The sequence below is a fragment of the Ictidomys tridecemlineatus genome, unplaced genomic scaffold (genome assembly GCF_052094955.1).
Source record: "Ictidomys tridecemlineatus isolate mIctTri1 unplaced genomic scaffold, mIctTri1.hap1 Scaffold_398, whole genome shotgun sequence".
In the NCBI taxonomy this organism is placed as follows: domain Eukaryota; kingdom Metazoa; phylum Chordata; class Mammalia; order Rodentia; family Sciuridae; genus Ictidomys; species Ictidomys tridecemlineatus.
The window spans coordinates 161,909-304,544 of NW_027522592.1; the positions used below are offsets into that span (position 1 = coordinate 161,909).

Sequence of the window (142,636 nt, forward strand, 5' to 3'; positions counted from 1 at the left end):
GCAAAGTGGAGAGAATTGTTAGGTGGCACTCAAGGATTAGACCACAAAACACCCACAACCCCTGAGAGTCTCCGCCAGGGCGAGCCTGCACCAGAATTGAGAGCCCTCCTATCCAGCTACAGTGCCACCAAAGACTCCCTCAGTGATTCTTCCCTGGAGAAGATGATGTACAGGATTCTAAACCAAAAGAGCACCTGGCAATGGAAACAGCACCTTGGGCCCAGAACTTCTCAGTGCAGGTTGGATCTGCCAAAGGGACACTGCTAGGATCTGCATCAGGATTGGCAAAGGCTCCTGTGCTTAGGCCTTTCTCCCCAGGGCAGCCATGCTCACACATGGGCATTCAGGGAAGCGTTGGATGGTGGGGGAATTCATCCCCTTGCCCTGGATGAATCCACTCATGGATGAATACACGGAGGGGAGGTGGTATCCATCAGAGGTGTGTTGGGCATGGACATGGGAGGACTTGAGCAGGGTGGTGCCCTGGAGAACTCTATTGTTTTCTAGGATCGCTCTCCTTCCCCTTGTTTCTCATCAGGAGCTGTCTGCTTGGTACTTTTATTCTGGTTCTTCTTCTACTTCTGGCTCTTCTTTCTGTCCTGCATCTTCTTGTAGTTCTTTCTGGGTCTTTTTCTTGTTCTTACATGATTCCTTCTTGTTCTTCTTCTTGTGTATCTCCCTCCACCCTTCCTTCTGTTCACCTCCTTCTTTTTCTTCTTCTGCCTCCTGCTCTTTATCGTGTGATTTTCTTTCCACTCAGGAGTGTCTCTTTCTCCTCCTCCTCCTTCTCCTTCTTTCTCTGGCAATGGTGGGGCATCCTGAGGAGTTCAAATCTATCACACTCTTCTGCCCAGATGCAGCCTCTGTTCAGTAGTCCAAGATGAAATCAGTTCTCAATCAATGGCCAGGAGTGAAACCAAGACCGAAGACAAGTGACTTCCTTTCTTTGTCATTGTCACAGTCAGGAAAGACTGAATAACAGACAGTGCATTCTGGATAGGCTTCTACCTGTGGTAGTCAGCACCTCATCTGGACCAGGATTGCTAAAATAGATTCCACCTCCATAAAGCTTCCCCAATGAAAACAAGGTTTCCAAAATCTAGGAGAGGGCCAGCATCACTGCCACCCTCCTGCCATAAGGCATAGATGCCATCACACCTAGTGGGTTCCAGGCCCCCCGTAGTCCTCCCTTTTGACGTCTGTTACACACAAACCTCCCCTGGTCTGGAGCCTGCTCTCAACTGATGCTTGGGTTGAAAGTCTGTTTCTGAAATCACCTTTGTAGATTCTCGGTTTGGTAATTCCTTTTGACTGGCTTATTTTTTTACTAGGGATAAAACCAGAGGCACTTAAGCACTGAGACCATTCCCAGGCCTTTTGACTTGGGTACAGGGTCTCCCTAAGTTTCTGAGGCTGTTTGGAAATCCCCATCCCCCTGCACTGCCTCCCAAGGCCCTGAGATTCGCAGACACTGCCCCTTGCCCAGCTCCTTGCACCTCAGTCTTCCTCATGTGTGAGACAGAGCCAACTCAAATGAGGCGGTGTGTGAAAATGGGAAAACTCACTTACGTGCCCGACAGATGGTGGGTTCTACTGTGGATAAGCTGGGATGGTGGAGGCTAGGAGTGTCGGGCTCACAAGAAAGGAAAGAGCACTGGCATTGTGGACAGCTCAGCATTGTGGCCTCTGTTCTTCAGATGCCCTTCTTTGTTGCTGGAAGGAATAATAACCTGGCCATTCTGATATCTCCAGGAGATGGGCACCCAGGCACACAGGACTTGGAATTGTTCCAAAAAGAACCCAAACAGGCTGTCCCCTGGCCTTGACTTCCTCTTCACTGAGTCCTGTTCCCAGTTGCTGCAATCCTGACATTCTTGAGTAGGCAGGACTTCTCATATCCTGGCCATGGATTGGGACCTGTGCGGCTTCCGTCCATAGCAATGCTGATCCAATCAGGACCCATGCTCTGCTCCTCTTCATTTGAAGGCATCCTTATCAGTGAGCCATAAACCAAACTGATGATGGATTGAGCCTCTCTCTGCCTTGCCCTCATCGATATTAGCTTTGCATTGCCAGACCAGGTCCAGGGGAGAACACGTTTAGGGAGGTCCAGCAGCCCCCTGGGGCCGCACTGAACACCTCCACATTGGACACGCCCATCACTGCACTTGGTTTCCTGCACCAGGCCCACCACACTCTGGCTATTTTAGGGCCAAGGCCCACTTTCTCTTGGCTGTGAGTTATCCTGAGCCCACTGTGGATCATGTCTCCCCACTGTCTGATTGTCCTACTTACTCTCATGCAGAGACATCATTCTCAGCAGCTCAAAGTTGTCCACATCCTCATGCTGCAACAAATTTTGGTCCAAGGCCCTGCGGATGAGGCTTGTCACCCTCTCCTGACACGTCACCTAGATCAGGGTGGGACAAATGTCATCAGAGAATGGCTTTTAGAGGAGCTACCCAGAAGACTGTGGTCAAACATTCAGGAGAAATCTCAGCTACACATACAAGGGCACAATCTTGTTATCCTGCTACCTGAGTGTGTCCTCCATATACCGCCTGGGTTCTTGCAACGTGCTACTAGAACAATCCTGGTACAAATATCTGCCTGTACCTTCCATCTCCCCTCTCCCTGGGGAGCCACATTCCACTCAGGTCAAAGGACCAAACTGCCTATGCACAGACACACTCTCATCTCACTGAGATGACAGCAATGGGCCAGGGATCTGTGCACCAAGTGTGCTCTGGGATGCAGGCTGCCTTTGTGGGTGGAAGAGGCAGATGCACTGAAAATTTTGGTCCTGACTGCCACTACACAAAACAGACTCAGATACAAGAGTGTGCACTTGAGTGCTTCATGATAGCCTGGAGAGGCCCTGGGCTCTGGAAGCTCGGTGCGGGTCTGGTTCTAATGATGTACTTGACTCAGCACTGGCAGTCACTGAACATGTCTCCTCTGCAGCTGGACACCTGCAGCATTAGCGTGTCTACTGCACATCCATAGAAATTCTGCCAAGAACCCCTTTAGTTCTGTATTTACATACATGCAAAGACTGACATTCGGAAGCTGTGGCATGACCCCCCAGGTGATCCCGACCCCACATTTCCACACCTAGTCATGCTAAGGAGGTTCTCTTTCCTGCCACCAGGAACACACCCCCTCCTACACATGTGACAAGTCACTGCCAGTTCCTCTGCTCCAACCTCACTCATTGAGAATACCAAGTTCTAGGCACTGCAGCCTGCACCCTGGACATATCTCTGCCTTCATCTGTCCACAGCACTTTTGTCTGCACTTTTGGCCTGCCAAACCCACAATACACAGGCCCACTCACCGCTGCAGCTGGGCATGCTGAGGCTCTCCCCACTCAGGTCAAGCCCTTAAGACTGACCTCTCTCTTCTTAATTTCCCACCACAGCCCCAGGGTTAGCTGTGTCTCCTGCCTTCCACTGTGTGGACACCCAGGAGGCAGCCCTGCTGTCGGGCTTACCAGGATGCGCTTTGTCTCCCTCAGGCTCTGTCCCTCTAGGAGGACGTGGACAAAGCGGCTGTCTTCCACCTGCTCGCTGGAGTGAAGCAGTGAGGAGCTGCTACTGGTGACTTTTCTCATGCACCACTCATTGGTTTGGGTGGCCTGGGGCAATGGTCCTGCTGCCACCGCAGAGCTGCTGCTCACAGCTGCTGGGATCCTGGATGCCACTGCCACAGAAGGCTCCAAGAACTGTGGGGGATGACAACATCAGCAAAGCCCAGCACCTGCACCCCACCCAGCCTGGCATTGGCCCTGTGGGCATTCTACAAATCCATCCAGAACCTGAGGTTCTTGTCCCCTTGGAGGATGTGGAGTGGCACCAGGAGTAAAGACTGAAGAAGGTGGCTGTTTACCTCCTTTGGCTTGACTTTAAACAACTTGCTGGCAGCTGTTTCCCGAAGAAGAAAGTTATAATCCACTCTGCCATCCAGGGCGTAATATACGTTTCCATCTGCAGGGATCCTCAGCTCTGGAGAGGCAGGGGCAGAGGCGTGGTAGGTGACACTCAAGGAATACACTACCCAACATCCCCCACAACTGAGAGCCTCTGCCAGCTCAGGTCTCACACACAGACCTGAGAGCCCCCGAATCCAGCTACTGTTGCACCAAAGACTCCCCACTGATTCCTCCCTGAGGACCCTCTATGCACAGGAGGTCCCCTACAGGAACACCTTTCAAGGAAATAGCCCCTTGTACCCCAGACCCTCTTAGTTCACGTTGGACCCACCAAAGACAAACAGCTACACTTTGTATCTAGATTGGTCCCCCAAGACTCATGTGTTCAAGGTTTTCTCCCCACTGCAGCAATGATCACAGGTGGGTTTGGGAAAAGCACTTGATGGTGGGTGCCTCCACCTTGCCAGTGGATTCATCCACTCATACAGGGCTACACTAATTGGAGGGGTATGGTTTGGAGGTGTGTTGAGCGTAGGTGGAGGATGTCCACAGCAGGGCTGTGCCATCCAGAGATATATATTTCTCTTGAGTTCCCCACTTCTGCATTTTCTCCTCATGAGTCTAATTCTCATTCACATTTTTAATCAATTTATTGTTACACTTCTTGTTCGGCTTGTGTTTCTCCTTCTTGTTCTTGTTCTTCTTCATCTTCTCCTCATGCTTCTTCTTAAAGTCATCTTGACCTTCTTATTCATGGTCTCCTCCTTCAACTTATTTTCATTTTCTACTCCTCCTTCTCCTCCTCCATGTCCTCCTCCTCCTCGTCCTCCTCCTCCTCCTCCTCTTTCTTCTTCTTCTTTCTTCTTCTTCTTCTTCTTCTTCTTCTTCTCTCTCTCTCTCTCTCTCTCTCTCTCTCTCTCTCTCTCTCTCTCCAAGAAGAGTTTACAAGCTGTGAAGGGTTCTATTCTACCACACTCTTCTCTCTAGTAATGGCCTCTGGTCCTAAGTGGACTCAGTTTGCAATGAATAGAAAGATTGGAAACCAGAAATGATTCTTCATTGAACTGCTTTTTTCATGTACTCAACTAGGTCAGGAAAGGCCACCAAAGTAGGCACCCTGTGGTTGTCTGTCTTCTTTGACACAAGACAAAGAAGCCTCTCTTCTTGGCCCCTTGTGGATAATAGCTTTGCAATGCCTCCTCAGGCCAAGGAAAGAACACATGTTAGGCAGGTCCACAGCCCCTGGGGAACATGAAGAACCTGCAGATTTATGCCCCATCATTACACTTTGTTTTGTGCACAAGTCCCACCATACTCTTCCTGGGCATTGGGTCAATGCACACTGTGTTTTGGCTCCGAGTTATCGTGAGCCCACTGTGACTCACTGCTCCCTACCCTCTGATGGTTCCACTTACTCTGATGGTTCGAGAGAATTTGCAGAAGCTCGTAGTTTTCTGGGTCCTCCTGCTGGAGCAAGTGTGCATCTAAGGCCCTGCGGATGATGACTGGAGCCCTGTCCTGGCAGGTCACCTGAGCAGGGTTGGAGAAAGCTCATCAGAGAGGGAATTTGGGAGTAGCTACCCAGAGGACAGTGCTCAAGGACAATCAGAGACAAGTGAGCTCTCAACACAAGGGCACCATCTTGATACCCTGCTACCTGAGGCCTTCATGTGATCATGTGGGGGTCTTCCTATGAGCCTCTAGTCCAATCTTGGTACAAGAGTTTGCTTCAACCTGCTATGCCCTACAGGGACAAGGGAATAAGGACCAAAAGACTTTGTACAGACACACTCTAGTCCCATCAAGATGGGAGGAATGGTCCAGTGCACTTCCATATCCCTGCTCTGGTCTGGGATGCAGCTGCATTTTTGTATGGACCAGGCACAAACCCTAGTTGCTTTGGTCCTGACAGCCAGGGCACAACACACACTAGGACTCTTTAATGATAGGCATGGAAGCTGCTGGGCTCGAGAGTGTCAGTGCTTGCTAGGGTGTCAGGAGGTTCGGACCCAGCAGGTGCAGTGGTTCAACATGGCTCCCCTGGAGGTGGACACCAGAGTCTCATGATGGATACTCCACACCCAGGAAGATCCTGCAGAGAGAGCCGCTAAATCTCTATTCACATACATGCAAACTAGGACACTAATGGGCCCCTCCAAGGCCCCCAGTTCTCTGTGACCCACACCTACCCACCCTAATCATTCTACAATGGCTCCCTTCCCTTCAACCAGCAACATATCCCCTCCCACACACAAGAAAATGACTGCCAACTCCTGTGCTTCAACCTCCACGGTTCAATATACTCCTCCTCAATACCAAGGTCAGTAGAGGATGGCCTGTACCCTCGATATTTCTCTGACCTCCTCTGAACCTAGCACTCACTCCTGCACTTCTGACCTGCACACCCCAAAACACGCAGGCCCACTCGCACCCAGACCTGGCATGCTGCTGCTCTCCCGCCTCTCTCTTGCTCACTTTCTGCTCTCCTTCCTGACCTTCCAGAAGCTCCAGTTCAAGAAGACAGGCCTAGTCCAAAGTGTTTGCTGTGGACTCCGTCTTCCCCACTGTGGGCTCCCAGGAGACTCCCCTGCTCGAAGACTCACCAGGATGCTCCTATACTGTGTTGTCCTTTCCTTTTCCAGGTAGACATGAATGAGGCACCTGCCTCTCATCCGCTTGTTATATTGGGGCCTTGGGGAGGACCGAGTAGAGACCCCTGATGTCCTGGACTCCGGCTCTGCCCCTTCCCTGGGAGAAGGCTCTGGCTCTGGGGTTGGCTGAGGAGCCGTGACAGGAACTGAGCTTGTAGCTAGAGGAGAAAAGATGCCAACATGACTGCCTTGCCCTGACCTTCCCACAGACAGACAATACCTCTGCTGCCAGGAAGAACTCAGGCCCTTGGCCCACACAGGACCTCTTTGCAGACTGGGGTCACTTCCTGAATGGACAAAGGCTTGTCCTAATTTCCAGCCCAACACCAGGCATACAGACTCCCTGCAGTGGGACAAGAGTTAAACCTTTCCTCTTATACACTTAGGTACTCACCACAGTCCACCTGGCTCTCAGGCTTTGCCTGGCTTGATTTGCCATCTTCAATTGCGGCCAGGAGGTGGTGTGCTTGGTGTTCCAGGTTCAAGCCTCCCAGCAGGAGCCACATGGATAGCAGCTGCTGCAGACTCAGAAAGCCTGGAGGCTGATGGGAAGCCTCGGAGTGGAGGTTCACCCAGGTCCCCAGGAAGGAAGGTGAGGCACTGTGGGGAGGAAGGTGTGGAGTCAGCAAAACCCTGGCCTTGCCTTCACCACGGCCTCCAGAGAAAACCTCTGACCCTACACTGGGGAGAGCAGTCTTTCCTCAGCCTTCCCAAGTCAAATCACCTTGCAGGTCCCTATTCTGGAAACAGGAGCCCACCCTCTTGACCCCAAGACCATTCCATGTTGAAGTTGGTGCAGGGGTCCACCATAGTCACTGAAGAGGACAACGTGCACTTATGCCCCATGGAGTCAGGGATGCAGTCACATGTAGGATATGTACTCATGGCACCTGCGGTTTGAGGCTGACCCCCATGAAAAGGGACACAATGGCAGTCATTTGCACCCTATTTTTCAATGAATTATGAAACGTGACTGGAAACCTGTCTTCACACAGTGGGTGCTTTCTCCATGTTCATCAGTGAATGAGCCCAAACTGCTGATTCCCACATATCTCTGGGTGTGGGAGCCGCCATGTCCAAAGCCCCTGTCCAGCTATGTCCCAGCTAGGATGCTCTGTCCCACTATGGAAATTAACGTGTCTTTATTAACCCAAAAGTGCTTTTCCCAAGGCCTGAGTTTTGAGACGCCTCTGGCACAGATCTACGTTCTTCACAAAGCCAATATCACACCAGAAAGACCACCTGGCCTCGCTGAGTCCACCTGGGAATGAGCTCAGTGCACACCATTGAGCTGTGGTGCCCAGTGTGTGGGGACTGCTCCACGGACCTCTGTGGATCAGCTGGAGTCAGGATGGTTTCTCTGCCTGAGAGCGGAGTTCACTCCCCTTGCAAGGCTGTGGCAGGCACCTCCAGGACTCGTCCCATTCGGGACTGACATTCCACTATGAGTGTGGTCCTCTATCTCATTAGGTATCACAATCCTTTGGGTCCCTGAGAGGTACATGGCAGCCCCAAGACCCAGGCATGAGGGGGCTACACACTTGGGCTTGGTGGTCTGGTGCTTACCTTGGGAACAAGAGATCCAGAACCTGCTGGGTGGGGATGGAATCCCAGGAGATTAACCCCATGTTGCTGCTGAAATGTAGGTTCCTCCCACAAATGACAGGCAGGAGCTCATTCCTAAGCTGGTCCTGCCTGTAAGGTTCAAGGCTCTGTACCCTGAAGGGCTCCTCCGTGTTCTCATCATTTTCACCCTGTGTTGGGACCAAGAATGTTGGTTTAAAATGGAAATGGTGACAAACAGAAAAATGACTTGTGCCAATACACTAGAGTCAAAGCACAATGGGACAGTTCCCATCAGTACAAACACACACACACACACACACACACACACACACACACACACACTGTCAGAATAGGAGTCCTGGGCCATTCATCAGGGATCAGACTAGAGAGCCTGCTGGGCTCACCTGCCCTGTGCTACTCACTGTTACTCTTGAGCTCCTCTGCGACAATCGCCAGAGGCTCTGGCGTCTAAGATGAAGCCTCATACAGTGCATCCACAAAAGGGCTAGTTGGCCTTCCTGAGATTCCTGGGAGCCTGAGGCTCGGCATTGTTTGCAACCACAGGAGAACATCCTTCTCACTCCAGTTTCTCCAACCAAATGAGCTCGGATGGCTTGGTCAGTTAAGTGGGTGCCTGGATACCAGGGTTCCATGTTCTGTTTGATCCATTGTCAAGGCAATGATGTCATTTCCTGTGCCCATACCTGAGCCTCTTTTCACATAAGACCACTTTCAAAAGCCCTATGAGCTGCTGATTTCTCCTCCATGCCTAAACATCTAAGGTGCGCAGGTGTTCACCAACAACTACCCAAATATCCCCACCAGCATCTGCCCTGCTTGATGCCACTAGAGTTCCAGCTTGGAGCCTTCAAAAATGCATTCACAACCAGTCCTTCCCTCTCAGCAGCTTGTGGACCTTGGTCCCATCATTGTGCAACTCATGGTGTGCCCAGTCTTTTCTGGAAAGTAGGGTAGCATCTAATCTCTAGGGTTTATTGTGTCTATTGGCCCATAACACCCTCTATTCTCTCTGAAACCAGAGATGGGACTCACAGGTGGCTAAAGCACAAATGTAGAGATGGGACAATCACAAGAAGGGCAGAGACAAAGAATGCACCCCAACTCAATCAGGCCTGTGTCCCACACAGGGACGTGGCCAATGTCCGTCCCATCGTGGCTGCAGTTCCCTCTCTACACCATGGCAAGTTGGAGGGGACTGAGATGCAGAGGCTGCTCCCCTCTGCCATACAACTTCCCAAGGCTTCTCCTAAGATTTCAAAAGGGCCAAGTGTGTCTAGTGTTGGGGTCTCACAGAGACTCCGAGGTACCACAGCATCCTGCTGCCCAGAACCGGTTCACCCCTCACCTCAAGGGGGCTCAGCCTCTGCATTCATGGGAATTGAAGTGGGTACAGGTGATGGGATATCACCTCCAAGACTGAGTTATGCCAAGTCCATGACCCCTGTCTGCATCCCTGTCTCCAGCAACACTCCCCTCTCTCTCTTTCCTCCCCAGAGCAAACAAATCCATTTAGCAAGTGTGTCCTGTGATAAAGACATGACAGTCACCCATCCTCTCATTGCAAAAACACTGAGGCTCAGCCAACATGGATCCTACCAGGAACACAGGCATAAACTCAGAGTCCGATCCTCCCGGCCGAGCCTCAGTGGAGCCTGGACTCCCAGCCTCCTGAGTCAAGGAAACAGAGGTGCCTAGCCGAGCCACCTTGGATGCAGCCGCACACAAACTGAACTCATCAATGCCCCTTGCTCTCAGTTGTGAGTAAGGGGGGAGGTGGTGTTTCACAACCCTGGACATCAAGTGCAGTCTCCAGGCTTTGGGGTGTGCCCTGGCCTCTCTCTATCTGCCCAGGCCCTCCAACTCACACTGGCCTTTTACCCAACCTCCTCCTAGGGCCAAACTCAATCCTGCCTCTCAATTTCTTCTGCCTTCCCCAACACACTGCTCCGCAAAATGAGCAGGGCTGGCTCTCTGTTATCATGCTGGTGTCAGCAGCAATGCCACCCCACTGACATCATTCTGAGTCCCAACCTAGGCACTCCAGCTGTCCTTGCCACATGTGGCCCTGTTTGGGCTCTGGCTCTTGCTCTTTTCTTTCATGTGCATGTGTTTTGAGGTTTTGAGTTTCTCCCACTGCAGAACTGCAGCCGTGGCAGGGTAGAGCTCATGAAGGAGACATTCTGAGCCACATCAAATCCCATCAGGACTGTGAACTGGGGTGATGCTGGAACACAGTGATGAGTGAACACATGGGAGGTGGTTGGACCCACCTTGCCTCTGAGTGGTTTCCTTTCAGGACAGGAATGTAGGGATGGGAGCCCCTGGCGTGGGATGCTTTGCACAAGGCGTGACCACGGGCTCTTTCCTGGCAAAAACTGGCTCCACTCAGCATGGAGAGCACTGTCATTCCTGGTGGCTAACAACAGCCCTGGACCCCAGAAAGGAACCCACACTCAAGATTAACGTCTGAGTGTGCGTGTCCTCGAGGAAATGAGGTCTCCTGATCCCAGGTGCAAAGGGGTAAGTCCTCTAACTCCAGGGGCCATGAAGGGACATCTGAGATTCCCTTGTCCTTCTTTCCCTCTCTGAACCCATGGTGTCCTCACACTAACCACAGTTAGGACCCTGGCCTCATTCCCCAGTTGGGATCATTAGGCTCCATAAAGGACAGTCTCTGAGATGCTCAGTAAACCACCACCCTCTGCACAACCCATAACCCTATTCACCCAAGAGGCAAGAGGATTTCTATTCAGGAAAACCAGGAAAGGGAGAGCCTTTCTCAAGGACACAAGGACATTAGTGAGTGAGGGAGTGATTAATGGATGGAGAACTATTTCCACCACCAACTTCCAGGAGCATATATGACCCTTTGGGCACAGGTACGGACCCTTTTTTTCCAATCAACTTTTTCAGAGAAGTGAGGCTGCCTTCTAGATGGCACCTCCACACTAAGGGGGTCTCCTACTTCTTCCACATGTACATATTGCAACGGGCCTCCCACTGTGCATCTGAGAACACTCTGTGGGCATCTGTAGCCTTTCAAGACCCCAGAAACCATGCGGGCACCCCAGCACCAGCAGAGCATTTGTGCACATCACAACAATCACCCCGGGTGAGAACTCTCCGTTCCACTCTGTACTAGGCCCTGCCATCTGTACTGATCAGTCCAACCCCTCTCCTTCCTGTTTCTTGATTATACTACCATGGTTCCCACACATGGATGCCAGGGTGCTTGTGGCCCCCCCAACCATTTGAGTTCCAGGAACAGTGGAATGTGTTTGGGAACTTCTGGATGACGGGAAGTCCCACCCTCCAGGGTTTCATCTTCAATGTAATGAGTGCAGAGGGAGCCAGGAGGGCTCTGTCAGGTAGAGAGAGGTGGGAGCTGATGGAGCCTCAACTAAGTGCCCAGGACTCTGGGTTCAGAGCTGGTGTTATGTGGAATTGTTGAGGGACGTGAAGAAAACCCAGCTCACTGTACGCAGAGACAGCAGATGCCCTCACGTGGTCAGGCTGCTGTGCTAATCAGAGCCCCAAGATGTTCCACAGGTGTGCAGGTGGGGAACCCACGTGCCAGCCCAGGCTGTTCCTGAGCACCTCTACCTGGATTCGAAGCACGTGAGTCTGCATCAGCATCCTCACATCAATGTATCCCGGCCCCCCACCCCAAAAGTTCTCTCAGAGACAGGAGGTTCCACTGCTCTGGACTTGCCCTTTTCTCTGGGATTCTGGGGGCCCATTAATTAGGAGGTCACAACAATTCTCAGCACACAGGCTGAGCCTACTGAGATCCCAGGAGTATCCAGGCATTGCTTCTATTTATAGTCCATCATGTCCCACGACACTGTGGACACGTATTGCACTCACCTAAAGAAACCACCAGGCCCAGGGCCTTCGTGCCGCTGGCCTGCAGACACCTGGAGGAACAGGCAACCTATAGGCTGCGTGGAACCAAAGACCCTAGATCCTGGGATCCGAGCTGGACACACAGCTCATGTGCACACAGTCACCACTGTCACCGAGAGTGCAATTGAAACACCCGCAGAGTTAGCAGTGGACCTGATATGCCCACGAGTGGGGGTGAACTGCATCCCTTGAAAATGATAGTGTCCAGAGAAAGGCAAATTTTGTAGGATTTCACTTATCTCAGATTCTCAATTATCAGGTTCATAAAAAGATAAAGTACAATGTTCTTTTCCTGGGCCTCAAGGGCACTAGAATTCCGCATTGATGGCAAGAGTATGTCCACGTGAGTTCTGGAGATGCATGGTGGTGACGCCTATACACCAACATGAACATGCTTAATGCCACTCAACTGTGTCCTCCAAAATGGTTTAATTACAAAACAGATGTTCGGTGTCAATTACCACAATGTAAACCCTTGGGAGACTGCTGATTGACTCATCTTAGCGTAAGTCAATGAATAAAGCTCCTAAGGTGCGAAGCTACAAAATGAGGGATGAGCATGGATGAGGATGGGCAGGAGAATCCTCCCCCTCTAACACAATTAGAGAAGGATGTGCTGCCCTCAAGTGGCTGGGGGGCCTGGGATCCTGCCACAGAGGGGGATTCCAAACCTCACATCCCCTGACCCAGGCCAGAAGACCAGTGAGAGTCCAAAGACCCTGGGGTGGCCCAATGGCAATAAAGATCAAAAGGAACTGGGATCTGCCTGGACCCTCAATCCCCTACTCTGAGCAGGGCTGCATGACGAGGCCAGAGGCCATCCACAGCAATCTGCCTTTACAGGAAAACAGGGACTGCAGGCTGCCTCTGGCTCACTGACTCAGGATGGTGTTTTCATAAAGCAAGACCACTTCCTCACATTTGACCAGCAGCTCATGCGCTGAGAGCACAATGGCTGGCTTGACTCAGGCCCTGAGAAATGAAATAGAAAATTCATAGCAAACCCATCTTTAGCTCTTCCACATCATCAGGGGGTGTGATTCATTTCCATCAACAAAGATGTCTGAAATGATGTCTAAACATGCTGGGGACTCACCTCCGTGTGGAACTTTTCAGGAAAAAGGGGATCAAATCTCATGAAGCAACTCTTCTCTCCTCTAGCCCATGGGCAATGCAAGGAACCTGCATGTTACCAGAGGCTCACTCTCTCTTCTCATGTCTTCTGGAAAGGATTCATGAATGCTTCCTTCAAGGTGAAGCAGAAGCCTGCATTCCCAGCTGCACAGAAGTGTTTGAGGGCAGTGTCTCCCTTAAAACCCAAGAAGAAAAACAGGTCATTAAACAGGCACATGGATTAGAGTACATGATCAATGATCCCTCCTCCCTGAAGCCTTCCACATGCCCACCTTCCACATTCACAGAGAAATGCTTGGCCATTCTCAAGACCAGGAGACCATGATGCTCATCACCAGGAAGTCAATAGGAACATGAACAGAGCAGCATGGATTGCACAAGGTGGCACACCAAGGATCTGCAGCACACCTGCTAGAACACAAGAGCTGAACTTCAGTATTGACTTTCTGCCACCTGCCAAGTACGATGGTAATGTCAAGCACAACATGCAGATATGCAAGTAGTGGGTGACACGGTGCATCCATTCACAGAAGTGGGCAACATCTTCATTGGAACAAGGAAGTATCTTATCCTTACTCATCAAAATCATCACAAAGAATAAAATGGATGCAAGACTTCTCATTTCACTATCATGTAGCTGTTGGATTTCCCTATTAAATAATACCTCCTCCAAAACAAAAAATATCTCAGACATGTGTCAACTATTCGATGGATGACATTTTAAAAACTAGGCCTTTCCTTCATATTTATGTATGCTATAGCCCTGCCTAAGGCTCTTTGAGAAAGGAGCACATAGAATTGGATCTTTGAAAATCTCACATTTGCCGATAAATATTACCGACAATGTCAGGCATGGCGAAGTGAAAAGTGGGACTTTGGATACTCAAAGAATGCTATGTTGTGAGATTGGTGTCTCTGACTCATAGACAGCATGTGGTTTCTATGAAAGCTGGTGAGGGAGCAGGAGTAACGAAGCTCATGGAACAGATGACCTCAGGGAATACTGACAGATAGGCCAAACTGGAGAACATGTTCCAGCTAACATTGGTATTTGGGCTCCTGAGCCCAGTCCTGTTTTAAAAAGAGTTGCAGACAGGCAGTGTTCATGTACAAAATGTCTACCATGTAAAAGTGGGTAATTGAAATGTCATCTAGGTACACATCTGATAGAATGGTCTGCCAACCTATGGATTTCATTCTAACAAATAAAAAGAAAAACACAGACATGAGACAGAAAGATAAAACCTTGTCTTCACCAGGATGCCTAAAAATAAGTTTTATTTGCCTCATGCAAAGAGCTTTCAATAGAACTTCTGATTTCTGAATGAACCCATTCAATTTTATAATGCACAGATCATAAGGTTTTCTTTACAGAATATTCTCTTCTTCTTCTTCTTAAAGCCTCACATAGAAAATGTCTCACAGGACATAGGAGGGGAATGACCCAAAGGATGAGAGAATGGCTGGAACCGTTCTCAAATGTGCCCATGTAGCCTAAAGTTTGAAGGCACCTAATTGTACTCTAAAACAATGATGAACCTATTTGATCCATTAATTAATAAATAGCACCGCTTTACCACTTGAACCAAATCACAGAAAAATGGAAACAGATGATCGAATTCCTCTTCTCCCATCACCTCCTGGCCCAGACTCTCCCCAGAGGTGGCTCTGGTCATCTGTCTATTAGGGAGTCCGCCGTGGTCCCCTATCTCTCAGAAAAGAAAATCACCTCAGCTACTGTCCCTAAAGCCAAGTGATGGCTGCGGTTTCCACACTGTGTGGATCTGGAGAGATGCACAGTGCCGCTGGACCAGCCTATGTTCAGGGCTGTGTCTGTGTCCCACAGCTGAAACATGTGGTCCAGGGTCTTCTTTCCACCCACAGGTCCTAAGAACTTGCAGTCAGCACGTGCCTCCTTATTCACTGTGGCCACAGACTTCCTGCCAATGGCCATTGCTTTGTACATGTCTTATAATTTAACACGGCATTGAAATGAACTTCCTTCTGGGAGCTTCCCAGGGCACGTCCCAAGACCTGAATTTCTGTGTTGTAGGGAGCATAGCATTCGTGCATTTTTTAAGTTTCATGGATAATGTTAAATGTGCCTCCAAAGTGTATGAAAAAAGCTTATCTTCCTATCCCCTCCCAGCACATATTATCAACATCCTTAATTTGGGTAAAAAATAAATAAAAAAAACACATCATTTGAGCCTGTGTTCATCTTCTTGCCAGCTGTGTTCCAGTGACCTCCTCCCGTGCATAGTGCTCATCTGTGTTTCTCCTCGTGCCTCCTGTTCTACTGGGTTGCCATTTCCTCCCAATCGGTCCCTCTGTTTTGACAATGTTTGGGGCATATTTCGTTGGAGAGTAGTTTCTAACGTGGATGGTCAATTGAACCATCTTGACAGCTTTGGGTTTTGAGGATTGAAGCCAACCCTCCCCATTTCTAGGCCACAGCCTCTTCTCCTAGATTTCTACCAGTATTCCAGTAAATATTTCATTGAATTTGGTTGGTCTCTGTGTCTGGGTTCAAGACTTAGGTCCTGCACTTGCTAGCAGGGACATTGTGCTTTCTGGTTTGTTGTGTTGGCTTCTTGGGGACACTGTGAGGATCAGGTAGGCAAGGCAGGTAGAGTGGCTGGCCTAGAGCATGGCCCAGAGGGAGCGTTTGATCAACATTATTTGTAAAATGACAGCTGTCAATTATCACAACCAACATGAAAGGCCATCCTAATAATCATCATTATTAAAATATTGGTCACAATAATGTTTTCTGCTTCTATGGTACAACTGTATTATACTCTCCATGAGTGAGGTCACAGGCCATGTGTCATTGTGTGCCTGCTTCTGTCACTTAGCCTGGAGGCCCCTGGCATAGTTTGCGCTTCAGGACTGGAAGCTCTTTTACGATACAGTTTTCAAGTGGCCATTGGTCGCCTGATGGTACTCCATGGGGTCATCTGAGCCTGGCTTGCATCTGGCTCCTGCAACCAACATCCTGTTTTGCTAGAAACTCCATCGAAAGAGGCTTGGAACTTCTGCTCTCTTGTTCGTCTCTGAAGTTCTGCCATTTCTTCTCAGATGGCTCCATCTCCAAACCTTTCAACCCCCTCCCCTGCTCCAGGGCTTTGAAGCGGTTTCTTTGGAAGCTTCTGCACAGGGTTAAGGACAAGCCATTCCTCACATGCTCCTTCCACAGGAGGAAGAGAGGGGCCAGAGGGGCCACAGGGAGCAACCTCCTGCTCTGTTCCAGGCAGCCACTTCCAGGCTGGGGCTGCAGCCTGGGGCTCTCAGGACGGCTCTGGCTAAGGGGGAAGCCCTACCCAAGCCTGGGTCACAGCCTCCCATGCCCCAGGGCAGCTGGTGAGCACTGGTGGAGGGTGGAGGGGAAGGCTTGCACCCCAGGAGTCGGGTCTGGACAGCATTCAGGTGGGAAGAGACCACTGGTCACCAAGGGGATGTGAAGCAGGGGGTGACCCAGGGCAGCCATGAGATCTCCTCTAAAGACCACTGTGGTCCCAGCAGTACAAAGGGACTGAGTGACATTATTACTCTTCCCTGTTTTAAGGACAGAGGTGTGGAAGGGATTCCTGAGAGTCACAGAAAACGTGGCTCACAGGTTTCATTTTGCCATCTAGGAGTGACCTTGGCCGCACTGGTGGCAATTCCCCGGACCTTTGATGAGCCCCCTGGCATCCTCCCAGTGAGTCCTCCCAGGCCCAGTCTCAGGGGCAGACAGCTGCTCTGACTGCTCTCCCTGGACCTGAGGATCACATGGGGTTTTGAAATTCTTTTTGTTGCCGCACTGGGCATTGAACCCAGGGCCTTGCACATGCTAGGCAAGTGCTCTACCGCGGAGCTCACCCAGCCCTGAGGGTGACAGGTTTGGAGAGCATTTGCTACCTGAGTCTTGGTGAGGTGAATCCTCATAGCCCTGAAGTCAGCACGTTTCTCTACCAGCTGTGTTTGCAGGGTTAAGATCTTAGCTTGAGTTTTGATTTCCCTTATTTCTTCACTTCTCTCTCTCTCTCTTTTGGTACCAGGGGTTGAAACAAGGGGTGCTTTACCACTGAGCCACATCCCCAGTCCTTTTAAAATACTTCATTACAGACAGAGTCTCACTGAGTTGCTCAGAGCCTCACTAAATGGCTAAGGTTGGCTTCAAACATGCCATCCTCCAGCCTCAGCCTCCAGAGTGTCTGGGATTACAGGCATGTACCACTGCCCCCCAGCTCTGCACTATTCTTAATCAGAGAACCTGTGGGGCTATGTTTACTAGGTATGAATTGAGTTGCCTTCCAGAGAAGAGAAAAAGTAACAAAGCACTGCTGTGTGGGCGAATCAGGAATGACCCCAGGACAGGGTCAGCTTTCTCCCAAGGAAACCCCACTGCCCAAAGGAGCCCCTTGGCCAACGCAGTGGTGCACTCCTGTAATCCCTGCACCTCAGGAGGCTGAGGCAGGAGGATCAAAAATTTCAAAATCAGCCTTAGCAATGGCAAGGCACTAAGCAAATCAGTGAGACCCTGACTCTAAATCAAATTAAAAATTGGGCTGGGGATGGGGTTCAGTGGTCAAGCATCCCTGAGATCAATCACCGATACCACCCCCCACCACCCCACCCCTCGTGAAATAAAAGAGCCTCTGCTAAGGATTTCCATGCTGGCTGAGGCAGCTGCCTGCAGTGGGTGTCCTGCAGAATGCAGTCAATCTCCCCAGGCCTGGGCTGTGGGGAGGGGTTGGCCCGGAGACCAGGGGTAAGCCCCCAGCTAATGATCACTTGGTATTGTGGTTTGGATGTCAAATGTCCCCATTGTTCTTGTGCTAAAGGCTTGGTCACCAGCCTGTGGCCCTTGGGACACAATGGAAACTTTAGTAGGTGGGGCCTTGTGGAAGGAATGAGATCATTAGGGGTGTGACCTTGAGGGGGATATTGGGACCCAGCCCAGTCCTACCCACCCTCTTCCCAGTTACCCAGAGATGAGCAGCCTCCTCTGTCATGTGCTCCAGCTGCCAGGATGTCCTACTGTGTTGCCACAGGCACAAAGCAACAGGGCTAAGGTGCCATGGACTGAGACCTATGCAGCCATGAGCCAAAAGAAACCCTGATTCCTTTTAAGGGGATTCTCTCAGATGCTTTGTCACAGCAACAGAAAGCTGACAGCACCCTTGGTCTGTGCCCCTGCTTTATACATAGGGATGCTGAGGGCCCACAGGAAGCCGAGCAGCCCCAGGTCACATGGTCCTTTAAAAACAACTATTATCCATTCATTCACTGACTACATGGCAGGAGCTAGATTCCAGATCTCAGTGTTTGAAAAAGTTGTGTTTCCTTCCTGCCCCTTAGTCCCTCGCTCTCTCTTTTTGTATGAATCCAAGAAGGACCTTCAGGAGATTGCAATGCCACCCAGTCATCCTAGCCAGCTTTGTACTTGAACATGAAATTCATGGGATGTTTCTGCTTCACATTGTGTTAGTCACTAGTCATCAGAGAGCTCTGTGCTTTCACCTACAGAGTGCCACCCCACTTCCCTGCTGCAAGGGCTCTTCCTGCCAGGTCACCTGCTGGATGGAGGGCGCTGCCCAGTGCCCTAGATCTCTCCTGAATGTCCTGTGACCAACGCACTGCAGGCCAGGCAGACATCCACAGAAAAAACAGCGAGAGGGTCTGGCGCCCCCTGCAGAAAGCACCCCCTGTCCAGGTACTGTTATATAGATGCCCACAGAACATTCCCCAAACCTGCAGCAGCTTGGACTGCATCCAAATGCAACCACAGGCCGAGCACAGTGCCACCCACCTCTGATAGAGTGACTCAGAGGCTGAGACAGGAGGATTGTGGGTTTGAGGCCAGGTTTAGCAACTTATTGAGGCACTGTCTTAAGATAAAGAATTAAAAGGGCTGAGGATGTATCTCAGTGGCAGAACCCCTGGTCCAATCCCCAGTACCAAGAGGAGGTGGAGATACCAGAGATGGGAACTTCTGAGTTGGGTCAATGGGAACTCCAAGTCCAATGAGACTGAATGCACAGGGAAAGCTTTAACCCGCAAAAGAAAAGGAGGCAGGGAGCTTCAGTTCCAGGTAAAGGACTAGGAATTGAACCCGGGTGACTTACCACTGAGCACACCCCAATCCTTTTTATTCTTGTTTTGAGAAGGGGTCTTGCTACGTTGCTGAGGGTCTCACTAAATCACCAAGGTTGACCTCAATGATCCTCCTGCCTCAGCCTCCCAAGAATCTCTGGGATTACAGGCATGCACCACCATGCCCAGCAGGAAAGGAACTTTTATCAGTGTAGCCACACGGGGAAGGCAGGGGACCCACATCTTAGCCTGTCTTCAGGGAGTGACGACTTGGAGCTTTTCTAGAAAGGGGAATGAGGGCAAGGACTTGGGCTTTGCACAGCTGCCAAAGTAGGTGGTCCTGACCAGGTGAGGTCTGTCCATCTTCCCAGGATTGGCCAGGTGGTGCCTTCTCAGGAGAGCTGTGTCACCTGCTTTGGCTCTCAGATGCACATCAATCAGACCTTATTCCTGGGACATGAAACAGACTACATGGAGGCGGGGGTCTGGATTCTGAATGAAGAGCAACTTCCTTCTGCTGAAAATAGAGATGGGCTTCAACCCCACGCCCACCTCAGGAGCCAGAAAAGCTAAGATGGGCCCTGCCCTTCCTCAGGCCTGGGCACAGGCCATCTGCCTAGGCATTTTCTGTGCTTTTCCCATTTTTGCTTTTCTTCAGGCCAAGGAAATTCACGTATGTAGATCACTTGGGTTTTGTTTCTATAAACTGTAACCACTTCTGTGGGTCAGGGGCTTCTTCCAAGCCTTCTGGCTGCTTCTCCCCAGTTTGATCAAAGTTCTTCATTTTTTCCTTTTTATTTCTTTCTTTCTTTCTTTTTTCTTTCTTTTTTTTGCCTGTTCCTTGTGCTGGTGGGCACTGATGCAGCCAGCAGGGTCCAGTAACAAATCCAAGGTGACTCAGGCAAAGGGGACGGATGGGCCATATATTGAGGCAGAGATGCTGCCCTTCTAATTCTGCCTTTAGCCATCCATTGGACGTCGGCGGGTAGAGGTGGAGGGCTGGAGTCCTCCTTACAAACTCCCCAAGACTCAAGTCAGCAAACACTGAAAGCCCTGTCGCCCTCAGGGACAGGGCCCCAGACAGTTCCTCGGTGCCTCCCAAAGGCTGCCAAGGGAGAAGTCACTTGGGGCCCGACTCCAGGAGGATCATCAAGGGGCGGGACAGGGGGACTTCAGGTAAAAAGCCGCAGCCAGCTCGCCCTAGGACCCCAGCCCTCACCAGCCCCACCGCGTTCCTGGACAGAAAGGTTTCCTCGAGCATCCTCACTGGGTGTCCCTGCAGCAGGGCCCCAAGTCTGCCCTGGAAAGGGATCTGTCAGGTGGGAGCGACCGATTTCCCTGATATATGCTGCTCAGCACCAGTATCCCCTTCTCTAGGCTTGGCAGAGTCCCCTGAACCTGCAATGTGCCCAGATGTGCCTGGCCTGCAGCCCTGGCTCTGAACCAGCCTCGTGGAACACTGGGTGCACAGTGGAGGCCCGTGTGGAGGTCCTCCTCCTAGTGCGCACCTCCTACTCATCCCTTGGCACATCCCCAACCCTCTTTGCTCCCTGGACCCCTCAACTTTCTTTCCAAAGGCCTTGGAATCCCCAAAGAATTGATGCATGAGGGAAGGGACCTGCATCTGGGGGCAGAGAGACCTCGCTTTAGCATCATGTTGCCTACGTGGTACTTACACCCCTGAAGATCTCGCCCAGCATTTGAAGCAGGATCGATTTAGCCACGCAGCAGGTAAGCACTGATAAGCTCAAAACATTGCATGGACAGGAAAGAGATTTCTTCTGCAATCAATTTCTACATCATAGTCTTCAGTAAAGGAAGAGACCACTTGGGGGCTTCTCTGTCCCCTGTTGGTTGTAGCTAATTTCAAAAACAGTTTCAATGAAGGGCAGCAACCTGCACATTTCAAGCACACTCTGCTGACTTCCAATACTATGCATCAGCTGTGAGGGCACCACAATCAATATAAACAACATGTCTATCACCCTAAAAGTTTCCTCCTGCCTCTCTGCAATCCCTTCACACCTCCACCATCCCCCCTCACATCTCCAGGTGACCCCTGATCTGCTTTTTGTTACTATATACTTTCTAGAAGTTTCAATAAACGGAATCATACAGCATGTTTTATTTTTTTTTAAATCTGGCTTCTTTCAACATAATTATTTTGAGCATCATCAAGGTTAAGTGCCAATAGCTCACCCTTTCCTATTTTTGAGTGATCAACTGTCTCTTAAGGTGGGCCTGGGGAGTCTGCATCCACTCACCTGCTGATAGACATCTACACTGTTTCCAGTTCTTGTCTATAAACAAAGCTGCTATGAAAATGTGTATACTAGTCTTGGCAAAGGCAGGTTGTAATTGATGGATTTCTGGAGGCTCAGTAGGCAAGTTGAATATTGAAAACTCCAGGGAGAGAACCCAGTGGGCAGAGCTTGTTCTGCAGAGTGAAGTCCTGAGTTTAACCCCCAGCACCAAAAAAAAAAAAAAAAAAAAGAAAAAGAAAAAAAGAAAAGAAAAGAAAAAAGAAAGAAACAGAAAAAAGAAAAAGAAAAACTCAGAACCACCGCCAGATCACAGGGGCCCTCCACCTTTGTGGGTTTCAGCTGTAGGAGTTCAGTGTTCCCACTGAGACTGTCTCCAGGTTCCTCATGTTTCTGGACCTTTCTGACATACGCCAGAGCATTCTCTTCCTAACAAGGCTGCCCTCTAGAGAAACTGCTTTATCAGAGTCTGAACAAGTGGGATTCACCAGAGCCTGTGTCACCTGGGGGAAGGCAGGCACCCAGCTCCAGCACCCTGAGTCCTGCTGTTCCACCTAAGAGGGCAACAGGGAGAAGCACTGGGGCCATTCCCAGCCCAGGATGCAGGCTCAGGAGAGAGGGACCCGCTGGAGGGGCCACAGAAAGCTTGCCTCCCACTCCTGGACACTCCCCAAGGCCTATTTCCAGGAGCTCCCTTCCGCAGTGCTAGAGTTACAAGGCAGACTAAAAGGCAAAGGCCTGAGAGAGGAGCAAGCACGGACACTAGACTCCCACCAGGAGGGATGCTGGGACCCTCAGACCAGGAACCCCCCAAACAACCACAACTAACCTGCCAAGGGCTCTCATGGAAAGACAGAGAACAGGCACCAGCAGAGGGGACAAGGCAGAAAGAGATGGAGACACAAAATGGTGGGATACAAATGAGGAACAGCTTTGATGAGCTCATTAACATACTGGACTCCACTGAGCAAAGAATGTCTCAGCTTCCAAAACACGAAAGCAAAGCAAGATAGGGAGAGGGAGAGGGAGAAGAGGGAGAGGGAGAGGGAGAAGAGGGAGAGGGAGAGGGAGATGAGGGAGACAGGGAGAGGGAGACAGGGAGAGGGAGATGGAGAGGGAGAGGGAGATGGAGAGGAAGAGGGAGAGAGAGAGAGAGAGAGAGAAGGAGGGGGCAACAAGGGAGAGGGAGACAGGGAGAGGGAAAGGGAGACATGGAGAAAAGTGGGGGAGGAGAAGGGAGAGGGGGAGAGGGGGAGATGGAGAGGAAAAGGAGGAGAGGGAGTGGGAGAGGGAGAGAGGCTGAGGGGGAGGGAGACAGGGAGAGAAAGAACCAACATCTAAGAACTGTGGGAAGATAAGAGGTGTCATGTAGACAAGATGGGAATCCAAGGAAGAGAAGAGGAGAACTTCCCAAATTAGTACCAAATCAAAGTGGCTCAGAGAACTTCAAGCAGAAGGAACAACAAAACAACTCCACCCAGCCTCAGCCTCCAGGAATCCAAACTGCATTACCAAGAGAAAGCCAAGCCAACACCAAAACAGAACCACCATCAAACACACACACCCTAAAGGGGCCAGAGGAAGAAGCCCGCCCTCTGGGAACAGAGACACAATATATCCAACTGCTCAGAAAGTATTCAAGGAAGAGCTTGGAGCAAAACACTTAGAAGTGTTGAGGTGAAAGCCCCCCAACCTACAGCCATGTCCTGAAAACTCAGCCTCAGAGTGAAGAGAAATAGAGACTCTCAGACACACCACGGAGGGACTGTGTCACCAGGAAGCTGCCTGGCAAGAAATGCTAAAAGAAGTCCTTTAAAGACAAGGACCATGATCCCTGCCAGAAAGAGACTTACATAAAAAAGAAAAACAACTTAAGTTTTCTTGGATAAGTTTGTTAAGAACAAAATTAACAAATGTCCTCGATGAGAACTGTATACCTACATGTGAGATGACAGTGTGACGCAACTCAGTGAGACCCTGTCTCTAAATAAAATACAAAATAGGGCTGGGGATGTGGCTCAGTGGTTGAGTGCCCCTGAACCCAATCTCCAGTACCCCCCCCAAAAAAATATTTTTGATTATTGTTTTAGTGTGTGTGTGTTCGTGTTTATAATGTAGGTCTGATTGCATTCCAGTGCATTATCTTGCTACAACAGACCTGTACAAGTGTTTTTCTGAAGCTTAGCATTGCACCCTTATCATCCTCCACAACAGTGGAGACAAAAGACCCTGGGAGGAAGAAAGTCCTACTATGTAGATGAGAAGGTTCCCGACTCTTCTATTATCCATGAGCAGCTCTATTGAAATGGAACCGTTGCCTAAGGACACATGGACAAAGATCAGTGAGTAAATAGGCACCCTGCCACCCAGTGCTCCTTTATTTTTTTTATTTATTTATTTTTTTTTTTAAAGAGAGAGTGAGAGAGGGGAGAGAGAGAATTTTTAATATTTATTTTTTAGTTCTCGGCGGACACAACATCTTTGTTGGTATGTGGTGCTGAGGATCGAACCCGGGCCGCACGCATGCCAGGGAGAGCGCTACCGCTTGAGCCACATCCCCAGCCCCCAGTGCTCCTTTATTGACTTACATTCCCTCCCACATTTCGATTCCCTGGAGTGTCTGATTTGATCTTTTATCTTTGCCTCTCTATTAGCTTTCTCTCTTTTGTTCTTGTTGTTTTTTTTTTCTCTTTTGCCTCCCATTATGGCTTTGCTTATTGCATTTTCTCTAGTTTGAAAATGGGGGGGGGGGGGTTGGCTGTGCTTATTTATTCGTGGATCTCTGTCCACTTTCTTCCTCCTATGGTCTTTTGTCTGTTGGCCTTTCTAGTACCAGAGTCTGGCTCCCTTTTCCACCTGGGGATGGTGACCTGTCGACACAGCTTCTAAGTGAGCCTAAGCAATGGCCTTTACTTCCAGCCTTTCTTCTCTCTTCTCCAGCAAAGCTGGACTCTTCTTTATTCCAGGTGTTCCCAGCTGCAGCTTCACCCCCTGAAATTCAGCCGGATCCTCCAGGGTCCTGGCTGGTGGCGGGTTGCCTGACATACCTAGCTCCTTACGAGAGGGAGGGGCACCGAGCAGGAAGCCTAAGGAAGCGGCTCCCCATCAGAGTTTTAGACCCAGGAATCATTTTGGGGAACTGTTCTGCCCGGGAGCTTCTCTATCCCTTCTCCGTCTCTACCCCTCTCATCTTAACACTGAATTCAGGGACCAACTGAACCTGCAGAATTTCAATTTAAAACTAAAGGATAAGAGACCCGTGTGATTAAGAGCAGTACCTCTAACAACACGTTTGGAAGCTCAAAACGGTAGTCCTGAAAGTGGCTTTCCTCACCATCCTGGAGATTTTTCCTTTCTTTTGTTCCAAGCAGAGTTGGTTACATCCAGGAGCAAGTTTAGAATCCCCCATTTCTGGACGCGGGGAGCTGAAGGGAGGAGCCTACTGGGCAGCAGAGCCCGGATGACTGTACTGACTGGTGTCAGACGAACCCCCCCCACACACACCTGAATGGCTCATGTCTCTGTGGGGAATAGAAAGGCCTTTTCTTGGGGGCAGTATGAATGGGATCTGCAGTAGCGGCGTATGCACGACTGAAGTCTTCCATTGTGGGCTCTTTGCATTTTTCCCATCACCAGGAATTTTCATGAAAAAAAAGCTGACCCAGAAAAGGAGATATTTGCATCAAAGCTTTGAAGGAATGCTGACTTTCCCTCAAATGCCCAGTCAGTGGGATTGAACCAGAGGCTTTTTCATCCTATGTTTGGCAATTCATCTTGAGACAACTAAACACTCGGCTGGTTTAGATTTTAGACTTTCTGGAACTGAAGCCAATTATCTGACATGCAAATTTTAGCCAATATGTTTTTCCCTGAAATTCCTTCAAAGGATATTTATTTGAAGACTCGTGCAATACCAAGAAGCAGGCCATAAAGAAGCACTAACGTTTTATTCTCACAGAGCATCTGCGTGCTTACGGCTCTTCGATGCTGTACAAAGTATGATTTGCTCCACATAAAAAGCAACTAATGTAAGAAACCAAAATGCTACTTATATTCAACATGAACTTCAAAGATGAGGAATCTTAAAGGAGACAGAACTGTTAAATATATCCAGGTCCTGCATGGCATGACCTTGAAAGTGGAAGTCTGGGTGTGTGAAGGGTGGGAGGACAATTGGTAGAATAGACTACCTGGCTTGTGCACAAACAATCGGTGTTAAAATTACATGAAGACCCCAGCCATTCAATGGGAAGCCTTATTGTCTCTTATTAATGGAAATGGATTCTCATTTCTTCTGGTCAGATTCCAGCATTGCTGTCCATATGCTGTTCAAAGTATCTGAACCTCCCAGATGCCAGACTCTGTGGGCGGAAGTCAGGAAATGCAAAGTGGTTCTGGCCCCAGAACAAACAGGTGAACTATAACCGGAATGCTCTTTGGGATGACCTTCACTTTTTGAATAGTGTTTTGGGGTAGGTATTGACTCATAAATAGTCCATCTCTATGAAAATGTTGGTTTATCAGTGATTTGTATACGATTTGGGGTCTTCAGTGACCAGGGACTATTTAAATGATTTAAGCAAGGGCATGAAACAGTTGGAAAGATGGTGGACAGCTTATGAGGGATCAGGAAAGGCATGGATACCACAGAGTCTCGGGGCCCACCCAGGTCTGTAACGTGCCTGCTTCTCCTCTATGACTTTGTTACAACTAATGGTTCCTGTACTTCCCCTCACTCACCTTCAGCCACAGTGAGTAACACTGTGGCTGACACAGGCCCAGCTGACCCAGAGAAGGGACTTGATCAGTTGTCCCCTCCTGGATCAACTAACTGAGGTCTAGGGAGCAGGTCACCAAAGAGAGGGAAACATTTTTATGGAACAGGAGAGTATTCTTGGTAGATGAGAAAAGGGAATACCAGTGAGCACGTGCAGGTCAGACAGAACAACTCTTCACTACACTTGGAACCTGAGTGTTTATTTCCCTCTCCACCATTAGTCCAAGTCTGGTTGGTCACAGTTCTCTGTGCTCTTTGATCCAATATCATTCTCATATGGTCATCAATGAATGGCTGTGTTAGTCAATTTTGACTGTGTCAAAATACCATCACTGTGACAAAATACCTGAGACAAAACAACTTATAAGGAGGAAAGGTTTATTATTTCAGCTGATGTTTTCAGAGGATTCAGCCCATGGTGACTTTGTCCATGGGCTTTTTGTTTTGTGGTAAAGCACATCATGGTGGATATGTGCAAAGAGGAAACTGCTCACTTTGTGATGCCTGGGAAACTAGAGAAAGAGAGCAGGTGCTGGGGTCCCATTATCCTCTTCAAGGGCATGCCTCCAGTGACCTAACTTCTTTCTCCTGGGCCCCAACTCTTAAAGACTCCACCACTTCCCAATAACACCACAGGCTGGGAACCAATCCATTTACATATGGGCTTCATGGCTCACAATAAATCAAACCATAGCAATGGTTGGAAACCCAAACAGAGCAGTGTTCTTACCATCCAAAATTTCCCCCACCATGGAAAGAGAAAGAGAATACTGTGGTTTCCGTTATGTAATCTCCCACCACCGCCTAGATCAGAGATGTAGTAAAATGCAAAATGAAATCAGGGTCCTTCAGAGTTGGGAAGGATCACCTAACAGTGCCCTGCACACATAGACACTCTATCAATGCTCACTGCATTAAATGCTTAGAACAAAGTGCTCTACCAATATCAAGATCAAGAAATCCAAGGAAACTGCTAGGGACCCACTGTCCCTGGAAGATACAGGAGCAAATGGTTAAACCCTGATATAAAATGGACTTAACAATGTCTTATTTTTTAAACTGGTGTGGGATTCACTATGCTGAAGGACTGGGGTGCTTCAGACAGACCAGGGCTTGAGGGGATGTATTTAGGATGCTAACCAGTTACATCAGAGTTTCCAAGGGAGTCTGCGCTGTGAGCACAGACTGCACATCTAGAGGAGACTGGAATGTGTTTGTGGTCTGACTTTCTGTGAGATATTTAGGATTTTATCGAGTTGAGTTATTTTTTTTTCCAAGTTTTTATAACCCGACACTAAATTACCAATTATCACAAAAAATAATTTAAAAATATACCAAGCTTGCTACCAAGGTAAGAAGATACCTGTACATCAAAATTTACCACATCCACGGCTGGAGATGTAGTTCAGTGGTAGAGTTTTTGCCTGACACCCACAAGGCCCTGAGATTGATCTCTACATTGCAAAATGATGATAATGATAATAATAACAGCAAATGAAAAAACAAAACAAAAAAAGTACTATATCCAGAAGGAAAAAGTTACTGTTAGCTGGGCATGATGGCGCATGCCTGTAATCCCGGTGGCTAGGAGGCTGAGGCCGGCAGATTGCGAGTTCCAAGCTAGCCTCAGCGACTTATCGAGAAACTCCGGGAGACCCTGTCTCTAGATAAAATACAAAAAGGGCTGCGTATGTGGCTCAGTGGTTGAGGGCCCCTGGATTCAATCCACAGAACAAAAAAAAAAAAAAAATTAAAAAATAAAAAAGTCACTGTTACCATGTTTTTCAAGATTTCTCACATGTAAAAATACCATCATTAAGCATGGACACATGGATTCTGTTCTTCTCTGCAAGTCTCAATGGAGGCTTCTCCCAGTGTGTGCACCCCTACTCTTGGTCTATGCCCTTCTGTGTCCTGCACACAGGGCCATATCCTTCACTCATTCTGCTAACACTGCCCCTCCTGCTGTGGTTGGATAATACTTGATCCCCAGGGGTTCATGTGCTGGAGGCTTGGTCGCCAGGGCGGGGAGTGTTGGGAAATGGTGTGGAACCACTAAGAGGTGGTGCTTAGTGGGAGGTCCTTAGTTCAGGTGGGGGCATGCCCTCAGAAGGGATTGTCGTACCATAGCCTCTCAGAGTTCCTGTTTGGCAAGGTGATGGATCTCTCCCAAACATGCTCTCATCATTGCCATCTGTCACAAGGTGACACATCCAAGGTGGCTCTCCCCAGAGCCAGTGCCAAGCTAACTTTGGGATTTCAGCCTCTACAATTGCGAGCGAATAAACCTCTTTTCCTTAGGATGTTAACTTACCTCTGATGTTTCATTATAGTCATGAAAATCAGACTAATATACCTCTGTTGCTTTTCTTTCCTCTAGTGCTCGGTATTCTCTTTTCCCTCCATGGATCTTCTTAGCCTTTCTTCTGACTCTGTTCCCCGTTCATCTTTGTATGTCTTCCTCCCAGGCCTGGGCCTCACAGATGTGCCTCATGGATGTTCCCTGAGACTGTAGTGCTGTCTAATTCTGGGGATGGCACTCAGATCTGAAAAGGGGACAGTTGAGGCTATGGTCACAGTCTCCGTGTTTTGTAAGCTTAGCTGGATGATTCCGCCTCAGGACTCTTCCGGATTCAAGCAGCAGCTGCATTCAGCTGGTAGTTTGGCTTGGACAGAACACCAGAGGCCTCCTTTCATGTGGCTGGCTCTCTGGAAGGGTGGTTGGACTTCCCAAATGGGGGGTGGGGGGTAGAATGGGGGGAAGAGAGCTGCTGGTTCTATTAAAGCTGGGAGGTCCCAGAACATCACTTCTCTGTGTTCTCTTGGCAAGGATGGCAACCTGTTCCTGTGATGGACACAGCTAGTGAATATTGCAGCTTCACACGGTCCGTCACAGGAACTCAAATCAGCCGTGACAGCCCTGAACAAGCCAGAGATGAGAATACTTCAATGCAGGAACCTGGTTGTGTTCCAATGAAACTTGATTTACAGAATCAGGCGGCAGCCAGATTTCACCTGTGGAACAGGGTTTGCAGATCCTGCGATTGGGCAAAGCAGTCCCAGGGGCAGACCAGAGATAAGAGGTGGGATGTCAAACAGGAAGGAGAGGACCCAATTCTGACATTGAGGAAGACCAGACAGCTCAGGGCTAGCACCAGGTCTCTTGGGCTATTTGGTAAAGGAACCCAACATGCTGAGGGAGGCTGGTAGTGTCTTCTAAACTTGTTGTGGCTGTGGAGGTTGGAGCAGGTCACAGTCTCGGTCCAGCAGGCTTCGGGGCATTCTCTGTAGCTTGGCTCTGTTTAGTGCAAAGGAGAGGACTCGATGACACATGGTCACCTCTGCAGAAGCATCCCCTGCCACAAAGGTAGATTCTGCAGCCTTCCACAGCTTATTACACCCAGAGAGACTTTTGAAAAGGGCCTTCACTCCCATGTCAGGACCATGCATGTAGAGGATTGCAGCGGCTCCTGCCCTGGGGAGGTTGAAAGACGTGGTTGGGAAGAGCCCATTGAGCTCAGCCTCTTCCAGGTGGTGGTGCTTTTGACTGTGATATGGCTGCCTTGCAAAACTGTCAGCCCCCGGGAGGCAGAGAGACCTGTTGACCCTTGTGTTCCTGGTGCCTCCCCTGATGCTTGGCACAGGGTATTGATTCAATGCACATCTGTGAAGGGAGAGATGGTCTCACGAATCACTCCTCTGTACTATGGAGGTGAGAAATCTGATAAACAGAGACTCTCCTCAGGGACATAGCCATCATCACCCACCTAAGGATTTACTGAGTAATCATGAAAAGGTGTTCAGGCAAAGACACACAGATCCAAACGTTCCCAGAAGTTTTATTTGTGAAAACCAAAGAGTTGAGGCAGTCCACATGTACATCAACTCATCTATGAATAACTGAATAAATGTCACTGCATCCATGCAATAGAATCACCACTAAAAGTCACCAAGAAAAGGAAGACATGAATGATACATACAAAAACAGGGTGAATTTGAAACCATTAGGTTATAAAGAAGCCAGACACAAAACAGGCCATCCTGAAGAGATTTTGGAAAAGGCAAAGCCAGAGTGGTTGCAAGCAGGCCAGTGGTTGCTGCAGGCAGAGGGTAGAAAGAGGGGAAGGACTTCAGAGGGAAATGAGGGGCCTTTTGGGGGTGATGGAAATGTTCTATATCCTGGCTGTGAGTTTCACATACAACTGCAGTCATTTGTTCCAACCTGTTAAATGGCAGATTTCTGTTCAGTTGGTTGTATTTCAATTACACCCCAATAAAGTCATTGGAAGCTGTAGATGTGTTCAGAGTTATTTTGAAGTAATGGCAGAGTTGAGAAAAACAGGAATAATTGCATTTATGTAACTTTCTCTTCGTGGTCTGGTTTCCCAGACTGTGTTTGGACTGACCCACGTGCAGGGTTGATTCTAATGGAGGGAAGGAAGGTCACAGTGCTCACCCACCACGGCTGCAGGGGGCCCCGGTGCAGCGGTGCCCTGTGATACCTGTCATTCATGCAATGGGGCATAAGCTCCCCCACTCCTAAGACCCTCAAAGTAGAGACAAGACTAATGGAAGGGATCTCAGGGAGCCACCTCTGTGGCACAATCTTTGCACTTGGAGTCTCTCCAGCAACCACAGCTACCTCACCCCTTTCTGCACCAACAGGCAAGAGTGCAAGGCGGAGACGAGGCTGTAAACAGTGACTCAGGGGGACATGTCCTCAGCCTGCAGCTTCCAAAACATGCAACATGAAAAACAACTACCTCTGCTCTACACACACAGGAGGGTGGGAAAGAAATAGAGCAACGATTAATTCTCACATGGGACATTCCTTAACTGTTCGTAACTAATATTTGGGTGTGATGTGAATGGCATTATAACTACCAACAGGGAAAGAAGTGTCCTGTGTAAACATCCCAGAGGAGACAAGATGCTTGAGCAGAATCTTAAGATGGAGAAGCATGTTTTTTCCTCACCCTGGAACCATGAGTTTGAGATGATGATCTTTATATAAGACACATTAGAAATTATGTATCAGTTATACACATTTTTTTGCCAATACTATTTAGAAAACAATAACTAATCTTGAGTGTTTCTGTCCTTAAAATGCCTGTTCTGAGACAGTGTTCAAGCAGCTTCCCAATGTAAATCCAGTCTGAACTTGACTGTATGTGTGCTGATTCCCAGGGAGACTGGCAACCTGCTGAGGGCCTCTCAGACTCTGCTCCTCTGCACAGCCCCAAGATGGGGACTGGATCCCTGGAGTAGAGGGTAAGAACGCAGGGCTGATGGTTCAAAACCACGCACGTTCAAACATCATGGATGCTGGAGAACACTGACGACTGACCATCAACCCATCGAATCCTCAGGCTCCTCATCTATGGAATGAAAGCTCCATTCCTTCTACTCTGCAGGACCGAGGGGATCACGTTGGAAATCATGAAGCACCTTGTAACCACAGGCTTTGGATGACCAGGGGCAGCCACTTCCCTGGGGAGGTCCTAGAGAACACAACACTTGTTAGGGATGTTGCCTTTTCTACGTCTTCCCCCCTTCCATGAATGGTGGCTATTGTATTTCCACTTTACCAAGCATACAGTAGGATCCACTTATCTGGACTTTCACTGTCATTGGTTTCGATTACAACCAACCAAGGTTTGAAAACAGTAAATGGAAAATTTCAGAAATAAGCAATTCCTATTTTAAATTGTGCTCTATTCTGAGTAGCATGATGAAATCTCAGGCCTTCCTGCTCTACACTTCTTAGGACATGAATCATTCCTTTGTCCAGTGGGTCATGCTTTATGTGTACCCACTTGTTAGTCACTTAGTAGTCCTTTGCATGATTGACTATCATGGCATCTCAGTGCTTGTGTTCAAGAAACCATTCATTATTTTATTTATTTTATGATTAATCTCAAAGCATAAGAGCAGTGATTCTTTCTTTCTTTCTTTCTTTCTTTCTTTCTTTCTTTCTTTCTTTCTTTCTTTCTTTCTTGCTTTCTTTCTTTCTTTCTTTCTTTTTTGGAGGGGGAGGGTACTGAGGAATGGACTCAGGGACACTCAACTACTGAGCCACATCCCTGGCCCTTTTTTATATTTTATTTAAAGACAGGCTCTCACTAAGTTGCTTTATGGCCCTGCTAAGTTGCTGAGGCTGGCTTTGAACCTGCCTTAACTGCTGGGATTACAGGCATGCACCACTGTACCCTGCAAGAGCAGTGATTCTTACAATCAGCAAAGCCAAAGAGAAGCCATAATGTGCACCCTTTAAGTGAAAAGCTGACAATTTACGGTAGTGTGCTTAAGAAATTCGGTAATTGTAGAGTTTGGTGCTATCTGTGGTTTCAGGCATCCAGGGTGTCTTAGTATGTATCCTCTATGGTACATTTATTTAAACAAAGTGCCTTGGTGATACAATGCCTTCTTAGGAGGACAGATCTCTGACACTAACTATGGGATAATACATTTACATGACACCTGTAAAATCTTGTGCAAAATAAATAAATAAATCTAAGAATTATTTATGTTTATTTATTTCATGATTCTTAGATTTATTTGTTATTTATTTATAATAAATAAATCTAAGAATTATGAAATGATAAAGGGTCATAGGAACTCAAGTTCAAAACAAACAGAACTGAAAAGAAAAAGAAAGGAAGGGAAGGAAAAAAGAAACATTTTTGAAGAATAAAAATATATCAAACAGAAATCGGGGTGGGGAGCTTTGTAGATGGTTGAGGGTGTTGTCTGCACTTAGTTGAAGAACCAGTTCTAATTTTTGGCCCTTCAAAGAGCTGAGACACACCTACCAAGGAGGCCCCAGGAGGCCCAGGACCACAGTTATTACCAAAAGCCTTTCCCACCTCTTTAGGATTCAACAAACCGTCAAAAGTTGAAGGCCTGTTGGGTCACTCACAAGGCAAGAAATCACTTAGGTTCTATGGAGCCTGTCAGATCCTGTGGCCCCTGCCTGCCTCATCTCTGGCCAGTTGAAGGCTGTCTTCTCCCAGTTCCTGTCTTTCCCAATTCCTGAGAAGCCTAGAATATGGAAGGACCATCTCGGGCAGGATGCAGCCAGCACCCTCAGGCTGGATCTCCCACCCACGGAGCTAGAAGCTCCTGCCATGAACCATCACCTGTGTCCAGCTGGTGGAGCTGTGGACCACTGTGGTCCTCCACCTCACGGGGTGCAAGGCATTCAGGAAATTCAGGGTTTCCTCCTGTGGGGCACCGTGCTACTCTTCAGTCATGGTAGTCTAGATTGTGTCTTCATAGTCTAGGCAGGTTTCAGTATTTTTTGGTTAAAATTCTAAAAGTTAACGTTTGGAAGAGATTGGAAACTGACCTCATTAGATGTGTTAATCTGTTTTAATAATATCTCATCGAACCAAATGCCTTGAAGTTAAGAAGGCTATTTCTCCCAGAGCTCCTTTGGCTACATTCAGATCCCACTGGGAGTTAACACTCATTCTAAGGGGCCATATCTGCCCCGGGGTCTTGGGCATAGACACTAAGGGGCCACATCTACCCTGGAGTCCCAGGCACCTCTCATAAGTCCTGTTCTACAGAGCCCTTCTGTGAACTAGAGACTTGCACAATAAGGACTTTGTGCTTCTCAATATTTTTTTAGGCTGAAAGCAAACTTTCCCTCTTTCCCACCTTTGGCTACAGTTAGTTAATTTCAAATGGCAAAAGTTATTAAAATTCCAACATGGAAACTTGTTCAATAAACAGGAAATGAGTTTCCAGGACCCACCACTGAGCATGAAATTAACCCCATGGTGGCTGGTCCTCTTGGCTAATCTGAACCCAATGCTGGCCTTTGACAGGGTTTTCTCCACACCATGGTCTTTGCTCGTTACTGGTCCTCACTACTGTAACGAGCTGCCATCCTACATGCCATATCCTCTTCTAATATCAAACTTCGAAAAACAAAAAGGGGGTCATATGAAATTATTTCATTTATACCAAATTTGCATAATCTCAGATTAATTCACTTCTAGGTGGTAACATGTATTCACTGATCAATTTTAAAATTTTAAAAAGGGAACAAAAAAAATGAAGGAGCTAAAAATCCTAAAATCTAAGGGAAAAAATAGGTTTGGGGGACACAAATAAATCTAAGAATTATGAAATGATTAAGGGAAAAGAGAGATCATAGGAACTCAAAAGAAAGGCTGGGTGCTTCAGGCCTGCAGAGGGAAGCAGCATCTGAGCGTGGCCAAAGACAGATGGGTGTGGTGGATTAAAGAATGCCATAAATTCTCTGATGCCCTGCCATTGAGAAATGGGGTCTCTGCCCATCCATTGAATGCTGTTATGTTTTATGGCTGCTTTGACCAATAGAATGCAATGGCATCCACTTGTGAGAGTTTCCCTGTCCAAGACCTTAAGATTCTGGCAGCTCACTCTTTGTCTTTTGGAACACCTCATCTTGGAATTTGTCTTCTGGAACACCTGTTCTTGGAATTTCTTTCCCAAAATGCCACATAGGAGAGGCCACATGCAGGTACTTCAGTTGAGTCCAGCCATCCAGCCATCCCTGCCATGGCACCAGACAGAACTGTGTGTGATTCTTCAGGCTGGTCCGTCTGCCAGCTGAGTGCTGCAGGAGAGCTCCCTCAGCACCACATGAAGCAGAAGAACCACCCAGCTGAGCCCTGCTCAAATTTGTGAACTACAAAACTGCAGACTATAATGAAATAATTGTTTTGAAACAGTGACCGCATAACTGAAAAAGTAACTAGTAGACATGAGGTACCAACTCGAGGGTGGGAATTGGGTAAGTGAAGCCAAGAAGCTATGAATCAAGAAACAAGTTTTGGGGAAACTACAGTAAGTATAAGGGAAAATAATAGTGTTGCACATGTATAAAGGCTAAAGAGAGAGGCTGAAACTCACGTGTAGGTTACTTTATAGGTTATGGGGTGCCACTAAGACCCTATATTTTAACTTTATTATAGAAATTTATAAACACATAGAAGCAGAAAATAGAATAACGATCCCTGATTATCTTGCTTTGTCTGAGATACTATAATAAAACACCATAAACTGTGTTCCTTATAAACAACAGATACTAATTTCCCACAGCTCTAGGAAGTCCAAGATCAAGGCACCAGCAGATTCAGTGTCTGATGAGGGCTCCATTCTTAGTTCCCAGATACCACCTTCTCACTGTGTCCTCCCATGGTGGAAATGCTGTGGGAATTCCCTGGAATCTCCTTTATAAAAGCGCTAATTCCATTTATGAGGACTTTACCACCATGACCTCATCATCTCACAAGACCCCCACCTCCTGGGGCATTAGGATTTCAACATGTGGATTTGGGAGGGAGGGCACAAGCATTCAGACCATAGTAAGTGTACGCTTCACAACTGGGGTCCAGCACTGCATAAATGGTTTCCTGGAAAAAAAAAGGTTTATTAATGTCACTCATTTCCTGAAATATTTTAAGGCAAGTCCCATACATTGTATCATTTTACTCCAGAATGTAGTCCTAACAGATAAGTGGTTTAAAAAGTAACCACAATACCATTTTCACACCTACAAAAAAATTCATGATCTAAAACGAAGATCACTGTTGGCTTTGTCAACTTGGATGTGGCACCGCGTAGGTCTATGGTCTCTGGGGCCTCTTGTGACTGGTGGCGATTCCACACCAGACGCTGTCCTCTGTCCTGTGCTGTGTTTCCTGCAGAAATTCCCAGGTGTGCTCAGCTGATGGCACCCCTATGGGATGATGGCATGTCACATGCTCCTCTGCCCAGATGGTGTCTCAGAAGCTTGACAGTGTGTGACATGGCTGTGGGGTGGACTGGGATCTGCCCAGAATGAGTGAGCACTGGGCCTGGACTGTGAGGCTGGGGAAAGGAAGACCGCCCACAGTAGAGGGGTACTAGGGTCATGACACAGAGGCAGGAGGGGAGGTGGGTCATGATCACAATTCTTAACATTTACTGAATGCTAAATGTATACGAGGTTCTATCCACGTGGCCTTTTCTCTATATGCTAGACGATACTTCCCCCATTTTACAGACCCAGGCCTAGAGAGAAGAGGTGATTTATGATCACAGGCAGTAGGTGATGCAGAAAGAACAGGAATTAAAGGACTTTGTCCCTGCTAAATCACAGAAATGAGGTCCCTGCATTTGGTGTGGCTTATGAGGGGAGAAAATATGTGTCTCATTAAAGGCAGGTAAAGACTGAGGGGAAGAGGTAAGTTTTGGTGGGAGAAAATGAGCTGAGCTTCTCACATAACCACTGAGCACCACTCACATCAGATACGCTTTCTTCTCTCCTCCTCTTCCTTCTCCTCTTCTTTGTCTTTTCTTATTGAATTACAGACTCGTGGGCTCTACTCAAGACCTAGCAGATCAGATTTCCAGCAGTATAACCCAAGAAACCATGCAAATAAACTCCTTGGCATTTTCAGGCCAAATTTTAAAAACAATGGAGTACAGAATCAGACCAGATTTACAGAGAGGGCCTTGTATGTGGGAGGATGACAAAACTTTTTTTTTTCACGGCCTCACACGTTTGGAAAGTGCTCTACCACTGAGCTACATTGACACTGGGCTGAATCTGCCAGCATCTTGATCTAGGTCTTCCTGTCTCCAAAACTGTGGGAAATTAATTTCTGTTATTTATAAGCCACCAGTCTGTGATATTTTGTTAGAGCAGCCTGAACAGATTAAGACGCTGAGCAAAAACTGTTGAGCAAATACGTAAATGAAAGACAATTCATTTAGCAGTTCCTAGGGTCTCTCAGCAGAACACCGGAGAACCTCTAAGGTAGAGTGAATTGCCCCCTGCTACAGGACACTTGTGGTTTATCAGCAGAGCTGTTTCCTCATGTGGAACTTGGGGGACACTATCGAACTCAGAACCTCTTAATTAAAGAAGTACCCATAAGGGTTAGGACCTAAACTCTCCTCTAAAATTGTGAGACATAAAAGAAATCTTCCAAGAATGGGACCAGAATAACCCCAGACCAGCTTAAATGAGAAGGCATGAAAAATGAGAATGATATAGGCAACGAGAGAGCCCTGTGCCCAATTTTCTTGGTGGTGGTAAAATGGGGCTCATGATGTATATGACAAGAAGCGTGGGGCCCAAGGCATTTTTCTCTGAAATGCTATCCAGGCAAAGGTGTTCACTGAGCATTTTGAGAAGCAGATATTGACATGGAATTAAATTGAATTGGGTTAAACTGATACAGGCATAATTCCTACCCTTTAACATGCCTTCTCATGAATGAATGTTTTCCAGTTGGTAACTATGATTCTTTAAGAGTATTTTTTTTCTTTTTATAACACTGATGAAATGTTTTGGAAGAGGGTTGTTCCAAACTGCACTGTTGTGTTGCACATGGAAACAGTGGCTGATCAGGTTGTTTCTCAGTCATCATGGTGCATTTGACTGCTGTGCTTTTCCGTATGATGATCTATTCCAACAAAAGCATTACTATAGAGGGCAATCATACCCTTGGTAGCGTTGGAGAGTTCAGGAATTATTTTGGATGTGTCATGTCCCACTTAACTGGGGTCTATAAAGTCTCCCACAAACCATTCTTGTTTTGCTACTGAACATTGGAGCCCCAGGGGATACCTAGTAGATCCTTTATATCAAATGGCAATCATTTTCACTTTTTTTAGAAAGTATGAACTTAGCTTTGACAAGATTTACTTGAAGTACAATCTTCTCATCACTGCTGTTCCATGGAGAATATGGCTGCTCTGTTGGTCCCCACACCCACCAATGTCAGCTTAAGCAGGTTGTACCTGGCAGGTGAATTCCTTCCCTGGGGAAAGCAGACAAGGTCTAATTCTCAAGAAATAGTCTTATCACCATATTTGTAGCTATTTAAAACTCTTTTCTGTGGGAGCCTTGATGGTCTCATCAATTCAATATATGACTCAAAATAATAATCAAGGTTTTTTTAAAAAAAAATATAGACCATTGAAACTGAGATTTAATGTTTATTTTATCTTAAGTCTTACACCTATGTGAGTTAATTAATGCTGACTTTTTGCCCCTTAGAATCTTTGAATTAACAAAACAAAAACAAAATCCCAACAAAACCACCAGTCTGCACTTTTAATTGTCAGTGGGAAGGGAGGGGTTGAGAGGATAAGAAATGTTAAGTGTGATGCTAAAAGATGGAGAAAGAAAAATCTTCCAGGAAGGTGGCTCCTAACCTCATTTTGATTTTCTTCCTAGTGGATAAATTTCTTGTCCTCAGGAGAAATTAAATCTATACCCAGTTGCTTTTTATAAATTTGGTCTCCTGAAGGGATTACCAGCATTCTCTAAGATTCTTGATGTGTCATGTTTTCTTTCTGCTTCTCTCTGGTACCGAAGGCTGCCTGTACCTCTGGAGTCATTGTCCTGTCACTCTGAGGCTCACTAAGCACTTTTCTTCTTTAGTTGCCCCCATCTGTCTTTGTGAACTCACGTTAACAGACTTTTTTTCCCCTCCTGCCTGCTAGAGAAAGGCAACTGCATAATGTGGAGAGCTCATTACAGGGAGAGGTGCCAAGCACTTAGCCACTGGGAGGTTTAAAAAACAAGAAAGTCAATGAAGATCACAGGTCATCAGCTGCCTCTCAGGCAGATCTCAAATGGGAAAGACTAATTTCCCATCACCATCATTTGGGAGAAGAAGTCTAGAGAGAGCTGAGGTGACCTAGTAGAGGCCAGTAAGGAATTTAGGTTTGCTTTTGTTTGTTGCTGTGGGGTAGGTGGAACCCAGGGCCTCGACAGACTAATCCAAAGCTCTACCTTTGCGCCACGCTCCAGCCCAGTCCTACTTGGCTTCTCGGTGTCCTCCACAGTGAACAGGTCTGGAACTGGGTTGGCAGTTGGCATTCTCATCACTCCCCTTTCACACAGCCGGCTCAGGGGGCCTGGAAAACAGGGCCCAAAGGGGAGCCCCAGCTCTGCTAAGGGCTGCTGCCTCAGAGGCTCTGGTTTCTCAGAGGAGTGGCTAGACGTTTTCCTGAGCTGCAGCTCTGGACCCAGACTGAGGAGTCTTTCATATATCACAAGACACAGCACCGCCAAAGCCATCTTTAAATGCAGCTCAGGAATGAAGGAAATTCCAGAGGTGACCTTCTAAGCCAAGGCAGGAAGGAGCAGGGTCTGGAGCCCAGACAGAACCGAGATGGGGAAGCTTATAGAAAAAGATTTGTGCCCAGCGGGAACCACAGAGCAGTCTGAGCTGCTGCGAGGGCGGGGAGAGTGGGCGAGCGAGGCGGTGTCCACAGCCCCTGGAGCCTGGCTGGCAGGGTGGGCATCCCGTGGATGCCTTCTGCCCCTCCCTGGCTGGGGGGAACCTAACTGGTCTTCACAGTTTTGCAGCGGGCTGTGCACGCCACTGGGCTCTCCGTTCCAGCGGGTCTCACCAGCGGGAAGGGAGAACTGGCCTCGGTGGCGCTGGGCCTGGAGCCCGCTTGGCTTCTCGCCCACCAGGCGGGTCCCGCCCCCGGCAAGGACACACGGAGCTCCCGCCGCGGCGCCGGCAGCCTGCTCCTCTCTCTCCGCCAGCCCAGGCTCCCCGTGCAGCAGCTCCGCGTGCAGCCCCCGCCCTCCTGCCTACCCTCCGCGGCCATGGTCGCGTCCTCCACGTGGCCCGCTGTCCTGGCCCTGACCGGGCTGGCGCTGCTCCTGCTGCTGTGCCTTGGTCCAGGTGCGTGGGGCCATGAGAGGCGGAGAACAGAGCCTCGTCCCAGGGTGGGGTGGACACAGGGAGGCGCTGCCTGGGTACCGGCAGAGATGGATGCGGCCTTGGGGCCCAGCCTCAGCCTGAACAGGACCAAGAGGTTGGAGCAGAACAAGTTCTAAATTTCTGCCAAAGTGGTGAGAAGTGGTGCGCTCCAGCAGGCCGAGAAAGAGAGGCAGGATCCAGGGCGGAGGGTCTCGGATCCGAGAGGCACCCCTGTGAAAAGAGGTCTGAAAGGTAGCCAGGAAGAGTTTCGGGGAGTAATGCAAGGGACGCCGGGGGTTTTAACGGGGGTGGTGTCTGTCCTTGGAGGGAACCGAGGGGGAAGCTGATGGCATCCTGAGGAGGATGCCCTTCCAGGCAGGCGCTGGGAGACAGTTACTATGATGGTTCCAGTCTGCAAGGCTGAGGGCAGGCCTCACCCCAGAGAGGGAGCTGCTCTCCAAGCAGTAATGCTTTACCTTCTCCATCTCTTGGATCTCTCAGAGAACAGGCTGAAAGTGTGGATGATTCCCTGGCCATTTTCCATTTAAAGTGCCTTCACAGGCACACTCAGAGTGAAGGAAGTGGGCAGGCACAGCTTTCCTGATCCACAGATTCTGCCTTAAGAGCCTCAATCCCAAAGTATATGTTTTGTCCTGAGATACCACCCTCCCCTGGTTGGATCCTTTATGGGTCACAGCTGACCTCCTGTAGCATCTTTGAGGCTACAACTCAGGTATTGGAACCTCAGATTTACTGCTAAGGGACCTGGGGCCAGAAAGCACAAAGTGACTGACTTGCCCAAGCACCTGAGACTGGTGCCTGTTCTGTCACAAAGGAGCTGGGCCCTATCTAATGGAAATAGAAGGCCCACTCGATTGCTCTCTTGTTGTATTTTGCTTATTCAAAACAAACTCCAGGCTGAGGGGACACAGGCAAGGGGTGGGGGTCCTAGAATCTTTAGAATGGGGGGTGGGCAGTGTTCAGGCTGGGGAGGTTGCTATTCTAAACTACAACCACAGGTGAAACTAATCAGTAATCTCCCATCACATGATGCATGTACCCCCTCCTCTTTCTCACATTTAAAGAAGCACATCTGAATAAGTCATGTGAATGCTGGCTATAAGCCATTCATTTCCAGGGCTCATATTTCCTTTAGTCCATGCCAAGAACTTTGCTGTAGAAGTCATTTAAAATATTATCCTCATTAAGTTGAACACATGTGGAAGGTCTTTTGACGGAAAATGAAAATCTCTAAGGAATCCCAAAGGTGACTCCTTATGAGATCCAAAAAAATTTAATGCAGAAAATGATCCCTTCTTGATAGATTTATTAATAGTAGCACCTTCAAAGGGGCATCTTGTAATTCTGAATCTGCTAGGCAATCTGATTCAGGTAACTAGATTTGATAAATACTAAAGTGCTTATTAACACAGCCTAGAAATAATAACTGATGATGTTGGGATAAAAAAAATGTCTACAGAAAATACATCACATCCATTATTTGTTTTTTATTCCGTTCAGTGGCATAGCTGAGATTTGGAGGGACTCTCATTTCTGGAACAGTAGTAACAGACATTTGCTGCAAGAAATTGCAGCCTTATGATAAATACCTAAGTCCCATATCTATTTCAATGTAAGACCACATTTCACTCATTAATTGTTAAGCACTTTCACAGAAAGCAAACAGATGGAGGAGTGATAATTCTGTATGCACTACCTGAGAGTATTCAGAGATTGACAAGTCTTATGCCATCTATGAATGCTAATTTTAGCGCCAAGAAATGTATCAATCTGCTTGGCAAATATTTTCATAGATTTCTTCATTGCTTCTTAAGGTTAGAAGGGAAATTCAGCCTTTAAGAGTAGCCCCACCCCATCTAATCAAATAATTCTCTCTATGGTAGCCTGGTCAAGCACTCAACTCTGTTGATTTATGCTCAGTTGCTCTCAGTATCTCCCAACAGAAACTTCTCGGGCCACTTGTGTCATCTTTTGGTGGCTGCCCAGGCATTGAAAACGTTACTTCATGCCCTAATCTAGGATCCAGTGGTCAAATCTTAGTCCTCCTTCCAGAAGTTTATAGGTGTATACCAAAATGCCTTCAATTTTTTCTCCTATTACACATCCTCGGGCCCTAGTCTGCCCTGGACACTCTCCTTTGACCACCACTCCATGTTTTTCATGACCTCTTCAAATGAGAGGTTGTGGACGGAATCAAATATCAGAGCAGTCCCTGAGGTTGCTGCAGACACCCAGCCCTCCTACGCAAGACAAGAGGACAAGAAACACTTCTATCCCCCTCCCTTTAGTGCGGTCTCCTAGAGATGCTTCCCAAGCCATTTCCATGTCAGTCAACCTCTACAAATAGAGGATGGTTATATAAGCATCATCCATAATGGAATGTTCTGGAGAGCAAAAGGAGGCACTGTCATGAATTGATCAGGACAATTGGTGTAAATTAAGGCTGCCCTTGGAGAGCTAGAAAGTGTGGCCACTGTACCCATGAGTTATGACAGAAATGCTTGGGAGAAAATAGTTTAGTAAGTTCTAGAAGCTTGTTATCCCATCCCAGAGGCCAGGCCAGTAGGTTCCTTGGATGGTGAAACTATTGGAAAGGAAGGGGGTAACCCCCAGATCCCAAAGCCTACAGGGGTTAATAGGTGAGGAGGCTGCTTAGAAACCATGGGCTGTGTGAGCAATGTGGTCCAGAGAGGTTTACATTCAAATTTTGTAAGCACAGGCACACTAATAATACAGTTCAGCTTAGAGCAGCAAGCAGCCAGCTGGTGACTCTTGTGACGTATTTCCTCTGCTACATTGTCAATTATATAAGCAGGGATTCTTATTAAAAAATTTTTCCCCTGGTTTTATTAAAGTATTATTGACAAATAAAACAGGAATTTAATTTTTTTTTCACCAGGACTAGGGATCAAACCCAGAGCTTTGTGCCAGACAGGCAAATGCTCTATCACTGAGCTACACCCCCAGCTCAAAGCAGAGATTCTTAATTTTTTTTGACCCCAGATACTTTTGAGCATTTGGCTTCTAGTCCACCAAAATTGTACCTTTGCAGACGGAGGCACAATTTTCTTTCTCTGGACAATTTAGAATCTGTCCATGGACTGAGGTTAAGAACCCTGTCAAGAAGGCATTTCCCCATTCTGCACCTAAAGATGCTCTACTCACTACTCAGGATGCTTCAAGTGTTTTCTCTGGAGGCTTTGGGTCCACCTTTCATGAGACAAGTGCAGTTAAGGATCAAATTCTTCTGTACGGTCAATGAGGTGGGTTTTCTTTTAGGACAGACATGTTATTTTTCTATTAAAATAACTGGTCTTATTAGAAACTCTTTCAAAAACAGAATAAATAAAATAGCAAATGATTTTAATAAAGCTTGATTATAAGAGGGGAGGGGAGGGGGGATAGGAAGGGCAGCACAATAAAATAGACACTAGTATGGCCCTATGTATAAATATGGCTGTATAACCAATGTGGTCCTGCAATCTGTACACGTGGAAAAATAAGATTAAGATTACGTACCCCATTTGAATCAAATATATGATATATCAAGATCATTGTAATGTTTTGAGCAACTAAAAAAATTTAAAAAAAGAAAAAAAAATGAAAAAGACACCCCCCCACAAAAAGCTTGATTATAGGATGATCAGAGCAAAGTACAAAACTGGGCTGATTTTTAAGAGAGCTAAAGAATATTCCTTGGCTTGTGGCAGCCCAAGTCCTAATTTCTGCCTTGCCTGTTTTTTTTTTTTTTCTTTTCCTTTTCTCTTTGCAACACCAGTCACTGGACTTAGAGCCCACCCTGAATCCAGAATAATAATCATTCTGAGATCCTTAACATAGTTCCTCTGCAAAACCATACTTCCACATAATCTCATATTCTGAAGATTGGGATGAATAGGAACTTGAGGGACTCCATTGGATGGAGGAGTTACACCATGAAGTAAATGATTTCAGGAAGATACACATGATAGATGGCTGTCCTTCATGATTAGACACCAGGCCTCCAAGAATTACGTCACTTATCCCAGGAAGTAGCTCCAGTTGTAATGTCCTTGGTCAGCCATAGTCATCACTGACATTAGCTTCAGGAACCCCAGATTGTTTTCCTGAATAATCAGAGTGCAAAAAGTGTTAAATATGCAACACTACCAAGCTAGCAATCAAGACAGGGGTCTGAGATTATTTTTTACCAACTTATTTTTACAGTTGAAAATTCAAGGATTCAGTGCAACTCTGAAATTGATTTCTGTTTTTATTCCTTTAGGCGGCATAAGTGCAAATAAACTCAAGCAGATGCTTCAGAAACAAGAAGGTAAATATGCCCCAAATGGATAAGGGATGCATTCTTAACTGGATGGAAATGAAATGATAATATTGAATGTGTCCAGTCTTGTATTTGGAAAATCAAGAGTACTTACTTCTTAAAAGATTTGAAGATATGAAGGGTTTATTCTGTGGGTATGTGGTGTGGTATTTGATTAGATAAATATTATTGCTGGTAAATGTGTGTAGGTTCTTTTTTGGAAAGCTGTCAGTATAGACAAAACAGTGCAACAGTGTCAACTGAATGCTATTTATTTTAGATCCATGAAGAACTTTAGAGCTTGTATCTAAACTTGGGCATATCCTTCAGAGCATGTGAAGTCATTGCAGGAGTGGGCTTAGAACTGCAGAGTTGTGGCATTCTCTGTAATTAGAAATTGTGGAAGGGCATTTCCATAGGGATACCTTTTAATTGCCAATTTCTGCTGGAAGAAGTGCTCCTAAGATGAATATTGTAGACAGCAGCAAGATGTTGTTAAAATAGTCACAAAATACGGGTTCTGGGCCTATTGCCGCCAGGTCAATTGGATCCATTGTGTGGTCTCATGAATGTCATTTTTCCTCTCCCAGCCAGTATATTCTATAAAATTATCCTAGAAATTAAAAAGTGCAACCACATTTCTGATACGAAGTTTGATCACTTATTCTTTCTCCCCCTTCTGGTTTACAGAAGATTCTCATAGGCTAAAGTCTGCTTCCAAGGTGAGGCCCTTAATCACTTGTTCCCATAGTTCTCAGTTGTCTCTCAGGGATCCCCTACAGGTGCCTGGAGTTCAGGTGACCCCTCCCAGAGAAAGTAGGTCCTGGGAGGGGGCTGTCAGCTTCGTTCTGGCCACTCGCAGGGCCCTGGATTATCTCTGATTTGGAAAGAAATGTCTCCTCCCTAGGCTGGTTGGTCATAACAGAATCACCTCACAGATGCCTGGGGGTGAGCAGCTCTCACAGCGCCAGCCTATCAGACGTGAGCAAACTGCTGAGATAATCGTGACTCCTGGGTGTGTATCTTTGAATCTTATTCACATGAAGCCAAGAAACACATATTAAGCACCTATTGTGTACAGACCATGCAACAAGCCCTGATGTTTATCCATGATATTAGTTTCATTATCCCATAAGTTCTTCCTAACAACACCGAGTCTCCTAGGCACATCCTACTGAAGTGGTACCATTTAAGACATTCAGACTATGATGGGAAGACATTAAAGGAAGCAGTTCAAGCAAAAGTTAGAACCTTTTGAGATGCAACAGAATGGGTAGTGATCAGACAATGAGGCCTAGAGACGCCTCCATAGGACATTGTGTCCTCCAGCAGCCTGAGACGAACACCTGTTGCACTGCTAGGTGGGTTTCTTACTTCATCCCCTAAACAAGCACTACATTCCCTGCTTATATATGAAATGAACGTACACTTTAAGCATGTGTGGCACTAAATATCCATTTCTGTTTCCTGAATGAAGAGGCCAGGGGTTAAGCCACCAGCCCCTGCTGAGGCCTGGGCTTCAGGGGATCTTCAGGGGATGAGCTGAATTTCATTGCTACCCTGAAAAGCTACATGTTGAAAGTGAGTCCCAGTTCTTTTAAGTGGCTATACACATATAGAAAATGCTGTGAGCAAAGAGCATGGAGCTGATGACATGAAGCTGTATTTTCTCAGATGCATGAAAGAATAATCAAGAGGCAAAGCCATCCTGTACACGATGCGGTGTATAAGAGTGGCTACACTCCAATAACAAAAGTTATTCATTTTTTTTTAGTTTAAATTATTTACTTTTTATTTATTTATTTACTTACTTGTATTTTACATACACGACAATAGTGGAATGCCTTATACTCATTATTACCCATTTACAGCACAATTTTTTGTAACTCTGTATGTAAAGTATGTTCACACCAAAATTATGCCATTATACATGTACTCTCTTTTTTTGCATTACAATTCTTATTACACATTCTTCAGGGAAAGGGGAAACTTGGAGATTGGATGACAAGTACGTAGGAGGAGTAAGTTCCAATGTTCAACAGCATAGCTCTAATGTTCTAGTGATATAGTTCATATCAATTTGTTACATATTTTATAAAGAACTCCAAGAGAGGAGTTCAAACCTTCCCAACATGAAGAAATAATAAATGGTTAAGGAAATAGTAATGCTAATTATCAACTGAATCATTATACATTGCATGTGTACTGAGTTATCACACTGTACCTCATAAATATGTACAATTACTATGGATAAATTTTAAAAAGTAGTTCAACCCACAGTACGATTCTAGTAACAACAACAACAAAAAAAAAACTGCTGTTTTTTAAAAAAATTATTCTTTGCAATTTCGGGGTGGAAATTGCTCATTTCAGCACCTGCTCTGACTGAGACAAAAGTGGCCATGGATGAGAATAGAGCCAAAGAGTTCCTGAGCAGCATGAAGCGCCAGAAGCGGCAGCTGTGGGACCGGACTCGGCCAGAGGTGCAGCAGTGGTACCAGCAGTTCCTCTACATGGGCTTTGACGAAGCGGTGGGTGCACTTTCCTGCAGGGTGGGCTGGTGGGGAGAGAGGCCGGCTGGGGAAATAGGACATAAGAAATGAGACATGGCAATTTGGTTTAGTCTATTTTCTGGTGCTGGGTCTGGGTATATTTACAACTAGTACAACAAAAGTTTTAAGGTGGAGACATAAAATCTTTTAAGGAAAAATACCCCTTTTTGGTATCTGGTCATGTTGATATCTGTGTATAAGAACATTAGAAGGAGATAGTTATTCATAGTAAGCATTGTTAATCATTGAAGAAAATCCACCATAGAGAAAAGCCATTGGTAAGTGGTGATTTTTAGGGGACTATGTGTCTTTAAATCCATTCTCCATCATTCTTTCTCTTTTCCTCCAGAAATTTGAAGATGACATCACCTATTGGCTAAATAGAGACCGAAATGGACATGACTACTATGGTGATTACTACCAACGTCACTATGATGAAGACTCTGCCATTGGACCCCGGAGCCCCCATAGCTTTAGGCATGGAGCCAGTGTCAACTATGATGACTACTGACCACCACTGCCACACATGTACACGAAACCCAAGGTGCTTCCCTTAGGAATCTCACAGTCCCTTACTCTATGCGGTTTCTGTTGTGCTTTATTTCAGTGGATCTTTTTAAGACAGTTTTTGTGACTTAGCGCCTTTTGATATTTCATGCAAGCTTCTAACAATATATCATTTAAAACTGGAAATAAAAGCATTTTGTCAAAAATAGAAGTCTCAGAATTTATTTGGATGAAAATTAAGCGGGTGCCGATTCTTGTTCCTCTGATGTTTTAAAGTTGAAGCATCCTTTGAGAGCCATTATGATCATAGCAATTTTTACCACATCCCAGGCAGACACTGTAATGAACAAAGAGTTCTTCAATTGATTAAAATGCAGTCTATACTAAGTACAAAATATAAAACCAGGAGAAAATCTAGTTGAAAATGATTTCCAGTTACAAGACTTGATTTGTAGAATTCTAATTATTCCACAGGCATTGAAGGCTTTTTGGATTCCAGCCCCTGAGCCACAGCTGGACAACCCAGGAAACAAAGCTAGATCATTCAGGAAATGAAGAGCAATAGAAAATTATCTGAAGTTAAGTTGATTTAAGTGCCATACTCATCTAAAAATTAAAAAAAATCAAACTTTTTCAAAGAATTTAAGAAGATTAAAGAATATAATTTATATTATATTAAAAAAATATGGGGCTGGGGAAGGGAAGGAGGAAGGAGGTGGGAAGGAGCGGGGGAGGACAGTGAGGGACCTGAGCCCTTGCTCATCACAGGAGGCAGAGCTGCAGAGGGCCTGCAGGGAGGAGATGGGAGCTTGGCAGGGCCAACTCTGAAGCACTCTCACACTTCCAGGGGAATGTGACAATCTAATGAAAGCCTTTTCCTCCTTTTCCACTAAAAGACTCTATAGGCCAAATTTGTTTATTGCCTCTGAAACACACTCTCCTTCATAAACCTTAGGTTAAAAATAATAACCCTGGATTTATCAGGAAACACTGGATTCAGCACAAGTGGTTATGGGCAATTACATATTAAAGTCCATCTGTTTCTTTCTTGGGAAGACTCATATGACTTTTATAAAAAAATTGTGATAATATATGATGACCCCAAATTTACCATTTTAACCATTTTTAGGTGTACATTCATATCATCACCATCCATCTTCAGGACTTTTCCACCTTCCCAAACTGAAACTCATTAAGCAGTAATTCCCCAAATGGCCCTTTCCCTGGTTCCTAGTGACCACCACCTGGTTACTCTCTCTACGAAAGTAACTAATCTAGGTTCCTGGCACAAGCAGAAATGTACAATATTTGTCTTTTTGTGTCTGGCTTATTTCATGTGGCATGCCTTTGAGGTTCATCATGCTGTAGTGTGTCAGAATTTCTTTCCTTTTGAAGGTGTAATAACATTCCATCATCTATGCCATATTTTGTTTATCCACTTATGTCAATGCACACTTGGGTCACCTCCAGCTTTTGGCTATAATGAATCATGCTGCAACGAGAATGGGTACACTAGTATGTCTTTGTGCCCTTGTGTTATAGTTTGGATGTGAGGTGTCCCCCAAAGCTCACATGTGAGACAATGCAAGAAAGTTCAGAGGAGAAATGATTAGGCTGTGAGAGTCTTAACCCAATCTTAACCCCCTGATAGGGATTAACTGAGAGGTAACTAAAGTGGTAGGGTGTGGCTGAAGGAGGTGGGACTTGGGGACATGGCTTTGGGGTATATATTTGAATCTGGTAACTGCAGTCTTTCTCTGCTTCCTGATCACCATAAGAGCTGCTTCCCTCTGCCACACTCTCCACAAAGAAGTTCTGCCTCATGTTGAGCCCCAAGGAATAGAGCCAGCTGTCCATGGACTGAGACCTCTAAAACTGTGAGGCCTCTAATAAACTTTTCCTCTCTTAAAATTGTTCTGGTCAGATGTTTTAGTCACAGCAGTGAAACAGCGGACTAAAACAGAAATTGGTACCATGTAGTGGGGTCCTTGCTGTGACTAACCTGACCATATGGCTCAGAAGCTTTTTGTATATTTTGCATTTGGTGGGAGGAATTTTGAGATGCTTACCAGTGCCAGCTGGAAATGCTTCAAACTGTTGTAAGTGGAGCTTAATGGCTGATTCTACTGGGAGCTCAGAAGAACAGAATGCCAATAGGATCATGCACAGTGAAGACAGGGCCCAAGAGGCTTCAGAGAATGACTCTATTGGAATTTGGACTAGAGGCCATTCCTGTTTTGTTCTGGCTGTTTTGTTTCTGCATTTTGTCCATGTCCTGAGACTTTCTGTGAGGCTGATTTTAAAAGTGATGAACTTCTTATTTGGCAGAAGAAATTTCTGGACAGTATAGCATTCAGCAAGTGCTATGGGTACTACTGGCAGCTTTTAGCCAAGTTACTATGATATTCAGGAGCAGAAAGCAGAGCAGAAAGATTCGAGAAACCTGAACTTGAAAGGCAGGAGTAAAACTGGGGCTAAGGAAGTTGCAGTTGTTAAAGACATTACTGCCACTACAGAAATGCTAAAGATTTTGCCCAGAGACAATTAGAAAAATGGCTTAAGGGCATCTCAGAAGGAGCAAGACCACTTCTATCTCAGGCTCAAGGGAGTAAAAGTGAAAATTCTCTTGAGAAGAGACCAGTCAGAAATCCTTCTTGCACAAAGGTGCCTAGAAAGTTTTTTCAATGTGCTCAGCCACCCAGAGTCTGCTGCAGCTAAGGTCTCTGGAGGCTTGGCTACTGCTCAAGATGGCGGCAGACCTTGGCATCAACCATGTGGTGGTACTGGTTCTGCAGGAATGCAGGATGCTGGAGTTAGGGGGTCATGGAGGCTTCTACCAAGATTTCAAAGGAAGGCTTTGAAGCAACGCAGAGTGCAGTAGGGTCGGAGTCCCTGCAGGCACTCCCTGAGAAGACAAGATATAGAGTTTTGAGGAGGAAGCCAAAGCTGCAGTGGAGACCCCTGAAATTAAGAAATGCCAATAATGTGGGGCACTGTCCTAGGAAAGCTGCAGGAATTAAGCAGAGACAAGTCAACAGAAAGGCCACTTGGGTTGCAACCAAAAAAGCCACAGGGGTAGAGCCACACAGCCCTTTGGAGAGAACATCACGATGCCGTGTGCTCCAGAGGCCAGACACAGAACTACAGGATTTTTTTTTGCCTACCTGGATTTCAGTCTTGCTTTGGTACTATCCCTTTTTTCTATGACCCAATTTTTGTGAATGGAAATGTTTACTCTGTATCTTTATACACTGGATACTTGTAAATTGCTTTTAATTTTACAGGAGCTCACAATGAGAGATTGCATTGAGCCTCAGAGACTCTTGGAAATAGACAAAATATATTTTGCTGTGAGATGGTTGTGAGGGCCAGGGGCAGAATGTTATAGTTTAAATGTGAGGTGTCCCCAAAAAGCTCAAGTGTGAAACAGTGCAAGAAGTTCAGAGGAGAAATGACTGGGTTGTGAAAGTCTTAACCCAATCAATAAATTAAACCCCTGATAGGAATTACTGAGTGATAACTGAAGTGGTTTGGTGTGGCGGGGGGAGGTGGGAACTGGGGACGAGGCTTTGGGGTATATATTTGTATCTGGCAAGTGGAGTCTCTCTCCCTACTTCCTGATTATCCTGTGAGCTGCTTCCCTATGCCCCACTCTTCCACCATGGTGTTCAGCCTCACCTGGAGCCCAAAGGAATGGTGCTGGACTTCTATGGACTGGAGACCTCTGAAACTGTGAGCCCTCTGATGAACTTTTCCTCCCTACAATGGTTCTGGTTGGATCCTTTTAGTCGCAGCAGGGGGAAAAAAGCTGACCAAAACAACTTGCTTCAATTCTCTTTGGAATTGCAGAATCCTATGATAATTTATTTTAATTTTTCTGTAAGAATAGCCATATGGTCTTCCACAGCAGCTCCACCACTTTATATTCTCATCCTTACAGCTTTTGTTTTGTTTCTTGAGAGGGCTGGCCCAAAGCACAGAGCAATGCTCAAGAGAAGAATGGGAGGGTGATGGAAGACATCTTTTACTTCTAATCTTAAGGAAGTTCTTCCCATGCTTCTCCTTTAGCTAGGTCAGCAGGTTGCTTTTTGTAGATGTCTGTATTGTTCAGTATTCTCCAGAGAACAGACCAATAGGCAATTAACATTTGTATGTACACGTGAGTGGACACACACACACACACACACACACTAGATTGGCTCTTATGACCAGAGAGGATGAAACATTCCACAACAGCTACCTGCAACCTGGAGAGCCAGGGAGGCTGCTTACATGGCTCAGTCCAAGAATCCAGAACTCAGGATCAGGAAGGCTAATAATGTAGCCTCTATCATAAGTCAGCAGCCCCAAGAGCCTATGGAGGGCCACTGGTACAAGTGCCAGAGTTCAAAGCCAAAGAACCCGGTATCTGGTGTCCAAGGGCAATAGCAACTGAAACTAGCCCCCTCTAGAAGGAAAAGCCTAGAGGTTGGAGGGAGTTCTCTCTTTCTTCTGTTGTTGTGTTCCCTCTTTCTCCTGCCTTCTTGTTCTATCCAGGCCCTGGCCTCCCATATTCAGAAAGGTTTTCCCCACTCACTTCACAGATCCACATGCCTATCTTGGGAAACACTTTCAAAAATATACCCCACAAGCATGCTCTACCATGTCCCAGGTGACTAGCAGTTTGCTCAAGTCGACCACTAAAACTACCCAGTGCCATTCCCCTTTCCAAGGTAAGAAAATTTACTTCTAAAAATGTGCTAAGAAAAAAATATTTATGTTCTATATGGTTATGGAAGGGTTTTCTTTGTTGATTGAGAAAATGTCACTTTTCCTTTGAAATCTGTTAATATGGTGAATTTCATTAATAAAAAATCTAATATTAATCAATTAAGTAATTGAATTTTTGTAATTTAACCATATTGTGTGTGTATGAGGGGTACTATGGGTTTGACCCAGGGGTGTTCTATCACCGAGCTATACCCCCCAGTTCTTTCTTTATTTTAAGACTTTAAGTTGCTGAGGTTGGCCTTTAACTTGCCATCCTCCTGCCTCAGCCTCCGAGTCACTGGGATTACAGGTATGTGCTACCGTTCATTGCTGGATCTGGTTTGGAAACACTGATTTAGAATTTTCGCATCCACCACTTATGAATAAGATTGGCCCATAGCTTTCCTTCTCATTCTTTTCTGCTCTATTTGAGTGTGAAGGATATGCTGGCCTTATAAAATGATTTCAGAGTGTTTTCGCTAATATTTTTGTTACAGTGGTAAGAATGAAATTATCTGTTTCCTGAATTCAGATACAGAAATTTGGATGCAGTATTTTCTTTTTGGGAAAAATTTTGACTATTGATTACATTTCTTTTACATTTAAAGAATTATTCTGATCTGTGTTTTTTAGTCTGTTTTATTTACTTCTATTTTTCCAGGATGTTATCCACGATACCAAAGTTCTGAAGTGTGTGAAGTGTTGCTCTTCTGTCTTGTCTGTATTTCTTCGTATGTGTGATTGTGTTCTTTTTTTCCATTTAGTTTTATTTCTGCCCCCTTAAAAGATGATTCACATCCCAATGAAGCTTTTGCTTTGCTGACACCTTGTCTATGTTCTCTATTTCACAAATTTCTGTTTTTATTTCTTTTTCTTCCATTTTTGTAGGTCTTTGATTTTAATTATTTTTACATTCCATTTTGAGCCTTCCCACCCTCCAACACAAGCACTTAATACTTCAAGTATTGTGCCACAGGAGTTTGATGTGAAAAATTAGATGGTGAAATCTCCCAATTTCAATCATAATTTATATTTTGACCTATGAGTTGATTGTATTATTAAATTTCCAAGTGAGTGAATTTTCTAATCATCTTTCTTTGTTTACTAACTTAATTGCGTTATGGTAAGCAACGTGGTCTGTCAGATGCGGACCCTTCGAAGTGTATTATGGCCAGCACTGTTCCATGTGTGCTTTAAAAAAAAAAATCTTTCCCAGATATGCAATGCAGTCATGTCCCTCAATTCAAACTGCATTGTTTTACCATTCACATTTCTTTTTCCTTACTGCGGTATTTTTTTCTTTTGTGTGTGTGTGTGTGTGTGTGTGTGTGTGTGTGTGTGTGTGTTCTGTCTGTCATTCTAGCATTTACTAAGAACTCTTGCTCTGGTGATGATTTTGATCATGTTTTGTTTTAATTCTGCTGATTTGGCTTTGTATATTATGGGATGATACATAATAGTGTAGTGTATACAAATTTGAAACTGATAGATTTTCCTGGTGAATGGAATTATTATGTAGCAAATTTCTTTATTTTGAGTAATGGTTTGTTTGTTTGGTTTTTGGCCTGAATTTTCCTCTCTGTTTTGTTAATACTTTACTGGTCTATCTATTCTTTATTTGGCTTTTAATCTTTCTGAGTGCTTTAGATATGTCTGTTATAATGAGTATTAGCTGAATTTTGTTTTGTTTCTAAAAGAACAATTAAGGCCTTAACTGTAGAATTTAACCCACGTATTTATTGTGATGAGTACTTATTTATTTTACTGTATATTGAACTCAGGACCCCAAACAAGCTATGGACATGCTCAACAACTGAGCTATGCTACAGTCACAGCCCCTATTTCTAACATGACATTTGGGACTTTTGACTTGCCCTATTTCACTTATTTCTTTCTCACCCTCTTCCTTCATTTGGACCCTTTTGATTTTCAGTGCTCAATGATTCTTTCCCCTCTACTTCTTTTCAAGGTCTAGATTAGTATTTAATACTATACTCCACAACAGTTGCAGGTAACCAATAGCCAGTCTTAGTTTTCTTCAGGAAGTATACATGTGCCTTGAATTCCCTCTCCAAATTTTATGCTATGGTAGGTTGGCATTTTATATCTAGTCTGTTTTATTTCCCCCACAAACTGTCTTTGCTTCACTGGGGCAAAGGGCAGATAGCATAGATAATAAATGATTGGGTTGGGGAAGAAGGGGGCTAATTTAAGAAGAAACAAAATGCTAATACTTCCAGAACACTTCCTCCTCCTCAAAACCTGTTGCCAAGGTTACCAGCCTCCAGGCAACTGTTCTTCCCAGCAAGGAGATGTTAATGAGTACCCCATGGGCATCTTCTTTTCTGCCTTTCTGGGCATATGGGGAGAGGTACCCGCTGGATGGCTCCTTTCCCAATGTTCAGTCACCTTTTGGCAGGATGGGAAGAGGGGACAGGAGAAGAAAAGAAACCTAAAATCATTCTCTTGGGTACCAGCTCTGGATCTCCTTATTTCCGGAGGAGTCTCTCTCTTTTCTCTCTCTCTATTCTATCCTTTAAGTAAACCTTTTTAAAAAAATTTTTTTTCTTTGTTCTTGATTGTTCATTTTTTATTGATTGTCATTGTCTTTGCCCTGGCATTTCTCAGGTGTTTAATCTTCATTGAGAACCGGAACAAGGACCCCATCCTGATTTTTAAGACCAGTTTCAATCTTAGCTGATCCAGAGGCTGCACTGTGCACTGGTGCTTGAAAGATGCTCTGTTTCCCAACAGGCCTGGGAGAGCTGAGATGGGAGTCATCTTGAAGCAACCCCACTACAGCTGCTGCTGAGGAGCTGGGAGATCACAGCAAACACTGCCACACTGTCCTGGCAGGTGCCTGTTAGGTTGGTTTGAGGTGGTAGAGGAACAAAACACCAAGCAACCCTCGCAGAAAGAACCACCAATCAGGCACTGACAGAACCGCCTGTCAATCAGCAGGGTCTGCAGACCAATCCTGGATCATAGCAAGCTCCTCCGACCAACCCTAGCAGGACAAGGGACTCTAAAAACACTCTTTTCCTGTCCAAGCCCCCCCTTCCTGCTCTAAGCCCAATAAAAATTCCAGTCCAGTTGAGCCACACACTCTTCTCCCCAGACCCGCCCTGTTGGTCTGGAGGGTCTTACCTGGGAGCAAAATCTCAATAAAGCCTTGTTCAGCAGCCTTTTTTTATTTTTTGCCATTATATATGAGCTCTCTTATTTTTTTTGCATCACAATTCTTAATATATCTTTGTACTACAACTTATCATATCTCTGTTTGTATATAAGGTATGTTGACACCAAATTCACATCTTCATACATGTATTTTGTATAATGATGACCGTCTCCTTCCACTATCCTTGCTATTCCCCTTTTCCCTCCCCTTCCTTCCCACCCGTATTCCCTATCTAGAGGTAATTTTCCACCCATGCTCTCCCTCCCTACCCCACTTTGAGTCACCCCGCTTATATCAGAGAAAACATTCAGCATTTGTTTTTTTTGGGATTGGCTAATTTCACCTAGCATAATCTTCTCTAATGCCATCCATTTCCCTGCAAATGCCATGATCTTATTCTTTTTTAGTGCTGAGTAATATTCCATTGTGTATAAATGCCACATTTTTTTATCCATTCATCTACTGAAGGACATCTAGGTTGGCTCCACAGTTTAGCTATTGTGAATTGTATTGCTATTAACATTGATGTGGCTGTGTCCCTGTAGTAAGCTGTTTTTAGGTCCTTTGGGTATAGTCTGAGAAGAGGAATAGCCGGGTCAAATGGTGGTTCCATTTCCAGCTTTCCAAGGAATCTCCATTCTGCTTTCCAAATTGGCTGCACTAATTTGAAGAGACCCAGAATAGCTAAAGCAATTCTAAGCAGGAAGAGTGAAACAGGTGGTATTGCTATACCAGACCTTAAACTATACTACAGAGCAATAGTAACAAAAACAGCATGGTACTGGCACCAAATCAGCAGCCTTTTTTTGGTCACCACTGCCTGACCTTACAGTGCCTACCTATCAGGTGGCCTAGGAAGTACATAGCAGAAGGTGAGTGAAACAGGCACAGAGAAGATTGTACCCTGGGGGATTTGAGTTGGAAAAGTGAAAGGGAGCCCTACTCACCTTTTCTGTGAGTCTGTCAGCTCATATAACAAGCTCAAGTGAGTCTGGAATCTGAACAGGTGGGTGTGAATATAACCAGGGACTAGCCTGTGATGGCTGGTCCCCAGCAGCAGAATGTGTGGAGGATTGGCTCTCTTGTCCTCAATGAACTCCTGGGAGGTTTCTGAGATCTCGACCCCCAGTAGAGATCTGTAAGTGCCAGGCCCTAGGGGTGTGTTGTTTAATCTCTCCAGAGGAGACACCCCCCAACCACGCTCCTGAGGCCTGATTAGAACTAAACCCCACCTCACTCACAGACCTCTGCAGTAGGCCCACCTGGGAATGCACTGATCTGGTCTGTGAGGACAAAACTCCAACTGATAGTGATTCCCATCCCATCCTACTTCATGCTGATAAGAAGGGAAGTGAGACTTATTTCAACCAGATTCAGTCTGAGGCTACTCCAACTGACAGATCAGAGAGCAACATCAAAAGAGAACGAGGTTAACAACCCCCAGACCTTACTTTGGTTCTCAGTAAATAGCTCAAAAAGAAACAGAAAGAAAAAGAGTTGGACATAGGCAGTGACCATCCATTCTCATTGACTATTCTGATCACATCAGTGGAGATGATTCTCTCATTTTTCATTAAGAATAATTTCCTTTCAGGCTGGGGTTGTGGCTCAGTGGTAGAACACTTGCCTAGCACGTGCGAGCCCTGGGATCGGTCCTCAGCACCACATATAAATAAATAAAATAAAGGTATTGTGTTTAACTATAACTAAAATAAATACATAAATAAAAGAATAATTTCCTTTACCTTCATTCCTTTCTTGCTTAATGTCTGTGTGTGTTCTTGCTGTGCTGACTGGGTTAGGGACATATATACTTGTTTCTTTTTTCATTTTTACCATTTTTAAATGTACCTATTATTTCTTGCCTTGTCCTTTGAGGATAAGGGGGGTGGGTTGGTTTGTATGCTTTGGGGTTTTGTCTTGTTTTGATTTCATTTGTTTGTTTTATGGCTCATTGTCTCTTTTCTTCCCCTGCTAACAGCCTAATTCTATTGTTCTTGTTCTCTCTCTCTCTCTCACTCACTCTCTCTGTCTCACTCACTCACTCACTCACTCTCCCCCTTCATTTTGTTTCTATTTGTCTTCTTCTTCCTTGCAACCATCACCTCTTCTGCCTTGTTTCTGTTCATTTTGTGAAACTGCAAATTATTTTCTACCTTCCTAACATTGTCTTTTCTCTTAGTTAACTATATTTTAACCATCTTTTAGAACTGATTTATATAACTCCTTCCCCAATCATTAGTGCCAATACAATTATTACTGCTGTGGATTACATAATTGACACCTGATGTTTGCTTTAAAGTCAGGTCTAGTTCATGGTTGTTGTCTTTACTGTTGACAGTTGCTGACTCTGCCATCCTTGGTGTGTGTGTGTGTGTGTGTGTGTGTGTGTGTGTGTGTGTATGTGTGTGTGGTAATTAGTGTTGTAGCTGTCATAGTAGGGACTGGCTATTTATTTTAATGCTATATATCATTCACATTGGTTGTGGCTATTGTTACTTTTGCTCTATTCTGAGGGGTGCTGGGAACCTCACAGGGCAGTACAAGTTCACAGAGTAGAAATTCTGATACTGAATTCAATTGAATCAAAAGACAGTGCACCTTGCTCCCTACACCAAATTAATGACAATCTTCAGCATCCTTTAATACAAAGAATAGAAGAGACAGAGACCAAAACTAACAACCAGGCCCCAAGCAGAAACAACTATGGCTGAGCCCCCAGGTCCCACCTATGGACATCCATTGCTACAGCAAAAATACAGAAATAATGCAAAGGCTATGGATACCACACCTACTAAGAGGTCTCAATCTAGATCACTCTAGGATACTTTGGCAACTAAAGAATGTACCCTAAAATGGCCCACACATAAGGGTGGGAGAGAAATACCATCCAAGAGAAGAATAAAACTCAACACAGGAATACAAGAAATATGAAAAACCAAGGTAACATGACACATCCTAAAGTTCATAATTCACCAGCACTGACCATGAAGATATTGAAGGTGATGAAATATCAGATAAGGTATTTAAAATAATCATTATGAAAATGATGAATGAATTCCAAGAGAACGCAGAAAAATAACTGAATGCATTGAAAAAGTGAGTATGGGGTATGAATAAGAAATTCAATAAGGAGTTAGAAATATTTTAAAAGAACCAAATAGAAATATTGGAAATAAAAGTCACTATAAATCAAAAAAAATGTTCAGTTGAAAGTCTAATAGAGTAGACCATGCTAAAGACAGATTCTCAGAGTTAGAAGACAAAGTGGCCAGTCTTGAACATTCAGACAGCATTAAAGAAAAAAAATAAGTAAGCACAATCAGAATATAAAATAACTCAGGGACAACATGAGGAAACCAAATTTAAAAATCACTGGCATGGAGAAGGGTTGTAAGATGCAGAATAAATAAATATTGTTATTTCCTATTCAGGGAAATAACAATAGAAAAATTTCCAAATCTTGAGAATAAGATGGACCTCAAGATACAAGAGGCATTCAGAACACCAAATAGACAAGATCTAAAAGGAACCCCTCCATGAAACATTACAATGAAAATACCTAGCGCACAGAACAAGGACAGAATTTTAAAAGCCTCAAGAGAAAAACAACAGGTCATATATAGAGGCAAGTCTATCAGAATCACTTCCAGCTTCTCAGCACAAACTCCAAAAGCCAAAGGACTTAGAATGATGTGTTCCAAGTCGTGAAAGAAAAGAATTGTCAACCAAGACTGCTATATCTAGCAAAGTTATTCTTCAAAATCGAAGGCAAAATAATAGCCTTCCAAGATAAGCAGAAACCAAAAGAATTCATGACAACTAAACCAGCACCACAGAACCTAATAAAATACTCCACACAGGAGAAATGAAAAACAAACCCTGGGGTTCAAAAATGAACAAAGCTAATTTGAAAAGTAGCTAATAAATGAGAAACATGATCAAATTAAATATGATAAACAAATCAACACGGTAGGAATTAATAAATATCTCCCTGTAATTGTCTCAACTCTCCAATTAAGACATAGGATGGCAGAAATGGATTATAAAACAAGACTCAACTATATGATGTTTACAAGAGAAGCACCTTACAGACAAAGACAACCACAGGTTGAAAGTGAAAACGTATAAACTGAAATACCATGCAAATGGAACCCCAAAACAAACAGGAGTTGCTACTCTGATATGTGACAAAGGAGACTTCAAACAAAAAAATCAGAAGAGACAAAGAATGTCACTTCATACCAGTAAGGGAACAATCTTACAAGAATTTCTATAGGCACATGATCAACCCAAATTGAGTCAGGAAGACATACACAATTTAAACAGATCAATGTCAAGCAAGGAAATAGAAGACACCATCAAAAGCCTACCAACCAAGAAAAGCCTGGGATCAGATAGATTCACAGCTGAGTGTACAAGACCTACAAAAAAGAATGAATACCAATACTCCTCAAATTATTCCATGAAATAGAAAAGGAGAGAACTCTTCTAAACTAATTCTATGAGGCTAGTATCATCCTGATAGATGATACTAGGCACAGACACATCAAGGAAAGAAAATTTCAGACCAATATCCCTGATGAACATAGATACAAAAATTTTCAACAAATTCTGGCAAATCGCATACAAAAACATATTAAAAAAATAGTGCGCCATGATCAAGTTGGGTTTATAACAGGAATGCAAGGATTCAACATACGGAAATCAATAAACATAATTCATCGCATCAATAAACTTACAGGATCATTTGATTACATCAATTGATTCAGAGAAAGCATCTGACAAAATACAGCACCGTTTCACTTTCAAAACACTAGAAAATCTAGGGATACTAGGAACATACTCAACATCATAAAAGCTATGAATAAGAAATTCAATAAGGAATTAGAAATATTTTAAAAGAACCAAATCAAAATATTGGAAATAAAAGAATATAAAATAACTCAGGGACAACATGAGGAAACCAAATTTAACAAGCAGCTAAACCCAAGGCCAGCTTTATTCTAAATGGAGCAAAATTGGAAGCATTCCCTTTAAAAACTGGAACAAGACAGGGATGCCCTCTTTTACCACTTCTACTCAACATAGTCCTTGAAACTCTAGCAAGACCAATTAGACAAAAAAAATTAAAGGGATATGAATAGGAAAAGAACTCAAACTATCATTATTTGTAGACAACATGATTCTATACTTAGAGAATCCAAAAAACTCCACCCACTAAACTTCTAGAATTAATAAATGAATTTAGCAAAGTAGCAGGATATAAAATCAAAACCCATAAATCAAAATATTTTTATACATCAGTGATGAATCCTCTGAAAGAGAAATTAGGAAGACTACCCCATTCACAATAGCTTCACAAAAAATAAAATATAAACAAAAGAGGTTAAAGACCTCTACAATAAAAACTACAGAACATTAAAGAAATAAATAAAAGAAGCCTTGAAAGATGAAAAGATCTCCCATGCTCCTGAGTAGGCAGAATTAACATTGTCAAAATGGCCATACTACCCAAAGCACTATACAGTCATTGCGATTCCAATTAAAATCCCAACGTCATTCCTTATAGAAATAGAAAAAGCAATCAAGAAATTTATTTGGAAAAATAAGAGACCCAGAATAACCAAAGCAATCCTTAGTAAGACAACTGAAGCAGGAAGCATCACAATATCAGACCTTAAACTATACTACAGAGCTATAGTAACAAAATCAGCATTGGCATCAAAATAGACATGTAGACAGAGGGTACAGAATAGAGGACACAGAGGCAAACCCACATAAATATAGTCATCTCAAACTAGACAAAGGCACCAAAAACAACAAATGGTGCTGGGAGAACTAAAAATCCATATGCAGCAAAATGAAACTAAACCCCCCCCACCATGCACAAAACTCAACTCAAAGTGGATCAAGGACCTAGGAATTAGCCCAGAGACCCTTCGCCTAATAGAGGAAGAACTAGGCTCAAATCTTCATCACATCAGACTAGGCCTCGATTTCCTTAACAAGACTCCTAAAGTGCAAGAAATAAAATCAAGAAATCAAGAAATGGGATGGATTCAAACTAAAAAGCTTCTTCTCAGCAAAAGAAACAGTCATTGAAGTGAACAGAGAGCCTACATTTTGGGAGCAAATTTTTGCCACACGCATATCAGATAGAGCACATATCTCTAGGATATATAAAGAACTCAAAAAACTTAACACCCAAAAAATAAACAACCCAATCAATATAAGGGCTAAGGAGCTGAACAGACACTACACAGAAGATACACAATCAACAAATATATGAAAAAGTGTTCAACATCTCTAGTAATTAGAGAAATGCAAATCAAAACTACTCTAAGATTTCATCTCATTCCTGTCAGAAAGGCAGTTACTAAGAATACAAACAACAGTAAGTATTGGTGAGGATGTGGGAGAAAAGGCACACTCATAAATTGCTGGTGGATCTGCAAATTGGTGCAACCAATATGGAAAACAGTATGTAGATTCCTTAGAAAACTTGGAATGGAACCACCATTTGACCAGCTATCCCACTCCAGGGTCTAAACCCAAAGGACTTAAAATCAGCATACTATAGTAACATAGGAATATCAATGTTCATAGCAGCTCAATCCACAATAGCTAAACCGTGGAAGCAATCTAGATGCCCTTCAATAAATGAATGGATAAAGAAACTGTGATATATATATATATATATATATATATATATATATATATATATGTGTGTGTGTGTGTGTGTGTGTGTGTGTGTGTATGTATATATGAGTGTGAGTGTGTATATATATATATATACACACACACACACACACACACAATGGAATATTACTCAACATTAAAAGAGAATAAAATTATGACATTTGCAGGTAAACGGATGAAGTTAGCATGAATATCATGCTAAGCAAAGTAGGCCAATCCCAAAAAACCAAAGGCCAAATGTTCTCTCTGATAAGTGGATGCTGATCCACAATGGGGTGGGGGGGTGGGGAGCATGGTAAAGAAGGAGGAACTGTGATTGGGCAAAGGGGGACAAGAGGCAGGAGGAGGGGGTATGAACACAGGAAAGATGGTGGAATGAGATGGACATCATTACCCTAGGTATATATATGACCACACAAAAGGTGTGACGCTATATCATGTTCTACCAGAGAAATGAAAAGGTGTGCTGCAATTGTGTAAATGAATCAAAATGCATTTTGCTGTCATATACACCTAATTAGAATTTATTAATTTAAAAACAATAATGAGCTCTTTAAAATCAAACATTTAAATCACTAAATAGAAATTTCAGTACAGTGGTAGAAAAATCAGAAGCCCAATGATATTTCTTAGAGAAAATGAAAATGAAATTCTATACAGCATTTCCAAAAGTCTTGTGGCATATTCTGTAGCCTGTTTCCTTCAATCTCTAGGGTCAACTGTTTCTTCTTTGCCCGCCTTCTGAATAGACACTATAAAACTAAAACTTAAGATCCCTGGTCTCCCAGATTGACAGGATGAAGATGCAGAAACAAGAAAAGGAGGGAAGTCTGTGTCCTCAGGACACCACAGGGAGACCAAACCAGCTCTAGGACTGCCCTCCTCTGGACATTTATGTGAAAGTATTCCAACAATAGAAACTATACTGCTTGACAAAACAAAATCAAAACACATGTAGAAAACTTCAGACTTCTATATCAACCTAGAGCCATACTCAAACAATAGAATAAAGGCATTATAAATAGTAAACAATGTAATAATTTACCTCCTACGTACTGACTGCTAGGAAGCCACTGAAGGATGTGCTTTACTCACATGAGACAGACAAACCAGAAAGCGAATGATGAGACACTATATCAAATGGGAGGAGGCAGGGGTGATGCAGGAAAGCAGTGGAGAAGTTTAGAAGAACATCACCAAAGGCCAGTTCACAGGAAATGGTGCGGCAGACCTAGGAAACAAGCGGACCAAACAAGTGGATGAATACAGGTGACCGAGGCTTCATGAGGCAGGAGACAGAGAAATGGAGAGAGAGAGAGAGAGAGAGGACGCACTGAGGGATACAGTGATGCAACCACGGGTCTTACAACGGATACAGGTGGAAGATAAAGGCAAAAGGAAAGTTCAAGCAGCTCTGAAGCCAAAAGGCACAAGACCCAGTGGTGTTGTGGACTCACTCAGAGGAGGGGGTTTGGTCATGTTCAGTTTGACAAGATGACAAGTGAAATGTGTAAGGATTTTTTCCCCAGGCAGGAGACAGAATGGTCAGATCTTAGTAGTCACATCTAGGGATGGAAATGTAGGTGCAGATTATATTATCTACAGGTCACTAAAGTTCTGAGCATGCTCAACTTCTCTGAGAGGGACAGGGAAGAATGGGAAAAAGACTAAGATTTCCAGATTTCCTGGAATGGCCATCTTTTATAACTTTACTTAAGGACTCTTACTATATGTTTGGGTGTGCAACTTTGTGTCTTTAACATCTCACCTTGACTCCTCTATAATAAGGGAGATTGTGAGAGGAAGAGGGGAAAGAATGTTCATTTCACATAGAAAGGCTTTTAGAGGTCATTAACCCCATTTTAATTTTTTTTCCAGTTACCTAGAGTGGTAAAAACTTAATCAAGGGCAGAGAAGAAGCAGAAGAACAGAATAGAAGCCAGGTAGTCTCTAGTTAACTGACAGCCCTCAGGGAAATTCTATTTATCATATGATACTTCCCCTAAGCAAAGAAAAATTAAAGCAATATTCACAACCATAATAATATCATCACTTCCTCCAGCAACAGTTTTTTAAGTTTTTAAATTTCTTTTTCCAATTGTAAATAATTTTAAAAGATTTCAGTCCAGAAATGAAAAATACTAAATGGATAAACACATTCTAAAAAGACCCTCCAAAACCAATAAGCTAGAACATATTTAAGAAGGAGACACTTAGAGAAATATTAACTTGACCTATACAATGATATTACCTTCTCTTTTCCTTTTTTATTTATGGAATAAATAAAATAGTAGAAGAAATAAAATAGTAGAAGAAAATGGTATGATTAATCTCTATGTACCCATCATTTTACTTTAGCAATTATCATCACATGTCCAACTGTTTCAGCCCAAATAGTAGTTACTTCCTCCTTCCTCTCTTTTCTCACTTATCCTCATTATAATTATTATTTCAAATTTGACACAGGGTGTCACTAAGTTGCCCAGGCTGTTCTCAAATTCCTAGACTCAAGTGATCCTTCCTTGTCAGTCTCCAGAGTGACTAGGACTCCAGGAATGCAAAGCTGTGCCCGGTCACCCTGATAACACCCTTTTTGTAACAGAATCATTTGCTTCTTGGCAAACTTGATGATCTCTTTCTTGGGCAATGTTCCTGGCTGAAAGATGTCACCGACTTGTCTGGTGTGGAGGCACATGCCTGTAATCCCAGCTGCTCAGGAAGACCAGGCAGGAGGATCATGAGTTCAAAACTAGTCTCAGCAACTTAGGGAGGCCGTAAGCATCTTAGGAAGAACCTGTCCCTAAACAAAACATAAAAAAGGACTGGGGATGTGGTGGTTAAGTGCCCCTGGATTCAATCCCAATTACCAAAAAAAAAAAAAAAAAGGTGGAGGGGTCACCAACCTGTTCTCATTCATGTTTCCAGTGTGCCACAAAAAGAAGCATAACGTCTAATAAAAATTTAAAAATTCTTGAATAAATCTTGAAGTTGACCAAACAACATACTTTTTTCCATATTTTAAAATCAGAAAATGCAACTTCAACTCACTCTCAGTTATTTATTAAGCAAAAAGCTGTCCCCACCTCTTACACATACTGTTGTTACAAACTGACATTTTCTAGGTTTTGATTTAACTGTACAATTAGGGGTTAAAACTAATGCTACTTAAAATTCCTTAGAGCTGTAAAATTCATTCCATTCCAAGGTGAACAAAAGTCTCTGGCCACGTGAAAATTCAAGCACAATTACAACAAGAAGATGCATCAAGAGGAAACATTTCAGCTTTAACTAAAAAAAAAAACAAAAAACAAAAAACCAGCTTCACCACATTTGAAAATTACTTAGCTCCTGTGGACTACTTTCTCCTTTGTCAAATGAGACAAACAACAGTACTATCTCATGGTTACCATGAAGACTAAATGAAATGCTTAGGCAAGTGCCATAAACTTAGCATGCAATCATTACATTTGAGTAATAAACCACTACCATTTGGATTCACTGAATGCTACATTTTGATTGCATGGGGCCATAACAATGATCTGATTCCCTTCTCTTGTTTCTAATTTAATATAGTAACCAGAGCCCGCAGGATGGTTTCTTGATCCCTACCTTAAGTCACTGCTCTTTCCACTGCACCGACACATAAACCTTCATAAATTAGACTGCTTCAGTTAATGCTTGAAAAATTGTAGGATTTCTTGACAGTGTTAGCCAGGACCAGGAAGAAAACAAGAAGGGGTTTATAAATCAGGAAGTTAAGGAAGAAAGAGAAAGAAAAAAAACAGGATACAGATGTGTGAGTGTGTCAATGAAACCTGAAATACCTTGAGGGGTCTGTGTTTTATTTTTTTTCTTTTGCTATTTTTTTGGGGGGGTGGGTTTGGTTTTTTTTTTTTATTGGTTGTTCACAACATTACAAAGCTCTTGACATATCATATTTCATACATTAGATTCAAGTGGGTTATGAACTCCCATTTTTACCCAAATGCAGATTGCAGAATCACGTCGGTTACACATCCACGTTTTTACATAATGCCCTATTAGTGACTGTTGTATTCTGCTGCCTTTCCTATCCTCCACTATCCCCCTCCCCTCCCCTCTTCTCTCTCTACCCCATCTACTCTAATTCCGTCTTCTAAACCGCCTCCTGCCCCCAGGTCACCTGGGCCGCCCTCCCCTCTCCAGGGGCCTGCGGGTCAGGCCACCTCTTCTCCTCTGAGGTCCAGGCCACACGGCTGAGGCCACCGCGTCCTGCACAGGACCCTGCAGGTCACACTCCACCCGCTGTGACCAGCAGCTCCGCCGAGGAGGGCCCTCAGGTGAGAACCGGGACGCGGGGTCCGCGGTGGGCGCTGTGGGGACCGCCCTGGCGGCTCCAGGGGACAGGCAGCCGGGACCGGGGCTCCAGGGCGGCGGCAGAGTCCTCCCGGGTCCCACCCTCGTGTGGGCGCCTAGACCGGGGCGGCTCCCGGCAGCTCACCTTCTCCTGTCACGGACCCCGGGAGCTGGACCCTCCATCCGGAAACCACAGCCCCGCCTCTGGGCGCTACTTCCGGGCTCCTCCCCCTCGGAGCTCCCCGCGACAGCGGCTCAAAGTTCCCGCCCTGCACAGGCCCCGCCCCCGTCTCCCTGGCGACGGCTCCGCTGCGCTTCCGGGTCCACCTCTGCAGGCGGAGGGCCTGACCCTAGGCGCCCCGCCTGCCGGGCTGTCAGCTCAGCTGCTGACCTAGGGCGGGACAGCAACTAACTAGCCTCCTCACCTGTCCCCAACTTCCTAGGAGTGAGGCCTGCGGCTGCCCCTCGTGGCCCAGGGACCGTGTGGACGGGGCCCTGGATGCTGGGGTTTCCCGTGGGAAATGGCTCCTCAGCCAGGGGGACGGGACTGCTGCCCAGGAGGACAGGGGCCCTGGGAAGGAGCCTGCCACTCTCCTTGCTTTGAGTGACCGCCTCCAAGGGCCTCCTGGACGGCTAGCTGCTGGCGAGGGCTTTCCTGGGCATATGTTGTGAGTCTGCCCCAGCCTCAGGTCTGGAAGTGGGACCTTCCTTCAAGCAGGCATGACACTCAGGGTAGCCCTGCCCTGTGGTGGCCCTGTGCAGTCAGCGATGTGGTAGAAAACAGTCTCTCCCGGGGTGTTGGGACTAAGCACCTAAGAGAAACCACACCAAAAGAAAGCCCAGGACCCTCGCTTCCCAGGCTCCCCATGAGGTTGCCCTTGGAGCCCCTGGAGCTGCCGCTGTGCCCTGATGGGCCCTCCAGTTCCCCAAGCAGCCTTCCAGCTGAAGTCCCAAAGAGTTTGCTGCCACCCCAGACCTTCCATTAGTGTTCCCCATACAATCCCATAACTAAGGTCACCTGGAAAGATAACTCAGCGAAGAGGCAGCACACGATGTGGATCAAATAGATGGTAGCTAATTATATCAGTAAAAGAAAGTGTCAGTTTAAAGAGAAAGACTACTGGAGATGTCTATCATCTAGTCTTGCTCTTCTACAGTAATGTAGCATCCTAGTGTTTGTGGTTGGTTCATGGATAACAGATGTAGTAGGATGTACAGTCAGTGAGGTTGGGTACTTCTGTTTAATATTTTGGTATAATGATAATGTTTATTTTCCTTTAATATGGTTGAAGAAACACAGTAGCTCTGATTGCTGCTGGCAGAATTTGCCACTACAGTAGGAGGCAGCCTGAAGACAAAATTGCTAAGAGGAAAAAGGCAGGACAGAGACACCACAGAGGAGTGAAGATGGAGTCCAGGTCCATCTATGAGCAGTGAGTCAAATTCATTTTGGTAAGTGAGTCAGAATTGGGATTTTCTGTTTAACAGTGTACAGAATAATTGGGAAAGAAGGGTTTTCCAACTTAAAAAAAAAAGATCTCTCCATAGTGAGACACCTTGAGAAAATCCTATTAAACTGTACATTTTACAGTGTGTACAATGAGCAACTTCTCTATGGGACTAGAAAAAATAATCTTAGTTATTTAAAAAAATTAAGTCCTAAGAGCCACCAAAATTTTTAACATTTTTATAATAGAAAATACTATTAAATAAAAGTGGATGAATGGTTTTCCAGACAGTATTCAAAGCCTGAGATGGAAAGAGAAATTCCTCCTGTCTCTTCTCACAAGTAAATTGCCCTTTGTTCTACTGATGTAGAAAAAGATCAAGAGACCATAACTCAAGATCACTAATCAATGTTTTCCAGGTTTTGAGAAACATTAGAACTAAAACATCAAGGATATTTTTTTCTATTAATAAAAAGGACATTTTATCATTTTTCCCTTCTAGTGTGGGATCTGGGTATTGTTTTTGACATGTCTCTTCAGGTTTCCGTATTGGAACATTGCTTCAGCCTTTCTTGGTCTTTTATGTAATGAATATTTGAAGAGTGCAGCCCTCATGTTTTTTCAGTTGACTTACAGTAAAATGAACTTTTCTTTTGGCTTGCAGTTCTTTGAGTTTCCATATACATTGAGACTCATGCAACTAGCAGCACAATCAGATTATAGAAAAAGTTTTGTTCATCCTCAAAATTCCTCCACATTACTCTGCTATAGCCACACTCCTGTCTCATACCTCATTCTGGTGTACAAGATCTCTTCTTCATCACTATAGCTTGGAACTTTTAGGAACATCCTATAAATTGAAACAGTATATAAACTTTTGAGACTGGCTTCTTTTTCTCAGCATAATGCCTTTGAGATTCATCTAAACTGTTTCCTTCATCAATAATTTGTTCCTTCTTATTGCTGAGTATTTGTTGTATGGATGTATCACAATTTGTTCATTCAACACTTGTAATACATTTGGGGTTGTTTCTACTTTGGGGTGATTATGAAGAGAGGCATCTAAATATTCATGTACAGATTTTTGTGTGAACATAAGTTCTTAATTCTAGGATAAATAGATAAGAGTGAGATTTGCTGGATTCTATGGTGGGTATATGTTTGTCTTTTGAAAAACTGCCAAACTGTTCATCCTGATCCCTACCCAAAAGGCTACTAGAAGGAAATTATCTCTTTCTGGGGACAGCTACATTTATTTACCAATGCTTGAGCAAGGTGCACAGACCATGAGATGAAGGAGGCAATTAATAACCTATTTATGTTGATTTTGATGGAAGTTACATCAATGGTCCATAACACTAGATGCTGACAGATGTCAGGGAACATTGAAGGTCCATGAAAGTCTTGATTATCAGCCCATGTGGAGTAGATTTGGGGAAAAAAAAGTGTAACATGATCAGATTGCAATACCAAATATATGCCACATATAGTTTTAGAGGTCATAGACTTCAGTTGACAGATTAAACTTAAATGATTGTACCATAACCTGAAAAAGTATATATATAAAAAAGTACTGGTCATCACCAAAAGTAATGGTGATGATTAAACACCACCAGTTGTCTGGAAGGTGCCCAAAGTCTGAAGTCAACAGTCGGCCAGAAGAAAATTATAGCAACTTTGAGCAGGCACCATAGTCTGGCCTTCATTGGCAGCCTCTGCAGAAATGTGGAGTCCTTCCATTTGTTCTGGGAGACTTCTTGTCATATCTGGGTTTGATGATAGATCCAGGCAGCAAGAGAGTAGCAGCCAGGCAGTGTAGACTCAGTGGGCACCTTGATTCTGGCTAGTCTCATCAGAGAGTGGGCCCTTCCTATGGGTTCCTACCTGATGGTCTTGGACAGTTTAATTACTGTGATTTCTTTCTGTAGTCACAGGTATGAATGAAGGGATGTCTTTAATCTGACAGACTTTAGTTTTCATAGTTGTAGACCAAATGTCTAGACCATTGGCAACAGTTCAATATTTAGAAAACAGGTAAGGAAGTTCATCAGAGAATACTGGCCATAGCTCTGTGAAGGGCTTTGGATTCTCTCTGCTGAGTAGACGTATCACATATGGTTTTGGTTTGGCAGAACTGGCACTGAGGTGGAAAAGTTACTGTAGTCCAGTGTGATTTGAGAACCTCCTCGAGTTAGTGAAATGACTCACTTAGCTGCCTGGGATGTCTGGTTTTCAGCAGAGAGATGCCTCATTTTAGTATTAAGTACAGTGCTTGTGGGGCCAGGCAGCTGTGTTCTTGAATATTCCATTTCGTTTCACATATTGTCACTCAGAGTCTGAGTGGAGCCATCCAAAATGGGAATCACCCTGTGGAGATTCACAAGGCCTTTATAAGTCAGGTATTCAATTTGGATAAAAGCCCGATGGAAAACTGGAAGTTGCTTTTCTAAAGTGATGGACCTAGTATCCATACCAGGGAATACCAGGCAGAAACTCCCTCCCTTCACCAGAGTTTCTCATCAACAAAATCCTCAGTTACGGAAATATATGTCTCAAAGTGTTTGTGAGGGGTGTGGAGAGCCCAAAGTACTGAGTGGCCAGAGCTATGCCACTTGCGGTGAAGCCTGTTGGATGTACCTCACTCCAAAGATACTACTTTAAGGGGCGGCCAGTAATAAAGGACCACCTGGGATCTCAGATGGATCGATATTGTCTTCAGCACCCCAAGAGCTTAACAACATCTTTGAGATCCCTTTTGGTGGTAGTAAGGGGCAAATAGACCCCAGTCTTTCCTTGACTGCTAGAGTGATTAAACAGTGTGTTAGTCAACATAGCATCAAGAAACTTTGCTTGGTATCCGCCTAGAGATTCTGCTGCAGTTTACCAGCCAGCCTCAGTGGCATTCAGGGCTTCTGACTTGCCAATGTACAGCACACCATCTCCATGGTGAATGTTTTGGACTTTTTTTTTTTTTAAGAGAGAGAGAGAGAGAGAGTTTTAATATTTATTTATTTATTGATTTTTAGTTTTCAGCGCACACAACAGCTTTGTTTGTATGTGGTGCTGAGGATCGAACCCGGGCCGCACGCATGCCAGGAGAGCGCACTACCGCTTGAGCCACATCCCCAGCCCAAATGTTTTGGACTTTTGAGGAAACAGGCATTTGCACTGAATCCTGACTCACCCATTGGCACTGATAGGACAAAAAAGTACAAGTGCATAATCTAGAGGTTCCTCTATAACATGCAGATACAGGAAAACAACATAGCAACATGAAGTCAACCTAGGGCCCTCTCACAAGGTCACTTCAGCTTCCCTCCTCCACTGCAAACCCATGCTGACACTGTAGAATTTGGGTTTTCCATTCCCACAAGAAATCAGGTATGCTGTTTAGATGTCTTTCCAACAGTCCTAAAAATTTGAATCCTTGATTCTTCAAGTTTTCTTCCATATCCAGATGGGAGCATATGGAATTCTAGTCTTCCTTCAGAAAGTCAAACCTCTGCCCCAAACCTCAATCTTCTTTTTAAAGCAGAGGAACAGAGCACATGGAGGAGGAAAGATGGATTCATGGTGCAGAGGGAGAGAATGGCTCCATGCTGGTCACAAGGCATGATGTTACATTTCGTTTAGAGCTGAGTGGTGACTGCTTGAGGCAGAATCAAAAGAACTTCTTGAGTTCCTGACCTATGAAAAGCCCTACTATGCTCATGGCTAGCACCGTGTGTTTCAGTTGTATAACATCTTGAAAAGGTTGTCCACATGAAAACCTGAGAGTTCCTCTGCTTGAAAGATGATCAGAAAGGTGAGAATTCCATGAAAAATTGCTTTTAACCACTTGTATCCTGTGACCTTAGTAAATTTTAAACTTACTTGTCAGGTGTAAGAGGATTTATTTCGGAGGTTCTTCCTTAGGGTAGTTTTTTGTTGGTTTTGTTTTTCCATTCTACCTGGTTTCTTATGGGGATGGAAAAGCCGAATCCAACTGACAGATCAGGAAGGGTCTACCATGACCTTGTGGGAGCATCCTTTCAGTTGACTCAGTGTCCTTTGCCTTATTGATTTTCCTGTGTCTGATAGTGATATAGTTAATCGTGTCCTCTGTGAAGAGGGACAGTTGTACTTTTTCTTTCCAATGGGGATGCTTTACTTCTTTTCTCTTTTTTATCCCAGATTTAGACTTCTGATATTGAGCTGAATGGGAGTGTGAGTGCATATTCTCGTGTTGAGCTGATCTGTGGAGAGAAGCAGTCTTTCACCATTGAGTGGGATGTTAGTTGTAGGTTTGTTGTGGCTGCTCTTTATAAAACCTCTGAATCTGCACTTAATCATCATTATGTCCATAGTGTGAACATTAAATGCAAGTCTAAGGAAGTAAAGAGAAGACTTTCCTCAGTTCATTGCACTTCAGCAAGTGCTTCTCATTTTATCATATCCCCTTTGGCTCACTAAGTGACCCACTCCTGCTTTAGGTACTCTTAGGTGATATTTTCATTTCACTTATGTCTTATATAAGTGTGGCTCCAAAAGTTATGTTCTTGTTTGTTTAGGCCCTTGTTCCACTGTGGTAACATGTCCAAGGACATGGCATACCTTCCATTAACCTATCTCTGTATCCATGTATCTATCGTTACATCCAACCATCTCTCTTCTCTATCCCAGACGTCTCCACATCCATGTATATCCATCATCTGTTTCAACGATTGACAATATGTCAGCAAATTTTTTTACTTCTATTTATATTTGCTACTCCTCTAAGTTTCCATATTATTTAGAAATAAGTGCAAGACAGTAAACGAATGGTAAATGAATGGAACTGGAGACTAACATACTAAGTGAAATAAGCCAATCCCCAAAACCAAAGACAGAATGTTCTCTCTGATATTCAGATGCGGACTCATAAGACCCTCAAAAACAATAGAATAGAGGAAGGCACTTTTGAAAAAGACCTCTTAAAAACCTTTCAAAATCAGAGTTTTTAGGAGAATTGGGAGGAGAAGGCAGTGGGTAAGTGTCGTCTGTCGGGCAATTGGTGGAGTGGTTAATTCCAAAATTTCTGAAGCTGCATCAGGCTCAATAAGCGCTCCTCCAGGCTGCAGTTAGAGATCACAGTGCCTTTAACTAATTGTGGGTATAGGCCCTCCTTTGAGGTTGGGACGTCAGTATGAATACTGGGGCCAGAGACAGTTCAGTTCTCGCTACCAAAACAGGCACAGAGTCTCACATTCTGAAAGCAAGTTCCTAGCTACATTCTGCTGTTCTCTTACCAGGGCTGTGGCTCTGCATTTATCCAGTTTTCCAATGTGGATGACACAGAGGCTTCAGTATACTGTCTAGAAATAATTCTTATTTGTAAAATTGAGTAGGTAATGCAAAATCATCGTACATTGTTAGTAGTAAGGGAAGAACTAAGAACAACAACACTAAATAACTACCAAGGAAACAGCTAATATAGGAAACCATATATCTTAAATTCTCTTTAGTATTCCCAGAAATGATTGAGGCTATATAATACCCTCAAATATTGTGGGCTACTCTGAAAAAGAAGTACTAAAATAATAAGAAATGATTCTTCAAAATTAAAACAGAATAGAAAAAAAACCTTAAATGAGTTATAAATAGTCTAGATGTGGCCAAATTCAAAATATGCTACAAATTAAAGTCCCAGCACTTAGTTCAGAAAGACAAATTGTTGAAAATTATGGAGCAGAAGTTAGGAGACATTTGTTTTTTCTTTCAGTAAATATTTTGAATGCTTATTAGTGGCTCCTGCCCTCAAAAAGTATAATTTAGTAAAGAGTAAGAAATAAAACATTACAAAATGAGTATATCAATGGAATTATGATAATTTTCTATAAGGTACAAGTACAAAGAGTTATAATGTTAATAATAATTGCAATGTACATGATTTTAAACTGTGCCTACAACTATTCTCAGTGAAAGCTTCAATATATTAGCTTATTTAATCTGTAGCATGATCCTATGAGGTAGATTCTCTTCATGAGGATGTCAAGAACTGTGAAGGGTCTGGATTTTGCTTTACTTAAAAGCTACCAAGTTGTAGGAAACCTGGCAAAAGATGTGAGATTTCTGCGTCAGAGACAAAGGACTTTATTACTCAAGGCACAGCATGTGTCATAGATTTCAGATTCACAAATACACATGCCATGGTCTTGTGCCATAGCTAAGGAACACTGAGCTCAGGAAACCAAATCTTCTATATTGGCTCCAGCACACCTTCTGTCTTCCTGAGGGGAGATACCATCATTATCATATGGATGATAAACAAAGCCACTCCTTATGCTAGAAGCAAAATAAAGAAAGTGTTCTATACAAATATTCTTAAAAACATAACATGGAGCAAAGATGTACAGAAATGAGAGTGACCCTTACGGAATTATCTCCCAACAGAAAACGGGAAGCACAGAGAGACTGAATGATGGTCTTAGGCCCCAAGTGAAGAAGTACCAGAGCCAAGATCCAAAGCAGTCTACATAGACCATACTCTTCACCAGGGGTTGTCAACCCAGGCCTGTTTTTTTTATGACTAATGAATCAAGAATGTTTTTCTGATTCATAAAGGACTGTAAAAAAAACAAATGATATATGATAGGGGTTGAATGAGGCCAACAGACATTAAAATATTTATATAAAATCCTTGCCAACCTGTGCACTTAAGTGGAGCTCCTGGCTACCCCTCAAATGGTTAGAGCAGTGTGTGTGTGTGTGTGTGTGTGTGTGTGCGCCCGCGCGCGTGTGCAGGGTCTATTCTGTGTTTGAGGGAGTGCAAATAAAGAAGGCATGAAGTGAAAATTGAATCAGGCCTTGAAAGGTGAAGAGGAGCTGAGTAAAGAGAGAAGAGCAAGCAGATTGCACAAGGAAAAAAGTTTCTCTGAATGAAGAAAAAACAATTTTAGACCAAAGCTCAGAAATTACAGCCACCACCCACACTTATTCATACTTCATACCCAATGTGCTTGTTGTCCCTGAGTGTTCTGCACTGAGCCAGTACATGGTTCAGGAGGAATAGATATGGGACAAAGTCTTCTGGGGCAAGTGGCAGAAATGTGGCCACTTCAACCACTGCACTCAGACCAGAAGCCTTGGAGTCCTTCTTGATTCCTGTCTTTTTCCTTGCTCTACAATATATAGGACTAATCCTAAAATAGCTGCTGAAACCAACTGCTAAGTCTTTCCCTGCACACTACTGCAGTCCAGCCACAGTTAGGAAAGCCCCCTGAACGGATCTGTTTTCACACCACCTGCTCACTTTGTCTTCCATGCTGCCATCAATGTGATATGTTTACAACTCAAGTCACATGATGCCATTCTCCTGTCCCAAACCTATGAATGTTTCTCAAAACATGTAAAAGTTCCTCGTGTTCCTGCCCACTTCTTCAGCCTCATTCGTTAGCTTTTCTACTGTTATTCACTTAAGTTTCTCAAGTTCACCTCCTTGGAGATGCATTCTCTGATGGACCTCATCCCTATGATTCTGTAGACTGAACACTGCTTTATTTTCTCCAAGATAACCCTTCTTAAAACATTTCTTTGTTTGGTTTATTTATATAACATCTCTCTTCAGCCTTCCCTAGAAGGAAGGATTCCTGAGGGCAAAGGTTTGGTCTTGTTTAGAATTCATTCTGTGTCTGGGGAAGTGTTTGCTACATTACATTATGAATGGGGGTGTCAATGCATATTTGTTGAAAGAATTAGCACATTAATTTATAAGCCCCATGCGAAAGCATACCATGTATCTCCTATGATTAAAGAAAACCTCAGCAATGAGATAGATAAGCTGATCCTATCAGTGACAGAAGTTGGCAAGAACCACCCACCTGGCTTTTCAAACCTTCCATAAAGGAAGTAGCTAGGGAGGAAGAGATGTGTAGATATTTGGCCAGAGACCTGGTGTATCACTGATCAAATCACACCTTGTGTTTGTGGCTGACACTTGTAATTGGCATGAAATGTGGATTGCTTTGGGTCCCAGCCACCGTATAAATTCCTTTGAATGACCTAACATATGGTGGAAGAGACTTCAAGGATACCTGGGAACCTGCTAATTATAACCATTTCATTTATTTAGTCCAAATTTTTATATAGTCTGAATTTTTTCCTAGACCTTTAAAGGACTCCAAAAATAACCAGCAGAGGGCATTAGAAATTTCTGAGATAGCATCAGTTAAGCTCACATTTTAATTTAAGAATTTTATATACTTGTTGAGAGATGGCTTTAAAAAAAAAAAAAAATCTAAAGTGGATTCCACACACAATGTCTCCCCCAAGTGGTTTTTGTTGTGTTTGCAGTTCAAAGCACAGACTTCCTATTAGGACTTTGAAGTTATGACTCAAGTATTATTTGGAGTAGAAAATGTGTACTTGTCAGTATGAGAGTAAAATTCTATTTATTCAAGTTCACTATAGATGATTCTTTTTTCTCCAACTGAAGCCAACCAATCCACTGTGTAATCAACTTTACCAGTTCCTCTTTGTAGTCATTACGATTTGATGGTGGAGAAGAAAAACATTTGTTTATTCAGATGAAGTGCAAATCACAAAATGTGTTTGAGACAAATTGAAGTGGGAATTGGGCATTAGTTTTGGGAAGGGGAAGGAGCAAGTGTGTGGACATGAAAAGAGGTGGTGAGGTGGGTCACAGCTTGCTGATCAGAGTAGCACATGATCATGACAGGGTTGTTAGAAAGGCAGGACTTCCAGTCATTCATACTAAACCAACATTTCATTGTGGATGAGCCACTATCTATTGATATAATTGGGCACATTTCTTAGTAATTTCAACAATGATGATCTCCGATGCTACAAGACTTGGCCACTGTGTGCTTGCTTTTAAGATACAGTTAATTTTTCCAATAAACAACCTTTTGTTGGTATTCAGATTTTACTCAGTCGGCCATGTACCCTTCTATGAAGATGAAAATATTAAGTTACAGAATGATAACTCCAGGAGAGGTATAATTCTATCTTGAAGATAATTGACATATGAATTCATAAACTTAGAGATTTTGTTCAAAGCATTCAAGGAGTACTTGTTTATGTTCACATGAAGTACAGCCACACAGAGATCTTTATCAAACTAAAGGATCTTATGTGAAATCATAGCTATAATTTAATTTCTTTAACAATTCTAGGTTGACTTTTTGGTTTAATCATGTGGGATTGTCCATAGTTATAGGACCAAGTTCAAACTTAGATGACTTTGTGTTTAAATTGATTTAGCTTTTAATATGCCTGAAGAAAAAAGAAGCTGTCATGCCATTTTTGTGAGGTATTTTTTTTGTTTGTTTATTTGTTTAATAATCAACTAAAGATGAGAAAGGAGTCAGAGAAGCCACATGGTCTAGATCAGGTGCTGTAAGATAAAATTTGGTCCTGCTCTGCATATTCCCTAAAGGATTGACAAAGAAACAGAACTTGGGTATTGTAGCACTCGGGAAGATTTCAGACACAGTGATCATCAGGCAGGGTGCCTCTTCGGGGTTGAGATATAAATACAGAGCAGGTGTAGATGAGGTAATCTTTAACCTCCACTTGTAGGAGTGATAATGAGCTGCTGACACCAGTCAGACTCACATCTTCCAGTGATTGGGGATTGAGTAGATAATCCCACAACTGATTCCTAGTAGATGTGGCCCTGAGATAGAATAGGAAAAGTGAGGAGAAGCTATTGTGTGTTAAATTTCAGTCCAAGTAGACTGCATTACAGAGTGTCTACTCTGTACTAAGCATGGTTTTTGCACTAAGCATGGTGCTAGGCTCCATGGAGGGAGGGCCATTCGATTGTAATTGAGACAACAATTCTCACTTATTGAACTAGCAGTCAAGACAGGGTATATGTAAATAAACACAAAATACTGTTTTTAGGCCTAAGAATGAGAATGGCTTTCAGATGTTGCTAACCCTGGGAGACTAATATCTATATTGGTTTTGCGGGTTATATCTTTATGTGAGTATCCATTTTTGAATTCTTCTTTGGGATCCTGACTGATATGGGTGACAGAGAACTTGGCTTGAGGAAGAGAAAGAAGTCCAAGATGAATAGAGAACAGTGACAAGTGGAGCAGTGCTAGGAGGTGCAGTTGGAGAGAGTGGGCCAGGCCGCTCAGGCATTGAATGTTGAGCTAAGGAGTTTGGATTCCCTTTGAAATCAGAAGACATTGTGTTGCTTTAAACAGGAGAAACATGATATTACACATGTTTTAAGAAGATAATCTGGCTTTTTTGTGGAATAAAAAAGATCTTGGGATCAGGTATGGGGGTGTGGAAGCAGACACTCGTTAGTAAGTGTGGTAGTGATCAGCGATGACAGTTCTGTGGGTGGGGGTGACTTTAGAGAAACTAATAAGGTGTGATTGGATTGGGGATAAAATTTGAAGTTTGTGCAAACTGTGAGCTACAACTATTCTAAAAGGTGTTGTGTTGTATGGGAGAGTGAGGCTCAACAGACAAATACTTTTCTGATCTCTATTCTATAGAAACAAGATCTCACGGACATAGCTAGGAAGACCATGGGTCCCTGTGCTGGCAACAATGGACTGGCATTGCTAGCAGATCATGCTGAATCACCAGGCCCTGCCAAGCCCTTGACACATCTATGAAAGTTCTTTAAAAGCAGGTACAATTGCATAGGATATCTAAAGAACCCCATTCCAAAGACTGCATGTCTTTCCTGTCACTGGGGTGTAATTGCAAAGGATATTTTCTTCCTTGTGTAGACATAGAATATTCTATAAGCCAGAGAGTGAACATATTAACCTAATTGGTATACTACCATGATTATCTAGTGAACAAAAGATTCATGGACGTGTAGCAGAGGTCCGAAGACATCTGCACTGAAGCAATACTAAACAGCGTTTGTTTGGTATTTCACTAAAGCTGTCCAAGTCATGTTGACATCTAAATGGGAAAAAACTCAATCATTCCACTCACTCTCCTGTACAACTTAAAGTCTTAGACTATGTGATGAACACACAGACACCAGACTAGCCTTCAGTCATTTTTTCCCCCACTGGTTCTCCTCTAGTGAACTATATACACAAATTAAGAATGGGTTATACCCTGAGATTTGTAGGTCTCCTGACCTTCCCAGGTTTCATTTATATTTAGTTGCTCATGTCCCTTCAATAAACATTTTCTCTCCCTCACCTGCCACGTGTATTTTCTTCTCATGCGAATGAGGCCTCTTCTCTTCCCTGTGCCTGCCCTGCTCTCAGTTCCCTCATCCTTTTCCTGCAGATCTGGGTTAAGATAGGCAGAAATAAGCAGGTCATCAGGCTTGAGTCACAGTTGTTTGAAATTCCTGGTCTGACCATTCCCTGCCATCTGAGTCTGGCTTCTGATAATGCTCTGTCTCCACAAGCTGTGATTTTTGCCTTATAATTTTTTCTTGAAATCTGGACATGATGTGTCCATTAAAAGAATTCAGGTACATAGGCCTTGAGTAATATGTAGGTGAGATGAGGAAAGGGAACGTGCTGTTGTCCTAGGATTGTTCCTTTGTGTTTTGGTGAGCATGTGCTTCTGGACTGTGATCATCCTCAGTGCAATTTACTTCCTCCAATGCCCTGTCCCCTTAGGTGGTGCACTGTAATTAGAGAGGACAGGAGTTGTGAAAATCCTTTCCTCCTCAGGGAAGGTTGGAGGAGCTAGAGTTCATGATCTCCCTTCTCCTACACGCCAGGATCGAGGAGGCTGAAGTTGCAGTCTTCCTCTTCTCCAGGTCCGTTGGGCCCTGAGGATGATTTTATTTCTCTTTCACTGCATTTAAGTTTGAATTAATCTGATGTGTTTTTATTTGTAAAATGATGCTCCCACTAGTCATTCAGCAGTCTAGAGCGGGTGGCCTAGTGATTCCATTCATTCAAGTTAAATTGATGGGACACTGATTTGTGTGTCAGGGAGTCTGCTGCCTAGCTAGCCAAGAGAATGGGGCCTTGGGGTGACTGGGTTGAGTAGCTGGCCAGAGGCCTTCCTTGTCTTTTTCTGGTTCCCTATTGCATATCAAACAGGTTGGTGCTATCAGCTGACCAAAAAGGACAATTACTGGGAAGTCCCAGGGTATAATTTTGAGAAAGTCAAAAAATGAGATCCTTTCAATTCTTCTATTTCATCCTCATTAACTTTGCCAGTTGTATTTTTAAAACCTCCAGCTAACATACTATATATATATATATTTTTTTAACAAAGAAGAGAGAGAGAGAGAGAGAGAGAGAGAGAGAGAGAGAGAGAGAGAGAGAGAAATTTTTAATATTTTTCAGTTTTCGGTGGACACAACATCTTTATTTTGTTTTTATGCAGTACTAAGGATTGAACCTGCACATGCCAGACAAATGTCTACTGCTTGAGCCACATCCCCAGCCCCATACTATATATTTTTCCTGTTCATTTTGCTCAGCACTAGAGAGTAATTTTCACAAGGACAGAATTTCATTTGGTTCGCTTGCTTTGAACTGTACTTAGAACACTGCCAAGAACACAATGGGCCCTCAATAAGTATTTTTGAATGACTGAATGTCTTTGATATATGGAGCCTTGTGTAAAGTGGCTTCTTTACCCCATCTGAATAAATTCTGTGAATTTTTTACTTTATCAACCAGAATTCTGGAGGCAAATTGGGAGAATTTGCTCAAAGGCAAAAAAAAGGAGAAAATATTATGTCATTATTAATTTTCTTACATGCAAAATGGAAATGGTAATATTTGAATTAATATGGTAATATTTGAATTAATATTAATAATAATAAATTAATATTAATTAATATTAATAAAAAGTTTGGTTTCAGATCCCAAACTTCACTTTTAAGTAGTGGCTAATGAAACACTGTTTTGTTTTGTTTTTAGAGGAAATAATTTTTATATGTATATTACCATAAAATTACAGAAGATAAAATTTCAAGAAGAGACACTCTTTACAAACACAAAAGATAAATCTAGAAAAGATTTGTTAGGCATTATCACCGAGAACTACAAAATATTACTGGACACTATACAGAATTATCTTTCATGTTAAGCAGTTGATTAATTTTTAAAACAATAGCAGAAAAAGAGAAAATTGGGGGAAGAATTTAAATGGCACATTTCAAAAAGTCTATTTAAATTGCTAGTTAATGAGAAAATGTACTTTATAGCATTAGTTATCCCAGAGCTATGATCTGATGCTGATAGCTACTCATGAGAATGACCAAAGTTAAAAGCAAAACAATAGTAACTTTTTAACACTAATATTCTCATATAATTCTAGTAGGGGTATAAATTGGTACAGTCCCTTGAAATTCTGTTTTACAGTATCCCCTAAAGCTGAATGCTTGCATGCTGTATGACCCAGAAGTTCCACTGCCAACTGTTTATGGACCAGAATGTTATACCTATAGTCAGAAAAAGATACGTACAAAAATGTTCAGAGCTTTGCTGTTCATGTGACTTCAAAGTGGAAGCAACTCACGTGTTCATCACTAGAGTGGGTAAATAAGTTTTGGATATTCATACAATGCAAAACTATAAAACAATGAAAATATGTCATGTATGGCTATTTCCAACTCCATGAGCAGAAGACAGACACAAGAATATGTACATCATAATTACATTTATATAAATTTTATATAAATAAAAAACTAATGTATGACTCTAATTTATGTTTACTTATATTAACATTAATTGTATCTATTTTGATTAGCATATCTAATTTTGATTTTTCTCTTTTAAATTTCTTACGTACATGAAAATAGTGGAATGCTTTACAATCATAATTATCCATTCACAGCACAATTTTTTGTAACTCTGTATATAAAGTATGTTCATACTAAATTATACCATTATACATGAGCTCTCTTATTATTGTTATTTTTTGCATTACAATTCTTAATACACCTTTATACCACAATTTATCATATCTCTGTTTGTATATAAGGTATGTTGACACCAAATTCACATCTTCATACATGTATTTTGTATAATGATGAGTGTCTCCTTCCACCATCCATGCTTCTCCCTCCCTTTCCCTCCCACCCCTATTTTCTATCTAGAGGTAATCTTCCTCCCATGCTCTCCCTCCCTAACCCATTTTGAGTCACCCCCTCCCTTATATCAGAGAAGACATTCGGCATTTTTGGGGGGATTGGCTATTAATAATAAATTAATATTAATTAATATTAATAAAAAGGTTAGTTTCAGACCCCAAACTTCACTTTTAAGTAGTGACTAATGAAACACTGTTTTTGATTCACTAGTTATTTCTTAAATACTTCTTTTCACTGAATAGTTCATCAAACATATTATTTTTCTGACCTACAGGAAACTCCCCAAGTCCTCTGAAGTAAATGTAAAGTTTTTTAAAAAATAATTTTCACCAAAAGAAATATGAAAACATTTCCCCATGATAGAGGAATAAGGTGGATCATGATTTCAGTAGGGCATGAAGAATAGTTTGCCATGGATTCTGCCTCCTAAAATACCTTTATCTAGAAATTTGTTTTCTAATTTCTTTCCAATAAGTTCTGCCAGATTTCTGCCCAATTCTGAACTTCATGCTCTGCATTCTATGATCAGAATTAAGAGAAAAGTAAGGATTTGATATAAAATAATCAGCATGGAAAGAATATTGAAAGGGACTAATGACAATAACCAGTAATATATGATGAGTTAAGAAAAAAGAAAACTTATCTCACAAATTATTAACTTTCCAGAAATGATTCATTTTTCTTTTGGTACTGAGAAATAACCCCAGGGGAGCTTTACCACTGAGCTCATCTTCAGCCCTTTTTATATTTTATTTTGAGACAGGGTCACATTACGTTGCTTAGGGACTCACTAAGTTGCTTAGGGACTCGATAAGTTGTTGAGGTTGGCCTTGAACTTGTGACTCATTTTGAACATGGCAGTGAATACCATATTGTTTTTATTAATTGGGAAATATGAAGCATTTTTTATTCTTAGTGTGAAAGCATCGACCAGGTAGGGTCATTGAAATGTTCACCAGACAATGACGTACAGTGCCTGGTCAAGGTTTCACTATGGAATTGTGTCTCATGCTCTGTCCAGAAGTCCTTCTCTGCCCAGGGCATCTAGGTCAGCTAGACAGCTAAGGGGAGATCCCATAGTGCTGACCCAAAGGATGTGTTTCTGACTTTGAGAGACGTGTCCCCAGTCCATGGCAGTAATTCTGTCACCTGGTGGCAGGAGGCCAGGAGAGATTTTCATGTGTCTCAGGAGGCACAGTGACTCTGGAGCCCAGCTTGATCTGGTGTTGAGGTGTGATAAGATCAGTTCCAGCATAGCCACTAATTAATTGATCATCAGAGGGACATACAACCCTGTGACATTACTGTGGTTGGGGGAATCCCCTGAGGAAAGGGAAAGTAGAAGGGTCTAGCCTGACCACTGTGTCTGTGGTGGGCTTCTGCTCTAAACCATGAATATCAAATGGGCTGAATTTCATTGGGCTCACAGAATAAGACACAATGAATACTGAGAACTGTAAGCCATGTGTGAACTGTGGTCAAGCGACATTCTAGAGTGTGATCATATAAATATTTTGAAAGGCTTTAGGGAGTCAGAGTTTAGGTTACCTGTTGTAATGCTGTTTCTTCTTGGCACTCATAAAGAGTTGTATACATTCCTATATACATATCCTTTCTGACACTGCTTTAATAGTAGGATAGTTGAAAATAGTTTCCTGGGCTGGCGTTGTGGCTCAATGGTAGAGCACTCGCCTAGCACGTGTGAGGCCCTGGGTTCGATCCTCAGCACCACATAAAAATAAATAAATAAAATAAAGGTTAAAAAAAAGAAAATAGTATCCTTATTCTAATTTTAATAAGCAGACTTTTGTTGCTGACATCCTTGGTCTGTCACATCTAGTCCTAGAAGAAGAAACTGTTAGTAAGCTGCAAGTCACCATCAAAGTATTCCTTGATCTGGAATCTGAACTGTGATGCTCATTCAGATCCCCTGGGAATTATAAAACTACAGATTGTGACTTACCAGGGCTGGATGGGTGCTAACCACCCAAGCAGCTATTTTGTGAAGCACCTGTTGACTCAAGGCTTTTGATGATGAATTCATGTATGGAGACTGTAATTCTTTATAGATCTTTGCATTTGGTGAGTCACAGAAAGTATCTGAGATGATAATCATTTATAAACATGTCCACAAAAATCTCATTTAGTATGCATAACAGATCTTGGATGGGTAAATATTGCCATTTCCATTTTTGCATTTAAGAAAACTAATAATGACATAATATTTTCTCCTTTTTTTTTTTTTTGCCTTTGAGTATCCCAGTATCTTGATCGAGCATTATTGTTGGTAGGTAGGATAGCAAGAACTTGAATTCAGGGATTTTCCTATCATGTTTCAATCTATTGTTTTTAATGGATTGCTTTTAACTTATGAAGATTTGCGTCCACTACATTTTTAGCTTTTGACAGTCTCAGCAGTGGGCATCCAGGTAACCCTCAACTCCTGGTCAGCACAGACCAGGCTCAAGGAACGTGAGGATGTTCCTTGTAAAAATGCTTAAACACGATATGTCAGTGATGTACCAACAGGTGGAATTTCTGTGTCAAAGGATGTATGTTTACTTCTTTGACTAAACTCTGCCAGGTAGCTCTTCTGAATAGCTCAACATGGCTATACTTTGCCAGCATTTTATTATCTAGGTTTCCCCCTTTTGTATGTTGAGTACATACAAACTGATAGTACACTGTTTTTGCTGGTATTTTTCTTAGCATCTCTTCAAATGCTTTTCACTTTGGAGGAGAGTGTCTTGTGAAAATGAGCTTCCTCTGAATCTTTCTGCTCATTCCTTTACTTGACATTATCCTTTTCTTATTGTACATGTACGTTCTCTGGACTTGTTGGATTCTTTGTCCATTACAAGGAAGACAATATTGGATTGTTTGTCCATTATGAGGACTAACAGGTCCTCTGGAACTTTTAAACAATTAGTAAAATTCTTAAACAATCAGTGAGCACAGATTGGCCTACCATTTGGGGAGGAAAAATGTTAGATGATATATTCAAAACATGAAGTCATATTTATAATAAAGTAAAACATGGGCTGAGCTAAAATATATCCTTAGGATCTTAAATATTCTGTAATAAATCTGTATTCCTTGAAGTACAGCATTGATCATCTCTGGGTAATGAAATGGAAGTAAAGGTATCAAAGCAAATGACCATTTGTTAACAATTTTCTGTGGTTTAGTTTAAGTGATAAAGTTGTGATATATATTAATTAATGGATCAAATTGGTTGATAATTGTTTAGGTATAATTTAGGTGCCATCAAACTGAGGTTGTTGGCTGTGTGTCAGGTTTCTGAGGAGAGCTAGGAATGTTTAGTGACATGAAGCCATCACTCTGGAGACAACCATCCTGGTATACCTGCAATCTGAGTACAGTCTTGAAGAGACAATGTGTCTGGTCTCTCTTCCTAACCTTCAGGCTACATGTGTACATTTGAGAATGGTTCCAGCCATTTTCTTATCCTTTGGGTCATTCCCCTCATACCTATGAGACAGTTTATAGGTGAGGCCTTAAGAATAACCAAATATTCCATAACAAAACCTTGTGATTTGTGTAATATAAGATATAATATATTCACTCAGAAATTCTATTTTAAGTTACTTGCATCTAAGTTAAATGAAAGATATTTATAGGCATCCTGGAGAAGACAAAAATTTTATCTCTGTTATCATCATTATCATCTATCTGTTTCATTTATTTATTTTTTTACTTGAGCTAAATTCACAAATTGGCAGCCCACTTTATTAGATATAGAATTGGACACTATTTAAAATTACCTACCTTTAACTTTTAGATATTTTTACACTAATACTGGATTTTTGCACCTTTAAAAAACACAAGATCTAGGCCCATGAGCCTCAAGGCAGTGGTGAGCTAGAACATGTTTTCATTTGGCATAGCCCTTGGCATGCCCTGAGGTCATCTATTCAATCAGCTTCCATACTCCTGCTGCCTCCCTGGCTTTCGTAAGTATCGCATACAATATTGGAATTGGGGACCCCAGTATACAACATTGCACTCTCTGACTATTACAAGTCCCACTATTCACTTAGCCATGCCTGACATAGCCAGCAGTATTTTCTTTCTTTTTTTTTTTTAAAGAGAGAGTGAGGGGGGGGGAGAGAGAGAGAGAGGGAGAGAGAGAGAGAGAGAATTTTTAACATTTATTGTTTAGTTCTCGGCGGACACAACATCTTTGTTGGTATGTGGTGCTGAGGATCGAACCCGGGCCGCACGCACGCCAGGCGAGCGCGTTACCGCTTGAGCCACATCCCCAGCCCAGCCAGCAGTATTTTCAAGCAAATACTGTGAAAAGTTCAATTCTATATGCTCTTTTCCAAAACAGCATTAGGCAGGAACACAGCATACATAAATATTAGAAATTCATTATTAATACATCTAATCCAATGACAAGTTTACACTTTTCAAATACACTTTTGATTTTTTTGGGGGGGGTATTACTTATAGGGAATTATACCAGATATGTAATAGGGAAATGAGAAATTTTTTGTCAGTTATATTGTTTTACTGCTTATTTTTACAAATAAAGATAAAATACTTACTTGTTCTGGTGCAGGTGTTTTCCTGCATACTAGGTATACTCTCCTGTTGGGATGATGCTGCATATTGTGCTTGGCACTTATATTGTACTTAGTAAATGATAGGAAGTCAATACTGAAGTTAACCTCTTGTTTCTAGCAGCCGTGCTGAAGATCCTTGGTGTGCCACTTTCTGCAATACATAGCGCTCTCTTCAAGTTCCTTATTGACTTCCTTGTTCTCAGAATCATGGTCTCCTGCTCTTTGAAAGTGGCCAAGCATTGCTCCATGAATGTGGAAGACGGTCATGTGGAAGGCTCCAGGGAGGAGGGATCATGTACTGTAATCCATGTGCCTGTTTAATGACCTGTTTTTTCTTCTTTCGTTTTAAGGGAGACAGTGCCTTCAAACACTTCTGTGAAGCTGGGAATACAGACCTCTACTTCACCTTGAAGGAAGCATTAATGAATCCTTTCCAGAAGACATGAGAAGAGAGAGTGAGCCTCTGGTATCATGCAGGTTCCTTGCATTGCCCATGGGCTAGAGGAGAGAAGAGTTGCTTCAAGAGATTTGATCCCCTTTTTCCTGAAAAGTTCCACACGGAGGTGAGTCCCCAGCATGTTTAGACATCATTTCAGACATCTTTGTTGATGGAAATGAATCACACCCCCTGATGATGTGGAAGAGCTAAAGATATGTTTGCTATGAATTTTCTATTTCATTTCTCAGGGCCTGAGTCAAGCCAGCCATTGTGCTGTCAGCGCATGAGCTGCTGGTCAAATGTGAGGAAGTGGTCTTGCTTTATGAAAACACCACCCTGATTCAGTGAGCCAGAGGCAGCCTGCAGTCCCTGTTTTCCTGTAAAGGCAGATTGCTGTGGATGGCCTCTGGCCTCGTCATGCAGCCCTGCTCAGAGTAGGGGATTGAGGGTCCAGGCAGATCCCTAGTTCCTTTTGACCTTTATTGCCATTGGGCTGCCCCCGGATCCTTGAACTCTACCTGGTCTTCTGGCCTGGGTCAGGGGATGTGAGGTTTGGAATCCCCCTCTGTGGCAGGATCCCAGGCCCCCCAGCCACTCGAGGGCAGCATATTCTTCCCTAATTTTGTTAGAGGGGGAGGATTCTCCCGCCCATCCTCATCCATGCTCATCCCACATTTTGTAGCTTGACACCTGAGGACCTTTATTCATTGACTTAGTGGTTAGTGATGATGGTTATTGAGACTAAGTGACTCTTTCAAGTCACATCACTTGCATGGTAGGGCTAGAGCATGGATCTTCCTAATTGATTTCATGGGACTTTCTCATGGAAACTGGGACTGCGTAAACACACACTCTACATTTGGAGTGTCTAAATTCTTAGCACTGCCTCCTTGGCAAGTGTATCTTGTCTTCTACATGGGAATTTCACTTTTTTTTTTTTTTTTTGGTTTGTGGAGGTCATGCAGAAGGGATTTCATTTGAAATAGCCCAAACAAGAAATACCAGTTGTCTTTTTCGCACATGGATGTGTGTAGTGAACATCCCTTTCTGTGTGCTTGCATGCGTTGCTCCTTTGAATTTGTTGAAGAATGGTTGGCTGGGGAGCAAGGTAACAAGAGATGGATATCAATGCTTGTCCAGTATTCTGAAGTGAAGAATGTATTGAGGATGTGAAGGCTTTTCTAGCCAGTTCCTATGGCTCAGTCAGGGATCAGTCAGAGGATTCTGTCTGGTAGACTCTTTGGAGCAGATATCAAGTGACCTTGTCATACCCTGTCCAGCACTGAATGCTAAGCTTCAGTGGTTCATTTCAAGCATTTCCATGAGTCTGTACTGTGTTCTCTTGTATCCAAGCAGTTCCTGACAAAAAAGGAGAAGAAAAATTCAAGGTTTGGTGATTGATTATTTATATAAATATTATTTCAATCAACTTTCTATAATACAAAATTAACTTTACACTGGTCAAATTTCATATGTTGAGGAAATAATTAAAATATCAGGAGGGGGTGAGAATTTGCAAATCAAATATGTTTTATTTAAAAAATAAAGTGCCAGACGTGCACACCTGTAATTCAGCCTTAATAATCTTTAGTTCCAGCCTCCAGGTGGCCAGTTCCATTAGGGTGTGTGGAAGCACACTGTCCTGGGCTCCCCTTCTGTTCAACAGACAGCAGTCCAGAGGCAGTGGGGAGGTAGTAGGACATGAGGAGGGGAGGAGCTCTCAGGATGGGAAGAAGGGGCCACTTAGGGACTCACTAGGCATGGCCTGAGGCTGCTGGCCATGGTGCATGCCTGAGCACACCGAGTGGGACAGATCCGTGCTCTGTGTCCCTCTACACTCCTATGTAGGCTGTGTTGGCAGCAGATCAGGGAACTGGAGTCATAAGTGCTCCCAGTAACACAGGTACCGTCTGCCACAATGTGTGCCTAGCCCTTTCCCCATCTTCTTACTTGGTGCTTGTCTTGCCTCAGGGCTGAGACCGTGCAGTCATCAGAGTGTATCTGTGGCCCAGATCCAACCTGCCTGGCCAACATGCTCAGACCTTCAGGCAGGTCCTGGGCTGCTGCAACCAAACTGAGCCATCTGGGTGGCCTACAACAGAAGAAAGCCTTCCCTTGAGATCCAGAGGCTGAACACAAGGCCGGTGTGGGCTGTTTCAGTGCCACACTCGTCACAGGGTCTAGGGGAGTGACCCCCAACTCTGCCAGCCTTTGTCCACTCTCTTCTGCTGCCCACAATCTGTGGTTCCCATAGGGGAATCTAGTCTCTGCCTCAAACCTTACACAGTCTGTTTCCCCAGGTCTCCCTAGTCTTGGGGTCCGAACACCCCTCTTCTTTCAAGAACACCACATATTGGATTTAGGGCGGTTGATGCTGTGTTTCATCGTGTGAGCTCTTATTACCTTGAGCACTGTGCAAAGACTGTTTCCACACAAGGTCACACCCACTTTTGGGTGGACAAGAATTCAGGGGAAACTATTCTATCCAGTCCACTTGCCTTTCTTCATATCTCTCCCCAGTGAGGCTTCCTGGTATTTGTTGTCCTAATTCCTGTCATGGCAGGTTCCTTCCTTATGTCTGAGAGGACCTTGTGACCCTGAATTCACACATTTTCTGAATCACCAACATTCTCCAGAGTTCTCCATGGGACTCTGCAGTGTTTTGATTGAAACCCACCCTCTGACCTGTAAACACGGTCTAGTCAATTGGATTGACTCCCTTTGCAGTAAGTTATTCTTTTGGATTCCTTCCACAGTAGGCAAGTCCTTGGATCCTCTCCCAGAAAGTCTTCCAGCCTTAAGGTCAGATGTGTCCAGATGGTGACTTGAAGGACATCAGCTCCTTTAAGCCCTTGTCTTGGCTTCATTGTTTTTTCCCCTCAATGCAAAGCAAGAAAGAACAGTTGGCCCTGTACCATCCTTCTCCATCCAAAGTCCCCACTCGCTGCAAATCAAAAATATCAGGGAATCAATTGTGTCTCTATGGACAGATACTTCTCCCGTCATTGTTTCCTAGATTATGTAGTAAGACAGACAACTACAGTGCCCTTTCATTGTATTAGGTGTCAGAAGTCATGTAGAGATGACACTACAGGAAGAAGATATGCATTGTTCTGCCATTTTTGTAAGAGACTTGAGCATGTGTGAACTGTGGTGTTTTCAGTGGTCTTTGAACAAATCTCCCATGGATTTCCTGTGACATTTCTGATTTCTGGACTTGAGTGTAAGTCAGCCCCATGGGGATGTGGTAGGAGGGCAGTCGGAGCTGTTGTGCAGAACCTCAGTAATGACTTGTAAGGCCACGTGCAACACTGCAAGCAGCAGCAGAGAAGGGAGCCCTCTCCCCATGTGTTAAGCTTAACTCTTTTCTTATCCAAAATCATGACTTGTAAACTTGAAGAAATTGAATCATCCCAAGAAGTTGGGATGTTCTGGGGAGCACGGGCTGTCATTCTATTTGGTCTCTTTGATATGATGTGCTAGCAGTTGGGGACTTGAAGTTGTGCTTAGGCCATGGAGTCTCCTTCCCTGGGAAGGGGCTTTTCAAAGCAGCCCTTGTCCCTGTTTTACCTTCTGCCCCAGGAGGACACAACAAGAACGTCCTCAGAAGTTGGCCCCTGATCTTAGACATCCAGCCTCCAGAATTTGAGAAATAAAATCTGTGCTCTTGTATTCTGCTATCACAACACAAACAATCTGAAGACAAGTAAATCAGCAATCTCTCTAATGCTTACATTGTGATAATCTACACCAACATCCATTTTGTAATTGAACCATTTTTGAAGTACACAGTTTAGTAGCATTAAGCATGTTCATATTGTTGATAGCCATCACCACAATCCATCTCTAGAACTCACATTGACATACTCTTGCCATTAATACTGAATCCTACTCCCCTCCCCAGGCCCAGAAAAAGAACATTGTACTTTATGTTTTTATAAACCTGATTATCAGGAATATGAGACAAGTGAAATTCTAGAAAATTTGTCTTTCTCTGAACACCAACATTTTCAATGGATGCAGTTTACCCCAACTCCTGAGTATACCAGGTCCACTGCCAGGTCTGCTGGCATCTCATTTGGCCTCTCAGTGACAGCAGTACTGACTGTGTGCACATAAGCTGTCTGTCCATGTCAGTGGGCAGCTGTATCCCAGGATCTAGGGTCTTGGGTCCCACCCAACCTGGAGGTTCCCTCCTCTCCCAGGTCTTTGACCCCCAGGTCTTTGCAGGCCAGTATGCACCAAGGCCCTGTGCCTGGTGGTTTCTGTTGTTGACTGGAGGATGTGTTCTGAGCCAGGAGTAGGGCCATCTGTGGCATAAAGGACTCTGGATTTGTGTGGCCAGGCATTGTGTCGTGGGTCATGATGGACTACAAGTAGAAGCAATGCCTGATTCTCCTGGGATCTGAGTGGGCCAAGCCTATGTATTGAGAATTGGTGTGACCTCCTAATAAACAGGATCCCGGAGGAAAGGGTAAGTCCAGAGCCAACAGAACCTCAGTGTCTTTAAGAGCACTTTTGGGGTGGGAGGCCCGGAAACATTGATGTGATGACTCTGATGCAAAGTCACAAGCTTCGAATCCAGGTAGAGGTGCTCAGGAGCAGCCTGGGATGGCACGTGGATTACCCACCTCCACACACCTGGGATATCCCAGGGCTCTAAACAGCACAGCTGCCTGTCCACACTGAGGGCATCCACTGTCCCTTTGCATAGAGTACATTGGTCCCTTAGCAATTCCACCTAAAGCCAGCTCTGAACCCAGAATCCCAGGCACTTATTTGAGGCTCAGTCATTTTCCACTCATCTCTACCTGGCAGAGACCTCCTGTCCCCTTCTAACTCATTATGCTGAAGATAAAAACTTGGAGAGTGGGACTTTCAATCATCCAGATTTCCCAGCCACATTCCTGATTGTCATTTATTCCTGGCACACAAATGGTTGGGGTGGGCCACAAGCACCCTGGCCTCCATATGTGGGAACCATGGTAGTACAATCAAGAAACAGGAAGGAGAGGGGTTGGACTGATCAGTACAGATGGCAGGGCATAGTACAGAGTGGAATGGAGAGTTCTCACTCGGGGTGATTGTTTTGATGTGCAGAAATGCTCTGCTGGTGCTGGGGTGCCCGCATGGTTTCCAGGGTCTTGAAAGGCTACAGATGCCCACAGAATGTTCTCAGATTCACATAGTAGGAGGCCCATTGCCCACTATGTACCTGTGGAAGAAGTAGGAGACCCCCTTAGTGTGGAGGTGCCATCTAGAAGGCAGCCTCACTTCTCTGAAAAAGTTGATTGGAAAAAAAGGGTCCGTACCTGTGCCCAAAGGGCCATATATGCTCCTGGATGTTGGTGGTGGAAATAGTTCTCCATCCATTAATCACTCCCTCACTCACTAATGTCCTTGTGTCCTTGAGAAAGGCTCTCCCTTTCCTGGTTTTCCTGAATAGAAATCCTCTTGCCTCTTGGGTGAATAGGGTTATGGGTTGTGCAGAGGGTGTTGGTCCACTGAGCATCTTAGAGACTGTCCTTTATGGAGCCTAATGATCCCAACTGGGGAATGAGGCCAGGGTCCTAACTGTGGTTGGTGTGAGGACACCATGGGTTCAGAGAGGGAAAGAAGGACAAGGGAAACTCAGATGTCCCTTCATGGCCCCTGGAGTTAGAGGACTTACCCCTTTGCACCTGGGATCAGGAGACCTCATTTCCTTGAGGACACACACACTCAGACATTAATCTTGAGTGTGGATTCCTTTCTGGGGTCCAGGGCTGTTGTTAGCCACCAGGAATGACAGTGCTCTCCATGCTGAGTGGAGCCATTTTTGCCAGGAAAGAGCCCATGGTCACGCCTTGTGCAAAGCATCCCACGCCAGGGGCTCCCATCCCTACATTCCTGTCCTGAAAGGAAACCACTCAGAGGCAAGGTGGGTCCAACCACCTCCCATGTGTTCACTCAGCACTGTGTTCCAGCAGTCACCCCAGTTAACAGTGCTGATGGGATTGGATGTGGCTCAGAATGTCACCCTCATGAGCTCTACCCTGCCACAACTGCAGTTCTGCAGTGGGAGAAACTCAAAACCTCAAAACACATGCACATGAAAGAAAAGAGCAAGAGCCAGAGCCCAAACAGGCCAGGTGTGGCAAGGACAGCTGGAGTGCCTAGGTTGGGACTCAGAATTATGTCAGTGGGGTGGCATTGCTGCTGGCACCAGCATGATAACAGAGAGCCAGCCCTGCTCAATTTGGGGAGCAGTGTGTTGGGGAAGGCAGCAGAAATTGAGAGGCAGGATTGAGTTTGGCCCTAGGAGGAGGTTGGGTAAAAGGCCAGTGTGAGTTGGAGGGCCTGGGCAGATAGAGAGAGGCCAGGGCACACCCCAAAGCCTGGAGACTGCACTTGATGTCCTGTGAAACACCACCTCCCCTCTTACTCACAACTGAGAGCAAGGGGCATTGATAAGTTCAGTTTGTGTGCGGCTGCATTCAAGGTGGCTTGGCTAGGCACCTCTGTTTCCTTGTCTCAGGAGGCTGGGACTCCAAGTTCCATTGAGGCTCAGCTGGGAGGATCAGAGTCTGAGTTCATGCCTGTGTTCCTGGTGGGATCCATGTTGGCTGAGCCTCAGTGCTTTTCTAATGGGAGGATGGGACTATGTCTTGTCTTTATCACAGGGGTGTGTCCATAGACATCTCATGCTAAATCAATTTGTTTGCTTGGATTTAAGATGAAATAAAGAGCGTGGTGCTGGAGACAGGGATCCAGAGAGAAGTCATAACTTTGCACAACTCAATCTTGGAGATGATATCCCATCACCTGTACCCACTTCTATTCCCATGATTTCAGAGACAGAGTCTGAGCCATCTTGAGGTGAGGAGTGTACTGGCTTTGGGCAGCAGGATACTGTGGTACCATGGAATCTTTTGGATGCCCCTAACCGCTAGACTGAGTAGAAGCACTTGGGCAATTTGAAATCTTAGGAGAAGCCTTGGGAAGCTCTATGCCAGAAAGGGACAGCCTCTGAATCTCAGTCACCTCAACCTTGCTATGGTTCAGAGTGGGAATTACAACCAAAAGGGAACTGACATTGCCAAGTCCCTGTGTGAAACACAGGCCTGATTGAGTTGAGGTGCATTCTTTGTCTCTCCCCCTTTTCCTGATTCTCCCATCTCTAAGTTTTGAGCTTTAGCCACCTGTGAGTCCCATCTCTGGTTTCAGAGATAATGCAGGCTCTTATGGGCAAATGTGCCCAATAAATGTAGAAATTAGATGCTACACTGATTTCTAGAAAGAGCTAGGGACACTGGGGAGCCCATGAGTGACACAATGATGGAACCATGATCACACAGCTGGTGAGAAGGATGAACTGGTGAATCCAGTTGTTAATCCTCAAAGCAGGAACTCTAGTGGCAGCCAAGTTGGGTAGGGGCTGGTGCGGGTAATTGGGAAGTTTTTGCTAAACTTGATATGGGTGGGTACAGGGGAGAAATCAGTAGCCCATAGGGCTTTTGAAAGTGGTCTTAAGAGAAAAGGAGGCTCAGGTATGGGCACCACAAGAAGTGATATTATTGCCTTGATAATGGATGAAACAGAGCATGGAACCCTGGTAACCAGGCACCCGCTTCACTGACCAAGCCATCCGAGCTCACTTGATTGGAGACACTGGAGTGAGAAGGATGTTCTCCTGTGGTTTCAAACCATGCCGAGCCTCAGCCCCCCCAGGAATCTCAGGGGGGCCACCTTGCCCTATTGGGGGAACACTGGGTGAGGCTTCATCTTAGACGCCAGAGCCTCTGGCGATTGTCGCAGAGGAGCTCAAGAGTAACAGTGAGTAGCACAGGGCAGGTGAGCCCAGCAGGCCCTCTAGTCTGATCCCTGATGAATGGCCCAGGACTCCTATTCTGACTGTGTGTGTGTGTGTGTGTGTGTGTGTGTGTGTGTGTGTGTGTGTGTTTGTACTGATGGGAACTGTCCCATTGTGCTTTGACTCTAAGTGTATTGGCACAAGTCATTTATCTGTTTGTCACCATTTCCATTTTGAACCCACCATTCTTGGTCCCAACCCAGGGTGAAAATGATGAGAACACGGAGGAGCCCTTCAGGGTACAGAGCCTTGAACCTTACAGGCAGGACCAGCTTAGGAATGAGCTCCTGCCTGTCATTTGTGGGAGGAACCTACATTTCAGCAGCAACATGGGGTTAATCTCCTGGGATTCCATCCCCACCCAGCAGGTGCTGGATCTCTTGTTCCCAAGGTAAGCACCAGACCACCAAGCCCAAGTGTGTAGCCCCCTCATGCCTGGGTCTTGGGGCTGCCATGTACCAAGGGTTTGTGATACCTAATGAGATAGAGGACCACACTCATAGTGGAATGTCAGCCCCAAATGGGACGAGTCCTGGAGGTGCCTGCCACAGCCTTGCAAGGGGAGTGAACTCCCCTCTCAGGCAGAGAAACCATCCTAACGCCAGCTGGTCACCAAAGTGTGTGGAGCAGTCCCCAAACCCTGGGCACCACAGCTCAAAGGTGTGTGCTGAGCTCATTCCCAGGTGGACTCAGAGAGGCCTGGGGGTTTGTCTGTTATAATATTTTCTTTTTGAATGAAAAAGCTCAGTGCCAGGGGCATCTCATAACTTGGGCGTTGAGCAAAGCATTTAGTGTTAATAAAGGATGTGCCAGGTTCCATAGTGGGTCAGAACTTCCTATCTGAGATATAGCTGGACAGGGCCTTTGGAGATGGCAGCTCCCAGGCCCAGAGAGATACATGGGAAGCAGCAGGTTGGGCTCATTCACCACTGAGCATGGAGAAAACACTCACTACGTGAAGATATGTTTCCAGGCATGTTGCATAATTCAGTGAAAAATGGGGTCAAAATTTCTGCCATTGTGTTTCTTTTCATGGGGGTCAGCCTGAAGCTGCAGGTGCCATGAGTACATATCCTACATGTGACTGCATCCCTGACTCCATGAGGCATACTGCACGTTGTCCCCTTCAGTGACTATGGTGGACCCTTGGACCAACTTCAACATGGAATGGGCTTGGGGTCAAGAGGGTGGGCTCCTGTTTCCAGAGTAGGGACCTGCAAGGTGATTTGACTTGGGAAGGCTGAGGAAAGACTGCTCTCCCCAATTCTGTTTCCTGCCTGCGGTGTAAGGTGTGGGGCTTCAACAGTAGGAGGAATAAGGCAAAGAACTGTAGGTAGAGTCATGTTCCTCTGGGAAACTGAGAGATGTTGGCCTCAGAGGAAGCTCCTGTGACAATTGATCCCACCATAGCCAATCCCAGTCAGACTACACTCCTCTGTCCTCCTCCAGGGTCACAGAGATGTTGGCTTCACTTATTGAAAAAGAGAGATCAGTTGCTTCTCCAAGGAACTTGGTGAGAGCTCAAGAGAATAAAGTAATATGGCAGCCCAAGCCAGGAGAGGAGGCATCCCTGCATCCCTGATAATAGTGGGCATGGGGACAGATAACTTCTGGAGGTTGAATTCCAGGTTGGAGAGCATGTAGCAAAGAGAAAAGTGTCAGACATATGTCCAGAGGAGGGCAGAGCTGGTCATACCATGGATCTAATGTTCCTTTCAATGTAGTTTCTTTGCCTAGAGACCTGTCCTGTCGCTGCCTGTACAGCCACTATGTCTTATCTGGGGTGGACTGGTCTGTGCAGAGACAGGGAAGGTTCAGAAGTCCAGGTCTACAGTTTTGTTACTGGAGGCTGTAGGAAAGGAGAGAACAGGCTTCTGCACACCTGCCTTCCCACAGTGCCATACCTTCCTTCCCAGGTACCTGGATGGACTTGTACACCGAGGCTTCCCATCAGCCTCCAGGATCTCTGATTCTCCAGCTGCTGCTGCCATACATGTGGCTCTTCCTGGGTGGCTTGAACCTGGAGCACCCAGCACACCACCTGCTGGCCCAGATTGAAGATGGGAAGTCAACTGAGGCAGAGCCTGAGAGCCAGGAGGCCTGGGAGGGGTTGGGAGAGGTACATAAGGGTAGATGAAGAAAGGTCCAGGTTTCTTCCCCACTGGGTGGGGTGTGTATGGCTTGTGTTGGGCTGGGAAAAAGGATAAGCCTTTATCCACTCAGGCAATGGCCCCTGTCTGCAAAGAGGCCCCTGTGGGCTCAGGGGCTGAGTTCTACCTGGCAGACAGGGGTATTGTCTGTTTGTATGAAGCTCAGGGCAAGGCAGTCATGTTGGCATCTTTTCTCCTCTAGCTACAAGCTCAGTTTTAATGAAGGCTCCTAAGCCAACCCCAGAGCTAGAGCCTTCTCCAGGAATGGCTCCGGTGCCCTGGGAAGGAGCAGCAACAGCATGTCATCCAGAGCTGGAGTCCAGGAGATCAGGTGTCTCCACTAGGTACTCCTCACGGACCCTGTACAACAAGTGGGTGGGAAGCAGCTGCCACATTCACGTCTTCCTGGAAAACCAAAGGACAACAAAGTATAAGAGCATCCTGGTGAGTCTTTGAGCAGGGGAGTCTCCTGGGAGCCCACATTGGGGAAGACCGAGTCCACTGCAAACACCTTGGACTAGGCCTGTCTTTTTGAATTAGAGCTTCTGGAAGGTCAGGAAGGAGAGCAGGGAATAAAGAAGAGAGAGAGAGGCCAGTGCTAAGAGCTTGACTTCAGGGGTGGGAGAGAACCAGGATACCCAGTTCCATGAGTGAGTGGGCCTATGTGTTTTGGGGTGTGCAGGCCAGAGTGCAGAAGGAAGTGCTGGGTTGAGAAGACTCAGAGAAATATGTAGGCTGCAGGCTGCGCTCTATGGACCTTGGTATTGTTGACGAGTGTGCAGGGCCTTAGATGAACACTTGCTCCAGCAGGAGGATCCAGAAAACTTTAAGCTTCTGCAAATTGTCTCAAACTATTAGAGTAAAAGTGGAACAATCAGATGGTGTGGAGCAATGAGTCACAGTGGGCTCAGAATAACTTGCAGCCCAAACACAGTGTGCGTTAGCCTGAAAAACAGGCAGAGTGTGGTGGGAGTTGTGCACAAAACAAACTGCAATGATGGGGGCATAAATCTACAGGTACTTAACTTTGCCCCCATGGCTGCTGGACCTCTCTAACATGTGTCCTCCCATCGACCTGATCATGCATTGCAGAGTGAATATCTATGAGGGGAAAAGAAGATAGGAATCTGTGTCTTCTATCAAAGGATAGGCAACCACAGGGCATCTATTTAGTCAGCCTTTCATGACTGTGATAAGTGCACGTTAAGAGCAGTTCAATGAAGAATCATGTCTTTTAGACACCTGGTTTCCAATCTTTCCGTTCATTGCAAACTGACTCCATTTAGGACCAGAGGCCATATCTAGGCAGAAGTGTGTGGTAGAATAGAACTCTTCACAGCTTGTAAACTGGAGTTGAAGAGAGAAATAAGAAGAAGGAGGAGAAGAAGAGGAAAATGAGTAGAAGGAGGAGACAATGAATAAGAACATGAAGAATACTAGAAAAAGAATATTCAGAGAAGATGAAGAAGAAGAAAAAGAACAAGGAGAAACATAAGAAGAACAAGAAGTATAATGATAAATAGATTTAAAATGTGATCAGAATTATAATGATGTAAAGAAATGGAGAAGTGAGGAACTCAAAAAACATATTATTTTTGAGGGACAGCCCTCCTGTGGACATCCTCCATTCCAACAGACCTCCAATTTATATCACCTCCCATTAGCGTATTCATCTATGAATGGATTAATCCACTGGCAAGTTCAAAGCACCCGCCATCAAGTCTTCCCCCAAAACTCACATGTGATCATTGCTGCACCAGGGAGAAAATCTTTACCACATAAGTCTTTGAATCTAGATGCAAACTCTAGCACTGTCTCTTTGGAAGTTTCAACCTGGAGTGAGAGGTTCTGAGGTGCAAAGGGCTTTTTCCTTGAAAGGTGTTCCTTTAGTTTAGATCCTGTGCATAGTGGGTCCTCAGGGAGGAATCACTGAGGTAGTCTTGGGTGGAACAGTAGCTAGGTTAGAGGGCTCTCAGTTCTGTTTCTCAGGTCTGACCTGGCAGAAACTCTCAGTTATGGGGGGATTTTCTGTTGAGTACTCTTTGAGTATCATTTACCACACCTGTGCCCCTCCCTCTCCAGAGCTGAGGATCCCTGTTGATGGAAATGTGTATTATGCTATGAATGGCAGGGTGAACTACCATTTTATCCTGAGGGAAAGACCCGCCAGCAAGTGGTTCAAGGTTAAGTAAAAGGAGGTAAACACCCACCTTCTTCCTAGTGCCACTCCACATCCTCCAAGGTGACAAGCACCTCAGCTTCTGGATGGGTATTGTAGAACACCCACAGAGCCAACTGACAGGCTGGGGTGGGGTTCAGTTGCTGGGCTTTGCTGATGTTGTCATACCCTGCAGTTCTTGGAGTCTCCTAAGAATACATCCAGGATCCCACCAGTCTCCAGCAGCACCCCTTCTGCAGCAGCCAGACCATTGCCCCAGGCCACCCCAAAAAATGAGTACTCTAAGAGAAAAGTCACCAGTAGCAGCTCCTCACTGCTTCACTCCAGCGAGCAGGTGGAAGACAGCCACTTTGTTCACGTCCTCCTAGAGGGACAGAGCCTGAGGGAGACAAAGCGCATCCTGGTAAGCCCGACAGCAAAGCTGCCTCCTGGGTGTCCACACAGTGGAAGGCAGGAGAGACAGCCAACCCCGGGGCTGTGGTGGGAAATAAAGAAGAGAGAGAGGTCCGTCTTAAGGGCTTGATCTGAGGGGGGAGAGCCTCAGCATGCCCAGCTGCAGCAGTGAGTGGGCCTGTGTATTGTGGGTTTTGCAGGCCAGAAGTGCAGACAGAAGTGCTGTGGAAGCTTCGGAATGTATATGAATAGGGAGCTAAAGGGGTTCTTGGCAGAATTTCTATGGATGTGCAGTAGACACGCTAATGCTGCAGGTGTCCAGCTGCAGAGGAGACATGTTTAGTGACTGCCAGTGCTGAGTCAAGTACATCATTACAACCAGACCCGCACCGAGCTTCCAGAGCCCAGGGCCTCTCCAGGCTATCATGAAGCACTCAAGTGCACACCCTTGTAGCTGAGTCTGTTTTGTGTAGTGGCAGCCAGGACCAAAATTTTCAGTGCATCTGCCTCTTCCACCCACAAAGGCAGCCTGCACCCCAGAGCACACTTGGTGCACAGATCCCTGGCCCATTGCTCTCGTCTCAGTGAGATGAGAGTGTGTCTGTGCATAGGCAGTTTGGTCCTTTGACCTGAGTGGAATGTGGCTCCCCAGGGGGAGGGGAGATGGCAGGTACAGGCAGATATTTGTACCAGGATTGTTCTAGTAGCACGTTGAAAGAAGCCAGGGGTTATATGGAGGCCACACTCAGGTAGCAGGATAACAAGATTGTGCCCTTGTATATGTAGCTGAGGTATCTCCTGAATGTCCTTGACCACTGTCCTTTGTGTAGCTCCTCCAGAATCAGTTCTCTTATGAAATTTCTCTCATCCTGATCCAGGTGACCTGCCAGGAGAAGATTACAGGCATCATCCACAGGGCCTTGACCACTATTTTCTCAAGAACACGAATCCAGAAGACTTTGAGCTGCTCAAAATGGTCTCTCAGCATGAGAATAAGTGTGACAATCAGATAATTGGGAGACATGATCCACAGTGGGCTCAGGATAACTCACAGACAAGAGAAAGTGGGCCTTGGCCCCCAGCACAGCCAGAGTGTGGTGGGCCTGGTGCAGGAGACCAACTGCAGTGATGCTCGAGTCAAATCTGCAGGTTCTCAAAGAGGCCCCAGGGGGCTGCTAGACCTCCCTAAATGTGTCCTGCCCTGAGCCTGGGCAGGCATTGCAAAGCTAATATCCATGAGGGGCAAAGAAGAAGGGCTCAATCAATCAGCAGCTGGTTTATAGCTCACTGATAAGGATGCCTTCAAATGAGGATAAAGAAAAAACGGGCCACAAATGGAATCAGCACTGATGTGGACTGACGCAGCACAGGTCCCAATCCATGGCCAGGACATGAGAAGTCCTGCCTAGTCGCAGGAATGTCAGGATTGCAGCAACTGGGAACAGGACTCAGTGAAGAGTAAGTAAGGGCCAGGGGACAGCACGTTTGGGTTGTTTTTGGAACAATTCCAAGTCCTCTGTGCCTGGGTGCCCATCTCCTGAAGATATCAGAATGGCCAGGTTATTATTCCTTCCAGCATCAAAGAAGGGCATCCGAAGATCATAGGCCACAATGCTGATCTGTCCACAATGCCAGTGCTCTTTCCTTTCTTGTGAGCTAGACACTCCTAGCCTCCACCATCCCAGCCTGTCCACAATAGAACCCACCATCTGTCGGGCATTATGGTCAGTTTTCCCATTTTCACACACCAAGTCAGTTCGCTTAGCTCTGTCTTACACATGAAGAAGACTGAGGTCAAAATAGTCCAAGGAGCTGGGCAAGGTAACAGTGGCTAGGAATCTCAGTGCTTGGGAGGCTGTGCAGGAGGATCAGAAGTTCAAAAGAGCCTCAGAAACTTTAGTGACTGCCAGTGCTGAGTCAAATACCTCATTACAACCAGGCCCGCACTGAGATTCCAGAGGCAAGAGCCTGGTTCAGGGGAGCCTGAATCAAAGTAAAAAGGCCTAGAAATGTGTCTCAGTGCTTAAGTGACTCTGGGTTCAATCTCTGGTAAAATAATAATAATAATAATATTAAGCCAGTCAATAAGGAATTACAAAACTGAGAGTCTACGAAGATGATTTCAGAAACAGACTTTCAACCCAAGCATCAGTTGAGAGCAGGCTCCAGACCAGGGGAGATTTGTGTGTAACAGACATCAAAAGGGAGGCCTAGCGGGGGCCTGGAACACACTAGGTGTGATGGCATCTATGCCTTATGGCAGGAGGGTGGCAGTGATGCTGGCCCTCTCCTAGATTTTGGAAACCTTGTTTTCATTGGGGAAGCTTTATGGAGGTGGAAGCTATTTTAGCAATCCTGGTCCAGATGAGGTGCTGACTACCACAGGTAGAAGCCTATCCAGAATGCGGTGTCTGTTATTCAGTCTTTCCTGACTGTGACAATGACAAAGAAAGGAAGTCACTTGTCTTTGGTCTTGGTTTCACTCCTGGCCATTGATTGAGAACTGATTTCATCTTGAACTACTGAACAGAGGCTGCATCTGGGCAGAAGAGTGTGATAGATTTGAACTCCTCAGGACGCCCCACCATTGCCAGAGAAAGAAGGAGAAGGAGGAGGAGGAGAAAGAGACACTCCTGAGTGGGGAGAGGATCACACGATGAAGAGCAGGAGGCAGAAGAAGAAAAAGAAGGAGGTGAACAGAAGGAAGGGTGGAGGGAGATACACAAGAAGAAGAACAAGAAGGAATGATGTAAGAACAAGAAAAAGACCCAGAAAGAACTACAAGAAGATGCAGGACAGAAAGAAGAGCCAGAAGTAGAATAAGAACCAGAATAAAAGTACCAAGCAGACAGCTCATGATGAGAAACAAGGGGAAGGAGAGCGAACCTAGAAAACAATAGAGTTCTCCAGGGCACCACCCTGCTCAAGTCCTCCCATGTCCATGCCCAACACACCTCTGATGGATACCACCTCCCCTCGGCGTAGTCATCCATGAGTGGATTCATCCAGGGCAAGGGGATGAATTCGCCCACCATCCAACGCTTCCCTGAATGCCCATGTGTGAGCATGGCTGCCCTGGGGAGAAAGGCCTAAGCACAGGAGCCTTTGCCAATCCTGATGCAGAGCCTAGCAGTGTCCCTTTGGCAGATCCAACCTGCACTGAGAAGTTCTGGGCCCAAGGTGCTGTTTCCATTGCCAGGTGCTCTTTTGGTTTAGAATCCTGTACATCATCTTCTCCAGGGAAGAATCACTGAGGGAGTCTTTGGTGGCACTGTAGCTGGATAGGAGGGCTCTCAATTCTGGTGCAGGCTCGCCCTGGCGGAGACTCTCAGGGGTTGTGGGTGTTTTGTGGTCTAATCCTTGAGTGCCACCTAACAATTCTCTCCACTTTGCTCTGCAGAAATCAAGGTCCCTGACCACTCACTGATGTATCTGTCCATGAATCCACAAATAAAATATTATTTCATCGTGAGGAAATGCCGCGAGGTCAAGGGAAAGGAGGTAAACACCTACCTTATTCAAGCTGTACTTGTGCTGCCATTCCACTCCCACCTGGGGAAATGAGAAGCCTGAGCACCTGGACATATGTGCTAGAAGCCCATAGAGCCAACTGACAGGCTGGGGTGGCTTTCTGTTTCTGGATTTGCTGATGTTCCATCCCCCACAGTTCTCAGAATCAACCTGCAAGTGCTCCAGGCCGCTTTCCCACAAGGAGGTGGGAGACACCTGCTTAATTTGTGTCCACTTAGAAACACAAAGTCCAAAGATGGCCAAGAGTGTCCTGGTAAGCCTGGGAGCAGGGGTGTCCCCTGGTGCTTACACCTGGGCAGGAAACAAATACTAATCCAATACCATGGACTACTCATGCCCTCTTGAATTGGACCTTCTGGTTGGTCAGGAAGGATAGATAGGAATAAAGGAGGCAGAGGTCAGTGTGAAGGGCTGGAGCTGAGATGAGGGAGAGCAGCAGCTTGTCCACCACCATGACTGAGGGAGTCTGTGTGTCAGGTGGTAGCATGCAGTCCAGAAGGGCAGAGGCAGGTATGGGTGACAGATGAGAACAGGACAGGACCTAGGTGGCAGATTCCCCTGTATGGGATGCTGGCGTCCATGGAGGAGGACAGCAGTGTGAGGTTCTGCATGTTTTTTCAACAAGGAGCTGAGAGGATCTCTCTGCAGAATCGATAAGGATGTGGAGTAAACACATGAAATGTCTAGGTAACCTGCAGGACAGGAGTCCTTTCCAATGACCACCCTTGCCAGATGAGGTGCTCTCCTACACCCCAGCCAGCACTGAGCCTCTGGAGGCCAGGAGCTCTCGTGGCTATCTTTCATCACTCCTGTGTGTGGTCATGTTCCTGGGTCTGTTTTGGGCCCTGGAATCCAGACCAAAGCCTCTAGGTTTTGTGCCTGGGTCACCCCAAATGCCGCCTATATCCTCAGGCAGACCTGGGATCTTGGAGGCCACTGTCTCATTCCTCCCATCTTGTGGGATGAGATTGCATCTGTATACAGGTTGTGGGGTCCTTTCACCTCGAGAGGAGTGCAGCTCCACAAAGAGCAATGGCAGGTCCAGGAAGTCCTATGTACAAGGTTTGGGCTAGTAGCCTATGGGAAGAGCCCACGCGATGAGCAGGAGGTCAGCCTCAGGTAGTAGGGTCATGGATGTTGCCCTTGTATTTAGAGTGGAGGTGCCTCCAGAATGCCCCTGCCCACTGTCCTTGAGTAGTCACTTCAAGGCCCATTTCCTGAAGGCCTGTCTCCCATGCTGCTCCAGGTGACCTGCCACGATTGGGCTCCTGTCGTCATCCGCAGGGCCCTCGAGCTACACTTGCTTACTCAGGAGAAACCGGAGGACTATGAGCTGGGCCAAATCATCTCTCACCGTCAGAGTATGTGGGACAGTCAGATGGTCAGGATGTGGACTCAGGTCAACTCATAGCACCAAAGAGTAGTCTCTGACCCTTGTACACTCAAAAGTATGTGTGGGCTCCCGTGCAAAAAGAATACTGAATTAAAGCTGGTGTAAAGTCTCTAGGTGTGACTCTTATGTGGCTCCCCACCTGGTGCCCTCTCCTGGTCATGAACAGGCATCCAATGCTGGCATCAGGAGTGGCAAGGAGGAAAGCCTCCTTCCAGAGGAAGTACGGCCCCATGGCTCTTGGATAGGAGTGGTTTAGAGGAACATGGAATGCATGGGCTAAAGATGGAACTGGCATTTTGTGGATTGAAGCAGCAATATTGAAAGCCTTGTGTGTGACCAGAAAACCACTGCCTGGGCAGAGCATGGCCAGGATTCTAGCAAGCAGTACCAGGATGAAATTGGGAAGAAAACACAGCCTGGGAGACAGCCTGAATCATCTGTCTTTGCATAAATTCCATAGTCTTCTGTACCTGAGTCCACTAGCCAAGGAGTGATCACAATAGCCAGGTTATGATCCCTAACTAAAGTCAGATGAGGGCTTCCTGAGCACGTAGCCACAAAGTTCATCTGATAATAATGCCAGCGCTTTTTCGTTGGTTGGTTGGTTGTTTTTTATGAGCCAAACACCTCAGCAGCCATGATCCCAGCCTATGTACGCTGAAGACCACCATCCCTATGAGTTCTAGGATCACTTGTCTCCTATCTTAACCTTCTGTTAGGTTAGTAGAGTCTATGGAAGAGGAAGTCTGTCTGGGGCCTTAGTAGCCTAAGAAATTCATAGCAGAGATCTTCACATCCAACCCAGAAGGGATGGAGAACAGGCTCTAGGTTAGAGGAGGGCGACAGGAAACACGTGTTCAGAGGAAGGAGAAGTGGGCTGTTGTATTCCCCCACTCGGGGTCATGGCACCACTGGACCATACACCATGTTGGAGGGAAGTATTCCCTTTGCTGGTCTTTGGAATCATTGTTCTCAGGAGGGCAGCATTTGGAATGTGGCCTCCATTCTCCGAGGCTGGTCCACATGGAGGTGGGCTCCACCAATGCAGAAGCATGGCTCTAATGTGATATCCGTGCTGGTCAGCCTGTCCTCACTGTGGCCATACTTGAGGAAAATAACTCAGAGGAGGAATCCTAGGCCTTTTCTCCGGGTTTCATAGCTTTCTCTTTGGTTGTGCACTGAGGCTGTCCATAAAGCTCTAGTGTGTGGCAGTGGAGAGCTCCTCAGCTCTTGCCAAACAGGCATAGACTGGGAGAGAGAGAATGGGGCTGGGAGAGAGGGAGAGAGAGAAAGATGGAGAGGAGAAGGAGGACCTCTACTTGGAGAATGAGGATTCAGTGGAGCCTACAGGAACAAGGTACCGTTGCCAAGGATGCAATTCTCTTCAGGTCTTCCTCCAACCATACCCAACCTTTCTTCCAGTCCCTCCCACCCCCCAGTAGTGTATTCATCTTGAATGAGAATTTCATGTTGACACCAGAGCACTCACCATCCAATGCTTCCCTCCAAACCCTCCTATGAAGATGGCTCATGTGGGATCTGAATCTTCGGCACAGGAGCCTTTTGTGGGAGATTTCAGATGCAAACCCTAGTGGTGTGCTTTGGAAGATGCAAGAGGACCTGGGATGTTCTGGAATCCAAAGCCTTTGGAAGGAACAGACATTAGGTCTGTGGAAGTGCTCTGCCTAGTTCTTCCTCAGGGAGGACTGTGGAGGCTGTCTTTGTTGGTATTGGTGCTGAATTGTAGAGCTCTCAGGTGTGTGGCTCAGGTCTTTTCTGGCCAAGCCTCTTATATTTTGGGGTGTCCCATGTTGTACCTCTTGCATGCCAACTTCTTCCCATATACTCCTTTCCTCCCAGAGCTGAAGATTCCTCACCATTGCAATGTTTTTTATGCTATGAACCCTCACATTGAATACGACTTTGTGCTGAGGAAGAGGACCATCTCAAAGAAGAAGGATGAGTGGATCCAGCCCAAACCTACCCCTTGTGATGCAAAAGAGGCTCAAGCTCTCCATAGGATCCTTCTAAGAACATTCTTTTGCTGTTTGGTTGGGCAGTGCTGAAGCATCCTATGATCATTTACATTTATTAATATTTGCTTCAAAATTTTGAAGTTGCCAATCTATAGTGTGGCATTAGATATTTGTTATATATTCCCTTTAGTAACATATTCATTACTATATCATATATTTGTTATTTAAACTAAGTACTTTTTAAAATATAAATTTTTTGTTATCTGATCTACTTTGATGATTTGAGTGTCTTAATTGTAGCAGTTGATTCCTAGAAGAAACATATAAGCCCAAAGGAAGGAATGTTTCATTTGATCACAAAGAAATTTTGTTTTTAGGAGTTTTTAAGATAGTATTATCTGAGTTAATTTTCCAATGGGAGCAATGAAATATCAGATATCATGACACAAACACAAACAAAGACACACAAACATACACTAGAGCACACACACACTCGTTGAAGGATGGAGAGTCTGAGTTGGTCTATGGTGAAATACTTTGGAGAAGTCTTTCAGATTTCTCCAATTTTGGAGTATTTTCAATTTCATAAGGTATCTTGTAGATGAAACCTAAGTCTAAAGAGACATGCCTGTGTGCTTCACATGCAACTTTATACATTATCTGAAGGTAATTTCATGCAATATTTTTAGTGAAGCTGATTTTGACTGTGAACCATCATCCCCAGAGGTCCGGTGTGGAATTTTCTACTTGTAGCATCACAATGGGGTTCCACTGTTTTGATTTTGGAATATTTCCAATTTTAATTGTTCAGATTTTAATGATATATAATATACATATATATATATATAATTTAAAGATAATGAATTTTATACATCTAGGAATCTGTAGGCCATAGAAAATGAATGGATGCCAACTGCTGCCTAGACTGGTCTGCAGGATCCTGTAGCGTTTGAGCATGTGTGAGGGCTGCATAGGGCTTGCAAAAAATCCTGCATCAAACTGAGTTCCTAGAAATCTCCACCACAGCATAAGGGCCAATGAGAAGTACACTTCCACTCAGAAGCTGGGAAGCTACCTTATGAAGGTGATCATAGGTGCTGGGCCCTCTTGCTAGGACACTTTTTCTGTTGGGCCAAAACTGTGCTCTGAATGTGTTTGCTGAGAAGGGTTTGACATTTCAGAACTGAAGTAGTTTGTGAAAGCTGCTTCCGCTTGCAAGAACAAAGTGTATTCTCAGTGAGTACTCTGGGACTGTCCCTGGTTGAATTAGAGTTGTCAGAAACACTTGTAATGATTGGCATTCACGGTTTCACATTGAAGCATCTGTGCCATCTGTAAACCACAGTTTGTTGCCTGTGGGGCCAGCATTTCAATGAGTTTTCTGAAAAAGTATGACTTATGGATTTCAATGGAACTTTAGAGAATTGATCTTCTGAGCATTCCCCTTGCCTCCCCATATTTGGTGATGTAAGGTACAAGGGCTCTTTTGGTAGCACACATTGGGATGGAATGTGCTTACTGAAAACAGCTAGGTAATGGAGAATTGAAACCACTTCTGCAAAGCAGTTTCAACTTGCAGGACTAACTTAGTTGTAAGTGAGCACATGGTGTTTTTTTCTGGTTGAACTAGAATGAAGCAGAACCGGTTCTTAGAGGTGACAAGCACGCTTTCACATTGAAGCATCTGTGCCAAAAACAAACAAAAAACAGTTAATTCATGTGGGTACCTGCACTTCAAATGTATGTTGTAAGCAAGTTTGACAAATGGATATCAATAACACTTTGGAGAATTGATCTTTTCGGCTGGTCCTCTTTCTTCCTGCAAGTTGGTGATGCTAGATTCAAGAGATCTCTTTCTGGCGCACTTTGTGTTTCATGCCTGAACTGTGCTCTGAATGTGCTTGATGAGAACAGCTTAGAAGTGCAGAAGTGAAGCTGTTTGTGGAAGCAGCTTCAAGTAGCACAAAGTAACTTGTTCTCAGTGAGCACATGGGAATTTTTCCCTGGCTGAAGCAGTGAAAATGAGAACTGGTTCTCAGAGCTGGTAGGCATGTTTGCATTTGGAAATGTCTTTGCCATCAGTCATCTAGAGTTCCTTGCATGCAGAAACCTGCATTTCATGTGAGTTTTCAGAAAGGTCCAAGGAATGGGTTTCCAAGAAATTTTGTTGAATTGATCTTACCTTCTCAAAATTGGTGATCCTAGGTGCAAGGAATCTCTTGTAAGCCAACATTGTATTTTGGGCCTGACCTCTGCTCTGAATGAGCTTGCTGAGAATATTTTGGGAGTGCATAATAAAGTAGTCTCTCAGCAGCTTCAACATTCAGGAACTTACCTTGTTCTCAGTGAGCACATTGGGGTTTGTCACTGCTTAAAGTAGCATGAAGAACAACTGCTTCTCAGAGGTGGCAGTTTCCCTTTGAAGCATCGGTACAATTGGTCAATGCGAGTTCAATGCAGGCAGGCACTTGCATTTCAAGTGAATTTTGTGACAAAAGATTGAGCAATGGATTTCAATCCACCTTGGGGAACTGATCTTTCCAGAAGGCTCACATTTTTTTCTCAAAGTTGTTAAACCCTAGGTATAGAGCTCTCTTGCTAGCACCCTTTGTATATGGGCTGAAACTGTGCTCTGAATGTAATTCCTGAAAATATTTTGGAAGTACAGCACTGAATAATTTTGCAAGCAGTTTTAATATTAGGAAATAACTTTCTTCTCAGTGTGCACATTAAGCTTTGTACCTGGCTGAACTAGCATTAAATCAAAATGCTTCTGGGAGCTCTGGGCACTGTTTCAATTTGAAACAACTGTGCCATTGTTAAATTTTTTGCTGTCAGGCACCTGCAGTTTCAAGGAATTGTCAGAAAAGATTGAGTAAGGGAATATAAGGATACTTTGTGCAATTCATCTTCTCAGCAAGACCACTTTCCTAATCAATGTTGGTGATGCTAGACAAGAGTGGACTTTTGCAATGATACTTTGTAATGTTTTTCAGGAAATGTGTTCTGAATGTGCATCCTGAGATGCATTTGTAGAGGGCAAACAGAAAAAGTTTGTGCAAAAAGCATCAAAGTAGCTTTGTTCTCAGTGAACACATGGGGGGTTTCCCTGGTTGAACTTGCAAGAAGCAGAACCTCTTGTGGGAGCTGATGGCACAGTTTCACTACGCACTCAGTAAAGCACAGGTCATTGCAGACGGGCTCATGCAAATTTCAAGATAGTTTTCAGAATCCATTTGAGGAATGGATTCCAAAGAATCTTTAAGGAATTGATCCACCCAGCAGTCCCATCGCTTCCTTTCTGAGCAAGTGCTCGGAGGTACAAGGGCTCTCCCGCTAGCACACTTCAGATATTGAGCCTGAACTGTTCTCTGAATGTGCTCAATGAGAAGAGTATGAAGTGCAGAAGAGAAACAGGGTGTGCAAACAGCTTCAATTGCAGGATGTATAAGTGTTCCTAGAGAGCACATTGGGATTTGGGCCTGGTTGTACTAATCGGAATTGGAACCCCTTCTGAGAGCCAGCAGTCACTGGCTTAGAAGTTTCTGTGTCTTGTATAAAGCAGAGTTTGTTTCTCCTGGGCACCTTCATTTCCAGTGAGTTTTCAGAAAAATTTGAGAAGAGGATTTCAATGAAACTGGGCAACTGATCTTGTCAACCGTCCAACTTTCCATGTGAATATTGGTGATGTTAGGTCCAAGGGCTCTCTGGGTAGCACAATTTGCACTTTGGGTGTAAAGTGTTGACTGAACGTGCTGGCTGAGAAAAGCTTGGAAGTGCAGAATGGAAGCATTTTGTGCAGGCAGCTTCCAATTGAAGGAACGGTCTTGTTCTCTGTAAGTACATTGGGTTTTGTTTCTGGTTGAAGCTTCATGAAGCAGTACTGCTTCTCAGAACCAGCACTCTCTGTTTCTCTTTAGCCTCTGTTACATTGGAAATGCAGGTTCCCTGCATGAAGGCTCCTGCGTTTCCAGTTAAGTTTTCTGAATGAGTGGGAACCATTGATTTCAGTGAAACATTTGCAAATGGATTTTCTTCAAAGGGCAGCTTTCCTTTTTAAAGTTGGTGATTGGAGCTACAAGGGTTCTCTTATAGGTACACTTTTCCTATTGGGCCAGAAGTGGGTTCTGAATGTGCTTGCTCAGGAGAGCTTAGAAGTTCAGAAGTGAAGCAGTTCCTGCAAGCAGCTTCCACTTGCAGGGACAAAGTGTGTTCTCAATTAGCAATTTGTGGCTGTCCCTGGATGAACTAGAATGTGGCAGAATGACATGTAATAACTGGCAGACACAGTTTCACTTTGAAGCCTCTGTGCCATCTGTAAACCTGTTTGTTGCATGTGGGTCCCTGCATTTCAAGAGAATGTTCTGACTTTCTTACCTGCCACCTGATAGGTGCCTGCTGTTTCCTCCTTGGCAGATAGCTGTACTTTGCTGCAATCTCACAACTGGTACCCCAGCTCTAAGCTTCATGTTGTGCTGCTGGGGACAGTTGTCTCTCTTGCCTCTCTGAGTCTCCTCTACCTCTTTCCTGATAGCTCCTGGGACATCTCTTGGCCTCTGACCCCTGAAGATACCCCCAGTATTCTTCACCACAGGCAAAGACCTCCCTCTCTGGGTGGCAGACATGGTTGTTTGTGCATCTGGTTTGAAGTGGAAGTTGGCTTTGCCTTGTTTGTTTTGATTTCTCTCTCTCTCTCTCTCTCTCTCTCTCTCTCTGCTTTTCTTTCAGATTTTGTTTTGTTTTTGCTGTGTGTGTATGTGTACGTGTGTGTGTGTGTGTGTGTGTGTGTGTGTGTGTGTGTTGAGATACTTGATTTTTTTATTAAACATCCAAGACTGGGTTCAGATGGAAGAGATGGGGGTGAGGGTGCACACCTGTCACCTGCATCTGCAGGTAAAAAGAAGAGGGAAAAACCCCAATCCTGGGATGGAAGTAGGTTTCTTTTTGTTTTTCTTCTTCCTTCTTTTTCTCTTTCCCTCCTCCTCCTGTATCCCTTCCTTCTCCTCCTCCTGGATCTCCATGGCACACTCCTGCAGGGGGAGAGATCACTCAGGGCAGGACTGTGGCTGCTGTCTGATTACTGTCTGTGAGTAATATGCGAGAGACAGGAGCTGGCTTTGGAAAGACAGAAAATCTGGAATTCACACAGGCACACAGAGACACATGCATTCTTGCTTTCTCTATCACACACTCTCACACCTCCCACATATGTGTGCATGCACACACACACACACACACACAAACACACACACTCCTACTCTCTCTCAAACACACAACACAGGATGAGTTGATGCCAGCAAACATCAATCCAGTTGAAGAAATTGAATATTAACACCCTCCTCCTCCTCCTCCTCCTCCTCCTCTTCCTCCTCCTCCTCTTCCTCCTCCTCCTCCTCTTCCTCCTCATCCTCCTCTTCCTCTTTTTCCTCCTCTTCCTCCTCTTCCTCCTCCTCCTCCTCTTCCTCCTCCTCCTCCTCCTCTTCCTCCTCCTCCTCCTCTTCCTCCTCCTCCTCCTCTTCCTCCTCCTCCTCCTCTTCCTCCTCTTCCTCCTCTTCCTCCTCCTCCTCTTTTCCTTGCAACTTGATGAAAGGTAGGAATTTACTCTCCAGCTGCAGAGCACCAGGCAGAGTGAATCTATTAAAGGGAGAGCGTCCTGCTAAGGAGAGGGGCTGGAAGCAGGAGACCCTGGCCTACCAAGGCATTGATGTAGCAGTGCAGTCATTGCTAAGGAGAGGGCTTGCTCAACCGGCATGGGCTGGGAGGGGGAGGGGGAGTGAAGTGGGGGGTAATGGAAGATTGGAGATTGGTTGGGGATGGGTGCTGGTGGGGGCAGGTGATGGAATGGAAAGGGAATAGGCTATTGACTAAGCTTGGAAGCTGGGGAGGAAAGAGAGAGACGGGGGGAGGAAGGAAGGAAGGAAGGAAGGAAGGAAGGAAGGAAGGAAGGAAGGAAGAAAGGAAGGAAGGAAAAGCAAGCAAGCCAGAGGGCCCGACTAGCTGGGACCAGTGACAGTAGTAGGGGCAGGGAGTGGAGTAGAGGACTTTATCCACGGATGACCTCCATTCTCTAAACCTTAACCTGATGCCCTAAAAGAGTCTTCCAACCTCCTTACGTTTAATGACTGACCCTCTCACCATCTTGGTCATCGCTGGATGGTCATTAACAACACAACAAAAAACCTCCCTTCTGCCTCTTGATGGACAAATCACATCATGTCTATTTCTTCTTTTGAATAGTGTTTATTGAGCATATACTATGTACCTACTGTGGACACTCAGGAGCCATAGAGAAAGACCCATCCATACTTTATATTATACAGAAGGGAGCAGAGAATTAGTTCCCTGAAATCTTTGCTTACAAGGCACTGTCTCACAGAGGTCAACCTTGTAATTTTTCTCTCTCCCTCTCCTCTCTCTCTCATACACACATACACAATCCAACACACTCTCTCTCACACACATTCCTCTCTCCATTTCTCCTTTTCTGTTTTTGCCCACTTATCAGACTGGCACATGTTATGTACAGTTTTCCCTTTGGCTATTTGTCTGAGGTCCTCTCTAGCATATAAGCTTTTGGGAGGAAGACAGATTTTGGCCTTTTTTTTGAGTATATGTTTATCACTTTATTTTTTTGTTTTTTTATTGGTTGTTCAAAACATTACATAGTTCTTGACATATCATATTTCATACATTTGATTCAAGTGGGTTATGAACTCCCATTTTTACCCCAAATACAGATTGCAGAATCACATTGGTTACACATCCACGTTTTTACATAATGCCATACTAGTGACTGTTGTATTCTGCTATCTTTCCTATCCTCCACTATTCCCCCTCCCCTCCCCTCCCATCTTCTCTCTCTACCCCATCTACTGTAATTCATTTCTCTCCCTTGATTTTTTTCCTTTTCCCCTCACATCCACTTATATGTAATTTTGTATAACAATGAGGGTCTCCTTCCATTTCCATGCAATTTCCCTTCTCTTTCCCTTTCCCTCCCACCTCTCATCCCTGTTTAATATTAATGTTCTTCTCATGCTCTTCCTCCCTGCTCTGTTTTTAGTTGCTCTCCTTATATCAAAGAAGACATTTGGCATTTGTTTTTTAGGGATTGGCTAGCTTCACTTAGCATAATCTGCTCTAATGCCATCCATTTCCTAGCAAATTCCATGATTTTGTCGTTTTTTTAGTGCTGAGTAATACTCCATTGTGTATAAATGCCACATTTTTTTAATCCATTCATCTATTGAAGGGCATCTAACTTGGTTCCACAGTCTAGCTATTGTGAATTGTGCTGCTATGAACATCTATGTGGCAGTATCCCTGTAGTACACTCTTTTAAGGTCTTCAGGGCATAGTCTGAGAAGGGCATTAGCTGGGTCAAATGGTGGTTCCATTCCCAGCTTTCCCAGGAATCTCCATTCTCCTTTCCAAATTGGCCGCACCAATTTGCAGTCCCACCAGCAATGTACAAGTGTACCCTTTTCCCCACATCCTCGCCAGCACTTGTTGTTGTTTGACTTCATAATGGCTGCCAATCTTACTGGAGTGAGATGGTATCTTAGGGTGGTTTTGATTTGCATTTCTCTGACTGCTAGCGATGGTGAGCATTTTTTCATGTACTTGTTGAATGATTGTATGTCCTCCTCTGAGAAGTGTCTATTCAGGTCCTTGGCCCATTTGTTGATTGGGTTATTTGTTTTCTTATTGTCTAATTTTTTGAGTTCTTTGTATACTCTGGATATTAGGGCTCTATCTGAAGTGTGAGGAATAAAGATTTGTTCCCAGGATGTAGGCTCCCTATTTACCTCTCTTATTGTTTCTCTTGCTGAGAAAAAAAACTTTTCAGTTTGAGTAAGTCCCATTTGTTGATTCTTGTTATTAATTCTTGTGCTACAGGTGTCCTATTAAGGAATTTGGAGTCTGACCCCACAATATGTAGATCAGAGCCAACTTTTTCTTCTATCAGACTCGAGTCTCTGATTTGATATCAAGCTCCTTGATCCATTTTGAGTTAACTTTTGTGCATGGTGAGAGAAAGGGATTCAGTTTCATTTTGTTGCATATGGATTTCCAGTTTTCCCAACACCAGTTGTTGAAGATGCTATCCTTCCTCCATTGCATGCTTTTAGCCCCTTTATCAAATATAAGATAGTTGTAATTTTGTGGATTGGTTTCTGTGTCCTCTATTCTGTACCATTGGTCCACCCACCTGTTTTGGTACCAGTACCATGCTGTTTTTGTTACTATTGCTCTGTAGTACAGTTTGAAATCTGGTATCGCTATACCACCTGATTCACACTTCCGGCTTAGAATTGCTTTTGCTATTCTGGGTCTTTTATTTTTCCATATGAATTTCTTGATTGCTTTATCTATTTCTACAAGAAATGCTGTTGGGATTTTGATTGGCATTGCATTGAACCTATAGAGAACATTTGGTAATATCGTCATTTTGATGATGTTAGTTCTGCCTATCCATGAACAGGGTATATTTTTCCATCTTCTAAGATCTTCTTCTATTTCTCTCTTTAGGATTCTGTAGTTTTCATTGTATAAATCTTTCACCTCTTTTGTTAGGTTGATTCCCAAGTATTTTATTTTTTTTGAAGATATTGTGAATAGGGTGGTTTTTCTCATTTCCAGTTCAGAAGATTTGTCACTGATATACAGGAATGCCTTTGACTTATGCGTGTTGATTTTATGTCCTGCCACTTTGCTGAATTCATTTATTAGCTCTAGTAGTTTCTTTGTAGACCCTTTTGTGTCTTTTAGGTATAGGATCATATCATCCACAAATAGTGATAATTTAAGTTCTTCTTTTCCTATCTTAATGCCTTTAATTTCTTCCGTCTGTCTAATTGCTCTGGCCAGTATTTCAAGAACTATATTGATTAGAAGTGGTGATAGAGGGCATCCCTGTGTTGTTCCAGATTTTAGAGGGAATGCCTTCAGTTTTTCTCCATTTAGAATGATGCTAGCCTGAGGCTTAGCATGGATAGCTTTTACAATGTTGAGGTAAGTTCCTGTTATCCCTAGTTTTTCTAGTGTTTTTAACATAAATGGATGCTGTACTTTGTGGAATGCTTTTTCTGTTTCTATCGAGATGATCATATGGTTCTTATCTTTAAGTTTATTGATGTGGTGAATAATGTTTATTGATTTCCATATTTTGAACCATCCTTGCATCCTAGGGATGCATCTACTTGATTATGGTGCACGATCTTTTTGATATGTTTTAGTATTCGATTTGCCAGAATTTTATTGAGGATTTTGCATCTAAATTCATTAGGGATATTGGTCTGTAGTTTTCTTTCTTTGAGGTGTCTTTATCTGGTTTGGGAATCAGGGTGATATTGGCCTCATAGAATGAATTTGGAAGTTCTCCCTCTTTTTCTATCTCCTGAAAAAGATTGTAGAGTATTGGTATTAGTTCTTCTTTGAAGATCTTATAAAACTCTGCTGTATACCCATCCGGTCCTGGGCTTTTCTTGGTTGGTAGTCTTTTGATGGCTTCTTCTATTTCCTCACTTGATATTGGTCTGTTTAGGTTGTTTATATCATCCTGACTCAATCTGGGTAGTTCATATGTCTTAAGGAATTTATCGATGCCTTCACTATCTTCTATTTTATTAGAGTATAGGGTTTCAAAATGATTTCTAATTATCTTCTGTATTTCTGAATTGTCTGTTGTGATGTTGCCTTTTTCATCCCATAAGCTAGTAATTTGGGTTCTCTCTCTTCTTCTCTTTGTTAGCGTGGCTAGTGGTCTATCAATCTTATTTATTTTTTCAAAGAACCAACTTTTAGTTTTGTCAATTTTTTGGATTGTTTCTTTTGTTTCGAATTCATTGATTTCTGCTCTAATTTTAATTATTTCTTGCCTTCTACTGTATTTGCTGCTGATTTGTTCTTCTTTTTCTAAGGCTTCGAGGTGTAGTGTGAGGTCATTTATTTGTTGGCTTTTCCTTCTTTTAAGGAATGAACTCCATGAAATGAATTTTCCTCTTAGTACTGCTTTCATAGTGTCCCAGAGATTTCGATATGTTGTGTCTGAGTTTTCATTTACCTCTAAGAATTTTTTAATTTCCTCTTTGATGTCTTCTGTAACCCTTTGTTCATTCAGTAGCATATTGTTTAATCTCCATGTGATGTAGGATTTTTTCTTTCTCATTTTATTATTGATTTCCAATTTCATTCCATTATGATCAGATAAAATGCATGATAGTATCTCTATTCCTTTGTAATTGCCAAGATTTGCCCTGTGACATAATATATGGTCTATTTTTCAGAAGGATCCATGTGCTGCTGAGAAGAAAGTGTATCCGCTTGATGTTGGGTGGTATATTCTGTATATATCAATTAAGTCTAAATTATTAATTGTATTATTGAGCTCTATGATTTCTTTATTCAACTTTTGTTTGGAAGATCTGTCCAGTGGTGAGAGAGGTGTTTTAAAATCTCCCATGATTATTGTGTTGTGGTCTATTAGACTCTTGAACTTGAGAAGAGTTTGTTTGGTGAACGTAGCTGCACCATTGTTTGGGGCATATATATTAATGATCGTCAAGTCTTGTTGGTGTATGGTTCCCTTGAGCAGTATGTAGTGTCCTTGTTTATCTCTTTTGATTAACTTTGGGATGAAGTCTATTTTATTTGATACAAGTATGGACACCCCTGCTTGCTTCTGGGGTCCGTATGAATGATATGATTTTTCCCAACCTTTCACCTTTAGTCTGTGTATGTCTTTTCCTATCAGATGAGTCTCCTGTAGGCAGCATATTATTGGGTCTTTTTTTAAAATCCATTCTACTAGCCTATGTCTTTTGATTGGTGCATTTAAGCCATTAACATTTAGGGTTACTATTGAGATATGGTTTGTATTTCCAGCCATATTTGATTATGTATGTTACTTAACATGATTTGTTTTTCCTCTACGATTAGTTTTTCCTTTACTGTACTACCTCTCGCTGTTGGTTTTCATTGTTATTTTTCATTTCCTCTTCCTGTATTGTTTTGCCAAGGATGTTTTGAAAAGCTGGTTTTCTAGCTGCAAATTCTTTTAACTTTTGTTTATCGTGGAAGATTTTTATTTCATCTTCAATCCTGAAGCCTAGTTTCGCTGGATATATGATTCTTGGTTGGAACCCTTTTTCTTTCAGCGTTTGAAATATGTTGTTCCAGGATCTTCTAGCTTTCAGGGTCTGTGTTGAAAGATCAGCAGTTATCCTGATTGGTTTACCCCTAAATGTAATCTTCTTCCTCTCTCTTATGGCTTTTAAGATTCTCTCCTTATTCTGTATGTTGGGCATCTCCATTACTATGTGTCTTGGTGTGGATCTCTTATGATTTTGTACATTCGGTGTCCTATAGGCTTCTAGTATTTGGATTTCTTTTTCATTCTTTAATTCTGGGAAGTTTTCTAGTATTATTTCATTGAATAGATTGCTCATTCCCTTGGTTTGGAGATATATACCCTCTTGTATCCCAATAACTCTTAGGTTTGGTTTCTTTATGTTATCCCATAATTCTTGGATGTTCTCCTCATGATTTCTTAACATTCTCGCTGAGCTGTCTATGTTCTTTTCAAGTTGAAAAACTTTGTCTTCATTGTCTGAAGTTCTATCTTCTAAGTGTTCTACTCTGCTGGTAATACTCTCATTTGAGTTTTTAATTTGGTTATTGTTTCCTGCATTTCCAGGATTTGTTTGTTTTTTTATATCCTCTATCTCCCTATAGAGTTGATCTTTTGCTTCTTGGATTTGTTTATGTAATTCATTGTCAAAGTGATCTTTCATTGTCTGAATTTGCTGAATAATGTCTTCCTTGAGACTCCAGATCATCTGAAGCATGTATATCCTGAACTCTTTGTCTGACATTCCATCAGCTGCAGATATTACCTCATCTAATATTGAATTGACCTGTATTGTTTGTGGTCCTTTCTTTCCTTGTCTTTTCATACTGCTCATGATTCTTTCTAGCTTTGTGAAACTGTTGTGTTAATGTTTTTCCCCTTATATATTTGTATTGTTCTTGTATAGCTCCCAAATCCCTCTTTTTTGGAGAAAGACAATGTTAACAATTCCCAATATCAACAGTACATCATCTAAGCACAAGTTTTCATTATTAATACATTTATAGTTAGATTCTAAGTCTATAGATATTGGTTTTAATTATTACTTAAGAATCTATTCATTAGTTTCATAAAAGGCATACCATATCTCGTGGCATATAGAAAACTTAATTTCAGATGAAGGATGTTATACTTACAGGGAAAGGAGTGAGGGTATGAGGTTAAACTAACTTAGCACCTTTGGAGAACTCTAACCAATAGACTGGTAGTTTATGGAAGAATGTATAGACTCAACCTCCTATCTGTATTTAGATAGTTACCCTATGTATAGATAGCAAAATTTAGGAGATTGAAAGTGAGATAGAGAGAATATGAATGAAAAAAAAGGAAAAAAGAACAAGGAAGAAAAGAGAAGGAAAAGGAAAGTAAGATAGAAATAAAGAAAAAAAATGGGGGGGAGGTGGGGTATATGCAATTCCTCTATATTATATTACTTTGGTAATTCAGTTGTTCATGCACAGTTCTTGGTTTCACATATGTTGAAGTTGTGGAAGAGAGAGAAGAAAAGAGAGAAAGAAAGAGAAAAAAAAGTATCTCAGAACACTGTTTTCCTTGCTTCCAGTAGTTGGCGTTGTCTATTCCTAGCTTGAGCCTCTGTATTCAGGGTGGTGGATATAGCCAGTGTGAAAGGACATGAGCTTCCACCTGTATCTTCCCTACTCTAGTCTCTGAGGTAGAAACCATGTGCCTGTACAGTTGTTGTTTTGTGTTGATAGCTACAACCCCCAAAAGCTTGTGGGAAATATTTTGAGTTATCGCAGCTAAGGGTGAGGGAGTTGGAAACCGGGCACCTGGATCAGCTGCAGAACCGTGCTGGTAGCCACACCCCCTTTGATGGATTTTAAGGGTTGATGGGCTTCCTCCAGACTAGCACACGGGGTGGGGTCGGGCTTCCTCCTCCGGTCTCGATTTTGGCCTCTCTTGTTCTATAGTTTATTTCCCCAACCATGACAAAGCCCAAGGTGTTTTGTTAGGGAATGCCCCCACCAATATTTGTGGGCTGGATGAAAAGGAAGCAAACACATATGTACCGTAGTTTCAGAGCCATGAGGCCCGGGAAGATGTTAAAACTGGGCGCTGTGATAGGGTCCAAAGGGGGACGTGGCTGCAGAGTCAATGCTGGAGACATCACTCCAGGGGAGCCAGACTGAAGCCAGTGTGTGACTTTCAAGTTCCCCTGCAGACCAGGCACCACTCAAGGTGAGCAGGGTGAACCTAAACCCTGCCCTTAGGAAACTCTACTCAATCTAATGGGAGATGAAAAAAAATCAGAGGTGAAGGATGCAGCTGGTGGAGGTGTTTTTGGAACTGGCGAGGAACCTGGATTGTAGAAAGGAGGGTGGGGAGCAGGAGGGCTGGGCTGGGCAAGTCAAAGCTGAGTTCTTAACATGCAGGAGGTAGACACAAAGGGAATTCATGCAGAGGCCCTTGTCTTAAAAAGACAGGCATCGTCCAAATGCTTCTGCTTCCTGCATTAAAATCTCCACCTCCAGGTCCTTATGAAGATGCACACACCTGGTCCTTACCCTGGAATAAGGTTTCTCACTGTGGCAGTATGATCATTTGGAGCCAGATCATTCTTTGTTTGAAAGGGACTGTTCTGTGCAAGGCAGAATGTTCAGTACCTCCCTGGCCACTATCCACCAGAGGACAGAACCTTTTACCCCATTTGCCACCAAATAAATAAATAAATAAATAAGATTTTCCAATGTCCCCAGGGAGCAAAATTACCCCTGATTGAGTACGAATATGTTAGAACTTCTAAATCAGAAATTTCTGGATGAAAGCTTAGGAATCTACACTTTGAATGATTGACCCCAGTCCACAAGTGACTCCACTGTGCACTGCAATATGAGAATTTCTGCAAAAAAATCCTTTAAAAAATTAGGCACACCCAATATTGGTAACAATAAGCCCAAATTATGCTTATATATTAATGTAATTTAGGTTTTCAAGGGGGGTGACACTGTCTTTGTGGCTATTGTGATGAAATTTCACCATACCTGTTCCCTTTTCCTCCCTCATGTACCCACCCAAACTCAGGTTTACTGTGGAACCTGGGATGCCCCCCACCTATAACCCACCCAACTGCCCCCTTTGCCCTCTCATCAGCAATTATCAAGCATGACTATTCCACTAATATCTTTCTTAACACTTCCTCTGAGCTATAGGGAACTCGACTTGCCCATCTACTTGTTAGCCACTTGTTGTCGCTGTTTACAAAGTCTGTCTCATCGTTGTTAACATTTTGATGTTCTTGTCCACCTTATAAGTGTTGTCCAAGTTAAATCAATAGCCCCAAATGGCCTCTGCCCATGACCAAGCTCACCCACTCCCAGAGTAAATCCCATTTCATCATTGCCAACATCAGCAAAAGCATATCTTTCCAATTGCACCCCCCCAGTGCACTTTTACAGAGCACAGTGCTTATTGAGTAAAATCCCACAATCTCACAGACAAGGAGCTAGTTTCAGATTCAGGAGATTTGGTGGATTTCAGTCCTGAACAGAAAGAGGGTAGAGGCTTCAGGGACGCTCACAGGACCTTGTCGTCCTCCAAGGCCCAGGCCTGTCGGTCGGCTGCTCACACTGTGTGATAGGTCTACCAGGCTTTGCCCCAAGCTCCTGTAGAGCTGAATATACAAGGCAGGACCCTCTTCTCCAAAAAGCTTCTCTTATAACAATCCAGAACACTCAAGCCAAGAAAAGAGGGAATTGGGTGGCTGAGTCCTATCTTGGGGAGAATCAGAGGGAGAGACAGGCTGAGGGAACCTGGGCTGCAGAATTTCTCCCCAATTCTCTCCATCATCCTTCTTAGAATTTCACCCGCACTCCCTCCTGGTACTCAGTGTCTGGGTAGGTAGTGGGAGGCAGTACTAATTGGCTAGCAACATGTTGCTGAAGTGTTCTTTCATTAATTTGTATTTTTCCCATTGCTACGAATACAGAGCATTGAGGAGTTACCAACACAGGAGATTTTGACTACACCAGAGGAATATGTAACCAAATGGTAACCAGATATTCTGCAGTGGTGTAGACATGACATTAAATAACACTGATTCACACAGTGAAAGCATTGTTTCCTTCCTGATGCCTTTCAATTTAAGACAGTTTTCATTTAGTGTGGGTGTTCCCACCACCACTATCACCACCTAACATTTGCTAACTTGTATTCTTCCACCCAGACTACAGATCTCAGGCTCAGAGGTTGGGATGTGGCAAGCATTTCTAGACAGACTTTCACAAAATGAAATTTACTTTTGAGTTACCTTCTATTTTAGTGAAAATTACTGCTCTTCACTTTTTTAGTAGCAATCTCAAGTTTAAAACCATATAGCAGACTCTGAAAAATAAATATTGTGGGAGACCAATCTCACATGTGACTGAGTCACATTCCCCGGCTGGGTGCTGAGGTGCTCAGACACAGAAATGTGGCAGAGCTTTCCCCACCCTTCTTGGGTTCAAGGGTCGGTGTCTCATGCATGGGTGTGTCTTGCTACAGCCCCATGGGTGGAACTATGCTCTCCTATTTCTTTTAATATAACCCCTTGCCCTGTTTAGGATAGAATCTTCCATGGAAGTGCCTTGTGTATGTGTTTCCTTCTCTTGCTGTGCCCTTGGGTGTGGCCTACCCAGGTGTCAGTCAACCTGCTGACAGTGGACATCATGAACATACTCAGCCCCCTGAAACCTGAACCCTTGCCTCATTTGAATAGCTTCTCCTCAATAAAAGGGGTCAGCGCGTGCTCTCGCTCTCTCTTCCTCTTAAGGTCAGAGGAGCCATCACAGCAACCCCAAAGAAAAAGGTATTTGTGTCTCCTGTGGTTATTTTGCACAGCCCAATTATCCCAGTTCGACTGGAGTGACCCCTGAGCCTTTTAGTCATGAACAGAAACCCAGCAAAATATATTTAAGGAACAAGAAAGAGCACATATGGTTGAGGTGGATGTGGACAAGGCAGGACAGGAGAAATGTGGCCCAAGCATATGTAGAACTGGCACAGCACTGAGCTAGACCCAGGCCCTGGCAATTTGGGAAACTTCTTCTAAAAGCCGGTGTCTTACAAGAACACTATGTTGAAGTCTCAGGGGACTCAGCTTTCTAGGATCTGGCACTCCGATGGTGGGATGTGTAAAGGCCTAAACAGATCAGCAGGATTCAGCCCGTCTCCTCAAAGAGTTGTGCCCACACAAGCTGAGCACTGAAATCACCTGGGGATGATGAAGATGATGATTGTTTTAAGATGAAAAAGTCCAGACTCTACCCCAGACTTACTAAATTAGATCCCAGGGAAGGGTCAGAAGACCTGAAAAATTTGAAGTTCCCAGGCGATTCTGATAAGGTGCCAGTCATGGGAACCTTTCCTATATGGAACTAGAATTTTAAACAAGAGAATCAAGTGTGGAGATGTTGGTTTTTATTTATTTATTTTTGGATACAAGGAATGGAAAAGGATATCAGGTCTTCGATTTTCTCACAAGGAGAATGGAAATGACTCCTGGGTGCCCTGCCTAGCCCAGGTGGTATTACAGTGTGGTCACTGTCCTTTGTTTACCTGTCTTACCTGGACTCCAAGCTGATGCAATGAGAACATTTTCTGGCTGAGCAGGTACTATTTTGGTACCAGTGTGGGGTGGGGGTTCAGGAACCTCCTGAGCACAGAGAGATTGACTACATACTGGTTTCGGGCTCTTGTGCTTATGGTGATCCTCCTGGATTTGCTTTTTCTCTTATGTCTAAACTCATAGACGTCATCCTTTACCATCCCATCTCCCTCTAAATCTGTATTTGTGTATTACTGTCTCCCCTAATTGAAATAGAAACATGATTTTACTAAATCATCCACGTCCGGCTCAGTATTGGTTCTCAGAAAAAAACAAAAAACAACAAAAAAGTGTGTAATGTCTATTGAACACGAAGCTCACACATTGGCAAGGAAGGCTGTGCTTGAAAACACCTCAAGCCCTCACGGGTGTCTTCAGCTGAGAGTCTGTAGCATTTCCTCCTGGGGCCTCTTTTCCAGTGATGCTGCCGCCCTGCCCTCACCAGCTTCCCTCCCTTTCCCATCTTTCCTCTCTCTGGTCCACTCCTCAGATCCCATCCTCCCTTCAATAGGGCCTCATCCAGGAAGCCTGCCCATGTGCCTCCCACTTGATTTCAACTTCTCCAGTGCACTTGCTGTCAAAGCAGGGACTCCGAGGAGAGAGGGCTCTCCATTCTGCACACTGAAATTTCTCAGCAGGGAGGACTCCTCCATGCTTGGATGGCAGGGCTGCAAAAACCTGGAAGGTGGAAATAGGAGGCTTCCAGGGGGCTGGTGGTGTGCCTAGCCAGGGTGCTGGTCACTGCAGTGCTTTTAATCTATGGCCCTCAAGGAGTCTTATGCTGCAGATTTGTGTACTTCTGCATCTGTATGCACACAGTTCTTCATGTGGGGGAAAAAGCAATGTCTCCAAAGTTTGCTTTATATTATACTCAACTGGTAATTTACAAACCCCAGTGTCCCATCTTAGCCCAGAGCCATTCCATCAGCCCAGGGCCAGTGGGTGGTCCAGCGGTCAGTACTATGCACAGCTCCCAGGTGGCTCCAGTGTGTAGCTGAATTTGAGAGCCAGTGTACTGTAGGATTTGCCCTTGAGGTTAGAATTCATTGACTTCCTCTTATGACATTTCACTGGTTCAGGATATTCCTTGTCTCATGTACTACCTGTGAAATCTTCAAGTTAGCCATCTCTGGTCATTTCTACCTCTGGTGGCACGTGGTTCAACAGCTTGTTGTTGGGTGGGGTCGATCATGGACAGTCCTGGGTCACAGAGAGGGACAGGAAGACCATAATGTGGAATGGTGGTGTAGAGAGTAAGGGTGGGGCCAGAGCCCACACTGTGGTTAGGGTAGGGAAGGGATCTGAAGAGACTACCTTGAAAGTGAGCTCTGGCTGCGTTAACCAGGAATCAGGGCCTGGAAATGGAAGCCATGACAGGGCTTCTGACTAGAAAGGACACATCCTTCTGGGCTGAGGTGGAGGTCCAGCCAGACAGAGGAAAACAGAGAGGATGCAGGAGAGGGGGATGGTCTAGATCACAGAGCAGCTCCGTCATCATATCTTAGAGAGTGAATTTTTTTCTTCCAGTATTTTTGGTAAGTTCATTCACGTGCATCTGAAAACACCTTGTTTGTTGGAGAGGCCTGCTCAACCACCACAGGCGATGATATCTTGGTGGATGTGCATTGTAAAAGGAGGTGAGGTTGGTGCCAATGGAGTGTGTGGGCACTCAGGCATTGGCAAGCTTGCTTTGGAGAGAGAATCCTCTAAAAGTTATTGGGCTGGATTTTGCAAGCTCTTGTGGTTTGGCTAGATGTAGAATTCTTCCACACAATTAAGCATGATGTATATTTTAGACAGCATGGTTGCTGGGGGGGGGAAGATTGGGGGCAAGTGCTGGGGGTCCATGTAGATCATGCTACTACTGGAGTTGGCTACCTATAATGGCAACAGCGTTTTGCTACTGCTGAGGAATATTGAACAAGTCTCTGGCCCAGTAATCCATTGCTGAACTACATCACCAACAAAAAGACATTGAGTGAGGGTGAGGACCAGAAGAGCCCGAGAACCACTTTACAGCAGCCTTGAAGTCCTAAACTCTGGTACATCATATGCCCCTACTTGGTAAGTTGTGTGAAAGAGACTTGTCCTGAATTCTTTTTACATGCCAAAATACAGCTAGTCTTTTCTCCTAAACCTATCAGGGCAGTCAGAGCAGCCAAGGAGAACCAACAACAGGGGTAAAATGGCCAGATAGACTGGGATCACTGCAAACATTTCTAGAACCGTCTTTCATGCTCTGGCTTCCCTGAGGTAAAGTGTGGAGACTCTGTGATCCAGATTTGTTAGCAAGTAGTTTTCTTGGGAGGTGATGCTAGAAAACTCCAGGTGGGAACAGGAAGTGATTAGGAACTGGAAGACAGGGTGTACCAGCCAGTTGTTGTCACTGAGTGACTAAGCACAGTCCTGCTAAGGAGTACTGGGGGTCCATGTAGATCATGCTACTAGTAGAAGCCCTCCTACAGGGTGAGAGAGCTGGGGTGTTCTCCACCCACTCCTGCCAGCCATGGCGGGAAGCTGCTGCTGGCCTTCACTGTAGGCAAATGGGCCATGGTGCTGGGGGCTGGAGGTCAGCTGGGGTGTGAAGAAATGGCATAGTGCTGGACAATGTCATCCAGCTTTGAATCCCCAGACTGGGATCTTTAGCAGGGCAAGGTCAGAGACTGTGCTCAGTGCAGCATCTACCTCTCAGCATAGTGCCAGGCACACAGCAGACCTTCATCAATACCCGTGGAATGCTCTGGCTCGCCCCAGCCCTTCTCTAGGCCTCTCAGCTGGGCTCTCTCTGCTGGTCCTGTCTGTTCTACTATATTCAGCTCTTGCTTCTTCGTATTTCGCTTTCCTGAATTGTGTCCTCTTTCTCCACACTCCTGTGGTCACTCTTTCTCCACACTCCTGTGGGCCCAAATGGCTGTGTGGCGGGGCTGTGGCAGAGAGATCTCATTACTACCAGAGATGGAGTTTTTAAGCCAAATAAGACACGTGCTCTGCTGCTAAGGATGGTCTTCAGCATAACGTGAGGTAGAAGGTTTGAAAGTAGGATTGTCCTCCCAATCTTAAGGCATATAATCCCTGTGTGCAGACCAGGAAGTGCCCTGGGAAGAAAGGCAGGTGTGGGTTTGGAATCAGAGACCAGCATGAGAAGAACACTTTCACTGCTTACTGGACAATGACCTTGGGCATGTTCTGTAACTTCTTGGGGCCTCAGTATTTGCATATCTGAAATGGGGATAGTTGTATGACTGACTTCAGGAGGTGGATAGAGAGAATCCTAGACGTAGAGGAAGAAAACACCCGGCATCTGTGAAGCACCCCGCCCCCATCATTAGTCTTTCCATGATTTTCTAAGCGTGTGTTGATTGACTGTTGGTTACAGCATGCCTGTAGATCTACCTGAGGTCCCGTCTAATCCACATGGATGGAAAAGCTCAGTTTTGCCCAGTTGCTACATTTGCAAGGCCACCTTCTAATAGAATCAGATCCAGGAAGCTGGGGTCCCTTTGCAGAACATACAGGATCCATAGCCAAGTTCAAGTCCCTGAGACAGAGGGCTTCTGCTGGTGTCCTCATGTCCTTGGGGGCACTGCAAATTCAGCTGTGCGACCAGCACGCTAGCCTCATACTAGAGGTTCTAAGCATAGAAGTTAACTAGTGAGATCAAAATAAACACACATAAACTCAATTTACCTTTTTCTTTCAACAGGTCTGAGATGGCTCTCCCTCTGGCTCCTGCCTCGAGCCACCGGGTGGGCAGTGAGGTTACACAAGACTATCAGGAGAGACAGAGAGCACGCCAGAGGATGGCCTTTTATTGGGGAACAAGAAATTCAGGGGAAAATTCCATCCAATGAAGGTCGAGGGGGTCAGCATTCCAAGGTCAGGGTCAGTGATTGGTCTCAGGGTCAATGGTCAGTCACACCCCCACACGGATGGGCTCTCGCACCTAGAAAGGGTGGGGATTAGTTCTGACACAGTTTAGCTGGAAGGCCTCACACCCAGTCAGGGAGCTGCCCAATCACGTGCGAGAACGGCTTCCCACACTGCAATGCCTTTCTCCACCGATGTTCATTGAGAGCCTGATCTAGCCCAGGCCAGGGCTCCCGGCCGAGGATGTGGCAGAGAATGAAGCACCTGCCTGGCTGGCTTGTAGGGGACTTAACAATCCGGGTCAAGACAGGAAAGTGATGGTGAAGATGAGACCGGTAGGTGACGTGTCCGAAGCTCTTGGTACGGAGCACTCTTCTAAGCACCTTAACGTAAAAACTTCCTCATCATTCAATAGTTGCAGGAGGAACAGTGCTTTTGTTGTCCATAGGTGGCAACTGAGGCACTGACAGATCAGGTCACTTGGCCAAGGTCATGGAGATAGCACAGGGGGAAGTGTGGCTGCAAACCCTCCCATGTTGCTCCAGCTTTGGGCTCTTTATCCCCCACAGCCTGCAACCTCTTGGTCATGCTGTGGCCCCTGTGACTTGTCTGTCACCAAACAGTGATTCACTGCAGGGCCTTTCCCGAGTCCTCTTCCACCTCAGAGTGCCTGTGTCTCACAGAGAGTTAACCAGTTTCCTGGGCCCCACTGGAGTTCCTGGTTTTGCCAGTCTGGGGCGGGGTCTGAGAATGTGTGTTTGTAACAAGGTCCCAGGTGACCCTGAAGCTGATGGGTCTCAACACAGGTGACTTTCCCCTCCACTCGGGTCACTTGACAATGCCTGGAGACCTTTTGAGTTATCACAAGTCAGGGGTGCTGGTGCACAACTCAGGTAGAGGCCATGGTTGCTGCTGAATGTCTACACTGCACGGGGAAGACCTCTGCAGACTAAGAAGGATGTGGCCTGATGGGCCAAGGGCGCCAAGGTGAGGAACCCAGTGTGGAGTACAAGCACATGAACTTGGGTGTGTTCAGGTATGGCCTCGGGGCTTGTTTCAAAGTGTCTTCTGTCAGTGCAAAACGCCACCACCTCTGAGTGGCAGTGTTTCTCACAGGCTCTGAGCAGGGATGCTGGTGCTGCTGACCAAGCGACCCCACTTTGAGTAGCCAAAGTGACATGGAGTTCTTAGGACACCATGAACTTCTCAGAAACGCAAAGTAGACATCTCCTGTGTTATATCAGAAGAAAAGAAACTCTGAGTTGGAATAATCCTCTTTGGACTCACCTAGTTGCAAGTTTGCCCTTAAAGCAGCGCTGAGACAGCGGGGCCAGGTGGGGGACAGAGCTCCACTCCTCTCCTAGCCGCAGGCAGAGGCCTGCTGGAAATGAGGAGGGTGCAGAGGTGGGTGAGAACTGCCTTGCTTCAGTCCCCAAGCATCCAGTCAAGTCTATTGTCACCTGGAGTGGTGGCTTCTTCTCCAGGGCCCACGCTAGCATTGGGGTTTGCATCTGCCTGACTTTCAGTTCTGCGAATGGAAGGTGGGAACTGGCTGCTTGAGACATGGTTGCTCTCTTGGGAGAGGGTGTGGGAGAAATGACAGCACGCCCAGCCCTCCAGGGCCCACACCCCTGCCCCTGTGATAAATGGCAGCTTTAACAAGGTTTGGTTGAGAGGGTCCCCACAGATTTGTGACTTCCCATGTCCACCAGCAGATGTCACTATGGCTGGCAGAACAGAAGGCCTTTCAAGAGTGAGCTGGGGGGAGCAGAGAGGGGAAAATATCATCAAATAGAAGGCAGAAGCCAAAAGTACCCTTGGCCTAGCGGGATATGGTCCATACTATCATTTTAGGAATGGGGGACATTCTCCAATAAACCCACTATCTGCTCATGTCATTGAGGTCCTGCTTTTGAGATTTAGGCAGAAATTCTCCAATGAAACACAAAGTTCCCAGCTTCTCTCAACTGAGAAAGTCTCCAGGTTTTGGCTCCTGGCCTATATGTATCATGAAACATTTTCTTGAAGGAAACAAGCACTTTGCACTGAATAAACATATATTTGATGTACCTTACCCAGAGACATCACATTGACGGGTTGTACATTGCTGGTGGGACTGACTGCAAATTGGTGCAGCCAATTTGGAAAGCAGTATGGAGATATCTTGGAAAGCTGGGAATGGAACCACCATTTGACTCAGCTATTCCCCTTCTCGGTCTATTCCCTAAAGACCTAAAAAGAGCATACTGCAGGGACACTGCTACATCGATGTTCATAGCAGCACAATTCACAATAGCAAGACTGTGGAACCAACCTAGATGCCCTTCAATAAACGAATGGATAAAAAAAAATGTGGCATTTATACACAATGGAGTATTACTCTGCATTAAAAAATGACAAAATCATAGAATTTGCAGGGAAATGGATGGCATTAGAACAGATTATGCTAAGTGAAGCTAACCAATCCCTAAAAAACAAATGCCAAATGTTTTCTTTGAGAGTAACTAAGAACAGAGTTGGGAGGAAGAGCATGAGAGGAAGATTAACATTAAACAGGGATGAGAGGTGGGAGGGAAAAGGAAAGAGAAGGGAAATTGCATGGAAATGGAAGGAGACCCTCATGGTTATACAAAATTACATACAAGAGGAAGTGAGGGGAAAGGGAAAAAAACAAGGGGGAGAAATGAATTACAGTAGATGGGGTAGAGAGAGAAGAGGGGAAGGGAGGGGATGGGGGATAGCAGAAGATAGGAAGGGCAGCAGAATACAACAGACACTAGTATAGCAATTTGTAAAACAGTGGATGTGTAACCCATGTGATTCTGCAGTCTGTATACGGGGTAAAAATGGGAGTTCATAACCCACTTGAATCAAAGTGTGAAATATGATATGTCAAGAACTATGTAATGTTTTGAACAACCAACAATAAAAATTAAAGAGAAAAAAAATTGATTCATTTTACAAATTCAGCAGCGTATTCTGAAATTCCTTTGTATACATATAATTTTACCCATTTTTCACAATTATTTGATAGGTGTCATGGATGTTTTAATTGTTAGAATTTGTGTGGGGTGTGTGTGTGTGTGTGTGTGTGTGTGTGTGTGTGTGTGTGCATGTGGTTTGGAAACATGACATAATTTTGGCCTTCTTCATGGGCCATGTTAGTAAACACAACTGCTAACAGATGCTTAGCAGTAATTATAAGTCACATTTCCTTCCTTTAATCTTTCCATGAAGATGTGCCTTTCATGTGTAAAGACAAGTGTTTTAAAAATTGACTCTCTGGACAGATCATTGGGCTCAGGTGTCAGTGTTCCAAACTGTGCCAGAAAACACCAAATCTGATTTCACAGGCTGGGCTGTCCTTAGCTCTGGCCTCCAAATTCATTCCCCTTCCTGGCTGTACAACCCATGAGACTTACCAGAAAGGAAGAGCCATGGAAGACTTTAAGGAGGACAGCCACAGGATGCTCTTTGTTCCTAGCCTCTTGAGAAAATAATAAAAACAATCACATCAAGCAAACACATGGTCTAGAACCTTCTTCTGTAAATAATTAGTATTTACCATATTGATATGTGTGCAATGGTCCAAATTGTATTTCAGAGAGAGAGAGAGAGAGAGAGAGAGAGAGAGAGAGAGAGAGAGAGAGAATGTGTGTGTGTTTAATTCTGAAGAATCAAAGCCAGAGAACAGAGAAAATTCTATTAGCTGCATCTGGATAGCACTTGGCCTCCTTTTCTAGCAGGGAAGGACCTGAAGTCAATGGCAGAGCTTGTCGTGGTGTAAGCCAAGTGTCTCTGCAGCATTTTCGATGCTAGAGCATCGGTTCTGAGAATTTTAGTATAGCACCTAATTGTTTTATCTTTGCAGGAACTTGCAGATGTGGGTGTTGAATGAGGGGTATCCATCAGAGGAGAAAAGTTCTTGTTTTGGAGAAGGGGAATGTCTAAAGTCTTGTTAGAATGAGTGGAATGAGGTCACTTAAGACTTCAAGGAGAGACAGAAAAGCAGGGGTAGGGGGTGGGGTTATGGCTCAGAGGTAGAGCACTCACCTCACATGTGCAAGGCCCTGGGTTCAATCCTCAGCACCACATAAATAAATAAATAAATAAATAAATAAATTTATTAAAAAGAAAAGCAGGGGTGAGGATGGATATACAACAAGCCTCTGAGATGTTCTTTCCATGTCAGGAGGTAGCAGGACATTGGAGCAGTGCCTCTGCATCCACTGCTGAGTTCCATCTTGAGGGCAGACCCAGCACTGCAAGCTGATGAGGAACAGGACATAGGAAAGCTATCTTTACTGCAGATGACACAACTGAGCCTCTGGGTCATCCCAGAGGATGGGGGGAGGCAGATGCAAGCCAGGCTTGGAGGACCCCATGGAGTACCACCAGGTGACAAACAGCCAGTTCAAAACTCTATCTTTCCTTAGAAAACTTGGATTAGAACCACCATTTGGCCCAGCTACCTGACTCCTCAGTCTATACCCAAAGGACTTAATACCAGCATACTGTAGTAACGCAGCCACACCAATGTTTATACAACTCAATTCACTATAGCTAAACTGTGGAAGCAACCTAGATGTTCTGCTGTGGATACAAAAACATTATCCTATATAAACACAATGGACTAATACTCAGCATTAAAAGAAAATATAATGATGGCATTTGCAGGTAAATGGATGGAGTTGGAGACTATCATGCTAAGTGAAGTAAGCCAATCCCATAAACCCAGAGGCTGAATGTTCTCTCTTAAGAACTGGATGCTGATCCAAAATGGGGGGAATGTGAGAAATGGAGAAATTTTGACCAAATGGGAGGGAGGAGAGGGGAGGACGTATGGGGCAGGATAGATGGTGGAATGAGATGGACATTATTCCCCCAGGTACATGGATGAGTAACATAGGGTGCAATGCTACATCATGTCCAATTAGGTAAATGAAAAGTTTTCTTGCAGTAGTGTACAATGAATCCAAATACATTCTGCTGACACATATACTGAATTTAAAAAATCAATTAACAAAAAACCCCTATGGTAAGAGAGCTTCCATTCCTGGAGCCCAAAGAGTACCAGGGGCCTCTGGGATAAGAGACAGAAGCAAGACAGAAGGACGCGTGCCAGTGACCTTACTCATGGGGAATGGAATACAGTCACATAATAGAGGTAGAAAAATGGTTGTGAGCGATATTTTCCTAATGACCATTAAGGCAGATGGCAATTGGTTCTTGGCGTCCTGACCCACAGCAGTCATTTTACAAGCAATGCCCATCCAGCACTCTGTGTGGGCCTTCTCTGGGCCACCACTCTCCCTGCCTGGCCTATGTCACAGCGTCCCCTTGCAAGCAAGAGGAGTGGCAGGCGCCTTTTCAGGGGCTCTGTCGTTTGGGGCAGCAGTCCCATCCCCCTGGCTGAGGAGCATTTCCCACGGGAAAGCCCAGCATCCAGGGCCATGCACACTGGGTCCACGCCTAGAGGGGCAGCCGCAGGCCTCACCCCTAGGAAGTTGGGGACAGGTGAGGAGGCTAGTTAGTTGCTGTCTCACGTTAGGTCAGCAGCCTATCTGACACCAGGCAGTTGGGGCGTCTAGGGCCCCGCCCTCAGCCTGCAGAGTTGGTCACAGAAGGGAGACGGGGGCGGGGCCGTCGCCAGGGAGACGGGGGCGGGGCCTGTGCAGGGCGGGAACTTTGAGCCGCTGTCGCGGGGAGCTCCGAGGGGGAGGAGCCCGGAAGTAGCGCCCGCGGGGCTGGAGGTCCCGGATGGAGGGTCCCGCTCCTGGGGTCCGTGACAGGAGAAGGTGCGCTGCCGGGAGCGGCCCCGATCTAGGCGCCCACACGAGGGGGGACCCGGGAGGACTCTGCCGCCGCCCTGGAGCCTCGGTCCCGGCTGCCTGTCCCCTGGAGCCGCCGGGCGGTCCCCTCAGCGCCCACCGCGGACCCCGCGTCCCGGTTCTCACCTGAGGGCCCTCCTCGGCGGAGCTGCTGGTCACAGCGGGTGGAGTTTGACCTGCAGGGTCCTGTGCAGGACGCGGTGGCCTCAGCTGTGTGGCCTGGACCTCAGAGGAGAAGAGGTGGCCTCACCGCAGGCCCCTGGAGAGGGGAGGGGGCCCAGGTGACCTGGGGCAGGAGGCGGTTTAGAAGGGAGACCCGCCCAGGGGTGTCAGGTCTCACTGACTCTGTGTCCTTTTGTTTTCCTGTGGCACCTGTGGATTCTGGGGTTTAAGTCCTCCTTTAAAAACCCTCTCCCGTTTCCTTCTGTGTACCTGACCCACCGTTTTAAACCATGTTCCAAGGTCACTTTTTGGTGTATGTGGTTCTGGGGATTGAACCCAGGGCCCTGAGCCTGTGAGGCAAGCGACCTGCCTGAGCTCCACCCTCAGAGACCCCTGTAAACTTCTTCCCCTCTGCCACGGGGTCAAGTTGCCAGGGCTGACCTCGAAGGTTCCTCTTCCTCAGCCTCCCTGGTGGCTGGCATGACAGGCATGCACCTGGGACTGTCACACTGGAGCCTGTGATGGGAACTCATGTGCCTCTGTCCAGGGCTGAGCATGGTTCTGCAGAGCTGTGCTCCAGGCTCCCTGCGGGCTGTGGAGGCCTCTGCTGCCCAGCAGCCCTGGTGCCATGGCCAGGGCTCCTCCCAGCCTGGGGCAGGCAGCTGCCCATTGCTGTAGGCCGACCTTATTTTCTTCTTATGGCACTCATCCGTTCTCTGGAGTATATTGGATTGTTTGTCCATTAGGAGTCTAACAGGTCCTCTAGAACCTTCAAACAATTAGTAAAATTCCTAAACAGTAAGTGAGCATGCGCAGAATTTGGGCTAATGTTTTGGGAAGAACAATGTTGGATGATATTTTCATGGCTTAAATATATCATCCAACATGAAGTTACATTTTATTACTTACAAAATAATAAAATTTTGAAGCAATACCATGGGCTGAGGCAAAATAAATCCTCAGGATCTTAGGCATTCTATAATAAATCTGCATCACTTGAAGTATAGAGTTGATCATCTCTGGGTAATGAAATGGAAGTAAAGGTATCAAAGCAAATGATCATCTGTTTCCAATTTTCTGTGATTTGGTTCAAGTGGTAAAGTGGTGATATTTATTAATAATGGATCAAATAGATTCATAATTCTTTTAGACTACAATTAGACGCCTTCAAACTTTAGGCTACATGGGCACATTTGAGAACGGTTCCAGCCATTCTCTCATCCTTTGAGTCATTCCCCTCCTATGTCCTGTGAGACATTTTCTATGTGAGGCTTTAAGAAGAGAATATTCTGTAAAGAAAACCTTATGATCTGTACATTATAAAATTGAATGGGTTCATTCAGAAATCAAAAGTTCTATTGAAAGATATTTGCATTAGCCAAATAAAACCAATTTCTGGGCATCCTGGTGAAGACAAGATTTTATCTTTATATGTCTCATTGTCTCTGCCTCACGACCAGTGCGAACTTCATGAAAGAAGGTTAGGTTCATAAGAAATTGCTAGTGAGTTTTAAATTAAAGAGAAAAGACTCTCATTACCTTTCACACAGCTCTGAAACGGCTTCTCCTAGCTCCCGCTTCTGGCCACCTAATGTGGGGTGAGGTTTACACAAGAAACTAGGGAGAGAAGAAACGGCAACATGGCGGCGGGCGCGGAGAGATCAAGTCTCTGACCTCTTCAGCTGTGTGGGCATAGGGAGTCGTAATCTGTCTAAATGGTGTTTGCTCAGGATCACTAGGCAATGCTGAGCTGACGTGGAACTGGGGCGAGCAGTCTGGGCCTCTCAGAACACACACCGAGCCCGGATCGGCTGAATTCAAGCTCCCTCCCGTTCGCCTGCTTCTCTCAGACAAACTGCTGTGACTCAGCACTAACGATCCCGCGGAAACAACTGGTGGGCCCTCATGAACTTACAGAGGTAAATGCCAACTGAGCCTTCATAGGCAGTGGCCACAGGATTGAATTGGGGCTTGGGAGAGACAGTCAGGACCCACCCGTTGCAGTGGTCACCAGGCAGAGGGAACGAAATGTCACCATTTGCATGGAATACCACCATGGCAGAGAACTGACTTCACCAGAACGTGGTGGAGGAGATAACTTCATTGAAACCTGTGGCTACAGGTGTGTAATCCCCTAGCCATCTCCACGCAGCAGGGAAACCTTAAGGGCCCCTCCCAACTCTCCCATGAACGCAATAGCCAGACTCGAGGCGTGGAACTCCCGGCTACTGCTCCCACCAGTGCTGACAACTGAGGTCTCCTGCACCAGCTACCAGGGGTGTGGCTACCGGAGGGCAAGCAAATTCGCTGGGGATTCTCCACCCCAAACTCCACAAACTTAGGGTCTGAGGGAATGGCAAACAGGGAGAGTGTGCCCAGGCGTTCATGAAAACAGGGCTCCAAGGAGCAGCAGACCTGGCGTGTAGCCAGTATTGTGGTGAACGTCACCTGTGAGCGGGTCCTGGCTTGAGAAAAAGTGGGGAAGTGACTACACACAAGAGAAGGCCCTAGACACTCAGGATTGGAGACCCGCCCAGTCTGGGAGGAAGAGCTGCTGCACAGTGATTGGTTCCCACCTATTGAGAGGAGAAGCTTGACCCAGTGGGCACAGCTCCACCTACTGGAAGAGAAGTTAATCAAACTCTAAGACTGCATTTATTAATTTTTTTAAATTTTTCTTAAATTTTTAAAAAAATTTTTTAATTTAATTTAATTTAATTTTTTTTAATTTTAATTTTCATTTTTTATTACTATTATTATTTAAAAATTTTTTTCTTCTTTATTTTCTATTTTTTTCTTTTGTCTTTTCATTTCTTTTCAATTTTCTTATTCCCCCTTCCTTGAATTCTACCTGCTTACTCTCATTCTCTTTAGTGACTTCTTCCCTTCCCTTCTAATACCTTTCCTCCCAAGCATCAAATAAATTTATAGGAGTAAACAGTAACTCAGCAGTCAAACAGAACAAGAAGTAACATGTGCAGCATGAAAAAGCAAGGAAGAAAAGGAGTACAAACAATGCAGGACAGCCTAAATATTCAGGAGGACCTAGAGTCATCTGAAAAATGGTCATATAAAGAACTCAAGGAATACCTTAGACAGATGGAATGGAACCTTAAAGAGGATACGAGACAGCAAATTCAAACAGTGAAAGAACACATTGAAAATGAATTACATAAACAGATAAAAGAAGAAGTTAAGCATCTTTATCAGGCGATAGAGATTATAAAAAAAATCAAACATTAATTCTAGAAATGAAGGAAATTATAAACCAAATTAAAAACTCAAATGAGAGTATCAACAACAGATTGGAGCAAGTAGAAGCCAGGACGTCAGATAATGAAGACAAAATATATCATCTTGAAAAGAGTCTAGCCAACTCAGAAGGGCTGGTAAAAAAATCACGAGTAAACCATCCAAGAGATATGGGATAACATAAAAAAAAAAAACAAATTTAAGAGTCATCGGGATAGAGGAAGGTATAGAGATTCAAACCAAGGGAATGAGTAACCTGCTGAATGAAATAATTACAGAAAACGTTCCAGAAATAAAAAAGAAAATGGATATACAAATTGTAGATGCATACAGGACACCGAGCATACAAAATCACAGTAGACCAACGCCAAGACACATTGTTATGAAGATATCCAATATACAGAACAAAGAGAAAATATTAAAAGCTACAAGAGAAAGGAGGCAGATTATATTCAGGGGTAAACCAATAGGGTTAACAACGGATTTTTCACATAGATGCTGAAAGCGAGAAGATCCTGGAACAACGTATTTCAAACACGGAAAGACAATGGATGCCAATGAAGAATTCTATATCCAGCAAAATTAAGCTACAGGTATGACAACGAAATAAAAATCTTTCATGATAAACAAAAGCTAAAAGAATTTGCAGCCAGAAAACCAGCATTGCAAAGCGTCTTGAGCAAAACACTACACGAGGAAGAAATGAAAAACAATAACCACAACCATCAGTGGGAAGTCCCTCTGTAAAGACAGAGGGCGGGGGGAAAGCTAATCATGGAGAAACAAACTAAAATTTAAAAAAAGATAAATAATCAAACATGGCTGCAAGTACAAACCATATATCAATAGTAACTATAAACGTTAATGGCTTAAACTCTCCAATAAAGCGACATAGGCTGGTAACATGGATTAAAAAAACAAATCCAACAATATGCTGCCTCCAGGAGAGACATCTGATTGGAAAAGACACACACAGGGTGAAGGTGAAAGGTTGGGAAAAAATATACCAAGCACACGGTCCTTGTAAGCAAGCAGGGGTGGCCATCCTCATATCGAATAAAATCGACTTCAAGACTAAGTTAATCAAAAGGGATAAGGAAGGACATTATATACTGTTAAAAGGAACCATTCACCAACAAGACATAACAATTATCAATATTTATGCAACAAATAATGGTGCTTCGACAGTCATAAAACAAATTCTCCTCAAGTTCAAGAATTAAATAGACCACAACACAATAATTATGGGTGACTTCACACACCTCTCTCTCTTTTGTTTGGACAGATCCTCCAAACAAAAGTTGAATAAAGAAAGTATAGAACTCAATATCACAATCAATAACCTAGACTTAATTGACATATATAGAATATATCAACCATCATCAAGTGGATATACTTTTTTTCTCAGCAGCACATGGATCCTTCTCAAAAATAGACCATGTATTATGTCATAAGGCAACCCTCAGTAAATATAAAGGGGTGGAGATAATATCATGCATTTTATCTGATCATAATGGAATGAAACTGGAAATCAATGATAAAAGAAGGAAGGAAAAATCCTACATCACATGGAAAATGAACAATATGTTACTGAATGATCAATGGGTTACAGAAGACATAAAGGAGGAAATCAAAAAATTCTTAGAGATAAATGAAAATACAGACACAACATATCGGAATCTATGGGACACAATGAAAGCAGTTTTAAGAGGGAAATTCATCGCCTAGAGGTTATTCCTCAAAAAAAGGAAAAACCAACAAATAGATGAGCTCACACTTCATCTCAAAGCCCTAGAAATGGAAGAGCAAAACAACAGCAAATGTAGCAGAAGGCAAGAAATAATTAAAATCAGAGTGGAAATCAACGAAATTGAAACAATGAAACTATTGAAAAAATTAACAAAACTAAAAGTTGGTTCTTCGAAAAAATGAATAAGATCGACAGACCCTTAGCCATGCTAACAAAGACAAGAAGAGAGAGAACTCAAATTACTAACATACAGGATGAAAAAGGCAATATCACAACAGATGCTTCAGAAATACAGAAGACAATTAGAAATTATTTTGAAAACCTATATTCCAATAAAATAGAAGATAGTGAAGACGTCGATAAATTTCTTAAGTCATATGATTTGCCCAGACTGAGTCAGGAGGATACACACAATATGAACAGACCAATATCAATCGATGAAATAGAAGAAGCAATCAAAAGACTACCAACCAAGAAAATCCCAGGACCGGATGGGTATACAGTGGAGTTTTACAAAACCTTTAAAGAAGAATTAATACCAACACTTTTCAAGTTATTTCAGGAAATAGAAAAAGAGGGAGCTCTTCCAAATTCATTCTATGAGGCCAACATCACCCTGATTCCGAAACCAGACAAAGACACCTCAAAGAAAGAAAACTACAGACCAATATCTCTGATGAACCTAGATACAAAAATCCTCAATAAAATTCTGGCGAATTGAATACAAAGGCACATCAAAAAAATTGTGCACCATGATCAAGTAGGATTCATCCCTGGGATGCAAGGATGGTTCAATATATGGAAATCAATAAATGTTATTCACCACATCAATAGACTTAAAGATAAGAACCATATGATTATCTCGATTGACGCAGAAAAAGCATTCAACAAAGTACAGCATCCATTTATGTTCAAAACATTACAAAAACTAGGGATAACAGGAACTTACCTTGACATTGTAAAAGCTATCTATGCTAAGCCTCAGGCTAGCATCATTCTGAATGGAGAAAAATTGAAGGCATTCCTTCTAAAATCTGGAACAAGACAGAGATGCCCTCTATCACCACTTCTATTCAATATAGTTCTCGAAACACTGGCCAGAGCAATTAGACAGACGGAAGAAATTAAAGGCATAAAAATAGGAAAAGAAGAACTTAAATTATCACTATTTGCAGATGACATGATTCTATACCTAGAAGACCCAAAAGGGTCTACAAAAAAACTACTAGAACTAATAAATGAATTCAGCAAAGTGGCAGGATATAAAATCAACACGCATAAATCAAAGGCATTTCTGTATATCAGTGAAAAAACTTCTGAAACAGAAATGAGGAAAAACATTCCATTCACAATATCTTCAAAGAAAATAAAATACTTGGGAATCAACCTAACAAAAGAGGTGAAAGATTTATACAATGAAAACTACAGAACCCTAAAGAGAGAAGTAGAAGAAGATCTTAGAAGATGGAAAAATATACCCTGTTCATGGATAGGAGAACTAACATCATCAAAATGGCGATATTACCAAAAGTTCTCTATAGGTTTAATGCAATGCCAATCAAAATCCCAATGGCATTTCTTGTAGAAATAGATAAAGCAATCAAGAAATTCATATGGAAAAATAAAAGACCCAGAATAGCAAAAGCAATTCTAAGCAGGAAGTGTGAATCAGGTGGTATAGCGATACCAGATTTCAAACTGTACTACAGAGCAATAGTAACAAAAACAGCATAGTACTGGTACCAAAACAGGCAGGTGGACCAATGGTACAGAATAGAGGACACAGAGACTAATCCACAAAGTTACAGCTATCTTATATTTGATAAAAGGGCTAAAAGCATGCAATGGAGGAAGGATAGCATCTTCAATAACTGGTATTGGGAAAACTGGAAATCCATATGCAACAAAATGAAACTGAATCCCCTCCTCTCGCCATGCACAAAAGTTAACTCAAAATGGATCAAGGAGCTTGATATCAAATCAGAGACTCTGCATCTGATAGAAGAAAAAGTTGGCTCCAATCTACATATTGTGGGGTCGGACTCCAAATTCCTTAATAGGACACCTGTAGCACAAGAATTAATAACAAGAATCAACAAATGGGACTTACTCAAACTAAAAAGTTTTTTCTCAGCAAGAGAAACAATAAGAGAGGTAAATAGGGAGCCTACATCCTGGGAACAAATCTTTACTCCTCACACTTCAGATAGAGCCCTAATATCCAGAGTATACAAAGAACTCAAAAAGTTAAGCAATAAGAAAACAAATAACCCAATCAACAAATGGGCCAAGGACCTGAATAGACACTTCTCAGAGGAGGACATACAATCAATCAACAAGTACATGAAAAAATGCTCACCATCGCTAGCAGTCAGAGAAATGCAAATCAAAACCACCCTAAGATACCATCTCACTCCAGTAAGATTGGCAGCCATTATGAAGTCAAACAACAACAAGTGCTGGCAAGGATGTGGGGAAAAAGGTACTCTTGTACATTGCTGGTGGGACTGCAAATTGGTGCAGCCAATTTGGAAAGCAGTACGGAGATTCCTGGGAAAGCTAGGAATGGAACCACCATTTGACCCAGCTAATGCCCTTCTCAGACTATGCCCTGAAGACCTTAAAAGAGTGTACTACAGGGATACTGCCACATAGATGTTCATAGCAGCACAATTCACAATAGCTAGACTGTGGAACCAACTTAGATGCCCTTCAATAGATGAATGGATTTAAAAAATGTGGCATTTATACACCATGGAGTATTATCAGCACTAAAAAATGACAAAATCATGAAATTTGCAGGGAAACGGATGGCACTAGAGCAGATTATGCTTAGTGAAGCTAGCCAATCCCTAAGAAACAAATACCAAATGTCTTCTTTGATATAATGAGAGCAACTAAGAACAGAGCAGGGAGGAAGAGCAGGAAGAAAAGATTAACATTAAACAGAGACATGAGGTGGGAGGGAAAGGGAGAGAAAAGGGAAATTGCATGGAAATGGAGGGAGACCCTCATTGTTATACAAAATTACATATAAGAGGTTGTGAGGGGAATGGGAAAATAAACAAGGAGAGAAATGAATTACAGTAAATGGGGTAGAGAGAGAAGATGGGAGGGGAGGGGAGGGGGGATAGTGGAGGATAGGAAAGGTAGCAGAATACAACAGTTACTAATAGGGCATTATGTAAAAATGTGGATGTGTAACCGATGTGATTCTGCAATCTGTATATGGGGTAAAAATGGGAGTTCATAACCCACTTGAATCTAATGTATGAAATATGATATGTCAAGAGCTTTGTAAGGTTTTGAACAACCAATAAAAAAAAACTAGGGAGAGAGGGAGAGCACGCCAGGGAGTGAGCTTTTATTGGTGAATAAACAATTCAAGGGAAAATCCCATCCAGTGAAGGTTAAGGGGGAGCAGAATCCCAAGGTCAAGGACAACGATTGGGTCTTCAGGTCAGTGGCCAGGAGGCATCTGCAGGGACAAGCCCTGGGACCTGGGAAAGGGTGGGGAATGGCTCTGACACATCTGTGTTTGAGCGTCTCTCACCCTGCCAGGGAGGTAAGTCAAATCACGTAGGAGGATGGCCTCTCACAATTGTCGGTGTTTTTTCTTTTTGTTGTTGTTGTTGTTAGAATGAAATTCATAAGTTGGCAGACCATTTTTTTCAGATGTGTAACTAGATGCCATTTAAATTACCCACTCTTAAATGGTAGACATTTTGTACATGAGCACTGACTGTCTGCACCTTTTTGAACAGCCAGTCTGGGCTCAGGAGCCCAAATACCAATGGTTAGCTGGAACATGTTCTTTATTTGGCCTATCCGTCAGTATCCCCTGAGGTCATCTGTTCAATGAGCTTCGTTACTCCTGCTCCCTCACTGGCTTTCATAGAAACCACATACTGTCTATGAATCAGGGACACCAATCCCACAACATTGTGTTCTTTGAATATCCAAAGTCCCACTTTTCACTTCACCATGCCTGACATAGGCAGTAATATTTATCAGCAAATGTGAGATTTTCAAAGATCCAATTCTGTGTGCTCCTTTCTCAAGGAGCATTAGGCAAGGATATAGCATACATAAATATTAAAAGGCTGTAGTTTTTAAAATGTCATCCATTGAATAGTTGATACATGTCTGAGATACTTTTTATTTTGGAGGAGGTATTATTTAATAGGGAATTCCAACAGCTACATGATAGTGAAATGAGACACAAAGAATAAAATGCATCCATTTTATTCTTTGTGCCTGATGAATTTTATGAGTAAGGATAAGATACTTCCTTGTTCCAATGAAGATGTTGCCCACTTCTGTGAATGGATGTGGGGTGTCACCTGCTACTTGCATGTCTGCATGTTGTGCTTGACACTAATATCATACTTGGAAGGTGGCAGAAAGTCAATACTGAAGTTAAGCTCTTGTGTTCTAGCAGCTGTGCTGCAGATCCTTGGTGTGCCACCTTCTGCAATTCATGCTGCTCTGTTCGAGTCCTTTAATGACTTCCAGTTGATGAGCATCATGGTCTCCTGGTCTTTGAGAATGGCCAAGCATTGCTCTGTGAATGTGGAAGATGGGCATGTGGAAGGCTCCAGGGAGGAGGGATCAATGATCATGTACTCTAATCCATGTGCCTGTTTAATGGCCTGTTTTTCTTCTTTGGTTT

At 44.3% G+C, this 142,636-nt stretch overlaps 2 protein-coding genes and 2 long non-coding RNA genes across 15 annotated transcripts in view; 2 read left to right on the plus strand and 2 right to left on the minus strand.

The window, feature by feature from the left end:
• Positions 1 to 21,950, minus strand: part of LOC144373441 (uncharacterized) — a 25,695-nt gene extending 3,745 nt beyond the window's left edge. The window contains exons 1-9 of the mRNA XM_078036512.1: positions 20,967 to 21,950; positions 13,172 to 13,384; positions 8,149 to 8,336; positions 6,977 to 7,182; positions 6,535 to 6,740; positions 5,347 to 5,461; positions 3,889 to 4,004; positions 3,494 to 3,724; positions 2,296 to 2,410 (exon numbers count right to left, since the gene is read on the minus strand). Coding sequence (XP_077892638.1) covers positions 2,296 to 2,410; positions 3,494 to 3,724; positions 3,889 to 4,004; positions 5,347 to 5,461; positions 6,535 to 6,740; positions 6,977 to 7,182; positions 8,149 to 8,336; positions 13,172 to 13,213 — 1,219 coding nt within the window. The 5' untranslated portion in view covers positions 13,214 to 13,384; positions 20,967 to 21,950. The remainder of the gene's footprint in view (positions 1 to 2,295; positions 2,411 to 3,493; positions 3,725 to 3,888; positions 4,005 to 5,346; positions 5,462 to 6,534; positions 6,741 to 6,976; positions 7,183 to 8,148; positions 8,337 to 13,171; positions 13,385 to 20,966) is intronic.
• Positions 21,951 to 39,837: 17,887 nt separating this feature from the next.
• On the plus strand, positions 39,838 to 47,631 carry LOC144373437 (augurin-like). The gene is made up of 4 exons (XM_078036511.1): positions 39,838 to 40,019; positions 44,323 to 44,370; positions 46,735 to 46,892; positions 47,263 to 47,631. Exons 1-4 carry the CDS (start codon positions 39,941 to 39,943, stop codon positions 47,422 to 47,424), a joined length of 447 nt encoding a protein of 148 aa, XP_077892637.1. The 5' UTR covers positions 39,838 to 39,940; the 3' UTR covers positions 47,425 to 47,631.
• Positions 46,798 to 66,664, minus strand: LOC144373438 (uncharacterized). 2 transcript variants are annotated; one of them, XR_013433119.1, is made up of 3 exons: positions 66,530 to 66,664; positions 63,095 to 63,280; positions 46,798 to 46,938 (listed from the first exon to the last, which is right to left on the minus strand). It is a non-coding gene; the product is annotated as an uncharacterized LOC144373438 (long non-coding RNA). The 2 variants fall into 2 exon arrangements; XR_013433120.1 differs by having other exon boundaries at positions 46,808 to 46,938; positions 63,145 to 63,280.
• On the plus strand, positions 66,651 to 106,640 carry LOC144373439 (uncharacterized). Of its 11 annotated transcripts, XR_013433124.1 has the most exons (11): positions 66,655 to 67,052; positions 67,677 to 67,836; positions 86,807 to 87,019; positions 93,611 to 93,753; positions 94,951 to 95,138; positions 96,664 to 96,866; positions 97,100 to 97,341; positions 98,980 to 99,095; positions 99,252 to 99,479; positions 100,348 to 100,927; positions 102,870 to 106,640. It is a non-coding gene; the product is annotated as an uncharacterized LOC144373439 (long non-coding RNA). The 11 variants fall into 11 exon arrangements; XR_013433125.1 differs by adding an exon at positions 78,329 to 78,468 and having other exon boundaries at positions 66,651 to 67,052; positions 97,100 to 99,479; XR_013433127.1 differs by having other exon boundaries at positions 66,651 to 67,052; positions 97,100 to 99,479; positions 102,870 to 103,253; positions 104,247 to 106,640.
• Positions 106,641 to 142,636: the final 35,996 nt, after the last annotated feature.

Excerpts from the sequence above, each read along its gene's own strand:
- LOC144373437 (XM_078036511.1), top strand. The coding sequence starts at position 39,941 with ATGGTCGCGTCCTCCACGTGGCCCGCTGTCCTGGCCCTGACCGGGCTG. Across the intron at positions 40,020-44,322 it reads GCTGCTGTGCCTTGGTCCAG|GCGGCATAAGTGCAAATAAA; the intron begins GTGCGTGGGGCC and ends TTATTCCTTTAG. Across the intron at positions 44,371-46,734 it reads GATGCTTCAGAAACAAGAAG|CACCTGCTCTGACTGAGACA; the intron begins GTAAATATGCCC and ends TGCTCATTTCAG.